Genomic DNA, 144,179 nt, shown 5'->3' on the forward strand with positions numbered 1-144,179 from the left:
TTCCTAAAATAAGAATTGTGATGATTTCCTAAAACAAAACCCATATAGCTTATATATTTCATCATCAAAGGAAAAATGAAAGTACATTTGATCTCCATTCACATGTCAACACTCCTGGTACGTAAACAATTGTCCCACCCTCATATCCTTCAACATTTATAGCCTGCCGATGCTGCAGCTCCAGATACTACTACTACTGATAGCTTGGAGAAATACCAATTGTATTAAAAATTCGATTCAACTATGGCCGGCTGTTTGAGTAAAGATGATAACGAGAGGCCTTTCAAGCATTTGGAGCCTAACAGAGTAGACCAAACCGGACCGCTTAAACCCAATTGCAGATTTATAGACGTTTTAGAACAGTCATCCAAGGGATCAGACGGATCTTGATGGGTAAGTATTCCAAATCGGGTTCTTTACGAAGCGTATGAGATTCTTTGAGTCTGTTTCAAACAACACTTTAGCGCACTGTCTTAACGTTGCTCGGGAGGAAATGAATGAATTTCACATGAATACAATTATATTTCCATGTTTGGTAAATAGGAATAGAGTGCGAACAAAATATGATTCCTAAAATATAAAGGAATACAAGATTAATGGGGGCGGTGGGTTAAAGATTCCCTATCTACAGAGAATATGATTACTCAAATGAGATTTTCTTCCCAATATCCAAACATACCGTGTCCGAAACAAATTATTTTCATAAAAACGTGGAACATGCCATGCATTTTTTGAGTAACTTAGAATGAAAAGAATATATAAAACTTCCTTATTGGTTGAATACTAACAATTAGCTGTTTAAATCCATGTTATAACCAGAGTCTTCAATCTTCACGGTTAAGCCTTGTGGATATTGCCACACAATTCAAAACTTATAAAGGAAAGCCAAATAACCTTATGATGAAGCGCCCAATTATTATTATAGAAGAACGGCTACCAAAGGCCCGGTTAATATGGATTGCACTATCAGATCCACCTGGATATAAAAGACCCTTTCGTAATGATTCTCGTGATAGGTAAACAAATCCCACATTCTAATACTTCTATGAGAAAATGTTAACTACCATCCAGTATCAAATAAATTCTAAAAACTCTCAAACAAATATATTAAACTTTCAGATTTTAAGAAGATATCGAAAACAATGTTTTTAGACTTGAATATTGTTTGGTAGATGCATAACAACACGATATTTTTTGAAAGACTCGTAGACAACCCAACATAAAAATCACATTTTTGTGTTTTTAGGTATTGTTCTATAAATGCATATTCAACATTACAGCTAGTAGGTGTGAGAATGATTCTCCCACCTGTTATCTGTTCACGTACTTTTAGATGGGCTAGGCACAAGTCAAGCCCGTTATTTGGCAATTAGCAAGTAATTATAACTCACTCTTGGAAGTGGGTGCAAAGAATCCTTCATTTATCATAGTTAAATTTTGATTAATACCCGTTCGAAGATTACCATAAGTACAAAAAAAAAGTGTACCAAATGATAATTCGGTGAATCTTCGATTTTAAAAGATGGATAAAGCATGGTTTAATGGAGAGTGGTTCTCTTTTTTCTCAAATGTCATTGTTTACCATCCGACAACTAGTGTGGATAATGATCATAATCCTATCATATTAAGTATCAGAAAAGATAATCCAACTAGAATACCTCATTGGTTTAACAGCGTTTGGTTAATGGAAAAATACTTATAAGTTTGTGATAGCTAGAAACATGAGTTCACGTGGTGATGTTTTCTATGCTTTTAGGCATACCAAATGTTTGTACAATGTGAATGTGGCTTTTCATCAATTGAACTTTTGTTATTTTTGAAATATTCAGAGTCATATAATAATATTTAGTAACAACTATCTGATGTTAATATAAATAGGAATGCTAATAATAGTGCTGAACAAATTATTAATTTGGAGGATAGTCGTAAATATTGGTATAATGCCCGTCAAGAGTACTACATGCAAAGTGACAAGGAGAATATTTTAACTTTTGATGATAAAAATACTAGGTATTTACATGCATGATAAACTTAAGTTTCGGAATAGAAGGACTCAGATTGCGTAACACTCGCATTTTTCGCCTGACACATACTCTAGGTGCATCAATTGGGTGATTGTTGCTGGCGAAATTGAAAGATATATACGCTTTTGGATTAGATTTCTTTGGTCACTAATCTTTGAAAAATGTTGTTCCTTGTTGGAATACAGATGAAGTATATGCGTATTTCTTTTATGCAGATTCTCTTATAAATTAATGCATTTATATAGTTTGATGAATGATTAATTTTACTGCTTTGCATACTTGTATAAATTTTTGTTGTTGGATATTGATTTTGTTGTCGTCGTTGATAATCACAGGTATATGTGGGACTCTGGAGTTTTGATGCACTACTGAAAAACAATATTGTTTGATTTAAGGGTTTCTTTGTATACTTCACTACACCGATGAGACAGGTGGAGATTGTTTTTAGATGTGGGATGGTAGAATTTGGACGCAATAATATTTGTTTTAGAGTTTCTTTCTATCGAGAGAGACAGAGTTTGGACTTGGAGTTTGGAACTTTGGATGCACTACTAGAACAGTTAAACTCATCGGCTATTAATTCAAGAACTTGTGAGATTTACCGGTGTCTCAAGGTAATCTTTAGGTCAAGTGGTGGACGCTTTTATTAGATAAGCTATTGTTTGTGAGTTGGTTATCCCTTACTCTATTCTGCCACAACACTTGGTATGCCGGCATTGTTTATTTTACAATCTCAAATGAGAATTGTATATTCATAAAAGTTTTCTTCTTAAAAAATTTATATGTCAAAGAGATAAAATAAAGTTATTATATCTTCCAAAAAAAAAAAATAATCTTAAAGTGACTATTTGTGATGTTTTTTTGCCATGGTATTTTTAACACATAAGACACATTTTCATAATTAAGTTTGTATTATTATACGAAGTAAATACATAAAAATATCACAAATGCATTATAAGATTTTACCATAACTTTTAAAATTTAATTTTTGTAATAACATGTACGTGGTTTATTTATTTGTTGAATATAAGGAATAAAACAACTAATTAATTTTTGTTACAATCGCACATCATGTTCCGTTTCTTCGTATAACTTGCGTGACTCTTAGCACATCATTGCACTTGCATTGATTTTTCTCAACTAAGATATATTTTAGGTGATCCCATATCTAAGTATATTATTATATTTGCAAAGTTTAGAACAGATACTAATTGTATTATGGCACTAGCTCCGAAAAACTCTTTCTTTGTTCTTTTTTTTTCCTAATAAATCTACCTACCATTCTGGCTTATCGACTGTCATTTTCTATCACAGCCGTCGGTCTTAGGTAGTCTAGCCTGCAAAGAGTACACCAGGAGCCGCAACCCACAATTTATGATAGTGACAGACAAGACCTTTGAGGTTCACTATGCAGCCCTCAGATTGAAATCGGAAGTCACACAATATTGGGATAATACCTTTCGGGTTACATTTTATTCGAGGACTAAATTCTTTTTAACAAAGTAATTTTAATGTTAATCTTAGACTAGCTAATTGAATATGAGAGTTTGTTAGTTTCCTCTGAAACCTTTTTCAGCTATTACCATGTGCTGTTTCACAATATTTTTATTTATTTATGGATAATATATCATTATTAGACTCTACTCATCTCTTAGAAAATTTTCCATTGCTCTTACAAATTACAAAAGCTAGGATAACGATAACAAACGTACCCGTATACATGGTAATTGAGTTTTCCAAGTCAATTACTCTGGTTAATCCGATTCCTGCAAATTATGCACACAGGGGAAGCTTCTGTTAGGTTTTCAATGTTATCTAGTTCATTTTGAAAGATTTCAAAGCAAAAGAACCCATTGACAGTAAGTATATTGAATCCGCAGTGAAAAAGATTTGTAAGCTAAAACGAATAGGAAGACATTAAAAACACAAGCTAAGTAGTATGACTATGAATTCCCGGGATTAGTTTAAAAATCAAGACAACTCTGTTTCCATATTGATGAATATATACATGGAATTTCATAAAATTAAAAGGATTGAAACCCCACCCCGTTGCAAAACCCATGATGAGAATTGAGGTTTTAGAGTTTCCTAAATTTGACATGAATTTTTGGTCTGGTTTCCTAAAATAAGAATTGTGATTATTTCCTAAAACAAAACTCATATAGCCTATATATTTCATCATCAAAGGAAAAATGAAAGTACATTTCATCTCCATTCACATATCAACACTCCTGGTACATAAACAATTGTCCCACCCTCATATCCTTCAACATTTATTGTCTGATAACTTGGAGAAATACCAATTTTATTAAAAATTCGATTCAACTATGGCCGGCTGTTTCAGTCAAGATGATAACAAGAGGTCTTTCAAGCATTTGGAGCCTAACAGAGTAGACCGAACCGGACCGCTTAAACCCAATTGCATATTTATAAACTTTTTAGAACAGTCATCCAAGGGATTAGACGGATTTTTGAACCTTGGTTACACATGCCTTAATCTAACTTCATATACTATCACATTCGAAATGCTCCCTGAGGGTGAAGTATTAGTCAAGCTTATGAATGAGTTTCAACCTATGGTGACTTGAGGGGAAAAAATGATCAATGATACGAAGAAAAGTAAGTAGCATCATTTTTTTTTTACTTATCCCTTTTAATTCAATTTCAATTCAATTCAATTAAAATCAAATCCAACATGATTTTAATCCATTTAATCACAAAACTTCTAAAAAAATCCTTTCTTATCTTCAATCATCTTTCACTATCATAAGACCGAAGTTTTGATTCGTTTTCAATCTTGATAATGATTAAATTTCACTATCCGAATTTAAAAATAAAAATAAAAATAAAAAATCACTACTAACGTTTCTCATGCGATTAAAACTCAAAACAATTAGTCATTCTTATCCATGTTGTTATTTTGATTCGGTAAAGTTGTAGTGTACATCTCTCCGAAGATGAAAACATTGGGGTGCTATATTGATAATGGTGAACATAAATGACATTAAAGGGAACTTTTATTATTGATCGATGAATTTTTCTGCTATATTTGATAGCTATCTGAATTATGGTCAATTGGAATTCTATTAGTTAATCTCTTATCTGTAAGAGATTATAAGTTCCTGATAACCAAAAGGAGATATCATACTGGTAAGGAAAAACTCGATCCTGATCATAAGTTCCCATGATAAAAAAAAAATCAGGGAAGTTACATAATTAATGTTTGCGATCGGTAATTGATGGATTGGACGTAAACGGTTAGGCTTTTACATGCATGGTGAAAATGATGAAACAAGGTTTTATGTCAAAAGATGGTTTAGTGAATGTATGTGTGATGCCCCTGCTAAGTGCTAATTAATGATAATTTTGAACTAGAGAGATCATACGTAGTTTTAATCATGATGAAGCATCAAGGGACGATGATGATGATGATACAAAGGGTAAATAAGACATATAAATTATATATTTATGAAAAACACGTGGTATAAGATAAATTATCTCTCTGCCACCATGTCTGCGCCGCCATGTCAGTCATGCAGTTGTTCACCTAGCACGGTTCACTTACTTATAATAGCATATCCAAAGGTGCAAAAAAATCCTTTTATTTAGTTCTAAAATTTGCATTTTTAGAGGCGACACCAAAAGAATTAGGGGCAACACAAAAAGACAAAAAAAATCACCTAAACATAAAAATAAAATATAGTCATCCCTTATCTCCCTTTCCCCTTACCATTTTATCCCTTATCTTGATAAGAGAAAGTAAATTTAGGGTTTGAAAAAATCTAAGAAAACCATAGATGAATGCAGTTTCAAATTTATACAGATTAAAAAACAGAATCTTTATATAATTACTAAACTTCAGAAAAGAAAAAAGCTGAGCTCAGAAAAATCTCCCGAATCAATGAATAAATTGAGAGAAATTTTGTAGGATAAGCAAATTTACCTTTTATTGATGAATCCTATTAGAGATATTGAAACGAAGAAGATGAAATTTATAACCTAAAACCCCCTAATTTTATAATTTATTGTTTCGGAGAAAGTTGGGTGCGAAAATTCGAATCTGGTTGTACCATTCCAATTCCAACCCTCTCTCGAAAAAAGAAGAAAATAAGGAAATAAAAAAGGAGTGGTAAGAGGCTTTTTATATGATTCTTAAGGTTTTTCCTTTGGTAATAATGTTGTGGTGGTGGGGGACAATAAATTTGCTTTCGGTAAATTTAGTTTTTCAAAGGTACCAAACAGATAAAAAGAAAAATATGGTTAAAAGGCTCGAAAATCTTTCTTTAAAGGAGGTGTCATGCGCTGATGATGTAAAACAGTAGTTCTAGATTGACCGAAGTTTGCACTTCGTTTTGTCTAGTAATAGAGATGATAGGCCTGCCATCACCGGAGTTTATCAGGGGCCACCACTATTAGAGTCCGGTACAAATCGAAGTGTAAAACTCCGGTAAATTTATATAAATTTATTGGGTGACGATATTAATGATCTGAATTTGAAATAACATCAAATTTTTTATCGACAAAATTAACATAAGTAAGGGTTGTGTTAGAACTTGGAGTGAAGAATAGAATATCCCTCCTATGAGTTAAAAAAATAAAAAATAAAAAATATTATATAAAAGATAATACTTATTTTCTTCAATTTCTTTACATCACTAAAGCTTCCATGCTTTTCAGATATAATTTTCATCACTAGAGCTGACATGCTTTTCAGATAGAGATGAAGAATTAAAACCAAAGAATGAGAAATAATTCGCCTCCAACAGTAGTTGCACATGAAATGACACTTTAGCTCTTTTAAGTGACGTTTCTTCTTCTTTTGCTCCAAAGTACCTAAAACTCAAAATTAAACAGAAGATACATAATTTACAAGAAAACTTAGCAAATAAAGCATAAACAATAAATAAATATCAAGGTGTTTTCCAAATCCAATTCATTGACCTTAAGCGGCAACTTGTTGTTGACTTTCCGACCATCTTATGACCTAAGATTTTATTAATTCTCCCCAATAAGCTCCCGACCATCTTATAACCTAAGATCTTACTGGTTCTCCCCAGTAACTGCTTAATATTGGTTGCAAGGAAATGAACATGAATAGATTTGTATTTCCGTGTGTGGTAAATATGAATACAGTGAGAACAGAAATATGATTCCTAAAATACGTTGAAATTCAAGATTCATGAGGTGGAGGGTTAAATATTCCCTCATCAAAGAATATGATTTCTGAAACGAGATATTATTCCCACCATCTAGACACGCTTAACTGGAAACAAGCTATATTTCACGAAAATGTGGAATATGACATGCATCTTATGAGTTACTTTAAATGAGAAGAATATATAAGACTTGCTTATTGTACGAGTACTAGCAATTGCTCATGAATTCATGATATAACCAGAGTCTACACGGTTAAGCCTTGCGACCCTTGTCACACAAGCCACACCTTATGATGAAGCGCCCAATTATTATTTGGGAAGAAAGCCTATCGAAGACACTATTGATATGGATTGATTACACTATCAGATCCACCTGGATATAAAATCACCCATTTTGTAAAGAGAGTCGTGATAGGTAAACAAATCCCGCATGGATCCACCTAGATGCATAAACAACATGATATTTGTCGAAAGATGCATAGAACCACAACAACAAAAAATCAAATTTTTATATTTTTAGGTATTTTTCGGTAGATGCATATTCAACATTACAGACGGTATGGATGAGAATGATTTTCCCATCCGTTTTTTGTTCACATACTCTTAGATAGGCTAGGCAAAAGTCAGACAGTTATTTTCGCAATTAGCAAGTAATTATAACCCATTGTTGGAAGGGTAAATTTATTAAATACTCTTAGTTTTGACACCTAATAAATATACCCTTATACAACAATATAAATACCCCTATCATTTAAATACCTTATTCATTAAAAAATAAATTATCTTAATACCCTCGTCTACAATATTATTTTCCATTTAAAAATCTTATTCATTAAAAATGATTTTTCTATTATTTCACATCCATCAACAACACCATTTCACCACCACCAACAGCACCGCCGCCACAACCAATCCACCACCACCACCACTCCGCCAGCACCACCACTTACTAAATACAACCAACAATAATAATCCATCACCGCCACACACCACCACCATTGTTGTTTTTGCCGCCACCACCGCCATCAATATTAGGTTCAACAACTGAAGTTAATCCAAAAAATTAAAATTTCAAAAATATTTGTCAAATTTGGTTGTTGATTCCATCTCTCCATTGTTGATACACAAACATTGGTTGTTGACTCCCTAAACTAAGGTCAATTTCTATTGTTGATACACAAATATTTGTTGTTGACTCCTTACACTAAGATCAATTTCTATTGTTGATACACAAATATTGGTTGTTGATTCCGTTTTTCCATTGTTGATACACAAACATTGATTTTTGACTCCCTAAACTAAGATCAATTTGTATTGTTGATACACAAATATTTGTTGTTGACTCCTTACATTAAGATCAATTTCTATTGTTGATACACAAATATTGGTTGTTGATTCCATTTTTCCATTGTTGATACACAAACATTGGTTGTTGACTCCCTAAACTAAGGTCAATTTCTATTGTTGATACACAAATATTTGTTGTTGACTCCTTACACTAAGATCAATTTTTTTTGTTGATACAAAAATATTGGTTGTTGACTACCATTTTTATTGTTGATACACAAACATTGGTTGTTGACTCCCTAAATAAGGTCAATTTCTATTGTTGATATACAAACATTGGTTATTGACAACATATAATGCTGTCAACAACAGGAGTTGATCCCATATATATGATCAACAACAGTAGTTGATACTCGTGAAAATTGAACATAAAGAGTAAGGTAACATAAGTGGCGATAGTATTACCTCAGAGTTTTCTCTGAAACCAAGAACTGATCTTCTTGTATTTATCATTCTTTATCATTCGAGCCTCACCACCACCATAACCACCACCACAAATTTCAAGTTTCAACTTGGAATCAACAAATCATAGAGATATGGAGTCACGCACCTTTGGGATATCTTATACATTTTTCCTCCAACCCATTTATACATTCCCTGCACAACTGAAAACCACCAACAACATCAATCTCTAATCAAAACTCCTAATGCTAACTCAATTTCATTATCTCAGCACCACCAGTTTACATCTTCAACTCCATTTCCTACAATACCAGACCACCAACACCACTTCATTCTCTTTCAGACATCAATAATGATACCCCATTCTTCCAAAACCACCAACTCATTCATTTAAACTGAGAACAGCTTCACAACCATGGTAATGTCACATCCACCACCCACCATCAGTTCATAGCTCAACCTCTAACACCATAACCTCAAATTCATCTCACCTGCAATACCAACAGTAGCACCAATTTCTTTTTTTTTTTGTAAATACAATCAGAAAATTCGAGTATAACCCTAATAATTAATTCCAGTAGCGAGCGAAATCATTATCAAAACCAAAACAAAGATGAATTTTCAGAATATAATAAAATAAAAATCAAATCAAACAAAAATTTAAAAGGAAACCAACTGAAACCATTACCGATGAAGATTTGAAAAAAAATCAGGTAAGTACTATCGAAGATTAGATTGGGACTGGTTGAATCGATATCAAAATCATAAGAAACATAAACTAGTTTCCAGATTTGAAATAAAAATTGATTCTTCAAGTAGATTGTTCTTATCGATTTCATACAGAAACGATGGTGGCGATGGATAAAGATATTTTTTAGGTCTGAAATCAATTTTTTTGTTGATTTTTTACTGTATTCTTCTTCAGTAGTGGTGGGAGGTTCTAATGATGGTGGTGGCGGTGGCACTGTTGTTGGTGTTGGTTGTGATGAAAACGGAGATGGTGGTGGTAGCGATGGATACGGTGGTGGAGGGATTCGATTTTTTTTTCTTTTCTCTGGGGTGAGGAGATATAATCGAAGATTAAAGAAGAAAGGAAGATTGAAGGAGGAAGGCTAAATGTGGAAAGAAGAAAAATGTTGATGGACCCCTGATGGGCCTGTAATTGAAAAGGGGTATTTTTCTTGTCTTAGGAGGGTATTTGTATAGCCCGTCAGAATGGAGGGCACTTATATAATTCCCACTTGTTGGAAGTGGGTACAAAATCCCTTCACTTATTATAGTTAAGCTTCAATTAATATCTGTTTGAAGCTTACATAAAGTTTGAAAAAAATAAGTGTATCAATTGAAAAATTGGTGAGTTCATTGATTTTGGAAAAGTTAGATAAGGCACTGGCTGATGGAGAGTGGTTCTCTTTCTTCTCAAATGTCATTGTTTCTTTCTTCTTAGATGTCATTGTTTATAATCCGACTAGTATGGGTAGTGATCATATTCATATCTTATTAGTAAAGAAGAGAATCCAACTAGAAAACCTCATCGGTTTAACAAGTGTTGGTTGATGGAAAATACCCTATAAGGTTATGATAAGCTAGAAACTTGAGTTTAGGTGGTAATGCTTCATATGCTTTTAGGCATACCAAATGTCTGTACAATGTGAAGGTGAGTTTTCGTGAATGGTACTTTCATTCGTTTTGAAATATTTAGAGTCACATAATAACATTCAGTAACAACTATCTGATGTTAATATAAATAGGAATGCCAATACTAGTGTTGAACAGATTCTTAATTTGGAGGAGAGTCTTAAATATCGGTATAATGTCCAACAAGAGTATTACATGCAAAGGGCCAAGGAGGATATTTAAACTTTCAATGATAAAAAAATATTGGGTGCTTACATGATAAGGTTAAGTTTCGAAAAAGAAAGACACGGGTTGGGTAATACCCGCATTTTTCACAAGATGCATATTATAGATGCTTCAATCGGGTGCATTGTTGCTGGTGAATTGAAAATTATATCTGCTTGGAATTATATTTCATTGGTCATCGGTCTTTCAGAATGATTGTTTCTTTATGAAATATGAATGAAGTATATTTGTGTTTATTTTACACATATTCTCTTATAAATTAATGCATTTGTATAAATTAATGGATGGTCAATTTTACTGCTTCACGTACTTATATAAAAAAAAATTGGATAGTGGTTATTACTGTTATTAATTCAAGGATTTTTTGAAATGTACAGGTCTCCCAAGGTAACCCTTAGGTCATGTGATGGGATCTTTTATTAGATAGGCGATTTTTTCTGAGTTGGTTACCCTTTCTTCTTAGATGTCATTGTTTACAATCCGACTAGTATGTGTACTGGGATTGTTTACTGAACTTGGGGTTATAGCTAGTTCCTAATGAGCATGTATTGGACCTTTGTGGTATGACTTAGCATTTGGTTAATTCTACAAAATTGTAGATAATCTTAAGACTTATCTATTGAACTATAGAATCAACCTAATTGATTTTAGTATCCTTAGTATGTTAAAGATAGATAATGAAAGGTGTAGAAGTCATAAATGGGCGTACAAACATTAGATAGTCTTGTATGATTCTTGTGTGAGCCATCTTGGCTAGATTCTTAGACTTATTGCGTGATTAACAGTTAGTCTATATTAACAACGATCGATTCAAAGGATGAAACAGTGGATCGTGGATCTCGAGGTAGGCGTGGGTTATCATCAAAAGAGGTGGGAATTTACATTTAGCTCTTTTGTGATTATTGTTGTTTTCTTTTACCAAAGTTTATGTTTAACAAATTCATGCATTGTCTGATTGTGCTTTACATGCATTGTTTTATTCTAAATTCCGAAAGTTCTGTTATCTCCTTTAATCTTTCCATTGTTTGGAAAGGAATTGTAATGCCTTGTTTGTCTTTATGAATTGTTTGGGAAATAAGAATTTCCATTTGATTGCTTGGAAAATGAAAATTTCCATCTATGGTATATAGGATACTGCTCCTTCATTTATACATATTTAATATCGAGGTGGAGGCTGAATAACCTTATTAATATCTAGGTGGAGGCTGAATCACCATATTATTACCTAGGTAGAGAATGAATTACCATATTATACATTGTTTGAAGAAGGATTTAGTTCCATATACATGATTGTTTAACTTTGTGAATTGGTTGCTTTTAGTGTTAGGGAAAACATGAATTGTTTTCAAATCATTTTCAAGGATTACTGGAAAGTTAAATGTTATTCCTAATGAGCACCTCTTTTAGGGATGATGTGCTCACCCTTTCCCATTTTCAGTTTCAGAGTCAGATCAGAGTGGCGCAGCGGAAGCTTCGAGGAGTCGAGTCCGTAGTTGGTTAACTTCTGCTATGTTTATAAGTGTATTTTCTATTTGTAAACTAAATAACTATTGTATATGTATCATTTGACAGAAGTTCTTTTATATATATATATTTCAGAGCGGGGTTAGTTTTTGGGTTAAGTTTTGTAGCAAATTTCTTAATTGAATATTTAAGTATATGTTTTGGTTTTTTTAGTGCCTCTTTATTTAGTTAATCTCTTGGATTAGTCAGCTGTTAGCTTAGGGGGCGTTACATAACTAGTCATAAGTTACTTTGGGAACCAAGGTATTACGGGTTACAAGATGTATTGGGAAGTTAATTGTAATCGATCACAAACTACATCTGGGAAGCAAGTCGTAACCGATCACAAGCTAACTCGGGAAGCAAGGTGTAACCGGTCACAAGCTACTTTGTGAGCAAGGTGTAACCGATTACGTCCTGTATTTGGAATCATATTGTAACCGATCACAACATATTTTGGAGTGATAGTTTAATCGTTTCCATGTACAACATCAATAACCGTGGTTGACATATTTATTCATGGTGTGAGTGAATTGGGGTTTTGGGATTGTTAATTTGAGAAGCTTCCATATGTCGACATATTTGAACATGTACATAATCTTATCATGTATTTTTCAAAGATATTCCTTGATGCTCATGGTGATCTTGTACTGAAATAAATTGAGAATCTTTTGATTAAGGTTTTTGGTTTTATGTGTTTTAGTTACAAGCAATTAATGCATAGCTCTAGAGAATAAAATTTAGTAATGTGCATTTACTAATTGAAGAATTTTTATGAGAGGTTTCAGAAATATTGGACTATATTTATTGGAAATATGAAAACCGAATTAAGGTACTTTAATGCATATATATATTGAGAATATTTTCAGTTTTGGAATTTCCTTGGTGTCCAAACAATCTTGGTCTATAAATACTCGAGTTTGTATTTCTTACAAACTATCATAAGAGCCAGACAAACTTCATTTCTTGTAATTTTTGGTCGAGCCGTCTATAGGAGAAGAAAGTACATTAATTAGGTGAAATATCTTACGACCACTCGTGTAAAGACTTCTATGGGATCAAGAAGCTCAACGAGTACCGTTTGTGGGAAACTAGATAATTGCAGTGTTATTAGTTTACGATTATTGATTTAATTGACTAACGGTTATTGTAATTTTGATTGCCCCTAGTTTTTTTCTTCTTAAGAATCTTCTCTTCTTATATAAAATTCTCAAACTAGATCAAAGTATAGACAGGATCTTTAGAACTATTATTAGATTTAAAGACATCTTGTGATAATCCATTGTTAACAGACTTTGTTCTGTGTGTGATTGATCACGAGAGGATTCAAGTGTTGTTGTGAAAGTATTTGAAGGAAATAGAAGATTTGAAGACGAAGAAATATTTCATCTCAGTGAACTTGTTATCTAGATTTAACTCAGTACTGACGCACGTCTTTGGAACTATATAATAATATAATCATGTCTTTAAAATAACCGTGGGGAGACATGACTGACTTGTTTAAAGACTTCGTATTTCACTTATGTAATTATGAACCGCGGAGTCAGCGGGAGATGCCGACATCAGGGGGAGGATCCGAAAATATGATGTTGACATATTTTACTTTGAATTGTGAAGTTGTGTTATACTATTTTCCCCTTCGATCGGGATTAGTTATTTCCAATGGATTTTGGTTATCTTGACAAGGGTATACTTAGTGAGACTGCATCAATAAGTATACTAAGCATATGTCGAATGTTGAATATATGCATATCATATTGATATAAAAAACAGTATCGGAATCAAAGAAATGAAATACGATAGTTTTCAAGCGAAACTACTTCCAGAATCAATACCACGAAGCAAGGACTGCACCACAACAACTTTCAGCACAAGTCAACTGGTAATGTTAATACTATTACTATTTGCATCAATTTTAGGTTTTCAACAAAGGCATACTTCTGGACATATCACATTGTACCATTCGCCAAGGTTTTATCTCACTGGGTTTTTTCCTTGTGAAGGTTTTAACGAGGCAACATATGTGATTCCAAAAATATTTAAAGTTTTCTTAATGTTGTTCGCTTTTCCTTAGTTTAGATTTTGTTCCTCCGGATTTTCCTGGCGAGTTTATAATGAGGAAGTTGACTTAGATATAATGGTCATCAAAGAGAGAAACTAGATCTAAAAATTAATATTTGAAGCACTACAAAAATGCTTGTTGATGAGGTTCACCCCAAATGGCCATCACCAGACATTTGGTTATTTTGCGGCTCACCCCAAGTTACCATTGTATAATTGTTATATTGCTTCCTTTTGGGTTCATCACTTCGTAACAGTAAAAAACTGATACCATTGGGAAAGAAAACACACCATAAAAGGAATTTGTACACGCACATATAGGGAAAATAGGCACAAGTCTTCTTCTTATCAACCAATGTAAGCCGCTAGCTGGGCGGCGTGAAGAAGTCAATCACATGTTAGTGTAGATGTTGCAGATTCAATGCCAACAACTACCAAAATGCATTTGAGAGTGAAACCACGCCGGTGTAAAAGCGGTGTAACAATAATAGTCGAGCTATGTTAGTGGAGTGACTAGTGAGTGAGTGCTCGGGTGTTATATGATACTGTGTTATGTGAAGTTGGTGGCTGACTCTACCAGCAGACTCAATCAATTGGAGATAAATATCAAGGGTTAAAGATTAGCTACGGATGAGACGTCAACTTGAAACGTGTCTTGTAAATGTTCATTAATAATCATGCATTTGGGGGGTATAAATACCCATAAGATGTTTTCTCGTGTAATTACAGAACAAAAATGAGAATAATAATCCCCTTTTCTTCCACTACTCTACAGAGTTCTCTTAGAGAGTACTATTTAAATAAATTTGCTTAGCTAGTGTACCAAACAGGGCTCTGTGTACTAACAGTATCATATAGTTGGATTATACCAACACAACACTAGTACACAAATATACCCACAGTACTATTAAATAATTTTAGAATGACAGTTTGTTTGAACTATAAAACGTTATCAGCACGAGTTGCTCGAGAGTTCCGATGGTCCCGTTTGATCGATTAAGGAAAACAGCGGTAATATCAAAATCACCAAAGATTATTATTTTCCTTCCCTAATTGTTTTTATGTTTTATATTCATTAAATATGATCTTAATTTTGTACTTACCTATATTATTTTTTTGCTTTAATCAGCATACCATAACGGGTTAAAGTTTCGATTTGTACAGTTAAATTGAACTTTATCCTAATTAAGGTGCATATATATATCACCGTGATATATATTTTAATTTGTAATTGTTGGTAAGTATGGGATGGTGAGTATCGGAACTTCGTGAAATTTGTCAATTTTCTTTATCATTTTATTATGGTACTAACGGTTTTAATACAGGTAAAGCGAGAAATTGTCGCATCCCTGAAGGATAGCGTAAATTTGATTTTCTCGGCTTTGATAATCTCCAGAAATTTTGAAATAGTTCCACCAGAAGATGGAACATCGTGTGCATAATATGGGAACAAAATGTGTACTCCTCTAGTCCGTTGGTCCCGGAAATGACCCGTTATAAAAGTACTAGCCGTTTCTATCAGCGGTCCCTGAAGTGACCTATGACTGATTTTGAGGCAATTTTGCCAAAGTGTATCCATTTTTGCACACTTGTAAATTAATATTCTGTTGACCCTGAAGGTGACGAAGTTGGAGATTTGTTGTTATTGTATTAGTACCGTATGTGTTTTGATGTTTATCTTTTGTTTTAAGTTTTGTTTATTTTCTTTGATTATTTTTGTAAGTAATGCATTCCAGAAGCAATCCATGAGATGTTGTCAACTCTAGAAGCAGTGCAACATATATTTTATGCCTTCCTGTGATGACCCAAAATTTGTGGGTACCAGCAGTAATCCATAAATTAGACTCCAGACGCAGTCTACGAAAATAATCGTATTTCAGGAATAAGCCATAAATTCCCAGGCTCCAGAAGAAGCCCATAGTTACTAAATGTTTTTGTTGATGGCTCTACCATTTTTCTCTCGTCTATCTGTACTAAAGGATGAGGATTCCAGAAGTAATCTATCTAGTAAAGATAAGGACGATGGAGATATTTCTCTCAAAGACAGTGGAACAACAAACACAAATTTTCGAACCACTTATATAACCTTGTAGAAGTTTTGCGAAATGTAAAACATCATTTTAGGTTCGAATAAAATTATAGACGTCTGCAGAAGAGCGTATATCATTTTATCGTGTGGTGTGGTATTTGCCTTATATTCTATCAGTATCTAGAAGAATCTGTTGAGTTTTAGAATATTCGGTATTACCACCTTGAAACGATAAATGAGCTTTTTTATGGAGTATTTTGTTACTTCATTTGTTTTTGTACTAGAAACACGTTGTAAGGATCTCTGGGGTGTGCCATAGGAGAATTCGAACAGTCGAATTCAATGTTGTCATTAGACAGAAGTTTAATGACCCTTGAATTATTCATGCTAGGGCATGCTTGGTTTGAACACCCAAGTTCTACCAAAATGATTAGAACGACCCAAAATGCTCATGGACATCCTATACATAACCTGAAGCTTATGTCGAATAAGGATGTAAATTGTGTTGTTTGTTCCCTGTGACATTTGTCTCTTTAACTAGCATTGAAAATTACATTATAGTAACCCGTTGTTGAATCACCGAAATTAATCCCTAGAGAGGATTTAAGGTGGCATTTGTAGGGATTATTCGCCCTGCACGATGGACATTTTTTTAGTACTTTACTGTATTGATAGACACATCTAATTGATGGTCTCTTGTTGATATTAACACGTAATGTTGTGATTACCAAAACCGTTTGTGCAAACCTTATGGTTGTCTATCCATTATTGGACTTTCCACTTAAGTTCATTTATCTTGGTGGTAAATTTACATGCATTTGATGCTTTTCCTTCAGTTGGTATTATGTTGAGCACTAAATGGAACATGTGCGTACTAAACCCGGTATAGTTGAGTCATTTATTTAAGCATCTTTGGTTGATTGCTCGACCAACTGTTTACCATCAATATTCATTTTGGGAAGCGACCTTACATCTCGTATTTACGTGTCTGGTACATAGAGTCACCTAACTATATATGTTGGTTTCGATTGATAAGACATTTAAAACCATGTGTTGGTAATGTCTTATTGAAGATGAGACTGTATTCCCGCTGTTAGGGGGAGGAAGTAAGCCGTTACAAGTTACGACTTGAAATGTCTCATCTCTTGTCGAGCCTGCAGCTGTTGTTGGGTAGTTTTTGTAGTTAAAACCCAAAAATTATCATGAGCAGAATTTCCTTTGAAAATCAGGCAATTATGGAACCAGAAGTTTCCAGAAATGAGATGGTAATATTTCCGCCATAATCAGGAAGACTAAGATGCCACCAGAAGTTGGCATGACAACCCGCCACCAGAAGTTTGGCAAGAGTAGGGTTGATAACCTTTAAGGTTCTCCCCCTTTAGTCAGGGGCGGAAACGTCACCATAAAAGGATGGTGCAAATTATGATAACCTAAAAGGTTTTCCCGCCTTAACCAGGGGGAGAAAAACTGCCACCTGAAGATGGCACGTATTATGTCAACAAAATTTAAGGGTTTTCCCTTGAAGTCATAGAGATGACATGAACCACCTAAAGGTTGTAGTGAACAATATGTCGACAAATTAAATAGGTTATCTGATTAAGTGTTTATCCTGATCAAAGAAAGTTCGGCTGCCACTAGAATTATCGTGAAACTATCTCAGTTTGTTTTCTCACACCAAGATACTGGATGTAATTGAGGTGTTGGAGATTACTCATGATTAAAACAAATAACTGCAGTAGCTCTGGGAAAATATTGTTTGTCACTTGCTTGAGGATGCAGATACAAGAAGTTGTCACAGTAGGTTAAATCATGCATCTCGCAATGACCAAGTTGTGTGTTAAGGCCTGAATGAATGCCTCATATATGCCTCTTAAAAGAGAATCCAATCACTTTTCTAATATGTAGTGCTCTTGAAGAGAGACTACAGATAATGCTCGTGGAGACTATCAGAATATGATCAACATTCTCTAAGTTTGAAACTCCTTATTGAAGATGAGGATATAATAAAGCCCCTGAAGTGGCGCTGGTACCAGTTTGTGAAATTTTCTTGAATATGAAAGCAATAGAGAATGTGTTAGATCGTATATGATTGTTGATTACCGTTTACAATAATGGTTGTGTACCCCTCTGCAGAGGAACATCGACATTGTGATTGGTAGGCATATGACATGTTACCTCAAACTAAGGTAGAAGATGGAATCTCTCGAAAAAGCGTAAAAGTTCGGATCCGACTCAAACCGTAAAATTGTGAGGCCTGGAAATTACAGGTTGGTGTTTGAGATTAAGCGCAGAGAGAATAATATTATCGTTTTAAGTGCGATTGAGGGTTTCCTGCTGAACCCCAGGATTGGTTCTGTAAAACTAAAAGTATTCTCCTAATATTGATGCACCTCAGCGTGGTAGTCTCTGAAGGATTCTAATTGCATCTTGCTTTGTGATTATTTTTGAGACTTTGAAGAATTCGACTTTTCCTAGACCAGGCAACCACCTGACTTTGTGATTTACGTCAGGTTTGAAATTTAGTCATAATCATCATCTTGAAGAGGAGAAATTTATAAACAATCCTTGTGCATTTTATGTTCTTGGTATAAGGTTAAAATCCAGATGAAATGATGATATCATTTTTGGCTTCTGAAAGAACCCTTAGTAGCGCTAAAATCCACGCTTGAACTAGATTTTTGAGATGTCGCTGAAATCGAAATATTCACTCGACCTGAAGTTCGAGGACATGCTAGCATAATAAAACTTGTTTGTACATACCAATGTATCTAGTTTTGATACTCATAATACTTATCGTGCTTCTAAATTAGCACCATTACTGGGAAGTGATCAATCTATCTGATACGTACGTTGAATTTATGGTCCAGAAGTACCATGCATAGATATAATGCATGTATTATCTTATGTTTTCTAACTTTTGTTTTGCAGGTTACACTTTTAGATGCTAAAATAGATTCTAGGGTACTCATGAGTTTACAAAAGACCTTTCATGGTTATGCCTGAAGATAAAGCGGAAAATAAATTGGTGTACAGTGGACCGAGGATTTAAATGCGAGGTGTACAATGGCGATTATGCACCCGGCGCAAGACCTGCAGTCAATCCTCCATAAACTACAAATGATAAAGCAGTTTTCTGAAGGCTATATAGTATTTGCACCGCCAACCGCTTTAAGATGTCATGCTTCAGGGGGAGTAAACTCGTAGAATCATTGGCTGGACTTGAACGCGATGTAGTCTTTTTCCTTCGCCAAGGTTTTGTCCCGTTGGGTTTTCCTTGTCAAGATTTTAACGAGGAAGCATATATGTGTTCAGCACCATTACCGGGCGACGTCCGTTGTACTCTTTTCCTTTGGCCTGGTTTTGTCCCACGCAGTTTTTCAGACGAGGTTTTTAACGAGGCAACATTAGCATTGACGTCAGCATTATTATGAACTTTGGGCACTCGGGTTTTGTCCCAAGTGGTTTTCCTGGTGCGGGCACTCAGGCTTTGTCCCAAGTGGTTTTCCTGGTGCGGGTGTTCAGGTTTTGTCCTAAATGGTTTTCATGACGCAACTTTGACAGAGGAAGCATTTCATGACGGTGACCAATCTCACTCCAAGTTCAGATTTTTCCTAAATGGATTTTCCTGACACGATTTCGGCGACGGGAGAAAATGTGTAACTACCATCATCACTTTAAAGCTTCCAGTGTTGTACTCTTTTTCCTTCGGCCAGTTTTTATCGCAGTCATAATTTTCTAACAAGGTTTTAACGAGGCAACGTTTTTAACAGTGGATCATCCAATGGGGAGTGTTATGTGAAGTTGGTGGCTGACCCACTGGTAGCCTCTACCGGCCAACTCAATCAATTGGAGATAAATATCAAGGGTTAAAGATTAGCTACGGATGACACGTCAACTTAAAACTTGTCTTGTAAATGTTCATTAATAATCATGCATTTGGGGGTATAAATACCCATAAGATGTTTTCTCGTGTAATTACAGAACAAAAATGAGAATAATAATCCCCTTTTCTTCCACTACTCTACAGAGTTCTCTTAGAGAGTACTATTTAAATAAATTTACTTAACTAGTGCATCAAACAGGACTGTGTGTACTAACAGTATCATATAGTTGGATTATACCAACACAACACTAGTACCCAAATATACGCACAGTACTATTAAATAAGTTTAGAATGACAGTTTGTTAGAACTATAAAATACTCCTAGTTATTTATTTGGGTTTTTTTTCTTTCACATTCCCACTATCACTTCACATCTAATTTGGGGGTTCAGCTAGGGTTTTACCGTTCGGCTCTGCTCAAGATTGATTGATTCATTCGTTCAAGAGCTACCCAGTCCAGCATTAAGGGAGATTCATTCTGGGTTTTCTTTTTCACTTCAAAGACCTTGAAATCAAATTTCAAGAGCTGCTACTGATCAGCCATTTCTACACTCTAAGGTACTTCTTCATTTTCTCCATGTTTTCAACTAAATTCTCAGAAGAATTGGAAATTAGGGGTTTTCTTTCTGTTCAGGGTGAAACAAATGGAGTTATCACCATCACCTGGATTCCTTGAGGTATGGGAATCAAAAGTTCAGTTATTCTAAACTAGTATGAGATCGTTTATAAGTTTTGATATTATTCCTCTCTTATTAAGTAGTCCTGATTTTAGATTTTTCTTTTTGTTTGTCAAGCTTCTCTCACAAGCTCCAGACATATTAGACTGTCAACCACCTCGCTTATGTAATCTACGACGTCTGGTGCTGGATATGTGGTCTACAAGAGGTTGCTTGCGGGCGATAGCATACTTACTCAAGATTTCCCCAAATGTAACTTACTTATCACTTAGATGCGATGTGGAGGTAACTATACTAATTAAGCTCTTCGTTGTTTAATGTGGCCTGCAATTTCATTCCAACAGTTGCAACTTGCCATCTTTGTTTTTACATCTATCTCACTTGGCGACATTTATTAATGTTTTATGTAACATTAAGTGACCTATCAGTTGTTGTATGGGTACAGTCGAACTCAGCAAACGTTGATATGATGATTGGGAAACAGGCTTGTCATCTCGGGGAATGTTGTCTCATCTCAAATATGTCCAGATTGAAAACGTGCAAGGCTGTGATGCCGAACTCAAACTTCTCAGTTGTTTTTTCTTCTTAAGTATGTCCAGATTGTTTTTTCTTCTTCCATAACTATTTCTTTTTTTTTTTGAAAATTAAGTGGATTGATAAAAAGAAATTAGTACATAGGAATTTCCAAAGTGTTGGTTTCCCTTATCTCAGTTGTGTGACTTCAAAATCAGATAAAGCAAAAGAGTTTGAGAAATTTAAATCAGCAGAAAGAAAAAAAATTAAGAAAAGCGGGCATTTGCAACCACTGTTAAGGAATGTTTTAACCTTCTTTTTGATTATACTCAGGCTGCGGTTTGATCGTGGCAAGGATTTTGAACTTATTGGAAGGTGTTCCGAGAAGTTGTAATTTGTAATTTTTCCTGTGATCCCCTTTGGTTATTGTTTGACTGTTTCTAATGGGTTGATACTAATGGATAGGATATTTTGGTGAGAAATTTGTTTATGAGTGTGTTTAAACATTTGGCTACCATTTGGAATGGATAGAGATAGTGGCAATGGTAACAGTAGTAAGATGTTTGTCACAAAGAGTTGAGATAAGCAGATACTTCCTACAGTCTGAGTGTAGCTATGGATTAGCTTGGTTGCGGGTAGAAGTAGTGGATGCAGTTTTACTTGGAGTTGTATAAGATTTACCCACTACTCGATTTCCTAATCAAAATTCACCCATTAAATTTTCTAAGATTAAATTTTAGGTTATTTTATTTATAATCCAAAGTTGGAAAATAGACTCAGAAATCAGTAATTATTTTTACATCAACAAGCTTTTTAAGTTTAATTTTAGTCATCACAGCCTCTAATTCTTTGATAATAAAATCAAGCAAATCAAGACTATCCTGAATCAAAATTCATCAGTATACTAATGAGAACTAAAAGGGATATTATTTAGGTTATAATCTAACACATTGGAGCACAACTCCGTAAGGAGAAGACTCAAGCAGAGGGAATATTATTTAGACTCAAGAAGAAGTATGTGCGATAAATTATAGATGATTGTGAGAAGTTCGGTAAGCAGATTTGTCGATTAAAAAGAGATAAAGAATATCTCTGCAACAACCGGCCAGTAAACTTCTTTTCCTTAGTTTAGCTACAGCCGTTATGGCAAATCAAGATTAAGGTTAACTGGATTTTAACCCATAAACACTAATCTTGGTACAATATAGCATAGATTAACAAGATTTCTGTGCATTAGAATCTATAAACAAATTAATCAATCATAATCACAGAAAATTAAACTATACAATCAAAAATCAATAGATCTGGATAGAGATGGAGAATGATCAGATAGAGCTAATACATAGATTTGCCATCATATCAGCAATCAAACCAATAGGGAAATTAATCTAATCATCACATCATTCTCTCTTCATCAAATAAGTATTCAGATCAAAATTGAAAAAAGAAAACAAATCAAGATTTAGGCATCAGATCTCCAAGGTGTTTATCATCACTGAACAATCAGATGCAAATTACCCATTTGATTAAATTGTTCCTCATGTGCCATAATAATCAATCAAAATTAAAGATTTGCAGTTCAAAACATAATAACCTATAACCTAGTTTGAAGAAGAAGAAAAAAAACGAGAAATCAAAAAAAAAAGCTTCTGAATTTGCTTGAGGTGTCGATGTGAACAGGGTTATCTTGGTAATTAAAATGTTTGTCTGGTTTCGAGAGGAACCACTTTGGTTAGCCAAGGATGGGAAAAAAGGCAACCATGATGGCGCTTGTAGGGCTAGAAACTGAATTTCCGCCAACTTGCCAATAACGAGAGAAAACGCAATCACGATGGTGCTCGGTTCTATGGGGCTCGAACTGAATTTCTGCCTCGTTCAAAGTTCGTGATTTTTTTTTTAAAAACGGAAAATGGGGCTTTGAATCGCCACAAAATTTCGTTCATTCAACCTCCTTTTTTTTTCTCTTTTCTATAAGCAAAGGCATTCAAAAGAAGGCTAGATATCCACCTCAACTGTTGGAGCTAGCCAAGCTGGAAGTTTGGACCAGTACATAAAAGTTTTTCACGTTTTGCCCATTGAGCTAACTTATGAGCAACTGAATTACATATTCTAAGTTGGAAACTGAAAATATAAGCAATTAAACTAGAAGAGAAGAGTTTGATATCTTTAAAGATAGCATCAGTTTTGGAGTCACCCACAAAATAACCCTTAGAAAAATTTTCCACCAGATTTTTTGCATCACTTTTTATGATAATATGAGTCATCTTTTGTCCACTGCTCTTTTTAGAACTCCCCAGATGGCTCTGGCCTCCGTTTCTTCTACGGATGAAACTTCAAAGACCATGGGTGCACAGAAAGAGGCTTTGTTGGTGAAGTCCCTCATCACATAACCTGTACCATTATCTCAAGAGATGTCATCATAAGTAATGTATAACAAAACAGAATTGATAAAGGTGAAAGAAAGCTAGTTGCTGGAGATGAGAAGATACTTTAAGTTTCGTCAGAAACTTAACAAATCTGATTGAGAAATCAAGACTTGAGTTTTGATAAGTGATAATAATAATAATAATTCAATAATAAGATGTGTATTAAGATGTGTATCTAAACAAAGAGACCTAGACTTTATATAGGCTTAGACGACCGTAAAATAGGAAATTTAAAAGACTTGTAAACCAAGTAATCATAAATAAGTAAAGAGAAGAATGGAGGCAACTAGTCATAGTTGGCTTAGTCGAACAGGAAGCAACTTGTCAGGGTTGCCTCAGGAGAATGGAGGCAACTAATCATAGTTGATGTTGTCTTGAACCAAAGGGGATGTACTACATCAATAAGCTCTATCAGTGTCGCATTTGATCCATCCAACCAAGGGGGTAATCCATTTATGATTTAGGATAATGGGACTAGAGATACAGGCAACATGAGGATTTTTCCTGGTTAAGAGCATAGCCCTAGCTCTTTCTAGGCAAAAAGATATAATTTTCAAACATGTTTTGGAATATCAAGTTGTTTCTACTGGTCCAAATGGACCACAAGATAGCAACAAAAAATTGTTGATCTTCATCAAACAGTCTAGAATTTTGTTCCAAAAGCCAGGACATTAGCCAATCCTGAAAAGTTTTTTGAGTAAAGAAAGAAGTATTTATGCAAAAACTAGATAAAAACCAAACTTTAGAAGCAAAATGACACAAGACTAAGGTATGCATAATATTTTCATGAGGATACTTGCACCTAGTACACTCAACAAAAAGCATAGGCATTCTAGTATCAAGGACAGTCCTAGCAGTGACAGCGTTTTTAGCTGCTTTCCAGAGAAAAAGTTGAATTCTGTAAGGAATACGAATTTTCCAGATATGTAACAAGGGAGCTTTATTAGGGAGAGGGATATGTACCTCTGAGTCCCAAGTAAGCATATTTTGAAGAAAAATTACAGTTTTTCGACAGGTCCCAAACCCTCTTATCAAGAGTGCAAAGCTGGCTTAAGGGAATGGTGATAATCTTCTTAACAAAAGCATCATAAAAATGGGTAGAAAGTCTAGAGACATTCCAAGATCTAGTACTATCATTAATGAAGTAATCAACTTTAAGACTAGGATCCTAAGGAGTGAGAGGATTGGGAGTAGCAGATCCTACAGAGGGGATCCCTTTGTCACACCAGGGGTTAATAAATTTTCCATCTCCAATAATCCAACAAACAAAGGGTTTAATCAATTCCTTGACATAATGAAAACACCTTCAGGTCCAGGAGCATTTGTCAGGGCACTTAGCATTTAGGAAATCAGTTCTGGGGAAATATCTAACCTTTAAAATCTTAGCAAGCATACAATTAGGGTTTTCAATGATTTTCCAAGCATTTCTAGATAGCATAACAAGGTTATTTAATTCAGCTTTCCTGAATCCCAAACCGCCTTCATATTTAGAGGAGCACAGAGTTTCCCAACCCAAAAGATGAAGCTTTCTATCTTTTGGGTCAAGATATTCTCCCCACCAGAACTTACAAAGATGGGCATCCATATGTCTGCGATGTTTTGGGAATAAGAAAGCCCCCATCTGGTATAGAGGGACAGCCTAACCAATGTGTTTAACCAAAGTAGTTATGGCAGCCTGAGAGAGAAGTTTGTGAAGCCAAATAGTAATCCTAGAATCTACATCCTGAAGAATTCTCATATGGGTTAAATTGTGATACCACGGCCCTCTGTTTGTTCGCTGGCTATGAACATTGAGTACCTCATTCGCTACATACTTGTGCCAATCCAGGACAGACATTTCTAACAGCCATAGAAAAGTAGGGAATGACCTCCTGTCATCGAACTTTCTGTTGACATCCCTCCACATATCTGTAATTCTTAATGCTTGTTGGAGAAACATCTGGAGTGACACCTTTAAATCCTTGGATTCTTCGTCGTTATTTAATGAATTATTCATAACTCTTTCTTCGAGACTTAAGTTTTCAAACGCGGCAGAGGTATCTCGATCTTCCTCAATCAATTCCATGGAAACGTATTGGAGTGTTGTATCTAAGCTTGTAAGAATGTAAACCCAAGGGATATAACTAAGAATAAATACTTTGCAAGGTTGAATGTAGATTGTGCGTTGTAATGTATATATATATATATAGCTTAATAATTCCTAAAGTAGTGGTGGGATTGGAAAAAAGAAACCGTTCGATTTAGGAATCAGCTAAAATTACGAAAGGAAATTACAGGGGTTCGTCAATTGAGATTTCTGGAGATATTGAAAGAATTTTAGAGACTTCTAAAATCTCTTGTTAGTCAATAAAGAGTTCTTCAAAATCTCTAACAATTTTTGTTATTGGATCGTGATTTTCTACAAATCTTCATAATTCTCTGTTATTGGATTTAGAATTTGAAATCAATGACTTATGGCTTTGAGATATTTGTGGAGACTTTTATTACAAATATACCATAAATGGCTAAAATGAAGTCTCTCCTAAGTATGTGATATTTTGAGAGACTTTGGTCTTTCTCTTTTCTTTAAGGATCAAAATATTAAAAACAATAACCAAATAAGTTATAATTAAATTCGTAAAAAATGAAAAAAAAAATTGTTGTCTTCCAAACCCAATAAATTTATTAGAGATTCAAATCCCTTTAATTTGTTTCGTTTTGATTTTATTGGCAAAATGGTTACAATTTATATTAACCATGCATGGACTAACATATTTTCATTGAAATTCCCATATATTCATTTTTTAATATATTGTTTGTCCCATGTGTGTAAGTTGAAATTCATATATGTTTTATTATCTTAATGAATCACCATAATTCCTTGAAATTCATCCATAGAGTCTCTCAAAATCTCTAAACTCACGGAGAGTCACCCAAAATCTCTTGCATAAAAAGTCTCTGAATGTTTCTACTAATCCCAATTGACTAACCCCTGTTATAATTCAACTGAAACTGGGAAAAGAAATGGATATTGTGAAAATTCACCGCATCATATGACCAAAACCGGATTCCTTCGATATTAGCACGAAGAAGCTGTATGAAGTTCTCTGCAGAGATCAAGATGTCTGGAGATATGAAGGTGTGTTGGATGTTCAGTTTATCTTTGGAGCATGTTGTAATTTTTTCTGATGGCTTGGACGCTCGACCAATTCTGTACATAAACTCTTCAGCTAGTACCAAGAAAGAAGGGTCATCATCATTCAACAAAACATTTACAAAATTTAGTCTCTATCATTCAACAAAATTCAGTCTCTCAGATGTAGTAACCTTCTAAGTACTTGATACACCATCAAGAGTTGGCTACCATGTAGATGTAGGACATGTTGCATATTCAAGCAGACAGAACAACTTTTATATACAGATAAAATTAGTCGCAAAGGCCAAAAGAAAATGGCGCACTGGGAACGCACATTTTGCAAAACTACTGCGGTACTTTTTTCAAATGTAATACAGCTTCAGATCTATGTAGAGTCAAAGCCGTCGTCGTCATCTGGACCATAAAAGTCGCAGCATGGATATCCCAACAATCTCGTATTAGGATCGTTCAAGTCAATCTCAGTATAACCAAGAACATTGTGTTTATCCCAAGGGAAATCGAGTACCATCTCCGTTTCTTTATCATTCTGCCAAATAACAAACGAAACAAAAATATTTATTAAATCAAGAGTATTAAAAATGTTGAATATATAAACAGAAAACAATATGCATGATTAGATACCGTGCTTGAACTCCCATGAGATGTTTCACCACTCAATTCTTTCATACCAGCGCCACCAGTTGTAAAAGCATCGCCTAGCATATAAGTAATTTCTGCCACCTGCCATTTGAAAGAACTTTGGGTCTTAAAACCTCGCAGACAGCAAAAAAGTTTGATTCTAATAGAAAAAGCTAAGAGGTAGCATTTATATACTGTTTTGTGCATGGCGAGAAAGTCAAGCAGAATGCCCTCCCCATCTGACAATAACAAACTAGTCTTTTCATGAAGCCATTGCAAAAGTGTCGCTACCAAATCGGATTTCTCTTCCGTGTCATCTAACACTTTAACCTGTAATGATCACAATCAATGAGTGTATCAGGAACGAGTATGCTCGTGATTAAGTTAAAGTGGTAAGTGTATCAAAGACGACTAGGCTCATGATTAAGGTAAAGTGGTTGGAAAAGAATGCATGCTTACCCCGAGTTTGATTACTTCACCATGCTTTTTACTTATAAGATCCAATCGAAGATTGATTAGTGATGATTCAAATAGAATTCTCCATATAGCAATATTTCCAAGAGGCGAGCCTCCAGTAAGAGTAGAAAATCTATCTGGATTGAGTGTCTTTCTTGCTCGTTCTATCAGATTAATCGTGTCTGCCACAGCCCAGGAAAATTCAAAATCACCATCAGACGAGCTATCTAGTTCCCCATAATCATCCATCAAAACATTACATACATCTCCAAGACAACCAAGTATGTTCTCTATAACAGATCCTCTGCCGACACCTTTCACTTGGAGATCTTTTATATGGTTTCCAAAATGATATAAAATTTCTTTATTTTCCTGCATCAACTGCATCGATTCATCCTCGATAAAAGGATAACCAAGTAAGTTATCGAGAAGATACTGACCCAACAATTCCTGAAAGAGAAACTGGATATTAAGAAGAGGGACACCAATTTGATATTCATTGATTCAAGCAAGCAAGGACAGATATATGTATATATGCGCTAGGTACCTTGGATTTCTTAAACTTTGGAATAAAATCCATGATAATTTCAAGAATCTTGTTGGACTCCTCGATCAATGAGGGACTAGTAAAACGGGAATCCTTGAGTTTCTTCAGCAACCAAGTCGATTCACGTGAAATGATATACAGACTATCAAATAGGTGCTGTAATATAGAAAGACGGTTAAGTACTACAAGAACATCCCACAAGAACAAATATAAGAAAAGAAGAAAAGGGAAGAAATACAAGTACTAAAATGAAAATCCCTTGATAAAAAGGGTGTCCAAGTTCAACATGTCAAGAATCTTACATTATTTGTCACGGGCTAAGCAATACTGTCATGGAGAAAAATTATATAAGTATCTACTCATCTATGTCCAAGCACTTTATTGTTCAGTTGTTCATCATGTTTGTCCCTTAGATAACAGCAGTACAAGTCGAAAGACTTCATTTTTGGTGAAACAGAGAACCCTGTCTCAATCGTTCTAAGAATCAGGTTGAGCTTCAAATGCTTAACCTGGAAACAAGGACTCGGGGAAGATACACATGCTTTCTTCCATTTAGATCAACTCATTCTATAATAGTTGGGGCCAGCAATCAAATCCAGATAAGCATGGTATGCCAGATAGACAGGGTAAGCAGTTTGGGTATCATAAGCGAACTAGAATAGATAGTTTACTAACGATATCATAAACCCAATACTACTGAAACACCATGTTCAACGTCCATGAGATGCATGTTTCGAAGCGATACAAGGAAGACAGAGTAGTTAAATATTTGTTAATAAGAAGGATAAAGACCTACCTTTTGTTGCCACATAGAGTAGTCTATGGTGTGCTCGGAGAGGATCAAAGGACACATGTTCCTATCTCCATCATCATCAACATCATTGGTAGAAAATGCAAGTGAGGCAGCTGCATCAGACTTTCTCAATTGTTCCAGATGCTTAGAGAAACTACATGCAACAACTCGCTGCTCCTGTTGTATCATGATGAGGTGATCGAGGAAAGAACACAACAATCCAGCCTATGAAGAGACACAGAGACATACCACATCAAATATATATGTCAAATCCTAGATGAAAAAAGAAACCAAGATACCATTTCGAGTAATAAATATTAATTACCTGCTCTCGGCTGAAATCATTGCCAGATTCTGAACGAATTCTTTGTAAAAGCTCCATCAATGACAAGCTTCCGTTGTAGTATTTAGTTGCAATAACCCAGTTTGAATTAGGACCTGTCTCTGGAAATAATTGCACCACATCATCTGACGACGCCTCAAGAGACAACCATCTGTTTGGTTGGTTACTAATGTAGATATCATTATCCTGTACCCATTAAAATATGACAAAATCACGATACTTGGGATTGAAACGAAGGCAGGATGCAAGGTATAAACAAAAGTTGATTTCAAGTGCATACCTCAGACATATACTTGCGCCAATCTAGCCCAAACATTTCTAACAGCCAAAGAAACGTATCGAATGATCTCCTGTCATCATACGTTCTGTTGACATCCGTCCAGTGATCTGCAAAAGTTGTTGCTTCTTGGAGAAACATCTGAAGTGATACCTTTAAATCAATTGATTGTTTCTGGATTTGAGATGTTGGACATACAGGTTTTCTGGTGGAACCTACATATGCACCTGCACGACTGAAATTTTCATACCGCCTTTTCCATTCATCTGTCGGTTGTTTCTGGATTTGAGATGTTGGACACATAGGTTGTTTGCAGGAACCTGCATATTCATCTCCGAAACCGAAAAGATCATATGGCTCTTCCCATTCACCTATCCGTTCATCTGGCGACTGTTTCTGGATTTGAGATGTTAGATAACTAGCTTCCTCAAAACTGAAATTTTCATATCGCTCTTCCCATTCATCTGGCGATTGTTTCTGGATTTGAGATGTTTGATACATAAGTTGTTTGGTGGAATTCTTGGAACCTGCAGATGTATCTCCAGATTTGACGTTTTCGTAACTTAATCGCTCTACATAATGTTTCTTGCTTCGAGGTCTACTAGGAGATATAATAGGTTGTTTGGTGTAATTCTTGGAACCTGCAGATGTATCTCCAAGATTGGTGTTTTCATATTGCTCTATACATTGATCCACTTCTTCCATGGCAGCTACACCACTTGTATCAGAGTGTTGTATCTAAGTGGATCCTTGCCTTGGATACCTGCTTGTTCAACCAATAACCTGCACGAAACTGAGATTTAGGGTTTTTATACAGATAATGAAACTAAAACAAAGATGAGTTTTACTGAGTGTAGACTCCACTTACAAACCTCCTATTGCTTTACAATAATAATCAGTCGAAGTCGAAATAGTGTCACGGGTTCAAGTCATGATGCAGAGAAGAAGAAAAAAATTAATGTCAAAGCCGATGAATCGATCATGAAGTAGTTTAAGCAACCAAATCCCAGTAATTAAAACTAGAATTCAGTCATTTCATAAGTAACTAGAGAACATGTATAAAATCCATTTATATATGGTTTCGTGTCTATACAGAAAATTTCAATTTTGTGAAACCCTAACTTTCAAATTTGCGGAACTGCAAGTAGATATCAAGGATAAATAGGAAGACAAAATTGATTTAACATACCTATTTAGTCAAGAATATGATCGAATTTGAACTTGAACAGAAAATCTTCACGCCGACACCTTCATCTTCTTCGTCCCGACTGAGAAGGAGAAATCTATATTCCCCCTGTACCCCTCCCTCTCTATTGTATCACCGCGGAGTTTTGTTTTGACGCTAAGATTCATTTAATGGGCCTACAGCAATGAGGTCCAATAAAAAGAAAACAAATGAAAGCTCCATATCCAAATATTTTCATAACTGCCAATCTTGTTGGTTTGAAAAAAATTGAGTTCAATTTTTAAAGAACCATTTTTTTGGGACCATGGTCTTATTAGGCCACTTACCCTACAATGATAAGGGATGTCCTTACATTAATCATATTTAACAAGTTTACTAATTTTCTCTTAACCTAATTAACATTAACCATAATACTAACCCTACCTTACTACCTAGTTTGGTCGAAAATTACTGATAATATGCAAATTCAAATTTCGTTTACAACAACATCTCACGCAGATTCCAACCGAGTGACGTCAAATATATCTCGTATTTTCCAAACAACAGTTAATAGTCAAGTTCTGCGCAACTACCATCGTTCAGTTTTATATCAACAATACAACTCACTTTCAACACCACTCCGCTCCAACATCACGCTTCCGTTGCAGACCAGATCAGCCTTAAGTCCTGTCTGTGCATACAACAATGGTTCATCTTCAATTTTTTCCCGCTGATCCTCCAATCACAATAGCCTCACTTGGGGGCGACTAGATTACCATTTACACAATCAACGCAGTTTTCTTTACGCTTTAACAACAAAAATTTACTAAGGAAGTTTTCCAATCACCTCAGCATCAATAATCCACACTTGGGGGCGAGTTTTTTCATTGACTAAGGAAAAAGATAATTTCTTAACCCCTAACAGGTTGAAGGTTAAGAGGGGACGATGTTTGTACCATGAATAAAAATGCCACATAATGGGACAAATTGGTACTTGAATCATCTGTTGGCCCTCACCCAAGCCAGCTAACCAGTCAACCGAAGTATCCCACTAGCCTGCTAGGTATCACACAAAAGTCAACAACCGATCAACGGTCAAAGTCAACGCCCAATCAATGGTCAGGGTCGTGTTGTCGATGGTACTGCCATGCAGTTTCCATCCATGTTGCTAATGGTGCTTTGATTAAAGATTTTTTCGTGGTTGTAGTAATGAGGTTCAAACTCTCGGACTTGTGAAGGATAATTTTTTTAGACTTAATAAATAATTATACAAAATATTAACAATTTGGGCGAGAGGTAACCAAGACACTAGATTCCACTACTACGCAAAATTATGATAAATATTTCAAAACTCTATTCAATTCTTAAGTCCTCTTTTATCTTTAATTCACTATCAATCATACAAATTCTCAAACATTATTTGTAAACCTTAAGCATAGATTATCAAGAGATTAAACCAAGCATAACCTATCAAACTGAATAACAAATAATTAAGACAATCATTCAAATAATTTAAAACTCTGCAAAAGCAGCGATTAGGTGAATTATATAATTAAATGAAATAGTTACCCATTTATGTTGCGTGAATAGCTTCCTCTATTGCCTTGGTTGCGAGGGAATTAGTCGCTCATCATGTTGGAAAACCTCTCAAAGAATTTCATTGATGCTCAAAAGTGTTTTACAATGAAGAGAAAAGATAAATAAAAAGTATTAAACAGAATTCTGCGACCCACAGAAGGCGTCCAACATAAACGACACAAAAGAGGTGCTATTGTTACTGAATCCCTAAGACCCACACCTACGACCCACGACTGTGAGTCTCTTTCACTGTTGATAAACGACTGCTGTTGCGAGTCCGTTCTTCGTGTTTTTCGTGTTCATCAGCAGCATGCTTCATCAAAATAATTCACAACTATTCAATAAAAACTAATATTTCAAATTCAATTCCATGCAAATAATCAAAATAATAATATTGCAAATAAATAATAAAATTAGAATTATACCAATCAATATGGACCAATGGCTTCCTCCGTCGTCTCGGCTAATGGGTTTAGCTCCTCATCCCAAAAACACACTCACAAGATGAATTCATGGCTAAAATAGGTGTTTTTATTGATGAATATAAGATGAAACAGAAAATTGCAACGCTGTAGTGGTGTTACAGCGCCACTGTTACAAAGGGGTAAGTGCTTTTAAGACTGCTGTAAACGATAATCCATTACTGCTGTAAAAGAACGACACTGGTATTGTTATTTAAGACTGCTGAAGAACGACTGACTATGTGAGTCTGTTCTTCGTGTTCTTCAGGATCTTCAATGGCAGCAGTAGCAGCAACAATATCTCCTGTAACTTCTTCTTCTCGTCTATCCTGAACTTTAAACTCCCTCCTAAAAGTTTCTAAAACTTTTCCAACCCCTCTAAGACTCGAAGCAATGTTTTATATAGCCAACAAGACCAAAATTCTCGTGCAAATCCGAGAGTATTTCTCTTTTTTCTTCTCGAGCAGTTGAGAGAATAATCTCTTTTCTGTTGCTTTGTACGCGTCCTATGGCCAGTTATTACGCTCCAAAATTCTCTTAAGACTTGAACAAGACTAGGTGCATAGTTATCTAGGTAAAAGTCTTCCACAAATCTCTCACAAATATTTGAAAGTGAACAGCACGGTACTGTCCTGTTTGGACTTTGATCCATTCTCCCGGTCATTCCAACCCAATTAATCCCATGAAATCATCCATACTAGAATTGTATATCCATATCACGTCCAGCCCATGAGAATCAGTGATTGAATCTCATTAAAACTCGTCCGAAAATCCAACCCTAAATCTGTCTGGTGAAAGAAAATTTTCCCGCCAAAATTTGTTTTCAAACGAAGAAGGTGACCTCCCCCTTATCCAATTCTGGTGTCCCTTTAGCACACGTCCGAAATGGGTTACCCCTTATCCATAGTGAGAGTCCGAATAACACTTTCCCCTTGGGTGCAAATAGTAATTTTTCTGGGATATTTTCAACACTCTTTCAGGGTTCCTCCGGGGTATTTCTGGGGTGCTTCCAACATACTTCTGGGGTGCTTCTGGTACGTTATCTACGGAGGTTCAAATGCCACATTTTGAGCCAATTTCGCCGCAAAACCTTATTCTTCCAAAAACACCTACAAATAAATAAAATAACCAAATAAGTACGATATCGAGCACTAACAATATGTACAAATGAGCTATATTAGACACATAAATGCGTCTATCAAATACCCCAAACTTATTATTTGCTAGTCCCGAGCAAATAAAAATTACAAAATAAAATCCTAACTCACTGTCGCAGGCATCGTCGATTGCATTTAGCGTATGAAATAAGCCTTTAAACCCCTAGGTGGCCCTAGTGGCCGAGTTATAGTCTCGGGAGGGTTTACCAGAGATATACCCACAAAACCTGTACTCCTAATTGGTCACAAGTATCCAAAGAGCTATGAGGACATACATATTCTCAACCTATCTCCAAGTAAGTAGAATGCCAGAGAAATTAAAGGTGTCAGCTCTAAAGCTGACTGAAGAAAAGGGGAGACACATCTGCATGACTGCTAGATAAAGAGATATCCGCTATACAGCTAGATAAACATTGTAAGATGCGTCCGCTGCTTTACAGCTGGATAAGATTAGGAGAGAGATAAAAATGAGAGGGACATCTGCTATACAACTGGACTAATTACGTGTGATGAGTTAAACCAGTGCTAGAAAGATCTTGTGCCAGATTGAAAGCATACTAACAAAGCGACCAAATGTATCTTTCTTCGACTCTCTCATAGTGCTCAGTAGAAACAACGTCTTCTTCGGTCTTCAACTGTTGATGATAAACTATCGAACCTCATAGAACCTTGACAATTAACTCTTCTCTTCGATTTCTTGCTTGACTTATAAATTTCTTCTTCCCTATGGCCTTATTGAACAAAAAGAACGTAATGATGTTTCATATTTTTTCTTTTTTTTTTTTTTTTTTTTTTCAATTTTTTTTTTTCATTTTTCATTTTTTTTTTTAAAAAAGAAAAAATTACAAGACAAAAATTTACATGGCCATGAGAGAAGGACTTTCAAAACTTGGATCTTCGCAACTTGTGATGTCTTGGTATCATGGATTCTAACAACTTATATCATTTGCTCTTGTAACTTCTTGTAACTAAGTCTTCAACTTTGATTTTTGAATTATTCTTTTCTATTGTTGCTTCTAAACCTTAAAACGTCTTCACTTTCTTCATAGATTTTGATGTCGCTCCGCTTGTTGATGATGATAAGTTTCTACTGAGAGAGAGTCGCAATCCAGTAGCTAAGACTACATTGTGAGGTTGCTTTGTCTTTCTGGCATTTCCTGACCTACTTGCCTTTCCATCATGTATGGTTAGGTCCATCACGGTTACCCTCTAAAAAGAACAAGTTCTCTCCTGAATTTCAAGGATCTCAATGTCTTTTTCTCTAATGTCTCAATAAGTTGTTATCTCTAGTATTCCAATTTCTATCTTTTCGGTGAGAAACAATATGTAAACTTAGCTAACCGGATACCATGTGACGCTAGAAGTTTCAAAAGTGCAACACAAAAGTTTCTCCCATACCCCCAAACTTAAATCTAACATTGTCCTCAATGTTCTAAAGATGAAATGAAAAGCATGAACAAGGAGAAACTATTACCACTGGAGGGAAAAGAAATAAGGAAGGATATTACCGTATCGCATGAATATTGGGTTATCTCCCAAGAAGTTCTAAGTTTAAAGTCTTTAGCCAGACTAAGCAAGGATTAGTCGACTCGAACCGTATAACAGTAGCCGGAATAACTGTGGGTCTTTAAAACCAAAAAGAGCTGACAAAAGGAAACTGCAGTGAACCAAGAAAATGTACAAGACTAGCATGCCCTTACCTAGTTTCTGGATAACTATCGCTAATTGCGGTTCAGGTTCTATGAAGGGGTCTAAATAGACTATTTTCCTCGGATGCATTTCCTCATAGGTAGGATCCAAATTATTAGGTCTTAGAGTCTGGAAAAACTCAGATAAGAACCTGGAATCACAAAATAACCTAAATAATTTAGGATCCTCTAAGTCAATTAGGTATGACTTACATAGTTGACCACAGTCAGAGTAGTGGTCATTCTGAAGCAAATGTGTCGATTCTAATTTCCTAAAGTACTTAGGCTTAGTCTCAGAACTTAATAAGTGACACATTTGAAATCTATACGTTCCCACAATTGGAAGAAAACTATTTGGTGGGAAAACAAAGTCAATCTGGGTATCATAGCCTGGGAAAACCACATCAACCATAGGATGAGTTTCTAACGACTGAACTTCTTCCTGGACATCATTAGGCTCTGGAAAACGAGTATGAAGGTAATCTTGTAAAATGGTTGAGGCACAGATATCAAGTCCTAAGTGTGGGGACTTTCTGAGAGTTAAAGGTAAGGCACTAGGGAAGTGATAATCACCCCCAAACTTAGAGTTTTCAGTGTCTCTAGATAGACCTCTAATTATTTCTTGAATTTCCGTATCTTCAGAGTCCTTAAAATATTCAAGAGATTCTTCTAAGTTATTATCAGGTAGTGCATCTTTACTCATCTCTACGGGTCTATCTTCTTCTTCCAAGACTATTGTTTCTAAGTCGCTAGACTCTAAAACAATATTTTCGAAATGAACCTGTTCCTCTAAACCACTATCGGCTTTGTAATCAAAAGGAAAAACTACATCGTCTAAAACGATGGTATCCCTAATCAAATCCTCGTCCTTTTGAATAGGTGAATAATCATAAATATTATTTGGATTTGAACTAGAAATAATATAATCAGTATACAGCTCAATTGGATTACTAGATTCCTGATCACTATGCCCACATATTTCAGATTCTTCATCACTACTATCCTCATCATCATAATAGTACGAAGATGATTGAACCTTATCTAAATAAGTAGTGTTACCAATTATAACCTCGTTATCTTGATTATGTGAAAAAGTATCTTCATTCTCAAGGGTATTATTGGATACAATATATTGGCAATTCAAGTTATTTCGAGCAATACTTTCGTTCGTCTCTAACTCAAGTCTACGTGTCGACTCAGCTATCCTCTCAAGGGTCTCTTCCAAAGAAAGTTCCCTTAGTGTAGGATCTAAGTTTTGAGTTAATATATTGAGGATATCTTCTACAGATTCAGTTGTTGTTGCAGCTCTTTCGTCCATAACTACGTTATTCACCTCGTCTAATTTATACGTCGATTAAGCTAACTGACGTGATGACTCAGCTAAATTCCTGAGAGTCTCTTCTAGAGAAGGAATAGGAACTGAAGGATCACAATAAGGACTACTTTTCAATAGTTTGATTGTATCCTCTAGAGACGAAGAACTAGTACTATAATCTTCTTGCTCGTATGACTGATGCACGTGTGGATAGTAATTGGGCTCACCATCGTATGAACCATAACCTTGAAAAGGTTGGCGTCCCCAGCCACTATTCTCACTATGGTCATAATACTGATGATGTCCATATTCAAATTCAGGTCGATATTCATTGTATTGGCTTCTATCATACCAGTTCGACATTCTTAATTGCAAAAGAATTCTACACAATCACAAACAAGGCTGACTCGACCAAATCAAACCTATAGAATCTAGCAAACAAAAAGCATGATGGCTCCACTTAGATTGTTTCTAGACTAGCTTCTATCTCTCGAAGGGGAATTCGTTACAGTTTAAGCAAACCCCTCTGGAATCAATCCGAATCAAAGTAAGTTGAATTGAGGCGAGGGAAGCTCAGTGGAGCTTTGATACCCAAGGCCTCACCGCTATCACAAGGCGGCGCAATCACGCATTCAACTCACAGAAACCATTATGAACTTCGAGATTGCTTAAAAGGTAACCAATATCCTTCGAAATTTTTTCCTAACAAGCTCGATACCCTATAGGTCTCTTTCTAATCAGATTTTAAAGCTTGGGTTCGCGTTAGGTTCGTTTTCCTAAGGCGGGCAAGAAGGGAGCGGTGATGAAATCCGAACCCTTATCTTGTATTGGCCAGGCCTTGCCCTTTACTAGGAATTTAAAAACTGTCCGGTTCGTCCTCAAACAATTATCACCTTAAGGAATACAGTAACTCGCTTATAAGAGATTCGCGAGTGTTTCGATTGGACTTACCTCCCGTACCAGACGGGGGATGAACCGTTGTAGTCGACTCGGGCCACGACTCCTATGTCATGTACGAACCCGAGGGGCCGAGACGATATTGTAATCGTCGTCCTTCCCTGCAAGCAATTTGTATTTAAGGATCCCTTCCATAGGGTATAAAAATAAAAATAAAAATGTCCAAAGTTTAAAGTCCACAGTCCACAAAAATAAAGTGCAAAAGAAAAAGTAAATTACAAAATATTTCCTAATACAATTCTAAAATAAAATAAAATAATAATAAATAAATAATAAAACTAAATCCTAAAACAAAAATTGTCTTCTTTTTCTTCTCTTTAGCTTTAAGCTTTGTTCCAAGTCCTTAGTATCCAACTTCAAACCTGCAAATCAAAGCCACACCAAAAGAAACGTAAAGAGGAACAAAAATAAAAATAAAAATAAAAATAAATCTAAAAAAATGCTACCTAAACACAAATCCGCGTCGGCGGCGCCAAAAATTTGGTGTGATTCCAAATAGTGATTGTAGTAGTGGTAAAAACTGGGTCTTTTCAGACTTGTGAAGAAAACAATTTTTCTAGATTTAAATTAAACAGGCAAATAAATAAAATAGTTCAAACCTTTAGAGAAAATACCAAGACTAGGATTCCACCATTGACCAATTAAATAGTAAATTCTAAATAATATTCATGCAATTCTATCTTTAAAAATAATTCTAATATTTGCCTCAAATATATTTTTGAAGTAATAATTGTAATCACAAAGTATAAAACATCAAAAGTTTTTAAAACCCAGCATGCTTCATCAAAATAATTCACAACTATTCAATAAAAACTAATATTTCAAATTCAATTCCATGCAAATAATCAAATAATAATATTGCAAATAAATAATAAAATTAGAATTATACCAATCAATATGGACCAATGGCTTCCTCCGTCGTCTCGGCTAATGGGTTTAGCTCCTCATCCCAAAAACACACTCACAAGATGAATTCATGGCTAAAATAGGTGTTTTTATTGATGAATATAAGATGAAACAGAAAATTGCAACGCTGTAGTGGTGTTACAGCACCACTGTTACAAAGGGGTAAGTGCTTTTAAGACTGCTGTAAACGATAATCCATTACTGCTGTAAAGAACGACACTGGTATTGTTATTTAAGACTGCTGAAGAACGACTGACTATGTGAGTCTGTTCTTCGTGTTCTTCAGGATCTTCAATGGAAGCAGCAGCAACAACAATATCTCTTGTAACTTCTTCTTCTCGTCTATCATGAACTCTAAACTCCCTCCTAAAAGTTTCTAAAACTTTTCCAACCCCTCTAAGACTCGAAGCAATGCTTTATATAGCCAACAGGACCAAAATTCTCGTGCAAATCCGAGAGTATTTCTCTTTTTTTCTTCTCGAGCAGTTGAGAGAATAATCTCTTTTCTGTTGCTTTGTACGCGTCCTATGGCCAGTTATTACGCTCCAAAATTCTCTTAAGACTTGAACAAGACTAGGTGCATAGTTATCTAGCGTAAAAGTCTTCCACAAATCTCTCACAAATATTTGAAAGTGCACAGCACGGTACTGTCCTGTTTGGACTTTGATCCATTCTCCCGGTCATTCCAACCCAATTAAGCCCATGAAATCATCCATACTAGAATTGTATATCCATATCACGTCCAGCCCATGAGAATCAGTGATTGAATCTCATTAAAACTCGTCCGAAAATTCAACCCTAAATCTGTCTGGTGAAAGAAAATTTTCCCGCCAAAATTTGTTTTCAAACGGAGAAGGTGACCTCCCCCTTATCCAATTCTGGTGTCCCTTTAGCACACGTCCGAAATGGGTTACCCCTTATCCATAGTGAGAGTCCGAATAACACTTTCCCCTTGGGTGCAAATAGTAATTTTTCTGGGATATTTTCAACACTCTTTCAGGGTTCCTCCGGGGTATTTTTGGGGTGCTTCCAACATACTTCTGGGGTGCTTCTGGTACGTTATCTACGGAGGTTCAAATGCCACATTTTGAGCCAATTTCGCCGCAAAACCTTATTCTTCCAAAAACACCTACAAATAAATAAAATAACCAAATAAGTACGATATCGAGCACTAACAATATATACAAATGAGCTATATTAGACACATAAATGCGTCTATCAGTATCTGACTTTGAAACATCCTAGAATATCACTTTAAGCCTTTCACCGATTTTAGGTAACTACAATTATGCATCTACATAATGTATTATGCATCTTTTGTGGTGTCTGCATAGCGTGTTATGCATCTTTTTTGGTAGCTACATAATGGTTATGTGTTAAATTTTCAAAAAAAATTGGCAAAAAGAATAATCGCTTCCAACATTTTCGTAATAAACTTAAATTTGATTTGTTGTTTGTGCTCGTCGTGTAGACCTGTTAAAATAAAAGCTTTCAAATAAGATAAAGTTTGTAAAATTCCAAGCCACAATTTTTTTTAGATATCTTATACTTTAGTTTGATTGTCAGTTATACCCCTGAAAAAATAAAATACATAACGAGTAATGAATTTTTTTTTATAATTTCAAATAATTATTGGTGCCACGAAAACGGAAAAATATTTTGGGCATAACAATAAAAAAGATATTTTCTTTGGGCCTTGGCCTAAGTTCCCGTTCCCCCTTTAGGTGTTGAGAAGTAGTGCCCAACATTTGGACCAAACAGTATCTTTTGGGTTTTTCTAGAAGCTCCGCAGAACTTATCTTCTACCGTATATGTTTAGAGCGAGGGGGGTAAAATGCAGATTTCCGGCTACACGACACGAAACCCCTCTTTGTTCTCTCAGACGAAGAAGGAAGTCGAAGTTTAAGAACGGTGAGTTTCAAATCCCTTTACTGTTTTTGATTCGAGATGGAATTTCTTCAATTGTTTCTGGACACGAAACTGTGAATACTTTTTTAATCGAAAATTAAATACAAGGTGGTTGTTTCGCATGATAATAGTATTAAATTCGAGGTGGTTGTTTCCCAAGGGTGAAAGTAGTCTTAATTCTCTTCTATATTTGATGCCACTTGAGTATTGGTTTAGGTCATCGTCTTAATGTTCGTATGAGATTTTGTTAGAGTTGTATTTTAGTTCCATGAATCATTGGTTGAAATCAAATTTCACGATGTTTATTGTTAATAAGAAATTAGGTCTGTGATGGGTTTTGATCCAAGTGTTTGCATGAGATTTTTGCTGTTTGTTTTGAGTTTTATCAGTCTTTGAGCTAATCCTAGAACTGAATTGTTTGTATCTAATGTGTTATTTATGTTTGTCAAGTTTGGTTCTCCATAGATAATGGAGGATGTGGACTTTTAGATGCATATATAGGATATATTCTTCATGACTGGCTTCGGCTTTCGGTTACACACATTGCTGACTGCTTGCTAATCTGGAAATTCATCAGGCTCTTACAGAAATTATTAATTCCAGAAGTTTAATCAGTTAACGACAATAACACAACTCAACTTGATAAATGATAATCAATGTGTCTTAAACTAACTGGAGTAAGCTTATCTCTTTCTTCAAAGGTGTAGCCTTACAATTGTGAAACCAGTGTGAGATACAATAAACAGCATCTTTAGAACAGCTAGTTCAGTGAGTGTAGCAACCAGTAAGGATTTCGACTTATTATTATTATAAAGCAACAGGAGAAGCCATGCCCTTATTAGACACAACTTTTCTCACATTTATCTTTGTTTCATTTATTATTTATCAAAAAAAACACACACTCTGAAACTGATCAGTTTTGTGCAGGTTATTATTGGTTAAGCAAACAACAAGTAGTGGTGTTTCAGCTACCATGGATGATAAATGGATAGACTATTACTTTGAAAGCTTAAGTCTTAGAATTGCACATGATGGTTCCCCAAAACAACTTATATATCCAAGATCTGTAATCAAGGAACCATCAATAGATTTAGAGTCCTCACTTAAGATGTTTTTCCAAAAAGCAGCATGTGTTGCAGATGACTGGACGGATGTCAACACAAAGTACGGTGACAGGAGGTCATTCCCTAGGTTTCTTCGGCTGTTGGAAACATCTGGCCTGGAAAAGTATGCATCCAATGAGGTATGCAACTAAGTTCAACCTTTCTTTATACCTCGCATCTCTGCTTTTATTTCGATCTCATGTCTCGTGATTTTATTATATTGGTACAGGATAATGACATCAATGATATTAGTTACCAGCCGAATAGATGGTTGTCTCTTCAGGCGTCGACAGATGATGTGGTTATTGCAGATAAATACTATGATGGAAGCTTGTCATTGAAGCAACTTTTGCAAAGAATTTGTCCAGAATCTGGCGATGATTTCAGGCGAAAGCAGGTAACTAATATTTACTGCTCGAAATGGCATCTTGGCTTTATTTTGGTTTAGGATAGGATTTGACATATTTTTTATGACTTTCCGTGTCTGTCTCTCTTCATAGGCTGGGTTGTTGGAGTCTTTCCTCGATCACCTCATCAAGGTACAACAGGAGCAGCGGGTTGTTGCATATAGTTTCTTTGAGCATCTGGAACAATTGCGAGAGTCTGTTGCAGTTGCATTTTTTTCCGATACTGTTGACAGTGATGGAGATAGGCACAAATGTCTTGATATCCTTTGCGAGCACTCCAGGGTCTCGTGTTTGTGGAAACAAAAGGTAAGTCGTTATCCTTTGGAATTAACAAGTTATCTTGGCTAATTCCTAATTACATAACTTTCTTTTGATATTTCAGCACCTACTCGATAATCTGTGTTTCATGTCACGTGGATCAGCTTGGTTGTTGAAGCAACTCAAGGATTCCCGTTTTACTAGTCCCTCATCTATCAAGGAGTCCAACAAGATTCTTGACATCCTCTTGGAATTTATTTCAAAATTCAAGAAATCAAAGGTACAAAAAGATTGTGCATATATTTCCTGTTTGTTCTCATTGAGACCATTGAATGTTATAAATTAGTATCCTTTTTTTGTTCTCTTCTAGGAATCGTTGGATCAGTATCTTCTCGATGATGAATGTTGCCCCACTAATGTTGCCCTGACTCATTTGGTTGCGTGTAATAATGAAATATTAGATAGTTTTAGAGAGCGCTTAAAAAATCTCCAGGAGCAAGGCGTTGAAAGAAAATCTGTCGCGGAAACGCTGCTTGGATGTTTTGTAGATGTAGTCAATATGAAGTACAACCGTGCTGAGCGAGGCAATCCGTCCAGAAACACCTGTTCTTCCCTTCGACGTGCGTTTTCTGAGGCAGCCAAGGAAACATCAGAGATGATAAATGAAGCAGTAGAGAAACTAAATTCAGTCAGGGGTTCTGATCTTACGGGCGGAGGCTCTCCACTTGGAAGTATTGTTTTGTGGAGAATTATATTTGAATCATCTCTAATTAATCTTCGGTTGGATTGTATATGTGAGAACTTCTGTGAAACAGTTAAACTCGGGGTACGTACGCACACATTCTTCTCTCACCAGTTTATATCCTTAATCATGATTCCATTAAAACCATACCAGTTGTTACTTACATGCCTTCATCTGAATTGAATGTACTGCAGCTCAGACCATTTGACACTGCCACTAGCGATCAACTGGATCAAATTAGGCTGTCGATTGATGAACTATTGACAGTTGGGAAAAGCGTCCTAGTTGAATTTATAGCCATGCACAAAACGGTATATACTATATCTTTTAACTTTTCCCACTAGAATCAAACACTTTTTAGTGCCATGAGTTATCTGACTACTGAAATTTATGACAATCGTGTAAAATTAACTACTGAAAAGCTTGAATAAAATGGTACCGTATTCCTTAAAAGCGGATTTTTTTTACATCCCCACTCATCCGTCATTATTTCATTAGGTGGTCATTGGATTAAGTTTAACTTTGGCAGTTTGTTCTGTAAGTTATTTGTATACCGTGGGATTCTAAAGGTCGACAGTATCTAAGTTACTCAACTGATCTGTCAAATTAGTAGGGTGAACAGTCCTAGTTTATGGATGTCTTGTTGTTCTGTCCACGAGTTTTGTGTTCGCTAATCTGTAGCGTTATCTGATGAGAAACCCTGAAATGTCAAGGATTGAACATTTGATAATCTACAATGTTATCTCATTTGGTATTCCTGTTATCTGAAGAGAAACTCTGAAATGTCTTTTTGCTGTAAGTTTTTAATCCCTATGGATTTGTAACTAGATTGTAAAAATAGTGTATGCTTCCTCCCTAGCTTGGTTAGGTCATAGTTGTTATTATTGCGATGTCCTTTAACTTGCAACCATCCTAAGTACTAGTGTGGTCGTGTTTGATACCTGTTTTTCTGTTTGCAACTGAAAAATGCGCACTTTTGAATGGCAGGTGGCAGAAGTTTCTTTTATTTTAGGAGATGCTTTCACGACTGGAGGGGAGCTTTCGGGTGATGTTAGGCGACTTGGAACTTCAAGCAGGAATGTTGACCAATTCTTGATGGATTTCGATCCCAATGATTTCCCTTGGGATAAACACGTTGTTCATGATTATTTTAAGATTAACGTGGACGACCCTAAGACGAGGGAATGGATGAAAGCTAATCCAAATTATGGAGAGTATGTCGGTCGTGGTTTATGCTACTAATACGAGTTTATGGAGATCCTAATGACTCTCATGTTTTAGCTGTCTTCCCTCTTGAAAATTATACTGTAGTGCTTCTGCAAAATGTGCATATTGTCTGTCATGGAGTTTAGTTATCTTTTTTAGACGAGACATTAAAAACTGTTACTTTTTTTTTATGGTGCTCATAATGATGGTTTATATATTCATGGAGAATTCATCGTCTTTCTTCAAAATATTATTCATTGCTCAAGTTATTGGTTTGAGATTTGACTAGGTGTATTGCCTTTTAGATCTGAATTGTGGAATGTATCAATTAAAATACATGGTGGTGGCGGTGCAATTAGTTCAGAAAGTGAAGTGGATTCAAAATTTGTTTGGCTGAGTGCAAATTGGCTGAGACCGTGTTGTGCAATTTACACCGCAAAAAAGTGTAAATTTTTTGTTTTTGTGCTAATATCCGACTATTCGGCTTAATTAAATTGAAAAATTATTTAAAGGAAGTGGCTTAGATGGTGCGATCAAAACCAAAGACCAAAAAAGATCAAAGACAAAAAAAAAAAAAAACAAAGACCAAAAAAGATCAAAGACAAAAAAAAAACGATCAAATTTGAGTTTAATTTGCCGTGTCAAATTTGAGTTTCTATACTAAAACTTAAGGAAACGTTGAGACTTGCTTCTGGGATTTAAATTGGAGAGGGTTAATTATAAAATCAGACCAATAGACAATTGATTTCAAAAAGTAAGCATCATTATATTGTATTCCAAGAACAGTCAGCCCCACTAAACATATTTTTACAAAAGTAGGTAATAGAAAACATGCTGACATGAGCATAAGCTTAACAAAATGATCAGAAATAAGTCATATCATCCGGAAGCTTTAAGCAGTAGCAAGTGAACAAAATCCACTTCACAAGGAGGACATGGGTATTAACAAATTAATTCCTCCAAAAGTCAGGTGTTACTTGTTAGCATCATCGTCATCACATGAGTTCCTCCGGGAACTACCCACTCAATTTAGCCTAATCTCTACAAGAGAATCAACTAAATTTTCCAAACCCCATCTATTTACCTAAACGGATCATTCAGTAAAACCCAATTCCTTACTAGACCAAGAACAATATATAAATATCTATTCAAATAACAAAATTCATTTTCAAACCAAAAATTAGTAAACAAAAACTGAATTTTCATTAGTGAACAAGGGTTGTGTTCTGTTAACTCACTTGTTTATCAATCAATTCAACTGCAACTATCAAAAAAATTCAACCTTCCTCGTTGCAGGTATATTCTTACTTCACCATTTTCTGAAACAAAATCTCTGCAACATAAAAGAGGCAGTGAAAGTTAATATTGAAGAACAAATGAAGAAAAATCGATTGAATCCCTAACATGCAATCGATTTGGGGAAAAAAATATATCAAAAATCTTAATTTCTCTGCTATCAAAAGTAACAGTTAATCGTTACTTACTTCTCAGAAGGAGGTGATGATTGAAGAAGAATCCTCTAGCAAGAGAGACTTGTTAGGTACTGATGCTGCTCAGAGAAGAAAAACTGAACAGAGGTGATGTTCAAGACATAGAGAAGAACTGTGACTGCTATTATTGACGATGAAGCTTTAGTCCATGTTCTGATGCTGTGTGATCGAGATTCAATTGAAGTTGAAATTAGGGTTTGAGAAATGAAGTCTCTGAAATTGCAGGAAGCGGAGATGATAGAAGAATGGGTTCGAAGATGATGATGTTCTGCAGTTGAAGGGATTTTAGACATATGATGGTGTTGTTGAATCACTGAAGGATATGAAGATGCTGAAGCAGTGGATGGAAGAGATGAATTCTTTGGACTTGAAAGAAGATTGAATCTGGGAAATAAAATGCTATTAGGTTTAGAAAGATAAATATGCTTATATATAAGACTTAAACTTCCCATACTATCCTTAATAATTTCATTAAATCCCCTAACTACCCTACGGTGCGGGTAATCGGCGGTTTTTGAAATCCAACCGCAACCGTAACCGCACCGCGTGCGGATTTGAAAATGAAACCGTGACCGGCCCATAAACTCTTGCGGATTGGTTTTCACCTGCAGTTTTACGGACGGTTGCGGGTGAAATCCACGGTTTCGGTTTTTCTGCATACCCCCAATTCTATGTAACAAGAAGATATATTTGATTGATTCAGAAGTGGTCTTCTTCTAATTTTCAATCATATTCTTTTCACTCAAAAACTCATTTCGGGTTTAGATTTAACAGCGTGTTTAGATTTATGCATTTCTTGATTTTTGGTCATCTTGGTTGGCCATCATCTATTATTGACTGAATTCAACTGCACCATGTTACATAATAATCCAGATAAGTTTTCATTCCTTGATACCCTTAGATCCAAATTAGAATGACCAAATGGCCAATCTGTAACTAGGTACACCAGACTGCCCAAATTGCTCCTACCCTATATCATGATGCAAAAAGGTTGGCGAAAAATGCAATATACTCTCCCTCATCCGAATTAGTCATATGCACCGCTCTGTGTCCTAATGCCACAAATAGGATGCACTGCCTTGTATGCCACAAGTGTTATGTTGGTTTTAAATTAAATTAGGTTAAGAATAGATTAGTCAATTCAACGTTTTAGGACACCCCTTATAAGTATAGGGAGGTTGACCTAATAAGACCGTGGTCCCCCAAAACAAACCATGGTCCCAAAAAAAATCAATCCTTTTTTACAAGGTAAAATCTTATGAGCCGGTAAATCTTGGCCCACAAGTCAGAATACCATTCCTTTTGTGTGTTTACGATTAATTTTGGGTTTCCTTACCCCGTTCTGCTTGGTTTCCGAATTTAATTATCTTTCCTACTCTAGAACTTTCTGAATTATTGAATAAAAGGTCCGCTTCGTGTATTATCGTTTGATTAGAAACAAGTTATTTTTACGTTAATATGGAAGATCTCCCTCTTGATGTTCAATCGAAAGTTCTATCATGTGTTCATCGCGAGTCCGTTCTGGAGTGCAAACTTGTGTCAAAAACTTGGAATACTCTCCTTTTACATCGAAAGATTGCAGCTGGTCTCTTACTTTCTGCTGTAGAATGGGTAACACTTACACTTGGTTTTGGATACTATGACGACATTCTTCGTATTCCATTGGATAAACATGACGAAGGAGAAAGCTTTTACGATAAATTTACAGAGATCAAACATCCTTTTGCTGAAAAAGAGTTATATGAGACAGAAACCCTAGACTTGAGTTTGGTTAGCTCGTGCAACGGTTTGGTTTGTTTATCTATGCGTCGGTATATAGATACACAATATGTGTCTAGTTTTTGCGTTCTGAATCCTCTGACGGGAGAATACTTTAACCTTCCAATGATTACAAAAGTCCACGAGAAAAGTCGAGTAGTCTGTGGATTTGGTTATGATCCTTCTGGTAGAAATTACAAGATTGCTAGAATTGAGTACCCCTACAGTGGTTTAAAAGACAAAGCGTGGGTTAAAATATATACTCTTGGAGGCAGTGGTTGGAGAGATATCGGAGAAATTAATTATAATCTATTAGGTAAAGAAGGTATACTCTGGAACGGATCGTTTCATTGGTTAGACAACACATTCCATTGGTTTGATAAGAACAAACAATATTGGAAGATTGTCGCTTTCGATTTGGCAGATGAAAACTTCCGATATCTCCCAACAACACCATGTAATAAGAAGCATACTCCGGAAACTCAGCTCAAGCTGCTAGGAGGGTATTTGAGCATTGTTAGTATGGATCGAGATAATGGGCGTCTAGATATATGGATGTTGAAAAATAAGCAGAACAACAATGATATCGTTGTCGAAGCGGGATATCGATCTTGGAAATGGAGTTTGGACTTCAGTATATCAATTTTTCCTTCTCCTAACGATTATGATTCTGATAGCTATGAAGCGTATGCCATTACTAAAAGCAATCAAGTTCTCTTATGGTACAAATTGCATACACAGGGCAGATATAATCTTCCAGTATTCCTTTGTCGATACGACCCCAAAAATGACACATTAAACAAGGTTATGCATTTGGGAACTTGTGGTGTTAGCCATTTCCAGGGAATACCACATGTGAACAGTCTCGTGTCATTAAAATCTCTGGGAGTAGATTCAAGGACTACAGCTGAAGTACGTAGCACCAAACGTGCGTTTCCTGGCAGAGGAGGACGAGAAGGAGGAAGAGGAGGAGGAGGATTTGGACGGGGAGGTAAAGCAGTTGTATTACTGTCATTTAAGTGGTAGTTTAGACATTGGTGAGATTGGCTAGGATTTTAGTTTTCTTCATGCATGCTATAAAAAGTTATTCAATTTAGTTGGTTTCCTAGTGAGTTCGTCCTAGACTGCAAACTTGTATCAAAAACTTGGAAAACTCTCATTTCTTATTGAATCCTTGCAGGTGGTCTGCATAGAGAATTGAAACTGTAAAAAGTTGCATTTTTAAATTGTGATCTGACCAAGACCTGTGTATGAGCTACTCCCCTTATTTGAGCACAACCGCCTTGATGAAAAATGTTTTTACAAAAAGCTTACAAAGATCAAACATCCCATCTCTAAAGATGAGAGATACAGTTACAGGGCAGGCTTGATTGGTTCCTGCAATGGATTGTTTTGCTTATTTGATTACTCTCATGTAACTAGTAGTTTTTGCGTTCATAATCCGGTCACCGGAGAATACTTCAACCTTCCAGCAATAGACCGCAAAGCAATAAAAACAGGAACTTGAAATAGTCACCGGATTTGATTACAATCCTTCTGATAACAATTACAAGATTGTTAGAATTCAGTACCCCGTTCACTGTAGTTGAAAAGACAAAGGATCAGTTCTAGTATATACTCTTGGAGGAGGTGATAACAGTGGATGGAGAGATTTAGGAGAAATTACCGGTTATGATATATCACGTTCCGGTGGTATACTTTGGAATGGATCCCTTCATTGGTTAGATCAGTACCAGCCGAAGATTGTCGCTTTTGATTTGGCAGATGAAAGGTTCCGACATATCCCATCTAATAACAAGCATACTACTTTGATAAGTCAGCTCAAGCTGTTGGGAGGGTATTTGAGCATTGTCAGTGTGGATTATAACATAGACATACGGTCTTTCAAAAATAATCAGAGTGATGATTTCGTTGTAGAAGAAGTGGGATATCAATCTTGGAATTGGAGTTTGGAGTTCATTATACCAACTTTTCCTTCTCCTCCTGGACGTGATTTTGATAGCTACGAGGTGTTTGCCATCACTAAAAACAATGAACTTCTCTTATGGCATGAAACATATCAATACGACGAATCTATTGTTTCTCCTATTCTCCTTTGTCGCTAAAGCTAACACATTAAAACTCTCCTTTCTCATAGAAAGATTGCAAGTGGTCTCCTTCTTACCAAACACAAATTCTATTCTGATAGAGTTAAATTTCGCTTTGGATACTACGACGACATTCTTAGTCTTACACAGGCTACAAGTCGTCGTCATAAATATCTCGACAAGAAACTTCCAAAGATCAAACTTGAAAAGATCAAACATCCTCTTGCTGACAAAATTACAGACATCGGGTCAAGCTTGATTGGTTCGGTTTGTTTACATATAGATAATGCCACCACGTCCAACATTTACGTCTTTAATCCTTTCACCGGAGAGTACATTAACCTCCCAACAGTAGACCAAAATCAAGTAGGCCTTGGATTTGGTTACAATTCTTCTGGTAAGAATTACAAGGTTGTTATAAAGAAAAAAAAAAGCTATTCAAGTATTTACTATCGGAGGCGTTAGTAGTGGCTGGAGAAATATCGGAGAATTAACAACTCTTTGGTTTCTAAATATGAGCCTGTAGGCCTTGCTAAAAACAATGAAGTTTTCTTATGGTACAAAAAGGATTTTAGATGGGGCACTAAATCAATTCTTTGTCGCTATGACCCCAAAACTGACGTATTATTAATCAAGGTTTCATATGGGGGTATGACTCCATTTGTCGGAATTCCACACACGAATAGTCTTGTTTCATTGAAAGCTAGCACTGGGAATAGATTCAAAGACTATTGAATTTGGAGCAGAATGAGTGTAACTGACAAGGAGGTGAAGTGTTGGATATTTTCTATTCAAATTTGAACAGACGCATCTCTTCCCCTAAGTCGCCATTGATGGTTTTTGGAAGCGTATGTTGGTGATGAAAAGGCATTACCAACAGGCATGAATATCCCTATAAGTAGTGAAGGTGTTCTCCCATTCATGATAATCGAATTCAACCTGTTTTCTCTCTTCTAAAGCATCATTAGAAACCATTGTCATTGTATGTTCTTGGTTGGATCAAGGGGTACAAACCTTGAATCCAATTTCTCTGTTGTAGGGCTTTCATTGTATCCTGAAGGCATTGTTTCGCATACCTGTTGTAAACGCCAAGTATATTGGGAGGGTAGAAATAATTGTATAAAAGAACTATTCGAGCCTTGAAAGTCTGTGGTACAACAATTCTCTTTGTGTTCAATTCATCCTCTGTTTTTAGACCCATTTCCCAACAGTTTTAGACAATTAGTTTTCTGGCAATGGAGGGTGAATCTTCAAATTCAAATGCTACTGCTCAATCTTTGCAAGTGATGAACCAAACCCTAACTCGATTGGAACGTTTTGATGATAAAAATTTTAGTCGTTGGCAAGAGACTGTGAAGTTTTTTCTGATCACCATCAAGTTGTGGTACATACTTGAAGATGGGTTGGAGGAAATTTGCTGCTCCATCTAACAAAGACACCGAGGATTTGAAGGCCAGACGTAAGAAGCGTCGGGAAGATGATTTTATGTGTCGTGGTCATATTTTGAATGCCCTGGAAACGAATGTTTATAATTCCCCTCGAAGTATTGCGACTGCAAAGGAATTGTGGACTACGCTTGACAAAAAATACAAGATTTCTGAAGCAAGCAACAAGAAATTCCTGATTTGCAACTTCATGGATTTTTAAAATGGTTGACAGTAAGTCAATTATTGCTCAGGTCAGTGAACTTTTACTCATTGTAAATCATCTTAAGGATGCTGGAATTGATCTTGTTTCTTCCTTTATTGTTGGGGTTATTATTTCTCGTCTTCCCCCTTCTTGGAATGGTTATAAGAAGAAACTTAAGCATGCTGAGACTGACTATGATTTTGAAGGTTTACAACGTCATTTTCGCATAGAAGAGGACTCTCGTAAACGAGAACTTAAGGATAGTCAACAAACAGAAAACCATTCTAAGGTTAATAGAGTAGAAGAATCTAAGACACAGAATTCCTTGAAACTTAAGATGATACTCATTTTAAGAAGCAACATCCCAACAAGAAGAAGAAGAAGGCAACTGCTACTTCTGTGATAAACCCGACCATTTTGCTCGTGACTGTCGTCTCAAAAAGAAACAACTAGGACAAAAAAAGGAGGCAAATATGGTCGATGACAAACTTGTGATAGTAGTGCAAGCGGTCAATGTTGTTGCTGAAAATAGTGGTGGATGGTGGTATGACAATGGTGCAACCGTCCATACCTGTAAGGATAAAAATCTTTACAAGACATACGAACCGGTTAGTGGAGAAGGAAATGAAGTGGTCTCCGCAAACAACCAACACAGCAAATTAATTGGCAATGGCACTGTTGAACTCTCGTTTACTTCGGGAAAGACTGTTACTCTTACTAATGTATTACATGTCCCTGACATTGTGAAAAACCTTGTTTCCGGCGACCTTGTTATGAAGGCTGGATTCAAGACGACATATGAGTCTAGTAAGTTTGTTTTGTCCAAAAACGGTGTGTTTGTTGGACAAGGATATGCTTGTAATGGGATGATTAAGCTTAATTTAATAAATAATGGTTCTGCTTACATTGTTGACTCTGTTAACTTATGGCACGGTAGATTAGGACACGTGAATTATGGTTCTCTTAGAAACACGAAAACATTAGGATTGATCTCTGATTGCAACTTTGATAATGTTTCTAAATGTGAAATCTGTGTGCAAGCAAAAATACATAGAATGTCTTTTAAGTCTGTCGTAAGAAATTCTTCCTTGCTTGAATTAATACATAGTGATGTTGGTGACCTTAAGAATCATATGACTCATGGTGGAAACAAATACTATGTCAGTTTTATTGATGATTATACTAGGTATGCTTATACATACTTGATGAAATCTAAGGATGATGTTTTTGACATGTTTAAAATATACAAGGCAGAAGTAGAGACACAATTAGGACAGAAAATTAAGATTTTACGTTCTGATCGTGGTGGTGAGTATTTTCCTAATGAATTTAAATTCTTTTGTCAAGAGCATGGTTTAATTCATCAATTTACTGCACCATATACACCTCAACAAAATGGCGTTGCTGAGAGGAAAAATAGAACTTTGGTTGAGATGGTTAATGTTATGCTTATTAGTTCTAATTTGCCTAATTCTTTGTGGGGTGAAGCTATGTTGTCTGCATGCTATATTTTGAATAGAGTTCCTTTGAAAAAGAAGAATGTTTCTCCTTATGAATTGTGGTTTAATAGAAAACCAAACTTGAAAAGACTTAAGGTATGGGGCTGTTTAGCATATGTTAGGAAGCCTGATCCTGAAAGACCTAAGTTAGGAAATAGGGCATATAAATGTGCTTTTGTAGGTTATTCACTTAACAGTATCACTTACAGATTTTTAATCCTTGATACTTTTGAGATTATAGAATCTGTAGATGTGGAATTCTTTGAGAACTTAAATAGGAATAGTTCTCAAATACAACCCATGGAGAACCCATTGTTACCTAGTCTAGAATATGAAGATACTAATAACAATGATGAACATTCTGCTCCTACTCAAGACCTAGAGGATACTTCTGAACCCATAGAAGAAATCGAACCTAGAAGGAGCAAGAGAGCAAGAAAAGAGAAAAGTTTTGGTCCAGACTTTATAACATATCTTATGGAAGGTAATAAGAATGAAATTCTTAGTGTTACTAAATATGTTATGCATGTTGATGATGACCCTAAAACTTATGCTGAGGCTATGAATTCCAAATATGCTAGTTTTTGGAAAGCGTCTATCAATGATGAAAAGAATTCACTTTTGACTAACGACACTTGGATATATTGTGATTTACCTCCAGGCGTAAAGCCTATTGGATGTAAATGGGTATTCAATAGAAAGATGAATGCCGATGGTTTCATTGATAAGTTTAAAGCCAGGTTAGTTGCTAAGGGTTATAGACAAAAACATGGAATTGATTACTTTGATACATATGCTCATGTTGCTCGCATCTCATCTATTCGTTGTTTAATAGCACTTGCTTCTGTTCACAAGTTGATTATTCATCAAATGGATGTCAAAACCGCCTTTCTAAATGGTGATTTAGAAGAAGAGATATATATGGAACAACCTGAAGATTTCATATTGCCAGGCCAAGAAAAGAAAGTTTGTAAATTGGTCAAATCTCTCTATGGCTTGAAGCAAGCTCCCATGCAATGGCGTGAGAAGTTTGACAAAGTAGTTTTGTCATATGGTTTAGTTGTTAATGATGCGGATAAATGTATCTATAGTAAGCATGATAATTCTGGATGTGTTATTCTCTTCTTGTATGTTGATGATATGTTTATCTTTAGATCTGACATGTCTGTTGTGGAAGAAACAAAGAAGTTTCTTAGTTCTAACTTTGATATGAAGGATTTAGGAAAAGATGATGTAATCTTAGGAATTAAGATCCTAAGAAAGGGGGATGAGTTGTATTTAACCCAATCTCATTATATTGAGAAATTTCTCAAGAAGTATGGTCACTTTGATGACAATCCAGCACCTACTCTTTAGACCATACTATCAAGTTAATGAAGAACACTGGTCGTACTCATGCACAACTTGAATATTCCAGTGTTATTGGAAGTATGATGTATGTCATGCATTGCACGAGACCGGACATAGCCCAAGCTGTGGGAGTGTTATGTCGTTTCTCAAGTAATCCTGGAGTTGAACACTGGAAAGAAGTTTCAAGAGTCATGTCTTACTTGAAAGGAACAACTGATTTTGGCTTGCATTACCAAGGCTATCCCGCTGTATTGGAAGGGTACAATGATGCTAACTGGAACAATGTAGAATCCAATTCCTAGTCGACATCTGGATGGATTTTTACATTAGGGGGTGTTGTTGTGTCTTGGAGTTCCAAGAAGCAGACTTGTATTTATGATTCAACAATGTTGTCAGAATTAATAGCCTTAACTGATGCATGTAAGGAGGCGGATTGGCTTAGAAACCTGCTTATGGAAATCCCAATTTGGAAGAAGCCATATCCAGCAATCTTGATTAATTGTGATAATCAAGCTACAATCTATAATGTCTCTAATAAGACTTATAATGGAAAGTGCAAGTCTTAGACATCAAATGGTTAGGAAACTACTCAAGAGAGGAGTAGTTACGGTTAACTTTATTGAAACAAAGAGGAATTTGGCATACCCATTTACGAAAAGTCTACCAAGCTCGGTGGTTTCAATAAAATGTAAAGAAATGGGACTAAGGTCTGTGAAAGAAGGTTGATCTCCCATAGAAGAAAACCAACCTATGTTTTGAAAAAGATAAACAAGGTTCAATGTGGTACCAACAAGTTATGGATGAGATTATGGAGCACTAATATAAAACTTCCCATTTCAAATTAGTGTTGGGTTCTGCAAGAAAATAGGATGGATATTAATCCTTAATAAGTCTAAGTTTTATCATAAGGTGTCTCGCAGAAACACTTTCGAGACTTACCTATATGAGTATGGAAATCAGGCCGTTTCCTAAGAGAAGAAGACCGTTCTCTAAAGAAGACTCATGAAGCCAGGATATAAGCACATGGCCATTAACGTGCTATCTACAGAACACATGATTTTATGAAATCAATATGTGTGGAGATTCCGGTTTACTTGGTTCAAGACTAGTTTCACCATAGAACCTCGATAAGGCTTTGAATTTATTACACTAAGTGAAGGTTCAAATCCAAAAGATAACTATCATTTATGTGTTGATTTCAACGATGATGCTTAGTATCAATTTAGCTTGAACTACGTTGGCTTGATCCCACTCGGGTACGTAGGCAATCACTTTGGTGATGCAGCCACTCCGATTTAAAAGTTTTTAACTTTATTTTTGTGTTTTTTCAATTTTTGAAAATAGGGGGAGAATGTTGGATATTTTTATTTCCAATCTGAACAGATGCGTCTCTTCCCATAAGTCGCCATTGATGGTTTTTGGAAGCGTCTGTTGGTGATGAAAAAGCATTACCAACAGGCATGAATATCCCTATAAGTAGTGAAGGTGTTCTCCCATTCATGATAATCGAATTCAACCTGGTTTCTCTCTTCTAAAGCATCATCAGAAACCATTGTCATTATGTGTTCTTGGTTGGATCAAGGGGTACAAACCTTGAATCCAATTTCTCTGTTGTAGGGATTTCATTGTATCGTGAAGGCATTGTTTCGCATACCTGTTGTAATCGCCAAGTATATTGGGAGGATAGAAATAATTGTCTAAAAGAAATCTATTCGAGCCTTGAAAGTGTGTGGTACAACAATTCTCTCTGTGTTCAATTCATCCTCTGTTTTTAGACCCATTTTCCAACATGAAGTACTTGCAACACACAAAATTGATTTAAAAGACCAAAATTAACAATTCCTGGGTGAAGCGGACTTGTAAAAATAGATACAGTTTAAATGGACGAAAATGTAAAAATATTCAAGATATAAACAGTTTCATCCTATCCGGTTTCAAATATTCTTTTTTTTTTTAATTTATATCAGGATGTATCTAGTTTCATCTTTGTTATTTTTTAAGTTTAAGTCTGGATGAAACCAAATTCATTCTTGCTATTTTTTTTCCATTTCCCCCATACTAATTTTTACTCGTCCATTAGAATCAAGTTTTAAAAATATTTGGACATTTGACCAAATTTCTGCTTGCAATACCGCGTAATTGATGAAAGCTCTTCTAAATTAATTTGCAACAGATGTGATAGGGTACGTGTTTCTTTCTTGTCATAATTTAGGGAGTTGGGCACATATTTTTGCTCGATTCCCACCTATTCATATGTAAATATTACTTTCTGTTCTTTTTCAATAAAAGCCCGGGATGACATCCGTTAATAATAATAATCATAGTCTCTTTTCATTAAAAGATTTGGGAGTAAATTCAAAGACTGATAAATCACTTGAGAATTTTCAGAGTCGGCCGAGAGAGACATTTTATATCACTTTTTTTCAAGAAAAAAAAGATATTTTATATCACATGCAGAGTATATATGGTTCACATGATAGACTTGACAAGTTGATAATTCAGTTACGTTAAAATTTATTGAATTTATTAAAGGCCCATTTTTGAATATTTTCGGTCCTGTCCCCTACATGTTTTAAGAATTAGGGTATTCTATTGGAGTTTCCATTGTTTCTATTGTAAGAATATGGAAAATCTTCCTCCTGATATTCAATCAAAAATTCTCTCATATATTCCTATCGAGCATGTCTTAAGCTGCAAACTTGTATAAAAAAAAAATAGGAATCTCTCATTTCTCATAGAAAGATTGGAATTGGCCTCCTTTTTTTGTTCAACTATGTGCATACCCTAAACTTTGTTTCGGATACTATGAAGAAGTTCTTGAACTTACATGCGATGATCCAGATGAAAAAGATTGTGAAAAATGTTTTTACAAAAAGCTTACAAAGATCAAACATCCTCTCTATAGAGAAGAGAGATAAGTTGCAGTAATTACATATCAAAAGACTTGATTGGTTCTTGCAATGGTTTGGTTTGTTTATTAGTACGGTTAAGACACTGGATCAAACATCATGATGTAAGTAGTTTTTGCGTTATTAATCCGTCTACCGCAGAATACTTTAACCTTCCACCGAGAAGGAGAAAGGTTTGGTTTTGGCAATGTCTGGAGAAGTTGTATTCGATGGTGTATTTCGTACCCTAGATTCTCCATTCTAATAAATGGCGAGGCCACAGACATGTTCAGAAGTCAGAAAAGAATTCGACAGGGTAACCCAATCTCTCCTTTTCTGTTTATCATGATTGCTGAAATTCTCTCTTTTATTATTAAAAGAGCTGCTACTAACAATTTAATTGTTGGATTTAAAGTTTCTCCTACTCGTTCCATTATTTATCATTTGCAGTTTGCAGACGATTTAATAGTCTTCTTAGATGACTCTGAAGAACAAGTAAGTAACCTTAAAAATATCCTATTTGCTTTTGCATTAATCTCTGGATTGAGGGTGAATTTTAGAAAGAGCGCGATTGTTGGAATTGGAGAGAATCATAATGGTGAACTCTGTGCTGCTTCCTTTGGTTGTGAGCTCACCACGTTACCAATTAATTACTTAGGGATCCCTTTGGGAAGTAAATCAAAGTGTAAAGCTGTGTGGGATGTTATTATCCAGAAAATTCAACAAAAACTTAGCACTTGGAAAAGAAGATATTTATCAAAGGGTCAAAGATTGATAATAGTAAATAGTGTTATTGCAAGTCTTCCTATATATATTACCTAACCATGTTTCAAATGCCTGTGACAGTGTTGAAAGATATTGAAAGAATCATGCGCAACTTCTTATAGGGTTCCTCTATAAATGCTAAAAAAAGAAGTTGGGTAGATTGGGGTGAATGCTGCTTTGCCTAAGAAAAGAGGTGGCATAGGCATTAAAAAACTAAAGTTGGTAAATAAAGCACTTCATTGCAAATGAATATGGAGATATGGCAAGGAACGTAAGGCACTACGGAGGAAGATCATTTGGTAGAAATTTGGAGGTAACGTTGAGTCCTTTCTTCCTAACAGTTATGTTAAATCAATAGGCTGGAATTTTAAATGCAAGAGAGCATGTCAGAAAAAATACTCTTTACATTGTCAATAGTGGGAACAAAATAAGTTTTTGGAAGGATAGATGGTTGGGTAATAACTCTCTGCAACAATCATTTCCATTAATTTTGCGCTTTCTAGGAAGAAATGTGCTTGGATTCGTGAAATGGTTTCTACATATGGTGCTTCAGATTTTGGGTTTAGAAAACATCCAAATGAGATTGAATTAGGAGAAATCGTCTTGCTTCTTCAACAACTAGGTGATATCTCTTCTAGAATTGTTTCATCAGACAACGAGGATACTAGGAAATGGGAACTGAATACAGAATTTTCTGTAGCTAACGTGTTCCTCTTTAGATTTTGATGGCTTTTTCGCTTTTCCTCACAAGCAGCTTTGGAACTCAAAAGTGCCAATGGAGGTCTCTTTTCTTGTTTGGACTTTATGTTTTAATGGTGCACCAACTTTAGACTTTCTGATAAGGACAGGTAAAAGCAACTCTAATATTTGTTTGATGTGCGGGTCCGGCATTGAAACAAATAGTCACTTATTTTTGCATTGTAGAGAATCTCAGAAGTTGTGGAATTATTTTCTTGAAAGTTTTGGGTTGTCTTAGGTTTTCTCCGACTGCCAAAACCAATTTGTGGGAATGGTCTAAGAAGAAAGAAAAGCAAAAAGATCATCAAAAGAATATGGGATCTCTTACCTTTTGGAATTTGGTGGACAATCTGTAATGAGAGGAACGCTAGACTTTATGGAAATAGAAGAAGAACATTGGCTCAACTCATAATCTCAGTCAAGTGTACTTTGTATAATTGGTCCAGAAACATTAATCTTTTCGTGGGGTACTATTTGAGTACCTTGATTTGTAATTGGAATGCTGTGATTGATAACATCTAATCATATTCTCTATTTAGGTGTCATCACTTGATGACTCCTGATTTTTTTAATGAATTTGTCCTTTTCTTGTCAAAAAATAAATAAAAATGAAAATAAAAATAAAAATAAAAAAAAGTCAGTGGGTTTGGCTATGATCTTTGTAATAACAGTTACAAGATTGTTATGAATTATTATCCGATAGTGATACATTAGGTTCGGGAGGTATAACACGTTTTGCAGCTATTTTCTTATTAGTATTGAAACCAACAAAAAAATGCTGCATAACTTGTCATGCACCTACAATAATATCTGCATAACATGTTATGTAGTCGTGAAAATTGATGCATAACCTGTTATGCATCAGAAAATATGACGACATAATGCATTATGCATCGAGAAATTGTTGCACAATCTGTTATGCATCGAGAAAATTGATGCATAACCTGTTATGCATTCGAAAATATGGTTGTATAATACATTATGCATCAATTTTTTATGTACGCACTAAAATCAACCAAAACAATGGGTACATAACTTGTTATAGATGCATAACTTTGTTATGCAGTGGAGAAAATGGTTGCATAATTCGTTATGCGTCCGCAAAATGTGTTATGCATCTTTTTTTGTGGTTGTATAATGGTTATGTATTAAGTTTCCGAAAATTTTGCCTAAAATGATGATCACATCCAATTTTTTCATGAAAAACAAAAATTTGATATTCTTGTTTGTACTCGTTGCGTAGCTCTCTTAAAAAGATTTCCAACGATATAAAATTTGTAAAATTCCAAGGTGCGGATTTTTAGATGTGTTATATCCAAGTTGCATTACCAATTATACCCCTGATGCATAATCTGTCATGCGGAAGCATAATCAGTCATGCATAGATTTTTAATAATTTCATATAATTATGGGTGTCACGGAAATAATTATGGGTGTCACGGTATCCAAAATTAATTGTGGGCCTGACAATGAGAATATTATTTTTTTGGGTCTCCCCCTAATTTTCCCAACTTTAATACTTTTTAAAGAGGCTTGCCCGGCGGGCTCGACCTGGCCTGGCCTGTATTGTTCACGGGTATGGATGGGCCATGAACATTAAATTTACTATTGCCTGTCCTGGCCCGGCCTGTCCTGTTAAAATTAATGGGTTATAAGAACTACAAGCTCATCCTGCCCGACCTATGCTGTAATCGGGCTTGGAATGGCTTACCCAGCCCGATATACACCCCTACTCTACGCTTAGTACACTAGCATTGAGGTGGATGTGAAGCAGTTGCTATGTAAATTGTAATGGTAACTAGAAATAACTTGTTCCATAACGACACGACATGAGCCAGAATAATAATTTGTTATAACGATTTTAATAGTTACTGCCAACTATAGGAGGACTTATTTTGTCCTATGCGAACTTGTAGCTATGAAAATCAACATGAATAAAGACTATATTATTCACCAACATGAATAAGAACTCCATGATTGTCCATGATGATTGTATGCAATTGTTGTGTTGATTTGAATTCATCACCATGTCTGTTTTGATTTTAATACTCATGTTTATGTTTATATGCCCTGAATTAAAAAGAAGAAAAAAAAACATCATAAATAAATATATATATTTTGTCTTACTTGATTGATTTTTGATTTGTACTGTTTAATGAAAATGATAAGTACTTTGAAGCAAAAATACCCATTTTTTTTAATTAAGATTTGATGACATGTATGATTTGACGATTTGTGCAGACAATTAAGAAATTTGTACAATTAAGTATTGCACTGTACAATTTGTACAATATAGTGAATTTTTTTTAATTAAGTCTTTTCTTTCGCCCATTTGTGTAGATTTGACGATTTTATCTTTCTTTCTTCTTAAAATAAAATCTTTTCTCAGTGAAATTATACCCAGAAGAGTTGTTTTTTAGATATGAAGAACCATGAACAACTTCAAACTTGTTTTTGAAGTAGATTCACCAACAACGTATATCATTCCGAGCAGTTTCTAACGCCAAAATGTAGTTGTAGGAAATCTTACAACCACATCCTTGATAAAATCTATAGAATAATCTAGGTGAACTCCATGAGAATCATAAGAATATTCATTAAGATCTTCAAATTAGATACAAAGTAACGAGAAAACCCTAACTTGGGAAGCAAATAATCTTTGTCTCTCCTAAAAATCTTGTCACAATCAACATATAGCCATTCAAGAGAGGTGAGTGATTTCTTGAGATCATAAGTTATTGGCTCCTTTAACTTGTCTCATCCGGAGATTCTTAAACACCGGAGAGAAGAAGACCATAATCGTAAATCTGATATAGATGTCAAATTACCGCAGTTTTGAATAGATAATCCACCAAGGCAAGGGAAGGAATTATGATGTGGCGAAGGTGCAACCCATTCTTCTAATTTTTCCATATCCAGAATTAACAAACTTGTCAATGCAGGGAATAATGTTGTTGTTGTAGCTGCAGAAGAACCTTTGTTTGCTTGTTCGTCTTGCTGATGGTAATAAAACTCCTTGCCCAAACACTTGACTGAATTCATACCAGAGATTCTAAGAACCTTAAGACATGGGAGTTGACCTAGCAGGAAAGGGAATGAACTAATATCAGTTGGAGAAGGTGAAGCCCATTCTTCTAAGTTTTCCACTTAGTAGCCCGGAATGTCAAAGGCTATCCGGTATCTCCATGAGATCCGCGGTTCTGCGTTCCCAAGTGAGAAACGTGTTAGGAGCGCGTTCCTAGCATGCAAAAAACGCGTTCCCAACATTAAGAACCGTGTGATTTCCTAGAATTTGATTTACGGTTTAGCGGAGGCGCAGTTTGGATTCATTCTTAAAGGAAAAATTCTACATTATTTATAAATATACGTTCATTGAGATTAGGGTTTAACTTATTACCCTTGATTATCCAACCTAACGGCTGCAACGTGTCCATTGACTGCTCACCAACTTGTTTGTTATTTTGACACGTGAAATATTTCCCTTTCAAAACCATACGGGATATTTAATTACATCAGTTAAGTGTCCTTAAACGTTGTTCTCCGTAGTCTGTAGATGATTGATCCAACATAAGAAAACTATCCTCCGAAGTGAATTACCCATTACTTTACAACACAAACACCTCATGTTACCTCTCCATCCTCCCTCCACCTCCACCTCCACCTCCAAGTTCACAAAAACAGGAAACACTAGCAAAAGTGCGAGTTCAGAGTGCTCGTAATAACAAACACAAGAAGCAAAAGAGGTTAATGAATAAGATATATTCCTGCACTTAAGTCACATTTTCTAAATATTTATGTACTTGTCTTATTTCTTAATTACAATATTGGAAAATTAATATAACTAATATTTCTGAAAAAATATAATTCACGCTCCCAACTCGCTTCCGGTATCTCATTTTTTTGTAAATTTTATGATCCCCGCTTCCGTCCTCGCTCCCGCTCCCGATTTTGTTTCCGTTCCTGGCTACTGAGGTTTTCCATACCATCTAGACACAAGTTGGTTAACGAAGGGAATAATGTTGTTGTTGTAGCTCCTGCCGAACCTCCTTGGTTTACTTCTTGCACGAAATAAAACTTCTCCTTCCCCAAACTCTTCGGTGAACTCGTACTAGAAATACTCAGAATCTTAAGACATGGGAGCTTACCTAGGCTTACCAGATTTCTACAGTTCTTCCTGCCGTAAAATGTAAATCTTACCAAATTAGAAAGACAGGAAGATGAACCCATCCACTTGGGAGCCTTTAAACTGGGGTAACCCTCGATAAACATTATCTCTAGATTAGGGGGAGGTTGCAGACCTTCCAGCACCATTGTAGCAGCAGCACCAGCCGCCAATTCTCCTTCTTTTTCTTTTTCTTCTTCTTTGAAATTCCAATGTAGAGTCAAATCTTGAAGGTTTAGCTTGTCTTTTAACTTTGCTGTCTACGCCTCTATTTTACAACCTCTCATATTCTCTAGATTTAGTATCTTTAACTTCCGAAGGGAGTTTAGATCTGCCAATTCTTGAATAGAACTAGAAGTAGAATTTGAACCATTAATGGTGCTGGGGGAGACCTCAGTTTCTTTCCTCACGATGTAAGGCTCTAACACTTAGAGGCGAGTTAGCTTTTCACGTACTCGAGTTTACATATTTTGCTACTCAAAGACTCGGGAAATTCTGTTATTTTAGTACCTTCCGAATCAAGTGAGCTTAATTAGTTGTGTCAAATCTCCAAAGTTATGGGGCAGAGCTGTTAAGCTCTTGCAATATCGGAAATGTAAGTTTTTTAGATTATGCATGCTACAGACTGAATCCGGTAATTCTGTGATTCTTGTTTCTGAAATATCAAGAGATGATAGATTTTGCAGATACCTAATATTTGTAGGTAACTCTGAGATTTTTGTATCTGATATACCAAGGGACGATAGATTTTGAAGACACCCAATATTTGTCGGTGATATCCGTCCTATTAATAGTTCAGGCTTGCAAATTGGTATGCTTCGAAATAGAATCAGGTAGAACTTTGATTCTCGAATAAGAGAGATATAGATGTTGTAGATTATGGAGGAGAGATATTGAATCAGGTAACTCTGAGATATTTGTATTGAAAATGTTAAGGGTGGATAGATTTTGTCTTTCACCTGCTTCTTTTCAGCATCGGATGTCACAGCTGCGATCATTTCCATAGTATCCTTAAGCTTTTGAAGATCGTTATCTACAGCCCCAGCCATCCCAATTTTCTTCGCAGCAACAGAAACCAATTTCCTCATGAACCCTGTGGACCTGTGAACAAAGATCTTTTCAAACGCCATGATAACAAGCAAAAGATTTCAACAAGAGAAAAAAATCGACAGAATGAATGGAAGAAGGAAGCAAATAGAATGAATATAAGATCAAATTTTGTTTGATGATTAAGAAGAGTAAGTGATTAGGGTTATGGGAAACTATCTATCTATCTATCTATCTATATAAGATAGAAACCATAAAATAATAGTAAAACTCAACAACATGTGCAAACAAAACTGGCTGTACGCATGAGCTCTTACCAGACAACAACATGTGATGCAAACAAAATACAGTGCTAAGATTCGAATTCGCTTTAGTATGTACTGTAGTTAAATTCGTTTGTTTCATTCAATTGATCTAATCCAAGTTAAATCTAATAATCCAAGTTGAACATATTTAAATTTATCAGGGAACCTAATTCAATGTCGTTAGACACTGAACCGGCCTACATTGGGAAGAACACCAGTCAAGTGGCTAGTATCATCATAATACAACCCAAACCGCACTAATGGAATCGAATAATGCAAACTACCCGTTAGACATATAGCCTATATAATGTAATGGGTGCCCCATTTATTTTTGAAAAATAGTTAGGATTTCTTCGAAGAAAATTATATTATATCCGTTTGAAAAATAGTTAGGATTTCTTTGAAGAAAATTACACAGTTTTAAGATTTCACCTATACATTAGTAATAATGAAGTTCCCTTTTAAAAAGATTGGGGACTATAAGATAAAATTTCTTTGACTGAAATCTTGTAGTGCAACAAATAATTTTCTCACGAGAATTAACATATTCCGCAACCTCTTTTAATGGTTGCAAATTAGCTAGACTAGTAGTCTCGAGAAGAATGTTGTGCCAGGAGGTGGATGTGAAGCGGTTGTTATGTAATCAGGTGAGTATGGGCCTGTTTTTACCTTATCCGCATTCAATCTAATTCCTTATGGATTTCAAATTTGACATCCGCATCCAATCTAACATCCATCGGATTTACATCCAATGAATGCACGGATGAACGGATTGGATACGCATAATCCAATAGATTTGTTTTAGTTAAAATGTACAATGAAGAAATGAAACAAATATAGATGACTTCTTATAAAATTGAGGAATAACTTACAGCTTAAGCCCAATCATCAAGCCCAATAAACCCAAATTCAATTACAAACTTATTTACCTCCTCTACACTACCATTGGAGGAAACCCAAATTCAGTAACAAGCTTAAAATCAGTTACAAACTTAATGATTTATCTCCTCTACACTATCATCAGGCCCAATAAACCTAAATTCAGCTACAAACTTATTGATTTACCTCCTCTACACTACCATTGAGGTGGACGTGAAGCACTTGCTATGAAATAGTAATTTTTCATTGAAGGAAAAATGAGACATAACTTACAGCCTAAGCCCAACTATCAGGCCCAATAAACCCAAATCCAGTTACAAACTTAGTTCTTAATTTACCTCCTCTCCACTACCATTGGAGGAAACCCAGATTCAGTTACAAACTTAAAATCAGTTACAAACTTACTTATTTATCTCCTCTACGCTATCATCAGGCCCAATAAACCTAAATTCAGCTACAAACTTATTGATTTACCTCCTCTACGCTACCATTGAGGTGGATGTGAAGCACTTGCTATGCAACAGTAATTTTTCATTGAAGGAACAATGAGACATAACTTACAGCCTAAGCCCAACTATTAGGCCCAATAAACCCAAATTCAGTTACAAACTTAGTTCTTGATTTACCTCCTCTCCACTACCATTGAAGGAAACACAATCAGTTACAAACTTAAAATCAGTTAAAAACTCTATTAATATACGTCCTCTACACTACCGTCAGAAAATTCAGTTACAAACATATTGATTTACCTCCTCCACCCTACCATTGAGATGGATGTGAAGCACTTGCTATGTAATAGTAATTTTTCATTGAAGGAAAAATGAGGCATAACTTATAGCAGCCCAACTATCAACCCCAATAAACCCAAATTCAGTTACAAACTTATTGATTTACCTCATCTACACTGTCGTTGAAGGAAACTCAAATTCAGTTACAAAGTTATTAATTTACATCCTCTACACTACCTTCAGGCCCAATAAACCCAAATTCAGTTACAAACATATTTATTTACCTCCTCTACATTAGGGATGTACAAAATTTCCGGAAGTATGCGGCCTGTCATATTCCCCCCGGGTCTGAAGGAGCCCATGCGCTCCCAGAAGCTTGTCATGGGCTTGCCCGATAATTATAAATGGGCGGACCCGGGTTTTTGTTCAAATATTGGAGTACGACTTGTTAGCCTGCCCGGTAGTCTGTTTAGTTACCCGACCTACCTGATTATTGATAGTCTAGATTAAAGTTTTTTACTTGTGCGATGGGTTTCTCAAGAACTTAAATTTCAAATTTGGACAATTTACTGGGATTCGAGAAAATTTTGAATTACATTTCACAATAATGAGTATGAATTGCTTGAACTATCATTTGAACGAGTTACATATATATCATCATTCATCAATCCAAAAAACACAAAACTATAATGTGAAAACTACAGGGAGACCCATTCTCCCAGATTTTTCCACTGAGAAACCCACGCTCAGAAAACTACAGGCGCGCACCCATTTTTTGGGATAAAATTATTCTCAAACCCAGAATTTCTAAAATTAGGTTTCGGTCTTTTATGTTCTTCTAACCTTCAATTTCTAAAACCTAGAATTAATTGGAGAGGATATTGATGGATGAAATGGTTAATTGCAGGTGCAAGTGATGAACAAGAGATGATATTGCTCGTGATGAAACTCATGGCTAGAATTCAGATGGGTGCGGATACATATGTGAAGATGAACTAGGGTTGGTTGCGGACAAAGGCTTATGCAGGCAGAGACGAGATGAAGTTGGGCTTTAATGGTGGGTTCATGTGAGAAGACTAAAGCTGAGCTGTCGAGTCTGTGATGGGGGTTTAATCGACGATTAGCAGATAAGGATATGGATAACAGCTCGAGTAGAAAAAATACAGGGAAGAATGGTGTTAATGGTTCATTGAAGTTGAGAAAGAAGGAGCTGAGCAGGGTTGTCGTTATTGATCCGTGGGTGATGGTGGTAGTTGATAGAGTACTACAGTTGAATTCGAGCGTGAAGCTGGTGATGGCAGGGATATAATCGGTGATGATTACTAATGGTACAATGATTGTGATGATTGGAGCTGGAGTTCTAGTTGCTTTCAGCGATTGAACACGAGTCTGGGAGATTGAGTGAAGATGTGTATATAATATTAATGGTCGTGTTCGAAGATCAGGAAGGGAAAGTCGATCATCACAGAATCTCTTTCTGGAAGTCATTGTAGAGATCCTAAGTGTAGCTTGAGATCTGCATTTGCTATAATATTGTGTATGACCTTCTGGGAAATCAATATTAAGTCGTAAGAAGAGTTAAAGCTTATTGACTTGTTCAGTTGGACACATGGAGGTAGGCTTATACAGGCGTAATAACATAAATGCCTCATCATTCAATAAAGAACTACAATGATGTGATTGTGGGATTCGATTTCGGAAGTGAGAAATTCAGAGTCATTCCAATCCCTGACTCTGCCATGAGTGGACCCACTTGTCAGGCACAAAATATCTCTAGAAAATCAAAAACAAAGAACCTGTGACGTGACCAGTGGGCATGAAGAACCTGTGATGTCATCAGCATTTATACAGTTAATGCGGTGATGATGTTATGACTGCATAGCCTGACATGCAGTTAAGAAAATGTCTGCATAACATGTTATGTAGTAGTGAAAATGGATGCATAACTTGTTATGCATCTACAAACATTGTTGCATAACTTGTTATGCAGTCTAGAAAACGGTTGCATAACACGTTTTGCAGCTATTTTCTTATTAGTATTGAAACCAACAAAAAAATGCTGCATAACTTGTCATGCATCTACAATAATATCTGCATAACATGTTATGTAGTCGTGAAAATTGATGCATAACCTCATCCGAAAATATGACTGCATAATGCATTATGCATCGAGAAAATTGTTGCACAATCTGTTATGCATCGAGAAAATTGATGGATAACATGTTATGTATTCGAAAATATGGTTGTATAATACATTATGCATCAATTTTTTATTTACGCACTAAAATCAACCAAAACAATGGGTACATAACTTGTTATAGATGCATAACTTTGTTATGCTGATGCATAATTTGTTATGCAGTGGAGAAAATGGTTGCATAATTCGTTATGCGTCCGCAGAATGTGTTATGCATCTTTTTTGGTGGTTGTATAATGGTTATGTATCAAGTTTCCGAAAATTTTGCCTAAAATGATGATCACATCCAATTTTTTCGTAAAAAACAAAAATTTGATATTCTTGTTTGTATTCGTTGCGTAGCTCTCTTAAAAATATTTACAACGATATAAAATTTGTAAAATTCCAAGGCGCGGATTTTTAGATGTGTTATATCCAAGTTGCATTACCAATTATACCCCTGATGCATAACCTGTCATGCGGAAGCGTATTCAGTCATGCATAGATTTTTAATAATTTCATATAATTATGGGTCTCACGGAAATAATTATGGGTGTCACGGTATCCAAAATTAATTGTGGGCCTGACAATGAGAATATTATTTTTTTTGGGTCTCTCCCTAATTTTCCCAACTTTAATACTTTTTAAAGAGGCTTGTCCGACCGGCACGACCTAGCCTGGCATGTATTGTTCACGGGTATGGATGGGCCATGAACATTAAATTTACTATTGCCCGTCCTGGCCCGGCCTGTCTTGTTAAAATTAATGGGTTATAAGAACTACAAGCTCATCCTGCCCGACCTGTGCTGTAATCGGGCTTGGGATGGCCTACCCAGCCCGATGTACACCCTACTCTACACTTAGTACACTAGCATTGAGGTGGATGTGAAGAAGTTGTTATGTAAATTGTAATAGTAACTAGAAATAACATGTTCCCTAACGACACGGCATGAGCCAGAATAATAATTTGATATAATGATTTTAATAGTTACTGCCAACTATAGGAGGACTTATTTTAACCTATGCGAACTTGTAGCTATGAAAATCAACATGAATAAAGACTATATTATCAGGTTTTTCTTAAAGATTATACTACTGACAGATTGATTCGCTATTTGATGATGATAAACTCAGCATGAATTATCTGGTTAGTTAGGCTGAAACCTGCATATTTATTATAAGTGTTTTATGAAATTTTTAGGATTAATTTGGATGGTATGTACGGGTATATACAATTAATTATACTTGTGCTTTCTTATCATTCCAAAATTAAAATGTGAAATATTAGAAGAAGAAAAAAGTTCTACACAGAAGGTTTTAAAATAAATACGATACGTCACCCGAAATTTACATGAGTCTATATTTTCGTTCTCCTAAAATTACCGACTTTCTCAAAACTAATAACTTCCCTCAAATTTTCATCGATTTCCACTACGTCTTTGGTTTTCACATAAGTTAGTGAAACCGTTCAAATTCCCAGGTGATGCAGATCAACTGAATGGATTTTAAATCCATTATATGATTTTCCATATCATATCAACTGAAAGTTTTGGAACAGGCAATTCAGTGATTTCACAAATCAGATTTGTGGTGCGTACTTGGTCGAGGAGAAAACATGCAAACCCTTTATGTAACTATGATTCTTTGTATATGTTTATCAATTAAAGGGTTTGATTCATACGAATGTAAATGTGGGTTGTGATTCTTTGCACCAAACGTCTTCGTATCCCCAAAGTCAATTGCAAATGATTTTGTGCTTTGATTTGTTTCTTTGTTTCTCCTTTAGGTATGATATTGGATTTGTTCTTTAATAATGATTCGTAATCTCTTTTCTTTTTGATGCATCATGGATTTTTTCTAAATTGATTTTTTATTCACAATCGTTCAATGGCCGGAGAATTACTTAGTTTTCATTTAATTTTGTGGATTTAATTAAAAAAATTTATTCTTAATTTTGAGAAATTATTTGGTTATTCATTTACTTTTTTATTTGTAGATGGAGAATAACTCGTGCCGTAACGGGTGATAAATGTCAGATAACATTTATTTATTTATAGATGGGGAATAACACGTGCCATAATGCGTGATTAAGATCATAACTAAAGATAAAAGTCTTAATTGTTATTTTTAATAGTATTTAATTTTTATTTATGACCCTAATTATGACATAACCCAATTAATGTTATTTGTAGAAATAATTTTTATTTATTTATTTCTACAAATAACCCGTGTCCTAACGACACTCGTTGTAACATTTATCTAATAACATTGTGAATCCAACCTAAATCACCTAGAAAATCGTGTTTTAATAATATTTAATAAGAAAAACAGAAATTGGTAATGTAACATTCATCTAATTTAATATAGTTTTCCTTTAATGTATCCTCAAGTCAGGCCGACTCCCATATATATATTTTTTAATAATAGATTTTTCATAATTAATTCGGATTGTCTGTACATGTGTATGCCATCAATCATACATCCGCTTTTCCTGTCATTCCAAAATTATAATATGAAACATTAGAGTGAAAATACTCGGCATTTATCCTGCGTAGAAGATATTAAAACAAATAAACATTCTGATGATATTTCAAACCAAGATTTACGTGAGCCTTTGTTTCCCTTCCCTAAAATTACTGACTTTTCAGAACTAGCAACTTCCCTAAAATTTTCATTGATTCCTATTATGTCTTCAATTTTCAGTCCACATACGTTAATTGAACCGTTCGTATTTTCAAGTGCGGATCAATTGCATGGATGGTGGCCTTTGCACCAAATGTCTTCACATCACCAAGATAATTTCTAAGCAATTTTTTTACTTTGATTATTTTCCGCCTAAGCATGCCATATGATTTTGTTCTTTATAAATGATTTATATTTCTCTTATATTTAATTTGCATCTTGAGGCATGATTTTGTGGATTGATTATCATAGATTTTCTTTATAATTAGTGTTTTTATGCATAGTTCTTCAATTGCTAGACAATAACTTAGTTTTCATTTAACTTTGTGGATTCAACTGAAATTATTTTATTATAGATTTTGAAGATTTGTTGGTTTTTATTTATTTATTCAAACACTTATTTATTCATTGATTGAAAATATAATGTAAGAAATCAAATAATGAGATAATTAAAGTTAATGGTCTTATCTTAATTTATTTATTTTCATGTTCAATTTAACTTTTATTTATGATCATATTTAAGAGGGAACCCACTCAAAGTGTTATTCATAATGAAAAGATGTTACAACTCTTACATCCTTTAGATGACTTTTGGTGAGATGAGATTGGGATGGTTGGATGCAATGTTTGTCTCTCAAAATGTTATCCGACCGTCCAAGGCTCAAAAGCCCATTCTGTTTTGTATTATAGATTTTTCGTTGACCGAAAAATGAGGCATAACTTACGGACTAAACCCAACCATTAAGCCCAATAAACCCAAATTCAGTTACAAACCTATTGATTTACCTCCTCTACACTACCATTAAAGAAAACTCAAATTCAGTTACAAACTTAAAATCAGTTACAAACTTATTTGATTTACCTCCTCTGCACTACCATCAGACCAATAAAGCCAAATTCAGTTACAAACTTAATGATTTACCTGTTTACCTCCTCCACACTACCATTGAGGTGGTTGTGAAGCATTTGCTATGTCATAGTAACTTTACATTGAAGGAAAAATGAGGCATAACTTACAGCCTAAGCCCAATCATCAGGCCCAGTAAACCCAAATTCAGTTACCATCTTAATGATTTACCTCCTCTACACTAGCATTGCTGAAGCACAGAGAGCTTATATGGTCTCCCTCTTCCTCCTGCAGCAATGGTGGATCACCAAGAATTTAATTTAGAGAACTCAGTAATATCTTCCATAGTTGGGTGCTTGGTAACTGAATTCTCCACCTGCCTTATAGATCAAAGCTGCCCCTTTTGCATCTTGATGAGATAGATGCATGAAGCTGAGCGTTTCCAAGCATCAAGCCAGAACTTAATTTTGCTGCTGTTTCCAATTTGAATGATGCATTGGATTGAATCAAAGTTTTTTCTTTCTCGATCCCTTCCAAAAACCCCTACTACCATGTGCTACTTTGTAGTCTCTTGGTCTTTGTCTCAAATTCAATGACTTTGCTTCAGAGGGCTACTAAAAGGATGTGAAGCTGTTGCAACACCGTATAACTTGAGGCTACTATATTTTGCTAGTACAAAGAAACACAAATATGTAGAAAATAGAATCCAACTGCAGTACTTGGTAAATGCACATATTGGAAAAAATCTACATGACAAATAGAAGAAAAAGAGAATAAAGAAAAACCTTACATCATGGATGGGATAAGTTGTAACAAAGAGACAAATTTACACAGATTATTACTATGCTATATATGAGACAACATTTTGGTGCTATTTGACTAATCAAAGGCGACGAAGGGAAGCTAATCTCTTCTCAAGATCGTCGACATCAGAAGATGGTTCAGCAGCAGGCCTGCGAGTTTCCAGAGAAAATCTTAGATCATAGAGAACGATGTACGAGTGAGTGAATACGGATTTTATAGCATCTGTATGGGAATCATGTTTCGATCGGTAAGTTTTTCGCCAAGCCCAACTATTTACCTTGGAATTGGAACGGCATTTTCGACTTTCTTGGATGCGATCCGACCTTTTGGAGCTGAGGATAACTGTTTCAAAAGTAGAGATTCAAGTTACTTGGGAGAGTAGGCACACTAAAAGGAAACAAAAGCAGTGCAACAGCATCCAAAACACCAACCTGTGAAGCAATATCCACGCCAATCTCATCGAGAACCTGCAATGAAACCCAAAGGAAGGTAAGACAGAGGCCAGAGTGTAACACATGGAAGACTAACAACTACCAATCCAAAGACATTGAAATGGTAATGGATATCCAGCAAACTGAGATGGTCAGTACAGTGCAATACGTAGAGATAATAGGACCAGTATTACTCACCTGGTTTGTAAGCTCCTCTGTTTCCTCTTCCGCCTCGTCTTTGTCCAGGGTTTCATCAATAGATTCTGACAGCATTTCAATCTGCAATAACAAAAATCATTTGTCACATCCACATAAAGGGACCAAATTTAGGAAATCATGAAACAATATACTGAGCAAAGCAGGACTAAAACCGAGCTTTACAAATTAGTCTGGCCCATTCACATCTTGGAGACACTCTTTTTTTCCCTCTCTCTCTCTCGAGGAATCAGTCTTCAATGGACTCAATAACTACATAATGGATTAAATATCTAACATACAGAGCATAGCTGAATTTGGTTGGGTCCCGAAAATAAACGATTGTTACATAACAAAAAGAACAGTATAATATATATGTAAGGTGCGGATCTTACAGTCATGTCCATCTGTGAAGACTGCTTCTGAAATTCCTTAATAACTTTAGCTTGTTTTGTTGGTGCCATTTGCTGAAACAAAGCAAGATTAAAAAAAGTAAGAACGTATACACCATACGGGTATAATAATAAAACCATCCAAAAAAAAACTGGATAATTAATCTGGTATGAGTTATAAACATACTCTATTCATAGCTGTCATTGCTTTAGTTGCCCCCTTCATTCCAGTCGAGATTGCAGTACTAGCATACATTGCCTGTCAAGGAAAAAGGGTTTCAGCGATATGCAAAAGATAATTGAAACTCTGAAATCACATTTTCTAGATTCTGATAAGACCAAGACCTGGGTATGAGTTGCAACTCCTCTGATTTGAGCACGACTGCCTTGCAGGTTGGTTATTTGCTGCCTTAAACGGACAAGTTGACGAGCCAATATTCTAGTTGCAGCCTGAATAGTACAATTAACGAACAAAGTTGTTTATCTTACACATACCATAAAATCGCTTTCAGATGCATATAAAGTGGAATTCAAGCAAACAAAAGAGTTAAACATCTTAGACGAACTTGCCTCGTTTCCAGATTTTGCAGTCTTTTTTATCTCGTTGACCAATTTCCTCTCCTGCCAAATTCATGCCAAGTATAAGATGTCGAATCGTACGCACACACTTACCAGATTCCCCAAAAAAACAAACTATAACAACATACCTCAAGTTGCAATGAACCAATTTCCCGTTCAATCCCTAACAAAAACAAAACATAAATTCAGTCAATCATAAATCTCAAACCACACTCTCTAATAAATTCAGCATCCAACCATATGAATTGAAATTGGCAAACATCTGATGATAAAAGTTCAAACCTAAACCCTAAATTGAACCCCACCAGTGAATTCAAAATCATTAAAGGAACAATCTTTTCAAATCAAATCACACCCATACTGAATCCATCATTCAGATTAACAAAACAAAAACCCCAAATTTAATTACCTCTTGTAGCAGTAGACATCTCTCTTTTACTCTCCCTAAGTGCCTCTGCAACAAACAAAAATTCAATCAAAACCATTTCCATTCATAAATCAACTCGAAACCCTTTTCCAATTACATAATCAAACACCAAACCCCCCAAAAAAATAACCAATCAATCAATCACTAAAACAAAGTAAAGATCTTACCTTTAGGCGCAGTCTTCTTCTTAAAAATGTTTAAGATTCCGTTCACCATCTTTAAAATTTTCTGGTTCCTGTCTATGAATCAAGAGGAAGTGAAGATTTTGAGATCGAAAAGGCTGATTTTTGTGGTCTGTGGAGATGAGGAGATCTGGTAAATGAAGGAGGAGAGTGAAGCAGTAGGGTTTTCTCTAGTGAGCCGAAAGGAGCCTCCTTTCTTTTATCCGACGGTGATCAGATTACTAGCCGTTATAATGGCAATATATTTTAGTACCTAAAATACCCTGTTTCTTTCTTTATTTTGACTATTTCCTTTTTTGTTTCTTAGACGCCACGTGGTCATTTCCATTATTGCATTTTCTTAAGTTATATTTTCTTACACTTCTTTTACACTCTTACCTCCTGCTCAAGCGGCTTCTTTTTATGGTTGTTTATGTAATATTGAATATGTAATAAGCCAGTTGAAACGTTGGCTAAATTTTTTCGTAAAATCATGTATAACGGCGTGGTGTGTCAATCCTCCTAATATGATTATGAAGCCGCCGTAGAATGGTGGATGCGGAATCAAAATACCATCCTCCAATTACATCAATTACCTGTAGGATCAACAATTATGTATTTTTGTTTTATTATAATTTTTATGTTCTTGTAATATTTTTCTTTTATACTTTTATGTTATATTCATTTGATGTATTTGGATTAGCATGTTCATGGCTTTCAATTAATATAATCTAAAGAGGTATATCCTCTTTTTTCCTTCAAAAAAAAAGATTATGAAGTCGTTATTGCTTGACAGAAGCTAACCTTGTATATATGTTGAGGTGGTTATAAATAAAAGTTAGAGTATTCTTTTCAGCCAAAAAACAAAATAATAAATTTCTTATTACAGTCATTTTCGGAAAGAGGTCTTCGTTAATAAATACAAAGGTATCAATTTTTTAGGGGGACTAGTACCAAATTAACTCCAATGGAGCAGCTTTGTGGTGTAAACTTACTTGGTGAAATCGTGGAAAATTGGTTTCATACACCAATTTTACATACATCGATAAAAACCAATGTGATACACTTTCTACACCTTTTTTTCATGCTTGAGAGCAATTTTTATGGTGGAACAAATTTCGTGACATAGCAGCATTTGAAATGGATTTTGAAAATGTAAGTGTAATGGTAGAATCACAAAAACGCTAAAAAAAATAGCGTTTGATGGGACCCACTAGTATTTTACTTTTTCAAAAATTCAATGGGACACACCGACCATTAACGTGGTCAAACACTTCCCTTTTTCTGTTTTTCATTTCCTACTGTCATATTACATAACTATTTTAGCCGATAAGAATTAGAGACGTATATAAACTTTGTTTCATGAGCGTCGTTTTGATTCTCGCTATGTTTGGATTCCATGTTCCTTTCCACAAACTCATGGAAGATTATCGGGGAAAAACGTGGAACACTCCTATTTTGGAAGCCATTAAACTTGACATTCCATACTTTTTCCAAGTTTGGAATAACTTGGATTCCACTATAAAACTTACTCTGATATCGTTAAATCTAATATTTATCAAAAAAATTCTATTAATTCCTCTTTATTTTATAAGATGAAAATAATAATTTTACTTTATAAGGTGAAAATAATCGAATAAGTTTGTAAGGGGTCTTTAACTCGAAAGAAAGTAAATGCTAAAATGGGGCGGGAAAAGTTGAAAAAGAAAATCTTATACTCTTTATTTTCATTTTTTCAACCGTAAAAAGAATGTCTTATCAGGCCCTCCGCACTCTGCAGCCAGGGGTCCCTCCGGCACTCCACACTTGAACGTCGGTACCCCAAACGGGCCACACCTTGGCTAGAAATCTTATCTCATTTTCTTGTTGGTGGAATTGCTGAGTCTCTTCTTTGGCCCATGAGAGGGGCCTAGTTATGAGCTTTCTAGTCAATTAGGACGTTCCAACGAAAAATTCTACATTGCCTTTTTACCTAATCAAACCTAATTAGGCCCTTTTTTTTTTAATTTTTAGAGACTTTGAGTATGCCAATTGCATGCCCCTATCATTTTCCAATTTCCCTGAAAAATCACTAGTCAAAAGTTACAAGGAAGAAAAGACGTGCAGCATTGTGCATAATTAAGCATAACTAATTTTGTTTTATGGAGCACTAAGCAGTTCATTGCATTGATATTCATCTTTCGATGCTCATAAGATAATTGGTTTTGTTTGGCCAAACACTCAACATTTTATTTACTAGTGTGTGACCATGCGAATCATATTTGATACCATATTCTTGTGCACTTGCTAAGTAGTCTGGGAAAAGACGCTACGGGGGTTAGTCAATTGAGATTAGTAGAGACATTTAGAGATTTTTTATGTAAGAGATTTTGGATGATTCTCCGTGAGTTTAGAGATTTTGAGAGACTCTCTGAATGATTTTCAAGAAATTATGGCGATTCATTGAGATAATAAATCAGCTTACACACATGAGACAAACGATATATTTATTTATTTTACAAAATGAATATATGAATATCTCAATGAAAATGTATTAGTCCATGCATGGCAAACAGAAATTGCAATCATTTTGCCAATAAAATCAAAATGAGACGGACAAAAGAGATATGAATCTCTAGTAAACTTATTAGGTTTTGGAAGATAACATTTTTTTTTTCAATTTTTACGAATTTAATTGTAGATTATTTGGTTATTGTTTTTAATATTTAATCCTTAAAGAAAAGAGAAAAAAAAACAAAGTCTCTCAAAATATCACCTGCGTATGAGAGACTTTTTTTAGCCATTTATGGTATGTTTTGTAATAAAAGTCTCTACAAGTCTCTCAAAACCATAAGTCATTGATTTCAAAGTCCAACTCCAATTAAAGAGAATTCTATATAATTTTAAAAAGTCACGATTCAATAACAGAGATTGTTTGATATTTTGAAGAACTCTCGATTGACTAACAAGAGATTTTAGAAGTCTCTAAAAATTTATCAATATCTCCACATATCTCAATTGACTAACCCCCTATAAAATGATTCCCGTGGGTACGCTTTTCAATTGTAAAGTCAAACCTAATTAGGCCCTTATACACGTGCTAAAGTGTTCAGCAAAACTTATTTGTAATTAGAGTTCGATTCTGATGCTATTATTCTGCAGCTTTGTCAGAATTGGTTTGTATGGCATGAACTATAAGCTGATTCTGAAATCACATAAGAAGTGGCTTATGATGATGTCCCTTTAAACCGATCCTGAAAATACGGTGCCTGGAAATTTGTTCAGAGTCGGTCTATGTAGGTAACAATGTAATCCGATGGTGGAGGTAAATAAGTTACAGGAAAATGGACAACTTTTAATGCTACAATCGGATTGCATATGATCTACCATGGTCTACTTGTGGTCCATTTCGACTTTGCATAAAATATTAAAACTCAAACATAGTACATTCCGTACATAAGCTAACATGGCATTAGACTACCACATCTTTTAGTGCGAGATTCAACAATCAATGCGTTTTGGAAATGATCAAACGACTTACCCCCTCCCCTCCTATTTGGTATAAGCATCATATGTCGCAAACCTATCCCCTTTGTTCCTAGTGAGAAACTTGTTTTACTTCTGGAACAATTTCTTAACATGAATCTTCCTTCAAGAAACGTAATCGGATCGATAATCATGACGTGGTTTCTTGTACTTAATTATCTTCCATCTTTTGAACGAAAGGAACCGATGCAACTTGAATCCAAAATATACTCTTATGTTGATGTTCTTCGGGAAGATCCCTGATAATGTAATAATTTTTAACCTATTCGTTCTTTTCCTCAACATCCTTTAATCTATGCCTTAGTTGGAATTGGTCTTGACCTCGTTTCTTTGCCTTGAGTACCCCTTCTTCTTCTATTGCAGCACTTAACAATGATGTGATTTCTTTTGAAGTTATTTGTTTCCTTCTTTATCTTAGAACTTCTTCTGTAGCCGTAACATATGTTGTAGTTGATTTTTGAGTTGTTTGTTTGTTTCTCTTGTGAATGTCTTCTTCCATTGCAATAATTGATTTGGTGGTAGATGATGATGGAGTAGTTCGTTTGCATCTGATGTGTTAATACGAATTAATGGATTTGACATCTTTGGATGAAAAAATGACCAATGTAGATAGATTTCTTTGAATAAAGTAGTGCATTATAAGGAATAGGCTATCCTCTTTATACACACAAGGGACCAACGCTTATAATTTATGGGGAAACAAATTCGTTTGAGGAAAAAAAGAATCAATATCTTGTAACAATCGGATTATATGTAAGCACATATAGTTCGATTGCGAAGTTGAAATTACGGTCTTCTCATGATTAGTTTATATCTGAAGCACATAGAAACTGATTCTTGATTTCTCTACAAATCCAAAATTGGTCCCTAATCGGTTGATGTGGGCATTAGCGTAAACCAATTGTGGTTGATGTTTATCGTATCAACCCAGAATCGTTTTATGTGGGTGTATCATACATACCGATTCTAGGGAACATAAACAATGATTCATTTACGCTAATGCATATATAAACCAATTTTGGTTGAGTTTCAAAAAAAAAATAATGAGAAATTTCTGAAATTCATATAGTTTAATCAATGGTGGATGCTTCTTAAAAAGGATTATAGGGGTTTAACTCAATGATTGGAATTGTTGTGTCCGAAATATTGCCTCAAAACCCAAAAACAATATTGAGAATTCAATTGTTGTTTATGATTAAGTTTTAAGTTTTGTTTTGGGTTGAAACTGAAAAAAATTAGGTTTTGATTAAACATTGTTAGGCCTTCTATATGGTCACTTCAATGTAAATGCCAAACACACTTTTATGGTCCTTTTTTGATATTCAATTTTCATTTTTGATTTTATCAAAATTTCACCAATTTGGAATCAATTTTCTCTATATTTCGTTCTAATTCAACCTTCCATGTTATAAGTGTTGTTAATTTAGCTCAAATTATTCACCACGGTATGTAACAACCTCGAATTTAATCAAAATAAGATATTAACAATGATGATGATTTTCAATTTTTTTTGATGAGTTCATCAAACCTACCTATTTTTCAATGTATTTTTACGCAATTGCGTAACAAATAATTAATTTAATAATACCTGATTGACTAATGTAATCTACTACAAAGTCTAATCACAAGTTATCTGACCTGTGTAATAAAACCATAAGTGATCAATTGAAAAAGAAAAACAGAGTTCTGGCAGGATTTCAGATGAAGAACTGGGTCGTGCCAGGTCGATACCCAGAAAACGACCCCTGTACCATTTCACCCTTTGTCTTATTTTTTCATTCTCTTTCATTCAGACCCAAAAACTCAAAACCCATTCACTTTTTTAGGTGAATCACAAGACGCAAAATTCTAATTTTCATCAAGTTGCAGAAAAACTGAACTACGTCTAAATCTGAAGAAGTTGACAAGTATGGTGTTCTTTGCTAAGACTTATGATCATGGTGAATTAATTAAATTGAGTTAATAACAATGTCCAACGAAATTTCCCATTCGCCAACTAAAACAGGTATACTCATGTTACTGATAAACTTCAAATCTTATGTACATAAATGTGTTAACGATCAAGAATAGCGTGTACAGGTCCTTTTCTTGTGGAAAACGCTAATATAGTAGAAATTATATTAAGGTTTTTGTATTTGTTTAAGATAATTAAAATTATTAAGTTTTTTGTAAAGGGCAATTTAGTATTTTAACGTAGTTTAGACACCACATATCCCACTACCAAGGTTGGTTGAAGAAAATTATAGGCCTCAAATAAAGTATATAGGCCTCAATATCTAAAGACTTAAAGGTCTAGACAAATAAAATTACAGCATATTCCTCTTTCTACTTTATTTTTATATGGTGAAAATGGCCAAAATATCTAAAGACTTAAAGGTCTAGACAAATAAAGCTCCCAACGTTGAACGTAAGGACAACCTCGCTTCCTATTAGGCGAAATAAGACTTTTTTGTGTTTTGTGAAAGAGAATTTTGGTGAGGACATTTGACAACGTATGGTTGGTTCAGAAATTACAAACTCAAAAAGGAAAACTTTTCGTACCATGTTTGAAATTTTATTGAAGTTCAAATTCAATTCGGAAGTCGAATACCCACCATATTAAGATTTTTTTTTCCAAATTAATACATATAAGAAAAAAAAAAGCCATATATTTTACACACGTTTCTGTAAAAATAAAAAGATTAAATAAATAAATTCGTACATATTTCTCATCTTTTCTTTACCGATTTAATCTATTCATCCTGTAACACCTAAGAGTGGGTAAAACCCGCGCACACCAAATCAATAACGCATCGTCGCGGGAAGGGAACCAAGTTAAAAGAGAAAAAATACCCGACGCCTAGCACTACACAAATTTAGCTTACTTTTAATTAGGAGTGAGCATGGGCCGCTATAGACCGGATTTTAGCTCATTCGCGCCCAATCCGATTAATTACGGATTTTAAATATTGCATTCGCATCCAATCCAACATCCAATGGATGCACGGGTGAACGGATTGGACACGGATAATCCAATGGATTGTTTTAGTTAAAATTTATAATGAAAAAATAAAGATGACATAGACGACTTCTTATACAACCTACAATTTGCGTATACGTATATAAATATAAAAGTGTCATGGACAACACTCCAAGCAAACCACCTTAAAAATTCTTAAACTATCTATATATTTTCTAAAAACCACTATATAAATGTTCTTAATCTAACGGTTATGGATGTCCAACGAATTTTCATGGTTATATCTGGACCCAATCAGTTATCCGTTGGATTTCAAAAATTCCATCCACATTCAGTCCAATAGTAAACGATTTGGCTATCCATTCGCAAAGATACAATTAATCCCGGTTAAATCCGTGATTACGGTTAAAATGCTCACCCCTACTTGAGTGAGTTTAATGGTCAAAGCCAATTACCGAGATGGGTCAGGAACTTTTCTCAAAACAAAACAAGAAGTATGGGGCAGGCCGCAGGAAATAGTCTCAGACCCAGCACTCAGAAATGTGGGCCTCTGAACCTTTAAGCACTTAGAACTCTCGTGATAGTATACTGTCTAGTGTTGATCATATCTCCTATTATTGCTGCTTCATAAAAAAAATAAAATCTCCTACTATTGTTTGTGTGAAATTGATGAGTCTCTTCTCCGTCTCTGTATGCGCATGAGAGGTGCCTAGTTATTAGCTTTCTTGTCAAACAGGACGTCCCAAGAAAAACCTCTACACTCCTTTTTACCTAATCAAACCTAATTAGGCCCGTTTCCATAGTGATCTTTATTAGTTTTTTTATTTAGAGAACTGAGTATGCAAGAAAGAAAAGACGTGCAGCATTGTCCATAATCAATTTTGTTTTAAGGAGCAGTAAGCAGTTCATTTAATTAATGTTGATCCTGTAAGCTGATTGATTTTCCAAATATCTCCTGGCCTTACATTTTAGTCTTTTTATTTTGATAAGCTGGCCAAATATTTTTGTCTCACTAGTGTGCTAGTGTGATCATACGAGTCATATGGTATGTGCAGTTGCTGAATAATCTATGACTCTTTGCCTTTGCCTTTGCATGCCCATAGGAGTGGCCTAGCTATAGTTAGGAGTTTTCCTTTGGTTAAAGTTTCAGAAAAGCCCCTAAAAATGATTTTTGTGGTTACACTTTTCTATTGTTTCAAGTCAAACCTAGCTAGTATGTGTCCAGGCCTCCATCCAAGGTTAGCAGTTGTGGCGTGTATATTCTCAAACACAAAATACTTCACAAAACCTAGTTTCGTCTACATTACTCTTACTCTTTAAGCCTTAACTCACTTTATTTATAGGTCTGCCACTTTCTCTGACTCTTACTTCCTCCTGCACTTAACCCAAACTCAGTCCCCCTTATTTGATCTCGGAATACAACAACATCGATCAAAACAACGAAACAGCAGAATTATTGCAAGTTCTTCAACAATAACCCAACGTTTCATCCTGATCTAATACAGGCCTCCTCCTCAAGTATAATGTTGTTTTCTTTTGAACAAACCCATCTCTGTATGATTGGTTTTCTTTGTCAATTAGTTTATATGTTCTGGTTGGTTTGATTTTTCTTTTATTCTCTATGGAAGGTTGGTTTCATCTTTCAAATCAGTAAAATAGCACCTTTTGGATGAATGAAGAATCAACAAATTAAGATGGTTCTTTTTTGAGTTCGATCAATATATATTATATATGTAAGTGCGTCAGTGCAACCCACCATAGCGTGACCAAAAGAAAACCTCGGGTGGAAGTAAAAAGCTCTCTTCTTTATGAAAACACACCAAAAACAAAAACTATAAAGTAGAAGAAAGCAATCCAAAATGGACATGCATGATTCTTCAGAGTTTTCGTAGTTTTCATAGTTTGTCAAACACGTGTCTTAAAGGTGAACTGAAGGATCACCAAAGCAAACGTGTCGTATCTCTATGGATTAACGAGACGTGTCCTTCATGTGTAGATGATCCCATCCTACTTGTACAAATTTTTCTTACTCTCTCACTCTCTTTCCAACTCCATTAATCCCTACAAAGACCTCATTGTTCACCCCACAAAAACTTAAAAACTCGAAACTTATTAGCTCCATATTTTTTTTCTTCCCAACTCATTCTACTCTCTAGTCAATATATGTACAGATGATGGCAAGGTCAGTACAATCGCTTGCAGTAGGGAAAGTGATAGGCGATGTGGTTGACATGTTTACTCCAAGTGTTGAACTTTCGGTTTATTATGGTTCACTGAAAATTACTAATGGTTGTAAACTTAAACCTTCGGTTGTCTCTGGTAAGCCTACTGTTTTTATCAATAATTCTCATCAATCTCATCAAGCTCAAGGCAATCATTTTTATGATCTTCATCGTTCTGGATCCACCAACCTTTACACACTTGTAAGCAACTTTTTTACATTTTAATTAATTACTGTGGTTAAACTTATAATGGTACTACTTTTTTATTCATATGATAATATATTGATACTTGCATGCAATATTGTACTAGGTGATGAGTGATCCTGACGCACCAACTCCAAGTGAACCTAGTATGAAAGAATGGCTCCACTGGTAAGTTATTTGAATCATATTGTATGAAGACAACTTACCGTCAATCTCCATATTTTTGTACTTGTTACTGTGGTAAAGTCTCCGGATGATGGCTTGACGAGTTCCAAATTTTTTATCGATTGAAAAAAACTAACAGCGTTTATCATTTGATTAACATGCAACGATTATGTACTTTATTTATTTATGCTACATGTTTTTTTACTCTTTTTGTAGTTCTAGTGAGTTTTTTTTAAGTATGGATCACCTAGTTGACTAGATTGTAATATTGTTTGTGTGTAACTGTAGGGTTGTTGTTGATATTCCCGAAGGATTTGATTCCACAAGAGGTTCGTCTTTGCTAACCTGCAATTTATAACCTCGTTAAAATCACAGAACGTTAATTGGTGCATGATTGATAATCATAAAATATCGCGGCTTAGTCTCAAACAAAAGTGGATTGAGAGGTTAGGCGATAAGATCAGGTTATAAATTAAAGAATGATGAAGCATTTTTAAGAACTAATTTTCTACGATTTTTATGCATGCATTAGTGGAGATAACATCACCTTGAGTTAGATTTTCGTTTTTCCTTCTATTTTATATACTTTGCAAATAAAAACATTTTTTATCGGGTTTGAAAGCATTAAAAGATGACGTTGTGGTAGTACAAAATAATTTCTCGTTGAAACGTCAGAAGTAGAGATCAGTCAAATCAAAAGCAGTGAGCCAATAGTTGCTAGCCTGTTGGAAATGTATTAACGGAACCTCTTGACTGGATGTAGGAAGAGAAGTGGTGCCCTACATGGAACCTCGCCCACCAATTGGCATTCACAGGTACGTGTTCACACTGTTTCAGCAGAAATGTCCAATGGTATTTGGAGGACCAGTTTTGATGAACACTCGGGGAGATGCACTTATGGTTGGGAACAATGGCCATGAGGATGGAGAGACCGACTTGCCTTGTCGTGCTCATTTTAACACTCGCAATTTCGCAGCTCAGAATGGATTTGATCTTCCTGCTGCCGCAGTATTCTTTTACGCACAGAAAGAACCTGCATCCAAGAAACGTTGATATGCTATTTCATTTATGTTGTGCCTTTTATTAAAATATCAAGTTGTACAGTTTAATTAGACAATATCAAGTACCTTATTATAATTAGTCATTGGCAGTGTGGTAGGCCCATCCACTGGCTACTTTGGAGAGCCTTTCGTATGAAGCAAAGGTTCGTCGGCAGTGTCAATTGGCTCTTAGAGATTTCAATTTTTCCGAGAAAAGTGGGTATAGATCGAGGGAAAAACACTTAATTAAATAGTTTTGCCAATGGCCAAAGGTGATGGCATATCCCTGAAAATTCTGACAACGCGGGCAAGGGACCCTTCGCAGGCCTTTGAGCATGGGTACCCCACGCCTCTAGTAAGCACTTGGAAATTTAATGATATTGCGTGCCTGTGTCTGATCATATGATTCTTCATATTATCCGTACTATTGACTGGGTGCAGTAGCTGCTGAGTCTCATATTCGGCTTTATACTCATGGGTGGTGCTAGTTTTGAGTTTCCTTAACTAGGAAGTTCAAAGAAAACCATCTAAACATGTCCTTTTTACCTAATTAGGCTCGTCTCATGATTTTATTAATCTTGGATTCTTCATTCGTGTTTGCTAAATGCATTCCCAATCCTGATCCGTTCCGTACCATCGTAAACTAATCACTAGTCAAAAGTTAAAAAGGGAAGAAAAGATTGTGCATAATTTAATGGATAAGCTTCATTCTATCGTTTCTTTGGATGCCTTTGGAACAAAGGAGAATATGATTGGCTTATTCCTCAAGAAAATATTCTCTAGATGTGTTGCTATCTATACGAATATGTGGCATGTATAGAATATATATATACACTTCTTGTAAAACCTCTATTGATAATAAGAAACTCTAATCATTCTTCTCCCGTCGACGTAGGCTATAGCCGAACCACGTTAAACTGTGTGTCGTCTTTAATCTGTTTTAGTTAACTGCATAACATCTTATGGAGATTCAATATTGACTGCATAACATCTTATGCATACCAACATATACTGCATAACATCTTATGCATACCAACATGGTATCAGGGGATCGTTAACGATCCTGGCCGTTTCTCTGTAATCAAGTTTTTTTTTCTGTTTTTCTGTGTGTTTACTATGGCACAATCAGATCATAATACTAGTTTGCGTTTAACCTCTGTCTTGCTGAATGATGTCAATTATGTAAGCTGGTCTACGGCTGCTGCTCTTACTCTTGGGGGTAAAAGAAAATCTGGGTATATTGGTAAAAATAGTACCTGTCCAGATGCTAAGGATCCAAAGTATGAAGATCGGATTGCTGATGATCAACTTGTTCGCACGTGGCTTCTTCAGTCGATGGAACCACATATTTCGGAAATCTTCTCGTTCTCAGAATCTGCAAAGGATTTGTGGAAGTCTGTTGCTAGTCTGTATGGCTTACGGAATAATGTTGCTCGGGTGTTTGAGCTGAAACGTGAGATTGCTGAGGCTGAACAAGGTACGAAAAGTTTTACTGAGCATTTTGGTTATTTAAAAAAGAAGTGGGATGAACTGGATACATATCGTCCTCATACAACTGATGCCAAAATTCTCTTGAAGAGGGTTGAGGAGGATAAAATCTTTGATGTGCTCAGTAGCCTCAAATCAGAGTATGAATCTCTTAGAAGCACTATTCTCATGAGTGCTGAACTGCCAAGTCTGTCTAATGTTTGTGCGACTGTGCAGCGTGAAAGTTATGAATCCTAATTCTAAAAGCTTTGTTGATCTGGATGCAGCTGAATCAAGTGCTCTTATGAGCTCCAAAGATGATAAACGATGAGTCATGCCATTTGATAAGGACAAGAATTCTCGTGCTAAGGGTAAGAGAGAAGTTTTTCATTGTGATCATTGTAATAAAACTGGTCACACCAAGGATCGCTGTTGGGATATTTATCCTCATCTTAAAATCTACTTTTGACAAAAATAAGCTTGCTCGAGATGCTGTAGCTGACAATTCATCCTTTACCATAGACCAATTGAAGGATTTCTTTAACCAGTTGGGTAATAAGACTGAGCGCAAGGCCAACCATACTTCAGGTAACCTACTAGCCTTTCTTACTACGCCTGTTTCCAACCGCCAAGTTTGGATTATTGATTCAGGAGCTACAGATCATATGGCAAATGATCCTTCGTCAGTTCATGCAGTTATTCGCAGCTCTCATAAAAATGTGTCAGTTGCTAATGGCTCTACTGCTCCTGTGATGGGCAGTGGGAAAGTGCATTTTTTTCCAGATTGTCCGCCATCTAATGCACTTGTTGTTCCATCGTTTCCTACTCAGTTGTTATCTGTTAGTCAAATCACTAATTCTCTGAATTGTGATGTTACATTTACCCCTACCTCGGTCATCTTTCAGGATCGAAAGACGAAGAAGACGATTGGTAGAGGAATCTTTTCTCATGGATTGTACCTGTTACGTTCCAGTGACATGGCATGTCTCACTCAAAGATCTACTCCGCAGTTCCTTTATCATAAAAGACTTGGACATCCTTCTAGTCGTGTTTTGTCTAGGATTTTTCCCACATTTTCTGTCCAGACTCAAGTCTGTGATGTTTGTCAGTTTTCTAAACAATCTCGTTTTCCATTTCCTAATTCTGTGACTCGTGCTACAATGCCTTTTGAATTAATTCATTCTGATTTATGGGGTCCTTCTCCAATTGATGCTTATGATGGGTATAAGTATTTTGTTATCTTTATAGATGATTGGTCACGTGCTACATGGATCTATTTACTCAAATCCAAAACTGAAGTTTCATCTGTATTTGCGGATTTTCATTGTATGATACGCAACCAATTTGATTCACAGGTTAAAATCTTTAGATCAGATAATCGCACTGAGTTTGTCAAATTATTTGCGTAGTCATGGTATTATCCATCAAACTAGCTGTGTTGGTACTTCACAACAAAATGGTGTTGCTGAACGGAAACTACGTCATATTCTAGAAACTACTCGTGCTCTTATGATTCAGATGCATGTTCCAAAGAAATTCTGGTCTCAGGGTTCTCTGACGGCCACTTATTTGATCAATCGTCTGCCTAGTCGTGTGCTTGAGTTCAAATCTCCATTAGAGGTTTTGAAACGTCATCAGCCTGGCATTTCTCATCTCAGAGTTTTCGGTTGTGTCTGTTACGTACATTTACAGGCAAAGCATCGTGATAAACTGGATTCACGGGAAACTAAATGTGTGTTCTTTGGTTATTCATCTACAAAGAAGGGTTATATTTGTTATCATCCACCCACTAGAAATCTACAGATTTCTCGTGATGTTGTATTTGATGAAGCAGTGGCTTACTTTCAGTGTGATTCTGGCAGTCGGTCTCAGGGGGAGTGTTACACAGATTTGGCACCACTTCCAGTTATTACTGAGATACCTACTGCAACAGATTCCCACAGAGATAATGGTGGTGGGGTAGAGTTGGTGGACTTACCTAATGCAGTGTTGGATGTGCATAATGAAGCAGTTCATGAAGAAGCTTCAGACAATAATGTTGGTGTTACTGATGATAATACAGGATTACAAGATGTGCTGCATCAAGTTCCAAAATCTGATATTATGGTTCCACAAGATCATCAACCAGTGGTACCAATTGTCAGAACCTCCAGTCGTGAGAAGAAGGCTCCAGAGAAATACAAAGACTTCTTTACATATCATTCCGCTGCGTATCCTATACAAGCACATTTAACTTATGATCATGTAGGTTCTTCACACTCTGCATTTCTAAGTGCTATATCCAGTCACCAAGAACCTAAAAACTACAATGAAGCAAAGTCTAATCCAAAATGGAAGGCACCAATGGAGAATGATTTACGTGCCTTAGATGTAAATAATACATACAGTATTGTCAAGTTGCCTCCCGGGAAGAAGACTGTTGGATGTAGATGGGTGTACAAAATTAAATACAGAAGTGATGGAACTGTTGAGCGTTATAAGGCAAGATTAGTGGCAAGAGGTTTTACTCAGAGATATGGAGAAGACAACACAGAAACCTTTGCACCAGTTTCAAAGATGAATACTTTTCGTGTTCTCATGTCTCTTGCAGTTAATAAAGATTGGAAATTGTTTCAAATGGATGTGAAGAATGCATTCTTACAAGGTGATCTAGAAGAAGAGGTATATATGAGTATACCACCTGGACACCCTCGAGAACGAGAGAGCAATATGGTTTGCAAACTTAAGAAGGCAATATATGGTTTAAAGCAATCGCCACGTGCATGGTATGCAAAGATAAGTTCAGTACTCATCCAGAATAAGTTCAAAAGGAGCTCTGCCGATTCTTCCTTGTTTATTAAAAGAAGTAATCTTGGTATAACTATAGTTCTAGTGTATGTTGATGACCTTGTGATTACATGAGACAATCAACAAGAAATTAGAAATCTTAAAGCAATGCTTCATTCCAGATTTGACATCAAGGATTTAGGGATACTGAAGTATTTCCTGGGATTAGAAGTTGCTTACTCAAAGAAGGGTATTTTTCTGAATCAAAGAAAATATGTGTTGGACCTGCCGAAGGCTACAGAAAAAATGGGAGTAAAGCCTTGTGATACTCCTACAGAAATTGGCAACAAACTTGATAATGATGGTGATGTGTTAAGTGATATTGGGTCATATCAAAGGTTAGTAGGCAAGTTAATTTATCTCACTGTTACCAGACCTGACATAGCACATGCAGTAAGCTTAGTCAGTCGTTATATGCATACACCTCGTGTTAAACATCTAAATGCAGTAACTAGGATTCTACAGTATTTAAAAGGATCACCAGGAAGAGGAGTTTTGATGACAAAGAATGAAGCCTATTCAATTTCTATCTAGTGTATAACAGCATATTCAGATGCTGATTATGTTGGATGTCCAGTTGATCGTAAATCAACAACAGGGTACTGCATATTCTTTGGTGGTAATCTGGTTACATGGAGAAGCAAGAAACAAAATGTTGTTTCTCGATCAAGTGATGAAGCAGAATACAGAGCCATGGCTTCAACAACTTGTGAGATTGTTTAGCTGCGAGCATTACTTAAAGATTTGGGTTTTCTGTCACCTCAGCCAGCTAAGATGTTTTGTGACAATCAAGCAGCGATACAAATCGCATCAAATCCCACCTTTCATGAGCATACAAAGCACATAGAAGTCGATTGACATTTTGTTAGAGAGAAGGTATTGGCCAAAGTAATATGCACTCCCTTCGTTCGTAGTCATCAACAACTGGCAGCTGTTTTTACTAAGGGTTTACCTGTCAAGCAATTCAATGGAATTCTATCCAAGTTGGGCTCCATTGATATCTTCACACCAACTTGAGGGGGAGTGTTGGAACAAAGGAGAATATTTGGTTTCTCTATTTATGATTGGCTTATTCTGTAAGAAAATATTCTCTAGATATGTTGCTATCTATACGAATATGTGGCATGTATAGGATATATATATACACTTCTTGTAAAACCTCTATTGATAATAAGAAACCTTAATCATTCTTCTTCCGTGGACGTAGGCTATAGCCGAACCACGTTAAATTGTGTGTCGTCTTTAATCTGTTTTAGTTAACTGCATAACATCTTATGCATATCCAATATTGACTGCATAACATCTTATGCATACCAACATATACTGCATAACATCTTATGCATACCAACAGATGCTCTTTTGATGCTCCTAAGATGATCGCTGCCTTGATGGTTTTTCTACTTCCCAACCAAACATTTTACAATACAATAAGTCTAGACTTGACTTCGCCCCTTTCACCGAGAATTCAATTCAGACACAAGTGGCGGGTCCCAGCAGACGCAGAGTGTTATGCAAAAAGCTATATCCGTCTTTACCTCTCCTCATTCACAGGGCGAAAGAAAAAACAAAATATGTTTACAGCTAGTTGAGATGTCGTACTTAGAAGCCGATGCCTTAAGCTTCAGACATAAAAGCTTCCTTTCTATCCCTTTGTTACCCCCAACTTATCCGTTCGATTCACTTCGATAACTTATCCGTTCGATTCGATTCTATCGAAGTGAGGACTTAGGTGGGTCTAGACTCACTCAACATTTTATTCCCTGTCTCCTAGTTAGAAATTCGGGATTCGATAAACGTACGAAACGACAAATGGTTTTGTAAAATCCAAATTCGGTCCAAAATTCGGTCAACAGAACGTGATTCGTCAATAATTCGGAACGGCATACTTACGTGAATAATTCGATTTATAAATGTGAGTTCGGTTCTGAAAATTCGGTATCTATATAATAAATAATTAGTATTTATAAGGTCATAGACTAATTTTTATGCATATGTGTTAGTTATTTATAGAAAAATAACTCAAATAAAACTTAATATGATGATATTAATAATATATACAACATTAGTCATCAAAGAGGACATGGTATAGTGGTTTAGATGCTTGGTTAGGGAGTTTAAGATCTCTCTCACCTTCACCTTCAAATCTCTTCTGTCATTTTTGTTTCATAAAAATTATAACAACGTCTAATATTGGGTCGTGTATGCTTGGGAGGCAGTAAAGCCCAAAATATAGGGCCTTTGAAAACGTAAAAGCTAAAGAATTTCTGGCGAATTAAGCGGACGTATCATTCGGAATACGTAAAGTTCGTGAACGATTCTTGAATAATCCGGGAATGCCACGTAAAGTTCGTGAACGATTCGCGAATAATCCGGGAATGCCACATAATACGCGTCTTGGGTTCGGAGTTGCAAACGTAAGCGAATAAAACGGTAAAATTCGCGATGCGAATCATTCGCGAACTTACTAGCTAGGTCTATTGAAAGCGGTGTTTTTATCTCTTTATTCCCTGTCTACTGAATGCGGTGTTTTTATCTCTAGTCACAGTAACAAAAATATTTGGGTATTGATTTTATGTTGATTAAATGACTAGAACAGTATCCAATATTTTTTTTAAAAAAAATGGTGGGCCTCCATTGGAGGGCTTAGTAACTAGCTACAGGTTTTTCTTGAATGATTTTTTGGGCACTATACAAAAAATGGTTGGGGAGCAACTCTAATTGACGACTAAACCCAAATTTTTGGTCCAGATACGTGACGTGACGCAGTCGAACAGAGTAAAGATCAAAAACCAGACTATACCCAAATTTCAGACTATATTTGGTCTGGACTACGGACCAAAACCAAATTTGGTCGAGCGAAGTTATAAACTTCGCCCGTTAACAGGCGTTTATATAATGCGCGCTTCAGCTGAAGCGGATGTATACTTCTCGTCCCATGGTCAGGCGTTTATATAACGTACGTCCCAGTGAGGCGAAGCTATAATGTACGCCCCATCATGCGTGAGTATAATGTCCGCCTGATGAAAGGCGTGAGTATAATTTTCTCCCCATTCAGGCGTGCATTTTATGGCCGCCCCACTCAGGCGTGCATAAATCTCACGCCCCACACCGAGCGGACATTATACCTTATACTCCGTATGTTACAATGTTTAAACGGATGAAAATAGTCGACAAAAATGTTTATACCGTTGGTAATTTTCGAACGTTGGAGAAAACGGAACGTTGGACATTTTCTAACGTTGGAAAGTTTGAAAGATATTTTCGAACGTCGGAAATTAGGCTTCTTTCATAAACCTATATATACACTTGAATTCCTCTAATATTTCCCTAAACATTACTCGTTCATACTATCTATCAGCAGCAGAAGAAGAAGTATTATTTCTTCTTTCAAATCATTTATTAGGAAATTTTCACCGAATCGCTTACAATGGCACCATGAATAGAACGAGGTCCAAATTTTACGACAATCAAAGATGTAACGACGTGTAAAATTCATTTATCAATATCTCAAGCTCCTGGTGTTGGAACTGATCAATCAGAGGCGGCGTTGTTGACTCGTATCAAGGATGATATTGAACTTCATTTACCTAATAAACCAGAGTGGTCTTGGAGTTCCTGGAAAAAATGATATCAGGGAATAAGTAAAGATGTGGCGTTGTTTTCGGCGAAAGAGGCGGAAGTGGATGGTGAATATTATACTGGATGGGGTCCTGAAAAGAAGGTAAGTATTCTTTATTTTTTGAACAATTATTTTCTAATATTTACACGCCCATGAACTTAACTGTTTTTAAAAACATTAACAGCTTGAAGAAGTAAACATGCGGTTCAAGGAATTCAATAATGGAAATAAATTTGAAACCCACGACGGAGCTTTTGGACAGAGCGTGACATCTTGGATATCCAGAAATATACGCTCACGAATATATTCAACTTGATACTTCCCAGAATCATACGGAACATCAAGCCCATCACTGATTCAGTCCAGTCAACATGAGCCAATCCAGGGGGTAAATCCCATCTCACCAAATGGGAAGTGAAAAGTATTTGTTGTATCCCAAAACCGCTCAACAATATAATCAACCATTGAATGTTGGGTTTCGCTACATTGTATGTTCAGTAAACTTTGCCATCCCGCTTTTTCAATAATATATTTAGCTCTAAGACTGTATTGTGAAATAGTTTGATAGTGATGAATTACCGATGACAGAGATCCACGATGTTTATATTTTAATTTCTGCTCTCCTGTAAATGTAATATTTATTGTAGCGTGTGGTTTATCATCTTGCAGTACAAGAAACCGCCCTAACCGGGGAATATCAACCTCCTTAATTTTACTAGTAGAGATTATGTTGTAATCCTCTTCGGCTACAGATTTCTGTTTCTTGTTCGTCTTCATGCGACCATTGAACCGCGCTGTGAGTCTGTGCACACACAAGATAGATGCAATCTCAATTTTAAAACACCAACCCTCATTATTCCATATTTTTATAAGTCCATCACCATTTATATTCCAAATACTATAAATCCTTAACACAAACTATATTAATTCCAAATTCTATAATTCAACTTATATTCTAAATACTATAAATCCTTAACACAGACTATATTAATTCCAAATTCTATAATTCCACGAACACAAATTAAATCATCACCTATGTATGTAGAACATATTAGAAACCAAAAAAATATACCTCATAACAACTCAATTTAATCACTTCAACATTCCATAAAAATCACTACAAAATCAATTACTTTTAACCCCATTTACATACATATAAATTAGCTATTATACATATGTAACACACAAAATTCACATAACCACAATTTGTTACATAACCACAAGAAATGTAAAAACACATATTAATCCAAATTTATGAAAAAACACATAAATTTAGCCCATCTTAAAACCCAATTTCATATTTAACCAAATCTACATACAACAGACGTACTCAAATTTGTTCACATACAATATCATATTCATAATTGTTTGTCAATACCCAATTTTTTAAAACCTAATTTTAACAAACTAAAACCATAAATAAATTAAAACCTAATTTTAACAAACTAAAACCCTAAATAAATTATACAAGAATATAGATAAACAGAAGAGATTAAGAAAACTAACGTACCTCTCATGGAATCTATCTCGTTGCTATTTTCCTTTTTTTTATTCCTTTCCTAATCGTTACTGCGTTTGAGAATGGGAGTGAAATATAGAGGTGTTGTTTTGATGGTGGTAGAAACAAAGAGGTAGAAAAGAAGAAGACCGAGAAGAAAAGATTAGGGTAAACATGTAACACGTAAAGGGGTTTACGTGGAGGTGGAGGTATAATGTTCGTCGGGTTGAACTCCACACGTGTTGATTACGTGTGTTAAGTGAGGCGGAGATTATATGTACGCCCTTGGACCGGCGGAAGCTATATAAACTCCCTATCGGGCATGGATTATATCACCGTCCTGTGTAAAAGCGTAAATTATATGACCGCCCCACATCCGACGTTTACTATATGAACGCCCACATCCGGCGTTAACTTTATGGCCGCCCCAACTGGGCGCACTTAATAGCTACTCTCCACTATCAGACGTTGATTATACGTCCGCTCGACTAAATATACTCGCTACCGTAGCGTCATACTACAGACTAAACTCAAATTTGGTCGTGGTTTTTGGTCTTTAATTCTTCGCCATTTCCCCGTACACGTAAAGTGGAAGGGATAAGAAAAATTTTATCCAAATTCATGTACCGACTAATATCGTATGTTCAACAGTGTTGTTTGTTTTTATATCTCTTATTTCTGTATTTTTTAGGTTCCCAGAGCCAAAACTAGAAGATATCAATTGCGTTGTTCACAATGCAGAAGAGCTATTGGAATTTCTTGGCAAGATTTATCCTGGTTTAGATGAAGAACTTAAATATGAAACTGAAAAGAATTAACCTGTAAGAAAACTATGTTTGATGGGTAAGGAAGATCCTGAAGCATTTCTAAGGTTTATGGAAAGTCCTACCAATCCCCTCAACTATGAAAAATGCACATCATCAGAGGAGGAAGAAGAGGAGGTTGATCCAAGGACTTTTTTCAGGGCATGAGACTTTTCTGGAGTGAACCTCTATTACAATGAGGTCGGTGACTACATAGGTCCAGATAAAGGAAAAGCAAAAGCTGATGATGCTGAAAAAGCTAGTGATGGTGAAAAATCTAGTGATGTGGAGGAAGATAACAACAAGAAGGATCCATAAAATGCTTAATTTTTTTTATGTTTCACTTGGTTTAGAAACTTAGTTTGTGGTTTGAAGTCTTACATTATGTTTTCAACTGTTAGTTTTTGGTTTAGATTTGTTAAACTTATGTTAATTTTCAGTTTCAGTTGCTTTAGAAGTTATTCTTTTTTGTGCAGTTTTAGATAGTGTTAGAGTTGCAGTAAATCGGCATGGTTTGTAAGCTTGACCTTTCCGACCATCCCAGGCTATATGCTATTGTGCTGTCAGGGCTAGGTAGTCGGCATGGTTTGTAAGCTCGACCCTGCCGACTTCAATGTTAGTAGTATAAAAATATTACTTTTTAAGTACAAAGTACAAGCCATTGAATGCTCAACGGATATAAATTTCAAAATCAAGATATTAGGTGTGTTGTTATTATAAAAGCATTCTCAACTTCATCTTCAACCTTGCATAAAGAATGGAAGTTTCAAATGCAACACCAACAAATATTTGTAGTCATTATACTCTAAGTGGTCATTTTGCAAACGATTGTCCCTTTGAAGGAAGTAAATGAAATATTGAAGGTTGTAAGGGATTCTTATTTCTCATGAAAGTTGCAATAGTAGGTGTATATCAGCTGTATGCTTCAAAAGGCACTTGTTGTGGGTTTTTCTATTGGATAGATGAGAGCCTAGATCTGTATGAAGATGAAGCTGCTAAAATAAACCTTCTACCATGCACAGATCCATGTTGCGACGGTAAGATGAAGCTAATTACCTCTCTTAAGAAATTGTGTACCGGAAAAAGATACTATCTATGTCCCAAATGTGTTAGGGTTAACTTTTTAACGTTTATATGCTTTCATTAAGGTTTGTATGCTCTAATTAAGTTTTTAAGGTTTGTATCCGATGTATAGTAGGCGTTGTACTAAACTAAAAGTATGACGGCGGATATATGGTCGACAGGTATCTGTTTACAAACAATGCCGGTTATATTACCGCCGGCGGGTTTCTCCTAAAATACCCTGCCGACCATAATGAGTGAGAACATCCAGGACCAAGTTTTTTTCTTTTCTGATCGAAATTGTTATCCTCATAAAGAATGTCGGCGGATATATGGTCGACATGGTTCTCCTAATCCACCTTGCCGGCTATAATAAAAGAGAACATCCAGGAACAAGTTTTTTTTGAGGGAGTTCTTATCCGACTTGGTTATCCTCATAAACCATGCCGACCAAAGAAAAGTCGGCAACCTGGCAAATCAAGACCTTGCCGACCGTCCCAGGCATTTTTTTCCTGTGTTGTCATGCAGTGCCGCCGGAAGTCTGACGAAAGTAAAACCTGCCGACCCTGGGGCGGTAGGCATGGTCGTGTAACAAATACAATGCCGACCAAATGAGTATACACCAAAAAAACCACATCCATTTCATTCATTTGTAGTACTCCAAAGTACATTACACAAAACACGCATGCGATTACAAAAATATTCCAAAAAGTACGAATGTTTTGTGTAGTACTCCAAATTACATTACACAAAAAGATTCCTTATTCCCTAATCATTATCACTCATCACTCAAATCTATTGGAGGGAGTTCATTCAAATCTATTGAACCTCCTTTAGTCAAATCTATGGGACATTCTTTAGATTCATCTAAAGCATTCCAAAGGAGCATGTTGTCCTCATAAAGTTTCACCCATTCCCTGATCTTGTTGTTTATGAACTTTTCCCAAAAACTAAATCTACAAAGAGGAGGTAAATGACATTCCTTGTTGAGGTGTACACCAATAAATTTTTATACTGCCGACTTCAATGCTAGTAGTATAAAAATATTACTTTTTAAGTACAAAGTACAAGCCATTGAATGCTCAACGGCTATAAATTTCAAAATCAAGATATTAGGTGTGTTGTTATTATAAAAGCATTCTCAACTTCATCTTCAACCTTGCATAAAGAATGGAAGTTTCAAATGCAATACCAACAAATATTTGTAGTCTTTATACACTAAGTGGTCATTTTGCAAACGATTGTCCCTTTGAAGTAAGTAAATGCACTATTGAAGGTTGTAAGGGATTCTTATTTCTCATGAAAGATGCAATAGTAGGTGTATATCAGTTGTATGCTTCAAAAGGCACTTGTTGTGGGTTTTTCTACTGGATAGATGAGCGCCTAGCTCCGTATGAAGATGAAGCTGCTAAAATAAACCTTCTACCATGCACAGATCCATGTTGCGACGGTAAGATGAAGCTAATTACCTCTCTTAAGAAATTGTGTACCGGAAAAAGATATTATCTATGTCCCAAATGTGTTAGGGTTAACTTTTTAACGTTTGTATGCTTTAATTAAGGTTTGTATCCGATGTATAGTAGGCGTTGTACTAAACTAAAAGTGTGTCGGCGGATATATGGTCTACAGGTATCTGTTTACAAACAATGCCGGTTATATTACCGTCGGCGGGTTTCTCCTAAAATACCCTGCCGACCATAATGAGTGAGAACATCCAGGACCAAGTTTTTTTCTTTTCTGATCGAAATTGTTATCCTCATAAAGAATGTCGGCGGATATATGGTCGACATGGTTCTCCTAATCCACCTTGCCGGCTATAATAAAAGAGAACATCCAGGAACAACTTTTTTTTTGAGGGAGTTCTTATCCGACATGGTTATCCTCATAAACCATGCCGACCAAAGAAAAGCCGGCAACCTAGCAAATCAAGACCTTGCCGACTGTCCCAGGCATTTTTTTCCTGTGTTTTCATGCAGTGCAGCAGGCAGTCTGACGAAAGTAAAACCTGCCGACCCTGGGGCGGTAGGCATGGTCGTGTAACAAATAAAATGCCGACCAAATGAGTATACACCAAAAAAACCACATCCATTTCATTCATTTGTAGTACTCCAAAGTACATTACACAAAACACGCATGCGATTGCAAAAATACTCCAAAAAGTACGAATGTTTTGTGTAGTACTCCAAATTACATTACATAAAAAGATTCCTTATTCCCTAATCATTATCACTCATCACTCAAATCTATTGGAGGGAGTTTATTCAAATTTATTGAACCTCCTTTAGTCAAATATATGGGACATTCTTTAGATTCATCTAAAGCATTCCAAAGGAGCATGTTGTCCTCATAAAGTTTCACCCATTCCCTCCTCTTATTGTTTATGAACTTTTCCCAAAAACTAAATCTACAAATAGGAGGTAAAGGACATTCCTTGTTGAGTTGTACACCAATAAATTGATTACCATCAACCAATGCCATAGCAATTATTCTATGCCTGAGTTGCTCCACACAAACCGCATGTTTCGGTGCAAATGATACACTTAGTCCTTTACTAAAAAAATATACCACGCATGACCACGTATCCTCCAATAGATGGCCGCACTCCGGCATTCTCATCCAATGATCCCATTTGATTGGTGCATTTCCCTCCGGGCCTTTAACACTAGTAAGCAATTATTTAAAAATTGCTTCTTTGTCCTCCATCGAACCTTATAACATCATTGAGATATGAAACTCCTTGTCTTTTCTAGTCAGGCGGCCATCTTTTTTCTTATGTATTGGCATTGGGTGAGATTCTCCTCAACCGCTCCACTTAGGTGTCCCAATTGTTGCGAGACAACGTGAAACCCACTATTTCCATCCTTTGGGACGTCGTCGGTACCAATAACTAACTCTTGAATAATTTGAGGGAGTTGTACGGGATACTCTTGCAATACCGGTTGTACTACCTTCCTTGGACGACATCTTTTCTTCGCATCATCTCCTTGGATTGCTTGACTCTCAAGAGGGAGAGTGCTATTTGGATTCAAGTTTGAGAACGTTGGTGTAGTTGAATCCTTCCTTGGCCGACCCCTTTTCTTTCCAACAAATTCCACACTTGCTTGACTCTCAAGAAGTGGAGTGCTATTTCGATTCAAGTTTGAAACCGTTGGTGTAGTTGTTTCTTTCCTCGGACGACCTCTTTTCTTTTTAGCCGGCCCCTCCTTGTATTGCGCCTCGGTATAAATATGTCTGGATGGATCACACTTTTTACTCTCATGCTCTTTAATTTGTTCCCTTTCTTCCGCTCTCGTCTTTGTGGTAGGTGGTCTACCCGTTGGATCTTGTTTCGCCGGTTCTTGAAGTTCTTCCATAAAAGGGTAAACAATCGACATTAACTTGTGCTTCATAGTTTGTTTCTCCAACCTATTCAACTTGGGGTACTTTTCGAGGATTATTCTCCCAAGTTCCATGTCTCCAAACTATTCACCGGGATCTTCTCTTGGAGACGGTTTGAAAGATAGTTGCTTCCAATAAGGATCGATATCTTCAATCGGAATGGGAGTTTTATACCTACCAAGCATATGACGATATGGAAGTCAGATATCCTTCATCATCCTACACTTACAAAGAGTGCTCGGGTCATCATACCTTTTATAATTTTGATACAACTTGAGAGGTTTCATCATGAAACGTATTTCCTAATGCGAGACGTTTCTATGTATACCAACAAGCAACCAATCATCCTCCTTAAACTCCTTCAATTTACGGAAGCTACTTTCTTGGAATTTCTTTTTTATCTTGTCGATATCATTATTAGTGTACTCATGGATAGCATGTTGCACCGCCAGAATCTCATTTTGACTTGTGAAAAGTAGACCTTTTAGTCTCCCATGAGCTTGCTCTACCACACTTGTGGATTCAAATTTTAAATGTTTATAGTCGTAAGTAAAAGCATACACGAACCTCTCTTTGTGTGGCCTCAACCATTGTTTCTTGCAATATTCCACTACTTTGGGGTAATTAGTCCCCCACTCATCCTCGAACTCCTTCAAGTTTATCTCATATCTTGCAACACTCATCGACCAAACCACCTTATCCCACGCATTCATGAATAACCCAAACTTGATCTCACCTTCTTTCCATTCTTCGTCTTCTTTCTTTTTCTCTTTCTCCCTCTCCTCTTTAGTTAGTTTACTAAGACGTTCATCTTCCTCCTTTTCACGTTTAGTGCCTTTCTTTGCCTTTGGATTTTGGATATGATTCCTATAATTCTTTCTAAGATTGCATTGTATATGCCAAGTGCAAAGCAAATTTTGTGCATTTGGAAAAACTATCCTCACGAAGTTCATTATTGTGTGTCACTATAACTGATGGAGTCTCGTCTTCGTGGTAGAGAAGATTTAAAGTTTCAAATATAGCTATCATCCTTCTCACGATCCATAAAACACCATGCCACCGTGAACGATTGCTTATCCGAGGTTTGTCCTACAATGTTCAACAAAGGCATGTTGTACCTATTCGTCTTATAAGTACAATCCATGGACAAAACTTGGTAAAAACAACGCGCCAATTGAATCCTATCGGGATGCGCAAGAAAAATACGATCCATCAATCTTTCTGATGACTCATGGTGTCTCACTGGTAGTTGTATTTGTGTACTAACCATTGTGATTCTTCCATCACCTTTCTTCCATCCCATTCAATTCTTTTGATAGTTGCCTTGGCCGCATAAATCGTAGACAATGAAGAGAGGCTATCCGGGTCGTCCCTCTTGAACTTACTAAGGAGCTTGCTTGGTTTAATTCCCCAACTTGTTCTTACTTGTTCGAAATTGTGCTGTTTCAACTTGGAAACTTGAAAATGCCCAAAAAGAGTTTCCGGATCTTTATGGTTATGCCAACCAACATCAACTCTATTCATTCTCCACATGTCATCGGTTTCTTTGTTCCTCCAAAATATAATCTTGAATGGGTATCCACACTTCTTTGACTTCGTCTTGTACACCCTAGTCGTCTTCTTATCATACACATGACCCTTTCTCTTGTGACTTGCGTCCGGCGACCCATAACACTCTCATACCATTTCAAACCGCGTATGTTTTTGTTGGGTATTTTTCACTAGAACGCACATCTTCTCTTTCTCAACGATCCACTTGACCGCGTCGTCTTTTTCCTTCCATTCCAAATCATTAGCGTAATGTGCGGAAGTATCAGGACCTTTAACACTGTGAGCTTGAGGTGATCCGTCATCGGTACCAATGCAACAATCTGCAAAACATCAAAGGTTAGTTGATATGTATTACCCAAGTCGGCAGGGTCGACATATAAAACCATACCGGCTACACAATACCCCGCATGGTTGAAAAATAAAACAGTACCGACCAAACTATAGTCGGCAGGGTCCGTATCCACTACAATGTCGGCTTAAACATGTTTCAAATTCGTTTCCTGTGTTGCAAAAAAACTGGAAGTCGGCATGGTTAAAATTTTCTACCGTGCCGACACGGATACTTCTCATGAAAAGTCGGCACATTGTTCAAATATAAACCACGCCGGTGCTTAAGGTCGGCATGATCGACAAACGTCGACCCTGCCAATCTGTGCAGCAAAAGTGAAAAAAAAAAAACAAAATCCATCATTGGCATGGAAAAATCACAATCTTCACCACGTAGGTTGTCTACCTGATTACTTGCAGCTCCATTCTCTTCTTCTGGGTCATTGTATTCTATGTTTGGTTAAAGATATTCATCACTTCCATAGCCATCTTGAGTTTGAGGAAAATAAAAGTGAGGATCATGCATATAATCCATTTGATCATGATTTGATAGGTCATCATACATGTACTCATCTGTAGGAGGAAAGTTAGAAGACTCACCCGCTTCAAAATCAGGATTTGAATCACTCATATCACAAAAACCTCCTCTACTACTTCATTCTACTCCTCTCTCTAAATTATTTCTAAAACCCGACTTAAAAATCAACTAACTAATTTAACTAATCTAATTATTTCAATTAAATTAGTGTTAATCATTGCAGGGGCAACTTTACCATTTAGAAAATATATGGTTAATGGTTGCTAGGTTTTACTTCAACATGACCAGATTTTGTCTCATTAGGTATACCCCAATTAATCTGGTTATATCCCAATCTCGCCAGGATGAAAAACCTTTAATTGGTATTGTTTATTATATCTATTCAAATTTAACAAATGTAAATTCTTCAAAATGCTTGACATACATATTATGTTATGGGTGTAGAATTTGACAATAAAAATTCCAAGATTTCACTAAAAATCTCCACAAGATAAAGTCGTCCGGGTATCTCAATCCCCATCAAGACGGATAGAGATCTGAAATGGACTACCTTGTGCACAACCGTTGACAATGAGCTCTCCTTTTTCTACAAAGAGTAGTCCATACAACCTCTCGTTATAAACAAGCCATGGAAAGAAAAGAAAAGAAAAAGCCGACTCTAACTATGAGGCCGAAGTATAGACCTCACCTAACAACTAATGATTCAGATTCAGAAGGTAATAACAAGCATAGCATTTGAATTTTACCAAGTTGAAGCAACTGTATGTTTTTCCATTTACCCAGGTGACATGAAACCAGTGAATGGCGGAAGGAATGTGACTTTACTTACACCCTCCCGGACCCCCGCTGCCTTTAAATGCACATCGAAAACAACAAAAGAAACATGATTTGATATTTTGATTGATCCAAAAACACAAAAGCTAAAATTTAAATTTCAATAGTAAAACCTCCTTAATATTTTGATTAGATTAATTATTGCTTCTACTTTTGTCTTTTAAGCTGTTGTTCTAATCGAGCAACAAACACACTGTTATGTTACCATCATTAACATTAATCACCCTTCTTTTCAGGTTATTTAAAATTTAAAAACAATGAATTAAGGAAGAAGAAGAAGGTGTTGTTTAGTTTTTTCAAAAGGAAGAACGTGGGAAGGGTTTACTGAGTTCCACGTATAGCAACGTATTTAAGGCAAAGTTCCCGTACGTCTCGGACTACTTTAACTAGATTGTCGGCATGATTTAATACTACTAGATTCCGAGATTTTCATTAAATGGCCTTGTTTCAATTGCAGTCTCGTACGTAGTACTACTCTTAAAGGAAAAAGAAAAAACACATCAAATGGGTTCACCTGATTCGTGCAATGTCAGATGTTCTCTGTTTGGCATTTTAACCAGACCAACGACCTCTGAATTAATCAATCAACATGATTTTTTAACGGTTCCAGAAGAAGGCGTACACCCTTGTGGGGCTCACACACTTGTAGCACGAGTTGAATGTTACCGGCAACCTGGGTTGCACGGACGCTTCAATTCTTGAGCCGTGTCCGACACACCAATTTACGCGTCCTGCGCGCGTCTGGTTTGGACGCACTGATGACGCGTGTTCGACGCATTTTTTTCTTCATTTTCTTTTAAACTTTTTTCTTTATTTTTACTATTATTAACCAAATGAAGAAATACAAACATTTAGATCGATAATTTAGGTCTTTATTAGAGTTTTATAATTGGAAATGGCGTATACCCTTTGTTGGCATGTGTTGTTCTAAGAATGCATTTTTATTGTGTCATATATTTAATATTGACCGATTGTTTGACTTTCGGCGTGTATAAATAAACGATATCTTCTTTTATTTTAAAATTTATACACACGTAGCATTATATTTTAATTTTAGAATCAAAATACTTGACTTTGTTGTATAAATACATGATTATATATATAAATAAAATATATATACACGTGTCCGCGTCCTAGTTTTTTTAGAATTTTGTAGTGTCCGCGTCTACGCGTCCACGTCTATGCAACCCAGCCTTGCAACCTAGTATTTATGGTTTGAGGAAAAGAATGAGATCTTAAGCATAGGGCCATGTAGATTCACCTAGTAATTCCGAGGAACAATTTAGGACCTTGAACTGCCATACATAAATCACACTGAGATTCTAAAATGCATCGGATGAATTCCGAAAATGTATTCCGAAATAACGTAAATTTTAAATCCAGCTAAATTTCGTGATTTCAGAATTTTTAGCAGGAAATTTGTCAACACCAAATTGAAAAATTTACATAGAATTAAGTAGACAGTTAATTTTCTGATGTTTGCATGACGGAAGTTTCTGAAACAATCTTGTTACAGCTAGTCCAACAAGGACTAGTCCAAGTTTTGGACAATATTTCAATTTTAATATTGGAATCAGTAGTAGAGTGAAACTGGGAATAATCAAAGGTCTGGATTGATTGTCGTAGATCTAAACTATGTTAGTTGTCCGAGTTAAAAGTTTTCCTTTGTGAAATATCAGACCTGAAGCAAAGGGCGAGAGATAGTAACTAGTAGATATTTTCAATCAAAAGGCGCGAATAAAAATTAGAAACCAAGCAAATGATTGAAGTACGTTGCAACCAAACTAAGTTGACATCAGAACCGTAGGCTTCAACGACTTTTGTTTTTTCATTAAATAATTTACAGCTCTTAGATTAGATGTTCTTCGCATTATTGGGTGAGTAAACTTTTAGTCATTTGACAGCCAAATACTACCATACATTCATCTCATCTTAGCTGTGTAGAATCATATTACGTGTAACATTTATATGTAAACTATTCAGGACCAGGTCAAACAAGTGTCACAAAGGGAACAAAGCGAGTGAGCATAACCCACTTTGCATCTGCACCCTTTGTTTCTTAGTTAGTGTTTGGCAACTATACCTGGCACTCATTATTTCAGTTTTTTCTTTGTCTCAGCCTTTCTGGATTTACCCGGAGGATGTTTGGACGACAAAAGCAATGGTCAATTCCGAAAGTCAAAAACAAGAGCAATTTGTTTTATAAAAAGATATTTCTTTTTGTTCTTAGAAGTAATTTTAAAATTGTGTATTAAAATCAATCTACGCGTTTTTAGTTTTTAGAAGTTGAAAAACAACTTTTTAAGCGAAACTTATACTACTAATATTACAATTTTTTCTTTATCTCAGCCTCTCTGGGTTATCAGGAGCAAAAATTCTAACCGTCCAAATGGACTACTTTAAAACCGTATAGACACATGTAAATCCAAAAGCGAGATCCCTGTTTTTCCCAGAAGGGCAGAGTCCACTAAACATGTGTCTATATGTTTTTTTAGGTTGTTCATTTGGACGATCTGTTTAGAATCACTGTACCAGAAGGGTGTTTGGACAACAAAACAATGGTCAGTCTCAGAAGTCAAAAGCGAGGACAATTTGATTCACAAAAGGTTAGTCCTTTTGATTCTAGAAATCATTTTAAAATTGTGTATTCAAATTAGGGGGTGCAACTTAGTGAAGCGTTCTAATCCTTTACAAAGACCTCTATTCCGACTCTGTAAACATTACATCGATATTTAGTTTATACTTCGATCTCTCTGTTTTTGAACAAAAAAAATATTTATTTTCTTCGTTCAACTAACTCACTTGAATCTGACTAATTACATATAAATTTGGCTCACTGTGTCTAACTCAAAAATTATTAAATAATTTTTTTTTTTGATTTTTTTTTAATCTCATTAGATAAGTGTCGAACGAGTCATGAACAAAAATTATACTCAACTCAAAATACTTCTGAGTCAGATGTCCGAGCGAGTCAGACACCAATAACATGAAAAATAAACTATTTGAAATCTATCAGTTCGAGTCGGCTTCAAATATTGAGTTAGACAAACACCGAGTCAGTTTTGGTTATAGATTCACACCCAAACAAACGTGTTGTAGGTTAAATCGTAATTACAATTTAGAAGTGAGTTCCTTTAACATTACTTGTGTGTTGAAAAATAAAAACACTTCCGGAATGATTTTTTTTTTGTTGGATCTGAATGAAGTCACCTGATTTATCTGGATCTGATTCAATATGTTTGTTTTTTGAATCAGATTTGACTCATTCTACTCAAAAATATGTGACTCAATGGCTTGGTTCTATAAATCAGGGACATTTTATTCTTTGACTCAAAAAGATCCAAATCATCAGAGATAGGTATAACTCAGGTCGTGAGTTAAATTTGATTCAAATTAAAAAACAAACGGTCTGACATCTGATTCATACCGAGCAAGGTTGATACTCGGAGTCAGCTAAAAACAAACACAGTGTTCAACTAGTTAGCCCCGAGGCCCAAACAAACATCCCTTTTAAAATAGTGTCACCCAAACTGAAAAAGAGGTGAACAGAAGAGATTGATTGAGAGAGCCTTTTACCTAATACACTTCATCGTCAAAGCCGCCTACATAAACACAGAAGAGAGAATCCAACAACTCTCTCTTCCTTCCTTTCTCTCTTGTCCGAGACCAGACTCCATTGACAGAGACAGAGAGGGTCCTTCCTCTTGTTCAGACTAATTCTTCCAACTAGTCTCTATCTCTATAGACTTTTTTAACTCTTCATCTTCTTCTTACGTTACATTTCATCATCTCAAAATCAAGTTGGTAGCAGCTACCACTACTTTACATTGTAAACAAAGTTGACATTTTTTGGTTAGGTTCAATAACAGATTCTCTGACATTCAACCAAAAAAAAAACCCTTTTAAATTGGGTTTCAATTTCATAGCTTTTGGGGGTATTCCGATTTTGGGGTTTGATCAAAATTCAAGGTTTTGGGTGGTCTGGATAATGCAAGCACTGTCAGGTAATTTCTACATTTTTTTGCTTTCTTCTTCTTAAGGCTGTTTTGAATTTTGATTTTGATTTTTTTAGGGTTTTTGTTATGTAAGGGTTTCATGTTGGATCTTGTTTGTGAAATTTCATTTTGTATAAATGAAATTCGATGAATTTGTAGTACTGGGTTTCTTTTATTATTTTTGAAAAATTGATTTTTGTTTGCTTTTTTGAGAAATTTGAGTCTGTAAATTTTTCATTGATCTTAACTAGTTTTTTGTTGGCAACAGATCACTCTATATTCAGAGATTGAAAAAGGAGGAAGGATCTTTGTAATTTGTTGATTGGTAACAGGGGATTAGGACTATGAATGGTTTAACCAGACCTAGACCTCGGTCATTCTCAGGTGAGCCTTTATTTTTGCTCTAATCATCTTCAGGTGATGAGCTAGTAGACAATTTTCATGTTTTTTGTCGCATTTGTATACTTGTAGTGATCTAAATATGGTTTGTTGTTAAGTTGTTTGAGCTGGAATTGTCTCTTGGACAAGTTTGTAGATGTAAATGTGTCTCCAAATCATGTAAAGGTAATGGCGGATAAGTATTGGAGAAAAGGAGATGCATGCATGTTTTTCTTATTTGCCATACATACTAAGTTAAACTTAGAGGTTGTGAAAGGTATTGTTCTGGGATCAGAAATGCAGTTAAGTAATCATCGCCACACTAAGTAATAGTTAGCGCGCGGTTTGCCACTTGCAAATAGGAGATGAACAAAAACATTGGCAAATGGAGTCGTTAGATTCAAATTTTTGTAAATGGTTAAGCCCCACAGGACGTTCTTTGGGATTGTTGTCAGTTTTGTCTTTTCACTCAATTGTGAGGGAATATATCCTTTCTTCTTCTGTAAAGTAAGGACTTCTATAATGCATCACTAAAATATTTGACTGGTTTTGTAGGCATGGATTACCCAGAAACGAAAAAGAAGAGAAATTTTGCTGGAAAGATTTTGTTGGCTGCCATGTTAACTGTTCTGTGTATATATATTCTGAAGAACTCATCTAGTTTTACCACCCCAACCCCGGTAAGTTTTTGACGAATAAAAATGAACTCTACTTGTATTTCCTCCCCTGTTGTTACGGGATTTGTCTACCTTTCTTTCTTGTTTGTTTCTGCTTTTATACTTTGATATGTTCTATTCTTGATTCACACTTCTTCTCCCCATGACTTCTTCTCCAGTTCTCTCGCCATGAACCAGGGGTAACTCATGTTCTGGTAACAGGAGGAGCTGGCTTTATTGGTTCACATGCTGCTCTCCGACTTCTAAAGGACTCGTATCGTGTTACAATAGTGGTATGCCACATGTACATACTCACAAACTCTTTGGGCGTCTACCAAGTCTGATGCATGTTGGCCGTCTTAATTATAGCTTGGGATTCACTTGTATTTGTACCCATTTTTCAGGATAATCTCTCTCGGGGAAACTTTGGTGCTGTTAAGGTTCTCCAGGAGCAATTTCCCGAACCTGGAAGGCTACAATTCATATATGCTGATTTGGGTGATCCAAAAGCTGTATCCTTAATCTTCCAGTCTTACATTTGTTGGCCAATATGTATGCGTAAAATGTGAATGTTGGAGTATTTTCCTTAATAACTAGTTCAGGTAAATAAAATCTTCCGGGAGAACGCATTTGATGCTGTGATGCATTTCGCGGCTGTCGCATATGTCGGAGAAAGCACTCTTGAACCTCTTAGGTAAGCTCTCTGATTTTGCGAAGCTATAATGTGTTATAGCTTAGACGGACTGCATTTTCAGAAGGAAGTAAACTTAAAGATAACTGTTCTGTGCAGGTATTATCACAACATAACATCAAACACCCTGGTAGTACTGGAGGCAATGGCAGCACATGGGGTGAAGACGTTAATTTATTCGAGTACATGTGCAACGTACGGCGAGCCACTCAAAATGCCTATTACTGAAGATACTCCTCAGGTGAGAGAAATTCAATCAGTTTGTCTGCTTGTGTTTGATGCATTTGTTACTTTGTTCGATCAGGGCCTGTCCGAGATATAATTATCTCATTGATGAGTATTGTTTTTCCATTCTAATATCCACTTGTTCATAATCTAGATTCCAATCAATCCATATGGCAAAGCCAAGAAGATGGCGGAAGACATCATACTAGACTTCTCAAAGAACTCAGACATGGCTGTGATGATTTTAAGGTTTGACTTATATTTCTGATCAATTTGGCAATACTCTTTCCAAACAGATAAGATTGTTCAAAACTGTATCAAGACTTTCAGAGTAGTATATACTAGTGTCTCACCATCTTTGCCAACATTTCAGGTATTTCAATGTGATTGGATCTGATCCGGAAGGACGGTTGGGGGAAGCTCCCAGACCTGAACTACGGGAGCATGGTCGGATTTCTGGGGCTTGTTTTGATGCAGCCTTGGGAATCATACCTGGGCTGAAGGTATGTCCATTAATTGATGGACTGCTCTTATTTTCTCTAAATTAAAACTTCATAACGAGCATACCCCCTCACTTTATTTGTTGTATTTCCTCTCTCCTGCTCTCCAAATGTACATACCAATGCACTTGTCTTAATTAATCTTGTTGATATATGTATAGGTCAAAGGAACGGATTACAGCACAGCTGATGGAACCTGTATAAGAGACTACATTGATGTTACTGATCTAGTTGATGCTCATGTGAAGGCACTTGCAAAGGCACAACCAAGTAAAGTTGGCATTTATAATGTTGGCACAGGAAAAGGTAAATAAGCAGTTCTATTACTAACAGAAATGTGTGCTTTTGGAAAACTTCACTTCCACCTGTTTTATCTAAGATTCCACTTGTTCTGACACTGTATGTGTTAATACTTGTGTAACTCGTATCAGGTAGATCCGTAAAGGAATTTGTGGAGGCATGTAAGAAGGCTACTGGAGTAGAAATCAAGGTTGATTTTCTTGAACGTCGTCCTGGTGATTATGCAGAAGTTTACAGTGATCCATCGAAGATTAACCGTGAACTAAACTGGACTGCTCAGTATACAAATCTTCAAGAGAGTTTACAAACTGCATGGAAATGGCAGAAATCACATCAAAATGGTTACAGAAGATCAATGTCCCTGGCCTTAACTTACTGATACATTAACAGCTTTATCTTTAACGGAGAATTTAAGATACAACTTTGATATCAACTTGCAAGGCTCTTACGACAGTCAATTCTTTGTAGAGTGAGTGGAGATTAAGAGAGGATGATCAGAATTAGGTCAGGTTGAAGAGATAGAAATATAGAGAGGGAGAGAAGCAGCTATTTTTATCCGACAGGTATAGTTTTCGTTATTCTTATTGTCATATTCATAATAACCTTGTAATAGTACACTTTTACATATTCTAAAAGGAGGGCAGCTGCAGCAGCATTTGTATTGTGAGCATCTTTGGAATGTTCTTTAGATATTGATCTATTTTTTTGTTCAGTTTTGCTGTGAATCTTTAGGATGCAAGTCTTCATCTATTGTATCCTTTAGGCAATAAGCACTGTCAGTTCTGTTCTTGAATTTTATTTATAGAGAAAATGCACCCGCCACCAATGTTGCATTTCGACAACACTCTCATCCCACAGGGAAATCAACCAACCTGACCTCCCTAGGGACAATCTTGAAAGACCTCGGACTTGTCCATCTTGAGATCACTTGTTGCTTTGACCCATTGCCAGGTTAGTGTCTTGTACGAAGTTTTCGGTTATGGAGGAGGGAATAACTGTCGTTATTGCGCATGAGATACAAAATGTTGCCGCACCGGTCACCCACTGGCACCATCAGGCACAGCGAGAGCGAGCTTCCTATTTCTCTGTTTCCTTTTTTTGGTATTAAATTTGATGAGTAAGTTCAATTGACATGTTTTATTTCTTTACTTTGCCTGTTGTTTGTAATGTGAGAGATCTGATCTGCCTTCTATAATAGTTGTTTGTAAAATCTGCCTCATGACCCGAATTCAACATCCTATCTTAGCCAAAGTCTGATGCCATGACCAAAATTACACCGGTGACTTACAATCTGCCCTGCAATTTTAGCGACACTAAAAAGTATTAATTACACAAGTGTTGCTTCATTTGGCATCGGATCAGATTCTGCCGCACGGTCCATGATGAATTCTTTACATGAACGTATTAGGTTTTCAAGTCTTGGGTTCGACCGATCATCGCTTCCAGCAATAATGTTGTTCAGTTCATGAATCAACCCAATAAGAGTATCCTTTTGAAATCTACTTGAATTGTTTTCAAATAAATACAACCAAACCTTTTCAGAGAATGCATAAAGTTCATCCGTTGTCTGGTGACTTGTACTGGTTATGCAGGAAATGGCTCCGGAAATGTCATTTTGCTCCAACTTCATACAAAATCTCTCCTTGATGATGGCAGTGGGTGGAGCTCTATTTGCTTGAATCAAGTGTTTCCAAGTAGTCTCCAACAATTCGCCCTGTAAAGATTCCATGAAACAAGTTAGAAGGATATTAGATGCACAAGAAGTGTTATACTAAGCAGCTCATGCACCGTTAAGCACACCCACAAACAGTTCCAATTGCAATGGTATCCATACAAAGTTGATTAAAATTTTAATAACGTGTGATCTTCCATCACAAGGAAGCCTTCAAACGTTTCGAGAAATTTCTACTGCAATTAAAGATATTCAAGAAATACCTTTCCAGCTCTACAAGCCTCCAAGAGCATTTTTATGTGACGCTTGGTGTTGAAGTGGCACCCATGATGCAACATCTGCTGATATACAAAAGTAAAATCATCCCATTTCTTCTCTGCAATGCAGGCATCTAACATTGTGTTAAATGTGTAATTGTCGGGAACAACCCTACTCTTGTAATCAGCTATGCTGGTAATTTGCTTGCTATCATCCAACATCTGCTGAAACAGGTCTTTTGCTTTTTCGAACAACCCATGATCCAGGTAACCTTTCAGCATTATGTTATACGTCACAACATTGGGTGAACAAAATTTGTGCATTTGGTCGAAGATGTATGAACCATTTTGAACACTTCCAGAGTCCAGACAAGCTTGAATCAACCCAGTATAAGTCACAAAAAGAGGTTTGTTTGCAACCTTACATAACTTCTCGATCTGCGAGGAAAAACAGTAATTTTACTTCAGCTGAAACATATAGTGTGTATGATATAAATGTACAACTGTTAATTTTCAGTGTAATCAGATGTTGAATGAAACCTGCATTAATGCTTCTTCGCATCTGCCTGCACTACAGAGACAACGCGCAAGATCATAGTAAAGACTAGCAGTACCCACGATTCCTCGTCTTTCCATATCCTTAACTGCAGCCACAGCCTCATCCGTTTTACCTTCTTTCCAAAGAGTGTTTACCAGAACTGCAGACAAATGAACAAATGTAAGAAGCTTCTTAACTAAAAGGAAAGTGAATAAAAAAATCTGGTAGAAAAAGAAGCCAGGTTAGATACTTTTGTAATTCGACGATTTCAGCATTGATATTTTATCCACTTTTCTGAAAAACTCGTGGACCAAGTTGTACTTTTCACAAGAAAGCATAACCTGTGCAAGCATAAGTTTTGGTGTTAACTATTGAGAAATCAGGTTCAAGGCGGCAAGTGAAAGAAAAATCAATGAGTTGTGGTCACTGTAACAGGGTATAAGTTCAGAACAGCAAAAAGTTGGTATAAAGGATATGATGAGAAGGTGGTTTGTACCTCCATCACAAGGCCATATGTTGTGCTAGAAGGCTGGAGGCTTTGTTCTTTTAACTGTTGCAATACCCAAAACGCTCCTTCCCATTGTTTATTTTTCACACAAGCATTTAACACCTGCGTTTGCGAGAAAATTTAGTAATTGTTCTGTTTATGCTTGAATGCACAAGTTATCATCCATCTAAAAGGAATTTAAGCACAATTGCAATGCTACACCTTAAACGCCATCCAGAAATTATGCAGTGCATTTATCTACCATCCAAATATCGTACTACAACTCTTAGTAAGAGATACTTAATTATGCTTTTCGTGCTCCATGTTTAATTTATACATCAGGTGTGTAATGTGGGATGGTAGATTCCACTTAGAAGAGGAGAACAAGATATACTCACAGCATCATAGACAACAAGATCTGGTTCCAACCGTGGATCCCACTCATCGAACTCTCCCAGTTTGCACTTCTTTTGAGGAGGAGATCGCATACAATCAATGACATCTAAGAGTTCCTTCATTTGTCCTGCTTGTCCAAGGGTGACAGCGATACAATGATAAGCTGCAAGGTCGGGATATGTAGATCGTTGTTGCTGGAAAAAAAAAATGCAACTATTGAGTCAAAATGTACATATCCAATAAGAAAACAAACATACTTGATGACTATGAGAGCCGGAACAAATGACCCATAATCACCCAGAATCGTGGGGAACACCAATTGAGAGATGAATTCAAAGGTAACTTTTTGTTAAGATTTACTCCTTATCACGTGGTCCGTTATTCTCATTGAATTCAGCCCTTGGATCATCTCCGTGCCATGGGCAATTCAAGGATTATTTGATCTCAATAACATCAACGTGCAACTATCAAAAAGGTAGAAGAATGCCACACATATATAAATCTGCATTACCCGCATTTCATGAAATATATTAAGTGCCTCGACAGGTCTTTTTGACTTGCCAAGTACATCAAGTGCAGCAGTGTAAATATACCTGCATCAAGAGAACATTTTTGGTCATGGATGCTGCAGATTGAAAATCAGACACATCAAGGGTGAGAGACCGCATTGCAAACTGAACGTTAGTTGATGTAAGGACAAGGGTAATCAAAAGTTGGAAGTACTTAGGTTTGTGGGACTTGAAACGCTCACGCGATTGAAACCACTCGATGACTTGTAACACCCGTCGCCAGTTTCCAAATCTACCCAACACCTGAATAACCTTCAAAAGAGAATGATCCGTGAACCTGATTTTTGCACTTCGCATCATCTTAGAAAACATCCACTCAGGCAAATTGATGTCTGCACCATTCAGCCTGAAAAGGGAAACTCTAGTCTGAACTAAATGAGACCCTATTATAATCAAATAAACCAAACGGAGAACAAAAAAGAAGCAGATTGCTTGATTTATAACAGCTTCGACAGCAGCAATTAAACTAGAAGTTAAGAGTAGCAAAGCATATAGAAGGTGTTTGCAAGTTCTTCTGATTGGAAAACAATTTTTTTTTTCCTATCAATGCGACTTTCTTAGAAGCTATGTGATCTTTTGTGCGCTTGTGATTTTTAAAATAAACAATCACCCACATGATACTTTTATACAAGATGGACCCAAATTTCGGGCATCAAGAAAAACATACACAAATATTAACAGCTATAACTTATATCCGAACAAATGCATCTAACACTTACCACTTTGCTAAATTTTGGATTCTCTCCTCCATTTCCTGCCGTGAGACTCGGGGCATGCCTTTAACATCAGTGAATTCCTCAAACGAATTGAAAGCAGATCTTTCCATCTCCACATCACTCCCATCATCCTCATACTTTATGAGCTTTTCCCTTATGGACTTCCAATTGCCTGATGAGCTATTTCTGCTTCTAGGACCATGTTGCTCTAACAACACAGGAGTTTGATTTTCATCAGGCTTTCTCCTATAAACACTTCTTGATATCTTTGTCTCATCAATCTTTCGTTCATAATTACTCACAGGAAAGTACTCATTATTTCGCACTCCCCTACCATGCATAATCTCACTCCCTCCCTTTTCAGCATTGCTTCCATATAATTCCTTACTACGAGTCCAAGTTTGATTAGTTGTACGCTCACTTGGATCCATATCTAAATTCCGCCTATAAACTTTATCATTTTCCGTCCCACTCTTTCTAAAAGGAGAATAATCAGTGGCTCCAGCCGCATCACTAGCACGATTGCTTACCTGAAATTCGTCTTGAATCAGCCGTTTCTTCTGCATATCTGCTTTGCCTTGATGCTGACCAAATTCTTCCTCCCAATCATCCTCATTACTTCTGAAACTTTTCCTAACATCACTTGGGTCCAAATCTACATTCCGCCTATAACCTCTATCATTTTCTGTCCTACTCTTTCTAAAGGACGCATAATCAGTTGTCCCAACCGCATCACCAGCACGATCATTCACCTGAAACTCATCCCCAATTATTCGTTTCTTCCGCAAATCAACTTTACCCACACCCTGACCAATTTCTTTATCCCAATCATCCTCATTCCTTCTAAAGCTTTTCACAGCACCAGTTTTCTCATAATCACCACCTTTCCTGCTATAAACATTATCTCTAGACTCACTAAAAGCAGAATCCTTAATCCATCTTCCATTCATTCTCTCCGAACTCCGGTTACCCCCATTCTCTCTCAACCCCCTTTCAACCTTCAAATTCTCTCCATACTTCAATTTATGCTGAACCGATCTCCACACACTTCCAGAACCATCCTTGTCTAAGCTTCCATCCTTACTTCCCCTCTTATACCTGTCCTTCACACTCCCAACCTTCAACTTTTCTTCACCAGATTCATTTCCCTCAACCAATTCAACATTTCTCACCTCCTCCTCTAAATCATCATCATCTTCGGAATCCGATTCCGATTTCGAAGAAAGCTTCCCTAATTTAGAAACTTTCATACTCTGATTAGAATCTGTAAAAGGACTATTCTCTCTACAAATCTTAACAGACTCCATAACTTTCAAATACTCATCAAATGTAGGTTGAAATTTGAATTCCTTGTAAAGTATCTTCTCAGCCCCTTTTGGCAAAGCATTTAGGGTTCTGAAATTAGGTTGTTTTCTTCTCCTCACAGAGAAAACATTCATCTTTTTGATTAATGAAATCTCATAAATGGGTTTCTTCTTAGGAATTAAAAGAAACCCATGATTGGGATAAGTAGTCTGCCAATAAAAATCAATCTTTTCAACAAAATTATTAGAGATACTACACATTGTGATTGAGTTCATCAACATTAACTCCATTAATTAACAAAAATCCATAATTTCTTTGATGAAATGCTTGTAAGTCAAAGGGTTTAAGAATTGTGAGTTCAGATAAAATTACAGTATTTGATAATTCTAACAGAGAGATTGGGGGACGAGAGTAAAACCTTGGAGATGGAGAAGAAGTAGGGGTCTATCTGTGCTCTGCTCTAGGTTGTAGGAGGAGATAACATTTGGTTTATATGTATCCACCACCCGACCCAAATTCGGATATTAAACGGGTCGGATAAGTTTTTCCCGAACCGAAGACAAGCAGAAGCCAGTATCATATATGTTTGCGACAGCCTGCTATGGGTTGCTAGTTCAAATTTGATCATGCACATATGTGTTGGAATTTTGAGTTAAAATACATACTATGTGAGTGAAAATTGTTTTCAAGATTTAAACTTCAAGAGATGCGTTTGGGTTATAGATTTTCACACCTAGTCATGAATATGTGTTATGGTGAGTCGCCTATTGGCGAAAAGACACCTTGTAGTGTCGTCATTGACTCTATATAAAGCCATGAATCTCTTAGCTTTGTTTAGTATGAGTTTTTTACGGGTTTTTGATGGTGGTTCATGATGTATCCGACTGTAAATGAAGAGAATTTTTCTATGGAGATTTTTTTTTAAAGAATTTTGGAGGGAATATCACGTATTCACAGTCTGATCGAGTACACTTAATATGAGTTAGCAGTAGATATTTCTGTAAACTGTGATTTCATGAAAAGAGCAATGGCCATGAAATGTAGGGGATTGGGAACAGGATACAAGTTTCTCGACTATGTGGGTTTGGCCCAATGTTTTTGATTATCAGTTTATTTAAGAACTTGACATTTCAAAAATTCAGTTTGATACCAGAACAGGTACCATGATGAATTTTCTCGGTTACCACTAAATTGTGCGGGTGGTTGTCATATATATAACAAGATGGTGTTATATCGATGAATTCATCAAAATGTGGGGTGCCAAAATAATGTTATGGTGCATTCCTTGTAATATAAGGTCAACGCAGTGCAATTGCTCTCAAATGTACGCATCTAAAAGAAATAGTGTATATGTATTGTATCAAGCCAGCAAATGATACAAATTCTAGAGAAAGCTTGTAATTGCATCATCCAGGGGAATGGGGCTTATAGCCTTATTAAAGGGTAAGTTGCAGCGGTAACTCAACCTAAGTGATTGGAGATCCCATGGTCTAGGTTCAAAAGAGCAAACTAAGTTGTGACGAACTCGCCAAATAACACTAAAATAGATTTTTCTCTTTCCCATTCCTATGATAAGAGTCAGTGCTGCCGGTCACGTAAGAGGTTAAGATTTTCTCTTAATGACTCCTGTAGTTTGGTCTAACTAAGAAAAGTATGGAAGGATACTTTCAAATAGGAGATCACATATATAAGTGAGAAGTGAGGCCGCTTCTATGATAACTATAAGGCTAGATTAATCTAGAGCACTCATAGAATTCCAAGAACGTTCATGGACGACATGAACACAACCGAGAATTTGACGATTATAAGGAGATATAATGTGTGAGACTTATTGTATTGATTTACACCAACGACTAACAGTTCAACGACATCGCATCCACTGATTGGCCAGTAAATCCGGTAAATTTTCACTAGGTTTGGTTCAAAGTCAAAAGCTAACATTTACCGATGCATTATATTTTCTGCTTGTGCTCTTAAAAGTGTGTAAGTTTTGTTGAGTCCGTATTTTCACTCATGTGGGGGATTGTTGGAATTTTGAGTTAAAATATATTACGTGAGGGAAAATAGTTTTCAAGATTTAAACTCCAAGAGATGCGTTTGTGTTAGAGCATTGCTCGGTCGAACTCGCAAGCGTTGCTATCTCAAGCTTGTTGATGAGCAAGCTACAACCTATTTGGAGGATAAAAACCCGATTGTCGTAATTTAGCTCAAGAGGAGTCCATTTTGATGGAAAACGTCCCAAAGATCAAGACATGTTGATCTCAAATCCACATTGTCACAAGAATATAACCAAATTCCGTCATTTAAGGCTTAAAAAGGTTGTTTTTGCCGTTTTAGGAAAGTTTTTATTTTCTTAATAAACCCTTTGCGGATCAAGGGTGAGTTGGAACGGTGTGTAAGGTATGTTAGCCGCATCATGCTCCACGAGCATGCTTGCAACGGCAAATAGACGTGAATTTACCAAACTCTAAGGCCCATATCGTAGTAATCATTATGGCGCATCGGGGAAGTTACGGCGTGCGGGGCAACGCGCCAAATGAGTAATTTTCCGGTCCGTCACAGTTGTCAAGTTTAGTTGTCAAAATTATAAGTCATGCTTTCTAGTCTACTTATAAATGTATCTCGGATTAGGATAGAATGTGCAGTTGAGCTTTAAACTTCACGGCGTTCATCGATTGAAGAGAAGAACCACTAAGGGGAGCTTGTGGAACTTCATCTACAAAAGGTATTTGGAGACTTGAACTCACCTATCACTCAGAAGTCTATTTCTATTATATATCTTATTGAGACAAAAGTCATATAGTTGTATAGACTTTATATTATGCACATTTGATATTTCGAGGTGATTTTAACTCGCTTACATATTTCTCGAAATATGTGTTAGTAAGCTTTCACTTTAACCAATTTCATCTTATATTCTTGACGAAAGTCAAAAGATGATCATGTGAAAATCGCCTAATAACATCTTATATGATTTGTGTGAAACAGTCATTTGATGTAGACCCGGAATGTTTCGTATTGATCATTTGATCACTTGAAAATTTTGTTGAAGCTAATAGTTTGTGTGAGACGGCTATTCTAGTCTTCAAAGAATGTTTCAATGATTGAAATGGGAACAATTAACCATTGATTGGATATATCACAGTATGCGTACTTGTATGCTAACTTTGCAAATGTATTCCAAGTCCGGAAACTTAATATGCATATTGTTTCAACAGTTGAAGTCTGGGACCTTAGTATGCATACCCGTATGCGTACTGGTTTAACAATTGAAGTCCGAAAACTATAGTATGCATACCCTTATGCGTACTGATTGAACTGAGGTTGGTCGTGAATAACAGTATGCATACCTGTTTGCATACTGGCAAACAAAGGTTAAGTCTGGCAACTTAGGTATGCATACCCGTTTGCATACCTGAGTAGGTTATGTTCCAAAATCGGTTAAGTATGGTTACATAATCATGAATAAATATATTTATATTATAAGGAATGCAATCTTTGCAAACCTTGGCTATAATGTTCATGAAACGATTCAAGTGAATCAAAACCGATTTTGCTTCAATTGTGTCTTATATACAACAATGAAAAACTTTGTAACTCGTTTCATTTGAGTCATTTGAACTAGCTGTGATTGAGATGAACAAGGTTGATAAGAAAGTGTTCATATGGATATCTTCGGTTAACTATTGTTGAGCCAACTAGGTGTACACATTTAGGTATGGTTACCCATATCTAAATGAATGCACTTTTCATTTTTGTGTAACAAGCCAAGAAAATCTAACGTTTGAAAGATATTGGCTTGAATATAATCAGATTTTCATCTAACAATGAATATTGAATGTTTTGTTAACAAGGTAACATTGATTGCAAACCCTGATTTGAAGACTATATAAGGGAGAACTCTAGCAACTGGGAAACCTAATCCCCACATCTCATGGGTGATACTAGTTGCGACTAGATTCGATTCTCATTTAACCTAGGTTTTTATAAAACCATTATTAGGTTAACAAATTAAAGACTTCATTGGTATTTTGAAGACATACCCAACTATTTTAACCATAGTTGAGTATTATGATCTTACTTTGTTCTATCGTATTGAGTATTATCTTCTCTAAGATTTGCTCTAGATTATCTCCGATAGGTAAGATATAAAAAATAATCAAAAAGATTTTCGTCTCATTATTTGTGATTCCACAATAACTCGTTCGACAACCATATCATTAGGTTATGTGAGGTTATTGATATTATTAGGTTGTTCTTCGGGAATATAAGTCCAGTGTATCAATTGGTTCTTGTTCACCTTGATTTATCAAAAGACAAAACAAAAACTTGTAGGTATTTCTATGGGAGAAAGATGTATCTATTCTAATAGACTCTTTCGTGTGAGACATATTTGTTTATCAAAGTCTTCGACTTTCGGTCTTAGCAACTCTTAGTTGTGGGTGAGATCATCTAAGGGAATCAAGTGCGTAGAATCCGACGTGGTTCTAGAGGCGTAAAGAACACGACTATACCTTGATCAGTGTGAGATTGGTTAGGGATCAACTACATTCCATTCCGAAGTTAATTTGTAGTAGGCTAGAGTTCGTAGCGGCTTAATACAGTGTGGTGTTCAAAACTGGATTAGGTCCCGAAGTTTTTCTGCATTTGCGGTTTCCTCGTTAACAAATTTATAGTGTCTGTGTTTCTTTTTTCCGCATTATATTTTTATATAATTGGAATATCACAGTTTATGCGTAGTTCAATCAATTAGATAATACAACCTTTGGTTGTTGATATAAATTGATTGACACTTGAACAATAGTCTTTGGTACCGTTCAAGTTGTTTCTCATATTAATATGGCTCACAAATTTCTATATGTTCAATTGAAGATTGATTTGAGAAATCGAGATATAACTCTTGGATGTATTTTCCTTGATTGAGTCTGATTGTCAAGTTGATTCTCTTGGATATACATTGGATTTAGTCCATACAGATTACCTAAACGAAATATTGGGTGTGGTTGTTATACGCCCGGTTTTTCAATTGGTATCAGAGCAGGAAAACACTTTTAAGACCTCACAAGTCTGTGTTTATAGCAAACTGGCTCTATGGGAAATAATGTTATCTCTCACAAACGCATCACCAGAGACAAAATTTCTGTTTCTATGAAATCTATTAAAGATAAAGACTTGTCAATCTCGCATATAGATGAACACCTTGTTCCCACGAATTAGACAAATATTGATATGTGTTACCTTGATATCTTACTGATGCGTCTGACTCTATTTCCCGTACACTTTTCTACCTTGAGTTGTGATCTATGTGAATGAATTATTTATTATTTTGTTTCTTTATCTTTACTTGTAGAAACCGATGGTTCAATCAGACCTTTTTTTGTGTTCACCATTGTTCAGAAAAATATAAATAAAAAAACAGAACCTTTGAGATTAGTATTACCTCAAGCAATCTTCAGAAAATACCTTCACTTCAACTGCAATCTGAGTACCCGTATCCAAGAGCATCTCCGATCCTTGCTCTGATACCAATTATTGGGACAATTGGATTTGAAAAAGCGGGGATATAACACCACCACCCAATATTTCGCTTAGCAATCTGTATGGACTACTCCAATATACTTTGCTAGAGAATCAACTATACAGTCAGACTCAATCTAGATTTAAAGTATATCAAGGAGTTAATATCTCTCTCTTGATTTGATCTTTTACTCAAGCGAATAACAATCATCGAGTCTTGATCAAATACAAGGAATAACTTGGATGGTACCAAAGACCAATATCCAAGGATCAATCAATGAAAATCAACAACCAAAGGTTGGATTACTCTAACTGATGGTCAACTATACAGTCAGACTCAATCTAGATTTAAAGTATATCGAGGAGTTAATATCTCTCTCTTGATTTGATCTTTTACTCAAGCGAATAACAATCATCGAGTCTTGATCAAATACAAGGAATAACTTGGATGGTACCAAAGACCAATATCCAAGGATCAATCAATGAAAATCAACAACCAAAGGTTGGATTACTCTAATTGATGATCTAATGCACAACCTGTATTATTTAAATTATAAAGATAAAACGATATAATGCGGAAATTGAAATAACACAGACACCAGAAATTTTGTTTACGAGGAAACCGCAAATGCAGAAAAACCCCGGGACCTGGTACAGATTGAACACACACTGTATTAAGCCGCTACAAACACTATCCTACTCCAAGCTAACTTCGGACTGGACTGTAGTTGAACCCCAATCAGTCTCCCACTGATCCAAGGTACAGTTGTACTCCCTACGCCTCTGATCCCATCAGGATACTGTGCACTTGATTCCCTTAGCTGATCTCACCCACAACCAAGAGTTGCTACGACCCAAAGTCAAAGACTTCACAATAAACAAATCTGTCTACACAGACAAGTCTATCAAAGGATAAATATTTCTCCCACAAATAAACCCTAAAAGGTTTTTTTTCTGTCTTTTGATAATAATCAAGATGCAAAGGAACCAATTGATAATTCGGTCTTATATTCCCGAAGAACAACCTAGAGTTATCAGTCACAATCTTAATCGTATGGTAGCGAAACAAGATGTTGCGGAATCACAAACAATGAGACGAATATATTTGTGATTACTTTTTATATCTTGCCTATCGGGGATATCAATCTCAAGCCAATCAATATGATTGTACTCGTACGATAGAAGAAGCAAGATCAGATCACACAACTACGATAAAAGTAGTATCGGTCTGGCTTCACAATCCCAATAAAGTCTTTAAGTCTAGAAGAATAAAACCAAAGGTTAAAGGAAAAGCGACTCTAGCACACAAACTAGTATCACACGTTAGGTGTGGGGATTAGTTTTGCACAATACTAGATGTCTCCTTTATATAGTCTCTCAAATCAGGTTTTGCAATTAAGTTACCTTGGTAACAAAGCAATCAATATCCACCGCTAGATGAAAACCTTATTTAGATTCAAGCTAATATTTCTCAACCGTTAGATCGAAAACTTATCTTGTTACACACACTTGACAATGCACGCTTCTAGGTTTGTTAACCGTACCCAAACGTATGCACTTGTTGGTTCAACAATAGTTAACCAAAAGTTTAGCCATATGAGCATTCCATATCAAACACGTTCTTCTTCACCATAACTAGTTCAAATGACTTCAAATGAACTAGTTAGAGAGTTTTTCAATTGCAAGGATATGTCATGTACTACACAAGACACAATTGAAGCAAAGATGATTTGATTCACTTGAATTGGTTCATGAACTTTTATAGCCACGGTTTGCAAACTGCATTCCTTAGTATTTTTAAGTTTAAGTTCAGAAATCATCTTCAGATATATAACCTTCTCAAGTTCGCAGACTAGGTTCGCGGACTTAAGTTATTGGGCAGAGTTTACAAACTCCAGCAGAAATTCTCGGGTATGAGAACTTCGCCAGTTAGCGGACTGAGTTTGCGGACTTAATTTCACGCAAGTAGTTTGTCAACTCCAGCAGAAATTCTCGGGTTTGAGAACTTCGGCAGTTCGCGGAATTGGCTCACACCATTCTTCCGGTTCTCTTGATCAAAAAAGTTCACAAACTTTGGTTCACGGAATAGGACTTATACATAAATGTGTTTCCACAACAATGCTTATGTCCACCATTGGTTATGTAATCTAAACTCGCATTTCAATCATTGAAACATTCTCAGAGGACGTTATACAGTTGTTACACCATTTCTCGTCAAAGCAATTTTCAAGATGATTGAAACATATCATGACTTTCGTCACATGGTAAAGATAGACTTGGTTAAAGCGAAAAGCTTACCAACTCATATTTCAAAATATAGATAGGCGAGGTATACTCGGCTCAAAATACCAAATGTGTATAATCAAAGTCTATATATATAGCATACGACTTCTTGTCTCAAAGAGTAGGAGATAGAGTAGATAGAATTTTGAGTGATAGATAAGTTCAAGTCTTCACATACCTTTTTGTCGAGAAGTTCTACCGGTTCCTTGAGTAGTTTTTCTTCTTGTATGATGAATCTCCATGAAGTCCTTGAGCTAAACTACACTTTCTATCCTAGTCCGAGACTTAGATATAATAGACTAGAAATCAAGACTTATAGTTTTGATCACTAACATTGACAAACATGCTTGAGATAGCAACGCATGCGAGTTCGACCGAGCAATGCTCTAACAATCTCCCTCTTTGTCAATTTTAGTGACAAAACTATCAATACATATGGAATACAAAAAAGATAAAGAAACTTTAGTAGCTCCTATTCCACATGTATAATCTTCAACATTCCTCGAAATTTCGTCACTTCCAAGTACTCCAATGATCCCAAAGGTTGTAAGTTTAGCATCACCGTTGTTGAAGATCCGTAGCTATAACAATGAGAAAACATAGTTCTCGATCATTGTTATACAGTGTCATAGTATTATTACACAGCGTCAAAGTTCAATTATATCATAACTTCAACAATAATACTATGATGATATGTATCAGTCCCCCTTAGTCAATACTCCATCTCACATGGAAACCACTCCCTCTTACACAATGATCCGAAAACCATATGTATTTGTAGTGTGAACTACATATTAATTCTCCCCCTTTTTGTCAATAAAATTGGCAAAGGTACAAGAACGGGATCATAATGAAATTTCCGAGAGAGACATTTCATGACAAAAGAAAAAAAATACATACCAACTAATTTAGATGCAATCATAAAGCCGAAGCTAAACACATTAATCAATGAGTTTAAAGATACAAGATAACCCCTCTAAAATTCCACAGCCGCACACCCCTAAAGATATGACCATTAAGCACAAGTTCAAAAGAACTCTCCTCTATTTGATGTCATTCCCGAAAGAACAACAAGAGCGACCTTAATTTCGAAAGAAAAGAAGGATTTTTATTGGACACCAAAAACCATGAGAATGATTTCCTATATCCAAAAACTCAATCAAATTAATCACAAGTAAACCCATGATTAATTTAATCGGAATACGGAATCAAATTAAACACAAAAAGTGATCAATTCAATTGATTGTGCTCAACATAAGAGAACTTATGGAGACACGAAAATACTCAACTAGATTAATTACAAGAGAACCCATAATTAATCTAATTGGAATACACAACCAAACTAATCACAAAAGTAATCAATTTAATTGTCATTTGTTTTGCTCGACATAAGAAAACTTACGGAGCAATAACTAAATAACCAAACAAGATGATTAATTTAGTTCAATATGCTCTCCATAACATATCTCACGGAACAATAACTAAGCTAAAAAAAAATCAACTTAGTCGTATAGTACTCAACATAAGATACATTAGGGAGCCTCACAGTAATACATAAAATATGGATCAGGGATAATCAATACAGCGGAATACACAAGGATTCATTCTATTTTCCACCACTATTTGCATAACGATATTAATAGACATAATCCTTGAAAACAAAAGATTTTAACCTATCTTCCATCAAAATTTGACAATATAGGCTTAACTTTTGTATTTGTCAAATGTCCATTCATTCTTTTATCAATACGTGAATACTGATCACGAACGACTTTACTTTTGACAAAGTATGGGACAAACATAGTTCATGGACGTAAACACAAATATCCCATAACAAATTGCAATATAACAAATCATAAAGATTAATATTGCAAAACATCATCTTCCAAATAGTTTTTAGAATTTAAACAAATAAACCTAAAGAAAAACAAGAAGATGAAAAATAATAGCTATGTGTAGCCACAATCATTGCTATTCAAAGAACTAGTTATTCTTCCAACTAAACCAAAAAGAAGACATACTAGGCAAATAAACATAACTCAGTTTTCCTTGATGATTTTATACCTCTGGAATGGTCCATCGAAATAGGAATCACTTATATCCTTGATCTTGTTGACCGTAGAGACCCCATGTTCATGAGTGAGAACATTAGTTTTTCGATCAATAATGCGAGCAAAATGTCGAGCCTTAGCGCAGTCAAGAATAAATTTCTTCTGATTCATATTCAAGATGTTCTGAGTACCAAGGTTTTTTTCCTGTCCATCAATAAGCTGGTTTATATGCAGTTGAAGGTTAGCAAGTTCATTCTTTACTTCATTCTGAATGAGAATTAAATCCTTGACAGACTCTCCAATCCAAGAGTTATACTCTTTCCTTTCAAGCATCTTCTTCAGAATAAACTCTTGAGCAGGATCACTTCCTTTGAGATCATCCTCTACAGTAGGTTTAACTTCTTCTTTGGGAACAGTTTCCATCAAGTTCCTTTCTGAAGATTAGTAAACGTATATATGAGATATATATATATATATATATTCAAGTGTACACCCTAGATACAAACCCTAGAGTTCCTTAAGTAGATATGAACATTCGTGTACTAATCCATACGCCCGAAAAAAAATGGACCCAACCGGGAAAACTACATACTGTGTCGCTTTCAAAATTTCTCCATCCCTAAAAAGAAAGGTCACAGTCATGAAAGAAAGAAATACTAAAAACTCACATCATAAGGTATCAAACATACAAACCAATGAAAATCATCTAACTACTTGAGCATCTCTCAAACATCATCCTTGTATCTCTCAAGTTAGATACAAGAACGGAACTTTCTGCTACTAGGTAGCAGAGGGAGACATAGTTTCACCATAGGTTTTGAGAGAGTAGTTGTGATTTCCACCAGGGTATCTGACCTCAACATTTCTTGTTTTCCCTCGGCAGTTTCCAAATATAGGAAAATTTCTCGAAGCCCTTTCTGAAGGTTCAAGAAAAGAGGCTTTCTGATTACTGAGTATAGGACCTCTAGAGATTAGTTCTAGAGGATTTTCCAAAATGGGTCTCCATACTCCAGACTTAGATTTATCAGAGTTGCACATGACATGCTTTCATTAGCAGCACAATAATTTATACCACTAGAATGCACTCAAGTCCTGTAATGATTTCTAGGAAAGAGATCATTCTTATAAGATGATTGGTTTCCCGTGACCATGAGGTTCACTGCAGCAGTCGACTGACTATTTACTCCATTGACAGTGGAAAGAAGCAAATTACGAAGTTTAGAAATTTGTTTCTTCCTGGCAAAACAACCGATAGCATAGTGATTTCTTTTCCACAGAAAGTACAGGTTCGTGGAGAAAATGCAATAGATGACATCTGTTTTAACTTTACAGCCATGTGAGAAGATTGTAAGTTATATAAACTTTTCTCGACACAATCTTTTTTTGGAGGATATTTCTTCATGTACTGTATGTCAAGAGGAACATAATTTTTTTTCCTTAAGACAGAGTTTTCCTTTTCCAAGCTCATGCACTGTTCATGGTCTAATGAAAGTGATGCTTCTAGCTTCTCTTTTTCAAAACGAAATATGTCAAGATCAGATGAATGCGTCTTGATCAAACGTTTTTCTCTAATTGATCCTTCTTTGACAATCTTTTCAAGATCACAAATATTTTCACGTTGTAGATTATTTTCTTGAAGAAGTTTCTCAATATGTTTAGAGAAGGACTCAAAGATGTTATAGAGTACACGTTCTCGATCAATATACTTTTCAAATTCATCGATGAGATGATCATGATTCTGAAGATCAACAAACTCAGTAGAATTTTTTAAAATTCTGGTGAGCTCCATTTCAGCTTTTGCCATTGGTTCCAATGTCTCATTGGAGGAAGAGTGGTCAACACAAGATGAGACAATCTTCCTAACTCGGGATTCAGAAGAATCAGCTAAGAAGCAATCCTTTGAGATATTCCCGAGACAACTGGCATAGTTGAAAGATTTATGAGGCATCTTGGTATGCGTAAGAGATTCTGTCCTCAGACTCAGATTGCTACAAACACAGACTTGTAAGGTATTAAACGTGTTTGCCTGCTCTGATACCAATTGAAAAAGCGGGGGTCTAACGACACCACCCAATATTTCGGTTAGAAATCTGTATGGACTAACTCCAATATACTTTGCTAGAGAATAGTCAGACTCAACTAGTTTTAAAGTATATCGAGGAGTTAATATCTCTCTCTTGATTTGATCTTTTACTCGAGCTAATAACAATCAACGAGTCTTTATCAAATACAAGGAATAACTTGGATGGTACCAAAGACCAATATCCAAGGATCAATCAATGACAATCAACAACCAAAGGTTGGATTACTTTAATTGATGATCTAACGCACAACCTGTATTATTTCAATTATAAAGAAAAAACGACATAGTGCGAAAATTGAAATAACACAGACACCAGAAATTTTGTTGACGAGGAAACTGTAAATGCAGAAAAACCTCGGTACCTAGTCCAGATTGAACACACACTGTATTAAGTCACTACATACACTAACCTGCTCCAATCTAACTTCGGACTGGACTATAGTTGAACCCCAATCAGTCTCCCACTGATCCAAGGTACAGTTGTACTCCCTACGCCTCTGATCCCAGCAGGATACTACGCAATTGATTCCCTTAGCTTATCTCACCCACAACAAAGAGTTTCTACGACCCAAAGTCGAAGACTTGATAATAAACAAATCTGCTCACACAGACAAGTCTATCAAAGGATGAATCTGTCTCCCTCAGATAAACCCTAAAAGGTTTTGTTCCGTATTTTGATAATAATCAAGGTGAACATGAACCAATTGATAATCTGGTCTTATATTCCCGAAGAACAACCTAGAGTTATCAATCACTGATGAGTGCTAAAAAGTGCATATTTCTATATATTTTTATTGGCATTTAACTCATCTTTTGTGCATTAATTCTACATTTTATCCTATATTCTGTATTTTCATTGTTTTCAAGAATAAATATTTTTATTAATTAATTTTGTATTTCTAGGTTGTAAATAAAGACTAGATGAGTTGCGGAGCAGAAAAGTGGTGAAAAGCCGGGAGGAATTACACAAGGAAGCCGCGAAGAATGTTGTGCACAAGACCAAAAGGCTAGAAGTGGGCTTGAAGAGGAAGAAATTGTTCTTAAAGAAGAAATGGGCTCAGAATTATCCCAAGCCCAACTTATCTCCCAAACCAAAACCCAAATCCATAACCCACTTCTCATGTAGCCGTCAGATTGGATCCATATCATCATCCAACGGTCGCCTCCTCTTTGTGCATCAAAGTCTGAAATTCCTGACCAACACTACAGCACCTAACTCCATCTCACGCCGTTAGTTTCGTTGTATCTCTTCATCCGACGATCGCTGAAGGCTATGTTCCATCTTATCGTTGGATGCATTTCAGATGTATCGATCAAACGCCTAACACTCGCCTAACATCGAAATCTGATGAGCCCGCCTCACACTCGAACAACCTAACCCTATACCCATCGCCAAACACTCCCCTCCTTCTTTCCATCGACTCCATCTTCTCCATTCCGTCTGCAGAGAAAAAACTCTGCCACCACCATCACCTCCACTGCCCCGCTCAACCACCACCACAACCCTCACCAAAGACATCATGGCTCCTACCAACTGAAACCCACTCTTCCCCTACTCCTCTAGCTTTCTATAACATCAATTCCTCGATCTTTTCCTCTCACAGGAACCCTAGGTTAGGGGTTGATGAAATAGATGAGCTAGAAAAGCAATTAGGGCATGGGAAGAACAAGAGAAGACGCAGGAGAAGAATAAGAGGCATGGGTCGAAGTCAGTAGCAGTTTTCGGAGATTAGGTATGAATTAATTTCATTTTTTATATCACCCTAATTTCATAAATTGGGGATTTTGGGGGGAAAGTGATTAAATGTATAATTAGAGGCATGGGTCGACGTATTAGGGTTGTTATCAGTAGGTTAGGTGAGTCAATTTTGAGTTTTTGGTAAACCCTAATTTTAATAATTTGGGGATTTTTCTTAGGGTTTGTAATTGACTATAAATAGATGTGTTGGGTGTTGTAATTGGGCATGCCTGGATTAGCCAGAGCACCACCTCAGAGGCCTGGACTAGCCAGTGCCCTCAATTATCCATGTTCTGTGAAATTCAATTATAGTTCTTAATTCAGTTAATTTCAATTTAAAATGTTAATTATGTTTATCATGTTTTTAATTACTGTCAACATGTTCTAGTTCTTCAGTTAGGGCTCAGATGAAGCCTAGTGCACTGTTAAATGATGAATTGCTAGGATAGTCGTCTTAATGCCTGTTTTGCTTGTGCAATGGGAAGAAATCAGTGCTCTGGTATGCCTGTGATTGACTGTGCTGTCAAAAGAATGTCAATACTAGGGGCATATCAGTGAGCAAGCTGATTTTCCTCCCATTCTAGATGTATGCATAGGATATTCAACTCAACCTAGGATCACATTGTTTGGCTAGGACACAAAGGTGGACTCTAAGCCTTAGCTTAGACCACAATACCTTATTTCAGTCACTTACAATTTCAGTCTTATTTTGCTCTCTGCTCAGCTAAATTTCTTAGCTATCTTGCTGTTTATTTCTTGTATTTTGAAGCCTGTTGTGCATTGAAATCAGTGCACAAACTCACCCCTGCCCTTGGCTCACAGCCTTGGTTCCATGCTGTTTTGTCATCTTTGCTTTATTAACTGTTTTGGTTCTTTGCAATTGCCATATTACTTTGCCTTGCTCACTGCCATAGTGCCTTGTCTCCATTGCTAGCTTAGGAAAATTTCTTGTATGCTCCCACTCCCTGTGGACTGATCCCTCTCTTACCTTCTATACTAAAACTTGGCCTTGTATACTTGCAAGTCTTTTGTGTGTCGTTCCCAAGCACACCAATCACCTCACAACAATCTTAATCGTATGGTAGCGAAACAAGATTACGGAATAACAAACAATGAGACGAAGATGTTTGTGATTACTTTTTATATCTTGTCTATTGGAGATATCAATCTCAAGCCAATCAATCTGATTGTACTCATACGATAGAAGATGCAAGATCAGATCACACAACTACGATAAAAGTAGTATCGGTCTGGCTTCACAATCCCAATGAAGTCTTTAAGTCGTTAACCTGGTTTTAGAAGAGCAAAACCAAAGGTTAAAGGAGAACCGACACTAGCACGCAAACTACTATCACACTTAAGGTGTGGGGATTAGTTTTGCACAATACTAGATGTCTCATTTATATAGTCTTTCAAATTAGGGTTTGCAATTAAGTTACCTTGGTAACAAAGAAATCAATATCTACCATTAGATGAAAACCTGATTTAGATTCAAGCTAATATTTCTCAACCATTAGATCGAAAACATAGCTTGTTACACACACTTGACAATGCACGCTTCTAGGTTTGTTAACCGTACCCAAACGTATGCACTTGTTGGTTCAACAATAGTTAACCAAAAGGTTATCCATATGAGCATTCCATATCAACCACGTTCTTCTTCACCATAACTAGTTCAAATGATTTCAAATGAACTAGTTAGAGAGTTTTTCAATTGCAAGGAAATCTCATGTATTACACAAGACACAATTGAAGCAAAGATGATTTGATTCACTTGAATCGGTTCATGAACTTTTATAGCGACGGTTTGAAAACTGCATTCCTTAGTCTTTTTAAGTTTAAGTTCAGAAATCATCTTCAAACATATAACTCTCAAGTTCGCAGACTAGGTTCGCGGACTTAAGTTACCGGGCAGAGTTTACAAACTCCAGCAGAAATTATCGGGTATGAGAACTTCGCCAGTTCGCGGACTGGGTTCGTGGACTGAGTTTGCGGACTTAATTTCACGCAAGTAGTTTGTCAACTCTAGCAGAAATTCTCGGGTTTGAGAACTTCGGAAGTTGGCGGATTGAGTTCGTGGACTTGACTCACGCCATTCTTCTGGTTCCCTTGATGAACAAAGTTCGCAAACTTTCGTTCAAGGAATAGGACTTATACATAAATGTGTTTCCACAACAATGCTTATGTACACCATTGGTTATGTAATCTAAACTCTCATTTAAATCATTGAAACTTTCTTAGAGGACGTTATACAGGTGTTACACCATTTCTCGACAAAGCAATTTTCAAGATGATTGAAACATATCATGACTTTCGTCACATAGTAAAGATAAACTTGGTTAAAGCGAAAAGCTTACCAACTCATATTTCGAGATATAGATAGGCGAGGTATACTCGGCTCGAAATACCAAATGTGTATAATCAAAGTCTATATATATAGCATACGACTTCTTGTCTCAAAGAGTAGGAGATAGATTAGATAGACTTTTGAGTGATAGATAAGTTCACGTCTTCACATATTTAACTGTGAGTAACCACTAAACTCTCTACTTGACTGAAATATGACCATTTTGTTAATAATTTGTAACAATATGACTGTTTTGTAGATTTTCCTTTTATTAATTACTCTACGTTGACTTAACTGTTTTCCGATATATTTTGGATTAGAGATGTAAAATGTGCCGGCCCGGCACAGTCCAGCCCACGAAGTCACGTGCTTAGCGTGTTACGTGCTGGGCTGGGCTGGGCTGTGCTAGTGATTCAGATGTGTTGTGGTGTGCCGTGATAAATGGTGTGCTGGGCTGTGCCGTGCCAGAAAAGTTGGTGCGTGTCGTAACCACAAAAAATTAATTATTATTTTACTAACTAATTAACAAGTAATATAGGGTAATCAAGTTCTTTCCCACGAGGATCAAGAGGTTTTAGTTGTCTTATAATGTCACAAAAAGAGGGGGTTTTGGTTTTAGATTTTATAAAGCAAAAGAAAATAAAAAAAGCAATTAAAAGATAAAGGAAATCAATAAGAGAAATAAGATCAAGGAATCATTCTTCGTTACAAAACAATGATTCAAGGTATGTTCTTTTCCACTTCTTATTAGTCACAAATTATCACCAACCGTAGGTATAGAAGCTAGATCAGTGCTAACCCCTAAATCCATTGTATCACCGGATACATAAGTTCTCGACTACCGGATTCTATTTACCAAACCACCTAGTAGTAGATCACTCAAGATGTAATTTAGTTAAACGCATTAAGATTCATGAATTTATTAGGTTGATATTAGTAGTTAGACTCTTATATCAAGGTCTAGTTGCTAACGTTGTTTTCACACACAATTTCTCCACGGAATCCCTCTGCAAGGTCTCGTGTTTTCTACTTGTGTAAAGAGTCAAGAAACGATCACTTATCCCCTAGCTTTCACTAGCTTTAGATCAATTAACAATTCAATTTAGTATGCATCCTAAACGACATATCAATCAAGCATAAACATTCTTATTAGCAAAAACAAACGATAATCATGTGAAAACTTCAAAGTAGATTTAAAACAAAACCCAAAACATGTTAAGAACTAGGAATTCATCCCCAATCAATAATAAAATTAGCTACTCATGCTAACGAGTTCACACACAAAGAATAAATAAAAGAGAAGTGTTGTGTGTGTAGAAGTGTAGATATGTATATAGAAAGTAGAGAACTTCTTTATTTATAGGCTTCAATTTCCTTGTAATCCTCTTAGGAGTAGGATCCCTTTCCCATAATAACTCCATATTCCAAATCCTTGTCTTTCTCAACTCCTTTCATCTTCTTTCCAAATCCAATTTCAAGTCAAACTCCACATCCATTTCCAAGCCCAAGTCTTCACACCCATGAGAGAAATTCACACAAAACTGTAATTTTTGGTTCCCGGAAAAATCCCCGGATCACCGGAATTCGGCCGGGAAAGTTACCAGAATAGTACTGTCGGTATCTGGGATTTTCTTCACTATTGAAGGAATATTCCGTCTGATATCGTTAAAGTTAACTGCTGACCTAACGGTCATCTGCTAGTCAACGGTCAAGAGGAATGTTTTAGTTAGCTCAAGTCGGCTGTCTTAATCAGGGCTGATTCGGCTTACTCACTGTGTTGGATCTGAATCGGTAACTGAGTCAACTCGTCGGAAAGAAAATCCGACAGAGTCCCGGATATTTACAGGACATCCCGGCCAAATTCAGGCCATTCTTTTCTTCAATTCCTGCGTCAATCCTAACATGCATCTATTCAATTCAAATTTTAACCCATTCAACCATTCAAGCACCCATGTACATCAATTTCTTTGGCTGCAGTGTTAACACAGACAACCACCTTTTTGTTCTTCTTCCCCATTACAGCAATAGGGACAAACTTCAACAGCAGCAGATCCGAGTTCCTTTCTCTGTTTAATTAAGCTTCATTTAACATCATATATCAATTTCAACATCTTGAATCTCGATACATCCAATGGCATCAACGTTTCAGAACACCACCCATGAAGCATTCCATCTGCTTCTGTTGTCATTCCTATCTCCACTGAATCATCAATTCAAACAGTTCTCAAGTGAAATCACCATCAACCTATCATCCGACCATGTTGGAAGTTAAACCAAGATATGGATTTGGTTCGTGGATCAACATATGATGATGATCCAGTCCGAATGGATCAACTGCTGCAGTTGACGCAGTCAAGTTGGATCAACATACGTTGTTGACACACTGTATGATATTTGGAAGTTGGAGTTAACTAGAAGAGCAAGTTGTGTCGGTTGCTTGTTTTAGAGTTTTACTATGTTTAGAGTTTCTTTGTTTCTAGAAGTGTGTTTTATTTAGAGTTTGATTTTATTAAGAAAGTACTTTGAGTGATTGTCAAGTTTGTGAGACTATAAGTAGGCTATTGAGCCATGAAGAATTGTACACCAAACTGATTATCAATGTAATCGTTTTATTGCTTCCGTGTTGTGCTCTCCTCTCTCTTGCTCGATCCTACAGACCATACCGCCAGCGCTCAACCAAAACCACCTCCCTGAGTTCGATTTCTCTTCTTCCACGAACCCATCTTCACGACATCAGGATCTATTATTCAAAACTGAATACAAACAAAACCCACTCCGATTCAATCTTAATTCCATCCTCGCTGTGTTCTTGATCCAAAACCCATTTCATATAACAACAAATCTATCTGCTTCTTCCACTACTGAGTTCAATAGCAAACACAAAATCAACAACAACAGCTTCAATTTAGAGTTCTTCTCTTCCTATCTTGATTCACAGATCCACCATGGTCAGCATTTATGGCCACCATCTTCTTTCTTCTGATTTTACAGAAACAACAAAACCCTAACTGCTTTTCAATCTAATTGCAGCAGCTCGAACTCATGTTCGTTCTTCTTCTCAATTCAGCGTCAATAACTCATATCATCAGCAATACAATCAATTCGAACTCGTCTCTGTTTCCTTCAAATCAACACCAATGATTTCTTCTCTCGATATGGATTTCCTCCTCTCGGTTTCAGTAGCAGCAGCCCTGCTTTTCAATTTCAGGTGAAAGAGAGGAAAGATGAGAAGATAATATCTTCTCGACTGAATTAGGGTATAAGTATTGGGGCGAATATTTGCACCCACTGAGCTGGGATGTGTCCACCCAATAGTAGCTCCTTAACCTTGGATGGGTCCAGATAGTGTTCGCCCAGAAAATGACTTTTTTGCGCTTTTTGATCAAATTGGGTGATTTCTTCTTCTTTTCCTCCGTATGACACCAGAGTAGTTATACAACTCAAAACACACGTAAAATACATAATTTACAAGAAAAATAACAAAGAAATCATAAACAATAGATAGTAAATACGGTATAATTCTACACCTATCAAAAGTAATCGTGTTGTGTCGTACTGTGATGTGCTATCCCACTTATTTTACGTTTTCCAAAGTAAATATTTTTATGATATATTAGTTAGTATATGTATTACTATAGAAATTAATCAATATAACGAAAATAAAATGTCAATGTCACATGTTGTGCCGTGCTGATGTGCCTATTTGTATGGCGCAGTACAACAACTTCAGCTAACGTGTTGTGTCGGCCACATGTTGTGCTATAAACGTGCTGGCTTGTCCCAATTTACACGTCTATTCCGAATAGAAATCTATCGTTCCTTTTGTAACCTCTTAATCGTTCGATTGGTAAAAAATAAAAGTGGATCCCAGCATTTTGTGTTATTCGGGACATATCTCACTATCCAACATCCTCCATTTTAAATATTTTTTGGCTTCTCTTAAATATAGCCCATGCTTTTTTTAACTATAGCCCATACAAAATAAGTAATTAACCTAACCAAACAGATCCTTATAGTTTTACAGCATAACCGATAACATTACATAAAATTTTTATACATAGCCCATAATAATTGAATACATCACTGAATCCGTAAATAAAAAAAAAAGTTAATCATATGGTTTTCAAAATTAACTTTAGGTAAGATAAATGATGATTTTTAAGAATACTAACTTAATCTAATCATGATTGAGAAAAAAAGATCATCACCTTTAGAATTTTTTATAGAACAATAATGCTTATTAAGCTTTTCTAAATCCCTGAATGCCAGTCCCCAAATATCTTTGGGTTTACAAAGATTATACCAAGAAATGGGATTTAGACTTTTGTTTGATTTGTGACCCCAGAAAAATCTTCTCTCAATTGTTGTGAGCTTCTTAATAAGTACATTTGGTAGCTTAAATGTTCCCATTTGATAAATAGGCACAGATATAACATGTTTTATCATAGTGGCTCTACGTACTTGAGATAAAGAAGAGGAAGACCACACAAAATATCTATGCTCAAAATTTTCCTTGATGGCTTTGAAAGAATCTTGTTTAGAATGCCCCAGAAGTAATGGTGAACCAAGATATTTCTCTTTAGAAGACATGACTTTGACTCCAAGTATCTGAATGAGTGAAGCAGCAACCTCTGGACTTGTGTTTTTACTGAAATGAAACGCTGGTTTCTCAAAATTGATCAATTGGCTGATTGGGAACTGCAATTCTGTAGAAGCTCAAGAAAATTGTTAACTAAAGTAAGATTAGCTTGTGTGAAAATTAAGAAATCATCAGCAAACAATAAGTGATTTATTGCAGGAGATGAGTTTGCAACTTTGATACCCTTGATGCTGTTAGACTGCTGAGCATGAGTCAATTTTCTAGATAAATATTCCGTAGCTAATATGAAGAGATAAGGTGAGAGGGGATCACCTTGTCTAATTCCTATAGTGGGGTGAAAACTTTCACAAGGAGAGCCATTAAGTAGCACAGAAAGAGAAGTAGTGCTTATGCATTGGTAAATAAGTTCACAAAAGTCATCACTAAAGCTAAAGTATTGAAGTACCTTGATAAGAAAACTCCATTCTAATCTGTCAAAAGCTTTAGACATATCAAGCTTGAGTTTCATCCATCCCGTTTGATCCCTTTTCCTCTTCATTGAATGAATAATTTCCTGAACAATTATAGTATTGTCACTAATAAGCCTACCTGAAACATAGGCAGCTTGAAAAAAGGAGACAATCTTGGCCATAAGAGGCTTCATTCTTCCTACTAAGATTTTTGAAATAATCTTGTAAGATGTGTTACGTAAGCCAATTGTCCTATAATCTGCAGCTGTAATGCATTTCTTTTTCTTTGGAATAATAGAGATGTAAGTATTGTTGATTTGCTTAAGAATGTGTTTAGTTTAAAAAAATCTTGAAACCATTTGACAAACATCAGTACCAACAATTTTCCACTGGATTTTATAGAAGCCTGGTTGAAAGCCTTCTGGACCCGGGGAACTCCAATTTTGCATGGATTTGAGAGTAGAGAATATTTCTTCTTGAGAGGGAATCCTTGTAAGAAGTAAGTTATCTTCAGAAGGAACAATTGTAGGCAGAACATGATAATAACTTTCCTCCAGAATGGGAGAAGTAGAAGTACTGATTTCTCTGAAATGAGAAGTGAGATGACTTGAAATTTGTTCCCTTGTATGTAAACATACATTATTGTGATCCTTGATTGAATCTATATTGTTTTTTTGTCCTCTTCCTATTGGTTTTAGTATGGAAATATTTGCTGTTGTTATCCATATCTTTAATGAAATGCTCTCTTGACTTCTGATGATAGAATTGACTCTTAGTTTTGTTCCACTTGCTCAGCTCCAGATTAATTGACCTGATATGTTCTTCAGAAACAATACCTTGGGGTTGTGCTTGAAGTACATCTAATTCTTTTCGAATATTATCAACCTTGATGTTAATATCTACAAAATGTTCCCTGTTCCACTTAGATAAATCTTGTCTTGTGAACTAAATTCTTTTGACAAGTTGAAACCCAGGAGAACGAACAACTTCATTTTTCCAGGCATTAGAAATAACATTAGTGCAAGCATTATAATTAAGCCAAGTAAGAAATAATTTAAATGATTTCCAACATTTAGAACCTGCAAAATCAGTAGCTATCATAATAGGGATATGATCACTTCCTACTTGAGTGAGATGAAACAATTTAGAGTTAGGAAAATGAATATTCCACTCCCCATTTCCTAAGGCCATATCAATCCTAGATCTTCTAGAACCAGTACCTAAATTATTACTAGTCCATGTGTAGTCTTTACCTACAAAACCAATGTCCTCTAAGCCACTGTTGGCCACTATATTATTAACCCATCCATTCATGGAAGAGGAAGTATTGTTGGGTCCGTCTAATATATGAAGTTTAGGTCACCTAACACAATCCAAGGACTACTATTCTCAGTACTAATTTTTTGAATGAAATTCCATTGTTATTTTCTCTTGTCATATTGAGAGTAACCATACATATAAGTAAGAAGGAATTCTGGTTTACTAGGATCAGCCTGTATAAGAGCATTAAAGGTATTAAGCCTAGCATCAAGGATATCACATTGGAATCCATTTTTCCAGAGAAGGACTAAACCTCCATAGATTCCTACTGGATCAATAAAAGCATAATTAGGATATTGATAATGCTTCAATAAAGGCTTACACTTGGCTTGATTGATTTTAGTTTCACACAGAAAAATGATATCTGGGTTTTGGCTTCTGATAAGAGTACTAAGATGATTTCTAATGTCTGGGTTTTTGAAACCTTGAACATTCCAAGAAAGGATTCTCATGTTTAACTCTTCTTTTTTGTTAATAAAGATGAAAGTGAGTATCAAGCTAACAAAAATTTTGTATAAGAGAACAAGTGAAAAGATGGAGAATGAATTATGGCAGTTTGAGAGATAAGAAAACATAAAAGATAGCAAACAATAAGCAAGTCAAAAAAACTTTGAAAGGGTTTAAAAAAAGAAATAATAATAACTCGAGTCTCCTTCTGTGCAACATTGTTTGGATTATCTCCAGTGATGAACTTTGGAGAAGTTTGATTGACTGTAATGGGTGCTGAGTTGCTGCTAGAAGAAATGTCTTCAACACTTCCTTCAATTGTCAGCGTGGTATTAGTGCTTCTTTTCTTTTTTCCTAGTCTGGAGTCTTCATCATTAGCAACATCATCTCCATTTCTTATTAAAAAAATTCGTATTGACAACTTCACCATCTTTGGGAGGAATAAAAATTGCATTCTTCACACATTTCTTTTGATTCCCTCTTGAGGCAAGAGCATTGCTTGATGAAACATTTGAGACAGTCTTCCTAATGGTATTAGTATTACCAAAAAAATATGGCTTATCATGTGCTTTGACCAAGTAATTTTCAGCATCCTTACAGGCAACTTTGCAGTGCTTGATCATATAGCATTTTGTGCAGATACCTGGAGGCTGCCTCTCATAGTAAAATTTGATCCACCTGCTAACTCCAGCATTAGTTATATCCTTCACACCTCTTCTCAATGGATTAGTTAGCTCAATGTTGACACAGACTTTTACAGGAACCCCTCCTACTGGTATGGCATCCTTTGGTTCTATTTTAACCACCTCACCCATGTTGCTTCCAATTTTTGTAACAACTGCTACATTCATATGCTCAGGAAGAGGATATTTGAGTTGGATCCAAAAAAGTTGAAAAACTCTATGCTTCTATGTATAGATCATATCAGGAATGTAATCATGAACTAGTTGCCTGTTTATATTCCATGGTCTCTCATCAATGACCTTGTTCAACATCTCCCATTTACTGAAAGTAAAAATCATGATATTAGGATCAACTTCTAAAATTCTGGTTTCTTCAGGAGAGATAAAAGGCCAGGTGAATTTGATGAATTTATCCACCATGTCATAACTCATTTTCCCTTCAGTGATGATATTTCCAATAGCACTAGCTTCCCATTTCTCGTCTTCCTTATCTTCAATTGCTTTCTCAGAATGAACCACAAGAACTTCATTAGTATCTCCTAAATCCAATGCAACTTGCTTGAACTTATTAACCAGATCGCCGACTTGACTAGAACTACCTTCTTCCATGTTTTTTAATCTGAACCTAAGTTGTCTAGGGTTTAACCGATTTCTGGCCGAAAAGGTATTATGAGAGGAAGAAACAATGGGAGGAAAGGTTTTAATAAGGATGATTTGAGATTGGAATAATTTTTGATTGATTTCTCGACCTAAATTACGGTAACAATATATTTGACTCACTTCAGAATATTGATAAATATGGTAGTTGTAAATTAACCAACCTATGAGAAAAATATGGTAACCGATATGTTGATTGCTCCAATAATCATGGTGTTTGAACTTTTTTGAATTTGAATTTCCAAAAGAGCGGACTTTTGTTGAGTGAGTGCACATCGAGTTGGACCGATTCTGAAACTTCTTCTTTGGCAAAACAGCAGCACCATTACAGACAATCATAGTATTCAAACGATTAACTAACTTCTCTGCAAATGCAATAATCACCAACACAAATGTATAGGAAACCATATGAGATAATCCAATCTGCATACACGTAATGGAGAAAACAGTTGGAATTAGCTACACATATTGGAAAAACGGACAAACAATTATGAACAAAATAGAAGATGAAAATAGATGAGATTAAACTGTAATAAAGTTTAAAGAAGCATAGATATGAAACAAATCAAAGCATAGTAATGAAACAAATAAAATCTGAAGAAAAAACAGTTTAAAAAAGAGTGATTTGAAAAATTTTCATGAACTGAGTTGATGCATCACATATCACCAATTCTCAGAGCAAAAATAAGAGGAGAGAGAAACGATTTGGAGAAATTTTGGTATTAATTTTGGGAGGGCTATATTTAAAAAAATCCATTTTTTCTAACAATGCCAGCCTCGCTACAAGTCCAACCTACTCGACACCACTTAATCATCCAGGACAGGACCCACTTAATTAGCGGGGACGGTCTCATCACCTGAAGTAGGTAAGTAGGTTCGAAGCAAACGCTACCTGGGAAACATGGTATTGTTTAGACTTTGTTTTGAACGATACAATCACATATAGACAAGATCGAGTTGACTTGGATTTTATTATTAGAGAAGATGCTTCTTGCCCCCTAAATATTGCGTTTTGCACTCAAATTTAATACCAGAACAATGCTAGATAGGACATCAATGCTATTTAGCGATGTCCAAAATTAAAAGTAAATATAATTGCCACTACCTACTAAAATGTATAAAATTTGTATTGTGAAAATCAATAAATAGATGCAATAATGCATTTTCATAATTTATTGATAGTTCATTCATTGACTTTACAAATCGTTGCTTCGCACTAACTCATCGATAATAAATGCAATAATTCATTTTCATTAATTTTATTTCATTTACTAATCAATAAGGATTCTTATACAAAGCTTTTCATTAATTTATTGGTTAATTTCACAAATCGTTGCGTTGCACTAACTGGTCTATAAAAGCATAAAGACATCAAGCCTCATTTATACAAATATTTGAGCAAGAAACACAAGACAGCAAACTTCAGTAGCAAAACTATTGAGAGGAAAAAGACTGCGAGTTTATTCTTGGTTTCTATGCTTTTGGTCTCATTGGCTTATATTGTGGATGCTTCTATCTGGGACGGTGTATGCTATAATGAGGGGGAAGGCTGCGGCTTGCTCCATTGGTGCTGTGCCGGATTTTCTTGCGATGAAACCGTATCAGGTGTTTGTATTGACAACAACGATCCTAATATTTTTGATCCTGCTCCAGGTTTAGGCCGCAGGAAACTTTAGTTGGGGGACAAATATAACCATATCAATACAGTTTTTTATCGTCTGTATGTTCATGCATCAGATTAATCAAGTCTCCGGGTTTATAATCCTAAAAAATGATTATATGTAAATGTAATACTTTTATTTGTGTAATTTTTTGTCTTTATATGTTCATGCATCAGATGTTAATCAAGTCTACGGGTGTACAACCCTAAAGAATGATTATATTTGAATGTAATATCTTATATTTATATAATCTTCTATCTCTATGTGTTCATGGAATCTAGATATGATTTTTAAAAAAGTTTAACTTAAGTTTGACATACCTAAGATTGAAACTCCACAAAATAGATAACAAGATTATAACTATTGAATAAAAACCTAAATCACTTTTCATAGTTATAGCACGTGCAACAATCCTTTAAACCCCTAAATGATCTCAGTGGACGAGTTATAATCTCGTGAGGGTTTACGTAAAGATTACCCACAAAATCTACACAAACGTTCCTAAAACTTTCAATCTTCATTGGATGAACCTGAGAAATTGTCTGGCGATTCATATAGTACTCCGAGATTTTGGATACCATGAAATTATAGCGTTCATCAAATATAGATAGGGAGAGGGAGAGGGAGAGAAGCAGCTTAATAATATTTTCATCCAACATGTATAGTTTTCGTTATTCTTATCATCGTATTCATAATAACCTTGTAGTAGTACACTTTTACATATTCTAAAAGGAAGGCAGTAGCAGCAGTATGATAAGTGCATTATAATGGTTTGGTTGGTAATGGACAGGTTAGGTATGTTGGATGATATTAGGTAGTTATTGGTAGTTGTTGTAGCAGTTACTGTGTATGGGTATATATATTATGTAATAGATGTTGTAAGGGATTATGAATGGAGATGTAATGTTATCTTGTCTGTATCCCTTCTCCCATGATTCTAAATGATTTTTCTAACCTCCTACTCTGATTTCTTCCCTTCTTTTATCTATTTATTCGTCTAACTTCACCATTGATGCTTAATTGATAAGTTTGCACTTATCAAGGGTATCAGAGTCGTTCGATCTTGTCAGACGGTTTACAGAAATGGATTGGTATATTGATGCCATCATGAATCTCAACTCAATTCTTTTGGAAAACATTGATGAAAGACGGCGATTGAATTAAGAAATCAAAGTCCTTATTTCAGACAGTTCTTCAAACATTGCGGCAGCAATCGAAGAAGAAGAACACATCTATTTGGAAGATTCTTTCGATATATTTGCTGAAAAGGATGAAACGGTGCACACAAGGTTTCGAAATCCCGAATCTTTCGAAATTGGTGATTTTTCACAATTTTCAGTGAAGAATTTCAAGAGATTGAATTGCCTGTTCTAAAGCCGCAAAGTGATGAAACCTATATATTATTCTTTGCTCAATTGATGAAACAAAAGTTTATTTCTTCATGGCATTCAAGTGCAGTAAGTATGCAGGAATAATTCGTGGGCGCGTTGTTGTACTTCCTTGGAGTATCATCACATTCTCTGTTAGTCAAGTGGCAAGAGACCAAACATTCTGCACTTGGTTGTTTCCTTGTTATATATTCTTCATTTATAGTTTTATTTTGATGGTTCATATGTTCACAACCTTGAGGAAAAGGTTGTTTTCAAGGGGTTGCTAATGATACGTGCATTATTATGGTTTGGTTGGTAATGGATAGGTTAGGTATGTTGGATGATATTAGGTAGTTATTGGTAGTTGTTGTAGCAATTACTGTGTATGGCTATATATATATTATGTAATAGATGTTGTAAGGGATTATGAATGGAAATGTAATGTTATCTTGTCTGTATCCCTTCTTCCCTGATTCTAAAAGATTCTTCTAACCTCCTACTCTGATTTCTTCCCTGCTTTTATCTATTTATTCGTCTAACTTCACCATTGATGCTTAATTGATAAGTTTGCACTTACCACAGTATTTGTATTGTGAGCATCTTTCGATGTTCTTTAGATATTGATCTATTTTTTTAGTCACTTTTGATGTGAATTTTCTCTTCCAACTTTAATACGTTGTCCCAGAGTGCAAGTCTTTGTCTATTATATCCTTTGGGTAATAAACACTGCAACATAATAGCAACTGGGAACTACCCCATCAGTTCTGTTCTTGAATTTCAGGGGAATCAAACCACCAGACCTTACCTCAGTAGGGACAATTTTGAAAGACCTCAAACTTATCCATCTTGAGATCACTTGTTGCTTTGGCCCATTATTATACCTGCAGGCCGTAGCACGATCGTTATTTTTATATCGTCCTGGAACAACCACTCCCATGTTAATTTCGCTAACAATGCGGCAGAGCAACACGATTATCATTGATTACGTAAAAGAGTGCCTAATATGGATCTGTAATGTCAACGACTATTGTGAACCCTGCCCTATAAATCAGTGAGAGTTGTACAAACCAAAAGGATATCCACCCATCAACAGAAAACCATGTCAAGAAATCACCATCTCCATTCCTTTGTTGCTCTAGTCAGTTTGTTGTTTGTTTTTTTCTTCTTTTGCTTGTTTGGTATTAAATTTGATGAGTAAGTTGAATTGACATGTTTTATTTCTTTACTTTGCTTGTTGTTTTTAATATGAGAGATCTGATCTGCCTTTTATAATAGTTGTTTGTAAAATCTACCTCATGACCCGAATTCAACATCCAATCCTAGCAAAGTCTTATGTCATGACAAAAA

General features: G+C 35.9%; 7 protein-coding genes and 3 non-coding genes across 13 annotated transcripts; 4 read left to right on the forward strand and 6 right to left on the reverse strand.

Annotated features, from left to right (window-relative positions):
- Positions 1–22,493: 22,493 nt before the first annotated feature.
- Positions 22,494–22,598, reverse strand: LOC113342289. Its single transcript, XR_003356568.1, has one exon. It is a non-coding gene; the product is annotated as a small nucleolar RNA snoR109 (small nucleolar RNA).
- A 178-nt stretch (positions 22,599–22,776) lies between these two features.
- Positions 22,777–22,863, reverse strand: LOC113342228. Its single transcript, XR_003356533.1, has one exon. It is a non-coding gene; the product is annotated as a small nucleolar RNA Z102/R77 (small nucleolar RNA).
- A 55-nt stretch (positions 22,864–22,918) lies between these two features.
- Positions 22,919–23,008, reverse strand: LOC113342196. The gene has a single exon (XR_003356506.1). It is a non-coding gene; the product is annotated as a small nucleolar RNA Z101 (small nucleolar RNA).
- Positions 23,009–27,093: 4,085 nt separating this feature from the next.
- LOC113323900 (midasin-like) lies at positions 27,094–31,381 on the reverse strand. Of its 4 annotated transcripts, none has more exons than XM_026572251.1 (10): positions 31,243–31,381; positions 30,926–30,934; positions 30,057–30,836; positions 29,759–29,962; positions 29,437–29,658; positions 28,641–28,796; positions 28,097–28,543; positions 27,833–27,967; positions 27,641–27,739; positions 27,094–27,545 (listed from the first exon to the last, which is right to left on the reverse strand). In XM_026572251.1, the coding sequence occupies exons 3-10, from the start codon at positions 30,756–30,758 to the stop codon at positions 27,384–27,386; spliced, it is 2,127 nt and encodes a 708-aa protein (XP_026428036.1). In that variant the 5' UTR covers positions 30,759–30,836; positions 30,926–30,934; positions 31,243–31,381; the 3' UTR covers positions 27,094–27,383. The 4 variants fall into 4 exon arrangements, with proteins under 4 accessions (XP_026428036.1, XP_026428042.1, XP_026428053.1 ...); XM_026572257.1 differs by having other exon boundaries at positions 30,922–30,934; positions 31,243–31,374; XM_026572268.1 differs by lacking the exon at positions 30,926–30,934 and having other exon boundaries at positions 30,057–30,816; positions 31,243–31,375.
- A 9,702-nt stretch (positions 31,382–41,083) lies between these two features.
- LOC113323925 (midasin-like) lies at positions 41,084–45,136 on the forward strand. Its single transcript, XM_026572275.1, has 8 exons — positions 41,084–41,191; positions 42,116–42,431; positions 42,521–42,688; positions 42,792–43,004; positions 43,081–43,236; positions 43,327–43,782; positions 43,893–44,009; positions 44,686–45,136. The coding sequence occupies exons 2-8, from the start codon at positions 42,162–42,164 to the stop codon at positions 44,938–44,940; spliced, it is 1,635 nt and encodes a 544-aa protein (XP_026428060.1). The 5' UTR covers positions 41,084–41,191; positions 42,116–42,161; the 3' UTR covers positions 44,941–45,136.
- Positions 45,137–47,852: 2,716 nt separating this feature from the next.
- LOC113275951 (F-box protein At3g07870-like) lies at positions 47,853–49,178 on the forward strand. The gene has a single exon (XM_026525541.1). The coding sequence runs from the start codon at positions 47,853–47,855 to the stop codon at positions 49,176–49,178; it is 1,326 nt and encodes a 441-aa protein (XP_026381326.1).
- Positions 49,179–72,625: 23,447 nt separating this feature from the next.
- On the reverse strand, positions 72,626–75,135 carry LOC113340036 (vacuolar protein sorting-associated protein 2 homolog 2-like). The gene is made up of 11 exons (XM_026585252.1): positions 74,930–75,135; positions 74,745–74,789; positions 74,464–74,498; positions 74,327–74,377; positions 74,102–74,206; positions 73,944–74,015; positions 73,760–73,831; positions 73,368–73,448; positions 73,170–73,205; positions 73,016–73,080; positions 72,626–72,887 (listed from the first exon to the last, which is right to left on the reverse strand). The coding sequence occupies exons 1-11, from the start codon at positions 74,976–74,978 to the stop codon at positions 72,818–72,820; spliced, it is 681 nt and encodes a 226-aa protein (XP_026441037.1). The 5' UTR covers positions 74,979–75,135; the 3' UTR covers positions 72,626–72,817.
- An 8,342-nt stretch (positions 75,136–83,477) lies between these two features.
- On the forward strand, positions 83,478–85,339 carry LOC113340043 (protein MOTHER of FT and TFL1-like). Its single transcript, XM_026585258.1, has 4 exons — positions 83,478–83,830; positions 83,940–84,001; positions 84,287–84,327; positions 84,762–85,339. The coding sequence occupies exons 1-4, from the start codon at positions 83,579–83,581 to the stop codon at positions 85,049–85,051; spliced, it is 645 nt and encodes a 214-aa protein (XP_026441043.1). The 5' UTR covers positions 83,478–83,578; the 3' UTR covers positions 85,052–85,339.
- A 21,223-nt stretch (positions 85,340–106,562) lies between these two features.
- LOC113323941 (probable UDP-arabinose 4-epimerase 2) lies at positions 106,563–110,398 on the forward strand. The gene is made up of 11 exons (XM_026572289.1): positions 106,563–106,945; positions 107,205–107,320; positions 107,870–107,994; positions 108,150–108,263; positions 108,375–108,482; positions 108,573–108,664; positions 108,761–108,902; positions 109,041–109,135; positions 109,260–109,389; positions 109,548–109,692; positions 109,818–110,398. The coding sequence occupies exons 2-11, from the start codon at positions 107,281–107,283 to the stop codon at positions 110,063–110,065; spliced, it is 1,239 nt and encodes a 412-aa protein (XP_026428074.1). The 5' UTR covers positions 106,563–106,945; positions 107,205–107,280; the 3' UTR covers positions 110,066–110,398.
- A 605-nt stretch (positions 110,399–111,003) lies between these two features.
- LOC113323933 (pentatricopeptide repeat-containing protein At1g30610, chloroplastic-like) lies at positions 111,004–116,071 on the reverse strand. The gene is made up of 9 exons (XM_026572281.1): positions 114,325–116,071; positions 113,760–113,951; positions 113,548–113,629; positions 113,039–113,230; positions 112,650–112,763; positions 112,404–112,494; positions 112,156–112,313; positions 111,622–112,053; positions 111,004–111,400 (listed from the first exon to the last, which is right to left on the reverse strand). The coding sequence occupies exons 1-9, from the start codon at positions 115,914–115,916 to the stop codon at positions 111,014–111,016; spliced, it is 3,240 nt and encodes a 1,079-aa protein (XP_026428066.1). The 5' UTR covers positions 115,917–116,071; the 3' UTR covers positions 111,004–111,013.
- Positions 116,072–144,179: the final 28,108 nt, after the last annotated feature.

Source organism: Papaver somniferum, chromosome 1 (genome assembly GCF_003573695.1).
Source record: "Papaver somniferum cultivar HN1 chromosome 1, ASM357369v1, whole genome shotgun sequence".
NCBI lineage: Eukaryota > Viridiplantae > Streptophyta > Magnoliopsida > Ranunculales > Papaveraceae > Papaver > Papaver somniferum.

What these genes read in the sequence shown, in the direction of transcription:
- LOC113323900 (XM_026572251.1), bottom strand. Translation starts at nt 30,758, where the DNA reads ATGGAAGAAGTGGATCAATGTATAGAGCAATATGAAAACACCAATCTT. An exon ending in ACTCTATGTGGCAACAAAAG is followed by an intron (nt 28,797 to 29,436) that starts GTAGGTCTTTAT and finishes TCTATATTACAG; the next exon opens with CACCTATTTGATAGTCTGTA. An exon ending in CAAAGTTTAAGAAATCCAAG is followed by an intron (nt 28,544 to 28,640) that starts GTACCTAGCGCA and finishes TTTCTCTTTCAG; the next exon opens with GAATTGTTGGGTCAGTATCT.
- LOC113323925 (XM_026572275.1), top strand. Translation starts at nt 42,162, where the DNA reads ATGGATGATAAATGGATAGACTATTACTTTGAAAGCTTAAGTCTTAGA. An exon ending in CAAAATTCAAGAAATCAAAG is followed by an intron (nt 43,237 to 43,326) that starts GTACAAAAAGAT and finishes GTTCTCTTCTAG; the next exon opens with GAATCGTTGGATCAGTATCT. An exon ending in GTGAAACAGTTAAACTCGGG is followed by an intron (nt 43,783 to 43,892) that starts GTACGTACGCAC and finishes AATGTACTGCAG; the next exon opens with CTCAGACCATTTGACACTGC.
- LOC113275951 (XM_026525541.1), top strand. Translation starts at nt 47,853, where the DNA reads ATGGAAGATCTCCCTCTTGATGTTCAATCGAAAGTTCTATCATGTGTT.
- LOC113340036 (XM_026585252.1), bottom strand. Translation starts at nt 74,978, where the DNA reads ATGGTGAACGGAATCTTAAACATTTTTAAGAAGAAGACTGCGCCTAAA. An exon ending in CAATGACAGCTATGAATAGA is followed by an intron (nt 73,832 to 73,943) that starts GTATGTTTATAA and finishes GCTTTGTTTCAG; the next exon opens with CAAATGGCACCAACAAAACA. An exon ending in GCGTGGATATTGCTTCACAG is followed by an intron (nt 73,081 to 73,169) that starts GTTGGTGTTTTG and finishes CTTTTGAAACAG; the next exon opens with TTATCCTCAGCTCCAAAAGG.
- LOC113340043 (XM_026585258.1), top strand. Translation starts at nt 83,579, where the DNA reads ATGATGGCAAGGTCAGTACAATCGCTTGCAGTAGGGAAAGTGATAGGC. An exon ending in CCACCAACCTTTACACACTT is followed by an intron (nt 83,831 to 83,939) that starts GTAAGCAACTTT and finishes ATATTGTACTAG; the next exon opens with GTGATGAGTGATCCTGACGC. An exon ending in AGGATTTGATTCCACAAGAG is followed by an intron (nt 84,328 to 84,761) that starts GTTCGTCTTTGC and finishes GACTGGATGTAG; the next exon opens with GAAGAGAAGTGGTGCCCTAC.
- LOC113323941 (XM_026572289.1), top strand. Translation starts at nt 107,281, where the DNA reads ATGAATGGTTTAACCAGACCTAGACCTCGGTCATTCTCAG. An exon ending in AGCACTCTTGAACCTCTTAG is followed by an intron (nt 108,665 to 108,760) that starts GTAAGCTCTCTG and finishes TGTTCTGTGCAG; the next exon opens with GTATTATCACAACATAACAT. An exon ending in GAATCATACCTGGGCTGAAG is followed by an intron (nt 109,390 to 109,547) that starts GTATGTCCATTA and finishes ATATATGTATAG; the next exon opens with GTCAAAGGAACGGATTACAG.
- LOC113323933 (XM_026572281.1), bottom strand. Translation starts at nt 115,916, where the DNA reads ATGGAGTTAATGTTGATGAACTCAATCACAATGTGTAGTATCTCTAAT. An exon ending in ATATATTTCATGAAATGCGG is followed by an intron (nt 113,231 to 113,547) that starts GTAATGCAGATT and finishes TTTTTTTTCCAG; the next exon opens with CAACAACGATCTACATATCC. An exon ending in ATCTTGTTGTCTATGATGCT is followed by an intron (nt 112,764 to 113,038) that starts GTGAGTATATCT and finishes TCGCAAACGCAG; the next exon opens with GTGTTAAATGCTTGTGTGAA.